General features: G+C 35.6%; 3 protein-coding genes and 1 pseudogene across 3 annotated transcripts in view; 2 read left to right on the top strand and 2 right to left on the bottom strand.

The window, feature by feature from the left end:
* Positions 1-7,548: 7,548 nt before the first annotated feature.
* On the bottom strand, positions 7,549-33,924 carry GNPAT (glyceronephosphate O-acyltransferase). Its single transcript, XM_051993639.1, has 11 exons — positions 33,832-33,924; positions 21,499-21,681; positions 15,993-16,169; positions 14,647-14,776; positions 13,521-13,648; positions 13,135-13,210; positions 12,712-12,863; positions 12,472-12,602; positions 11,468-11,691; positions 8,820-9,062; positions 7,549-7,882 (listed from the first exon to the last, which is right to left on the bottom strand). The coding sequence occupies exons 1-11, from the start codon at positions 33,916-33,918 to the stop codon at positions 7,788-7,790; spliced, it is 1,626 nt and encodes a 541-aa protein (XP_051849599.1). The 5' UTR covers positions 33,919-33,924; the 3' UTR covers positions 7,549-7,787.
* A 320-nt stretch (positions 33,925-34,244) lies between these two features.
* LOC127559695 (60S ribosomal protein L39-like) lies at positions 34,245-37,279 on the top strand (annotated as a pseudogene).
* C4H1orf131 (chromosome 4 C1orf131 homolog) lies at positions 34,247-70,225 on the top strand. Its single transcript, XM_051993649.1, has 7 exons — positions 34,247-34,339; positions 43,470-43,816; positions 64,440-64,496; positions 64,899-64,994; positions 65,115-65,201; positions 67,373-67,428; positions 69,527-70,225. The coding sequence occupies exons 1-7, from the start codon at positions 34,252-34,254 to the stop codon at positions 69,663-69,665; spliced, it is 870 nt and encodes a 289-aa protein (XP_051849609.1). The 5' UTR covers positions 34,247-34,251; the 3' UTR covers positions 69,666-70,225.
* A 28,630-nt stretch (positions 70,226-98,855) lies between these two features.
* The window catches only part of TRIM67 (tripartite motif containing 67), a 75,482-nt gene continuing 45,104 nt past the window's right edge, over positions 98,856-129,233 (bottom strand). The window contains exons 2-10 of the mRNA XM_051993638.1: positions 127,755-127,850; positions 126,179-126,301; positions 123,957-124,067; positions 121,369-121,528; positions 119,753-119,898; positions 113,523-113,661; positions 109,334-109,637; positions 103,804-103,966; positions 98,856-102,187 (exon numbers count right to left, since the gene is read on the bottom strand). Coding sequence (XP_051849598.1) covers positions 102,122-102,187; positions 103,804-103,966; positions 109,334-109,637; positions 113,523-113,661; positions 119,753-119,898; positions 121,369-121,528; positions 123,957-124,067; positions 126,179-126,301; positions 127,755-127,850 — 1,308 coding nt within the window. The 3' untranslated portion in view covers positions 98,856-102,121. The remainder of the gene's footprint in view (positions 102,188-103,803; positions 103,967-109,333; positions 109,638-113,522; positions 113,662-119,752; positions 119,899-121,368; positions 121,529-123,956; positions 124,068-126,178; positions 126,302-127,754; positions 127,851-129,233) is intronic.

Raw genomic sequence — 129,233 nt, 5'->3', positions numbered from 1 at the left:
TGCACAACCTTTGGAATGATGGTTGGAAACAAAGTTGGCATTCTGGATATTCTGATAGATAACCCCCTAATGCATGTTTGGATTTTGAAACTAAACAAACCAAAAAAGTTATGTTAATTTGAAAATTGCTATAGCTTCCTATGGGTCAAATTATCTGTCACCAAAGTATCAGGAATCTACCATATTACCTGCAAACCTCTATCTGCCCTTAGTTTAGTATAACTACATCATCTTCATTCATTATGACTCTACAGTCACCACTATATAAGAAATTAAGAAAGGTTTCTAGCACACAGGGTGGACCTCTTATGATGAACATATAGGAGGAAATGAACAAGAAATAATTTGGGAAGGTATGGATGGATGAGATTTGATTTTCATCATTGGAGGAAACTTCAGAACTGAGATGAAAGGCCCTCTGAATACCTAAATACTACTTATAATTCACTTCTTCCTCCATCTAGAATTTTTCAATGAATTTATATTCAATTTAGGCCAACACATTTTTCTACTTTCCCAAAGAGATAAAAGGTTTAGTGAAATAGTTTCTAGGCTTTTTTAGTTTTTTGACTGTGACAATTTATTACATTTAAATTTCCACAATAAACTATAATGACCCACAAATGTTTCTTTATTCATTATGTCTTCTCAAAATAATCTAATTACTTAGAAAAATTTAGGAAGTCTAATGAATAACCAACTACAAATCCAGAGGATTCATAATAATAAAAGATGCTATCCATCACCAGAGAGATGATTCAGAGTGCAGACTTAAACATATTTTCTTTTCTTTCTTTTTTCTCTTTCAAACATAGCTAATTCAGAAATTTGTTTTGATTAGCTATACACATTTGTTTTAATTTTCTTGCCTACTCAATGTATAGGAGAGGAGGAAAAAAAGGGAATAAATTAGGAAATGAAAATAAAATTGAATTAAAAAGCAAAAGTATATTTAAATATGGGTAAATGAAATTTATTGTAATCACATGCCATGTCATTTTAAAGAATTCAGGATTGCTTCTGATCAATATTTAGCAAATCCAAATGGTCTATCTATAGATAGCTGATGAAGAAAGAGTTCCCACAAGACAGGCACATAATTATTTTTGATAGTGCTGTGTACTGAGTCAGTCATTCTGGAAAGCAATTTGGAACTGTGCTTTAAAAAAGGGACTAAAATATCTATGGCCTCTGATCTAGAGTTCCAAAGCTAGGTGTATATATATGCCCCAAGGAGGTAAGACAGAAAGAAATGCCCCTTGTACAACAAAATATTTATCATATTTTATTTTAGATATTTAGATATTTATCATAGCACTTCTTATGATAAAAAAGAACTGGAAACAAAGACGCCTACTAATTAAGGAAAGGCCTTGTAATATGTTAATGTAAAGGAATATTAATGTATTTTACTCCTATAAAATACATTCATCCTAAAAAATACATTCATTGGAGCAATGAATATGAAGAAGTCAGAGAAACATCAGAAGACTTTTTTTTATAAATTGATGGTGAATGAGGGAGGCAGTGCCAGGAAAACAATATATATAACTACAATAATACAAATTGAAAGTACATAAAACTGAAATGGAACATTGAGTCCATTAAATGAGCAGCCATTTATATGCTTTACAAAACATGAGAAAGAGAATAATTGAGAAAATAAATCTCTTTTTACAAAGAAAGAGGATTATGCATGTCAAATATGGCATATGCTTTTAAATTTGGTTATGTGTTGGTGAGGCATACTGAACTGCTTCCCCACCCCAACTCCTTTTTTCCTTTATTATAATGTAGGATTTGAGAGAAATTAAGTAGAGGTAAAAACAAAACATAATCTATTTTTAAAAATTTATTTCAACATCAGTAATCAGCTATTTCCTGTTAAAATTTCATTTTAGGATTTCAACTTAATTTCTTGTGATCTAATTCAATGCTTACTATATCTAGTCACTCTATTAAAGAAAAATACTCATTATATAAAGTTACGAGATTTCAATGTACTTTTCAAATTTTTGGTTCCTTTCATTTCTTGATCTTCAGCTGTATTTCCAACACATTTTTCCCTACCCTATACCTTCAACTCTTCATACTCATCTTCATAACAAAGGATATATAAGTATTACAATAAAGGTTAGATTGAGTTTGGAGGGTCTTATAGTCTTCCCCTCCTCATTCTTTGCAATAGATTTTGGCACATAAGTTTTTCTATAGAAACTGCAATTTAAGATGACTAATTGTTCCCCTAAAAGGATGTCTTTTTTTTTGGAGAAAGGATAAAAGTAACTATCAATTCTTTTACTGGCAAACCTATGAGCTATCTTTCCATTTAGCTGAAATTTCTTTTATCTTCTGGCTTCATTTTTAGTTAAAATTTTAAGATTGATACTATTCAATTATTGCAACAATATTTTCAGCAATGTCCTTATATTTAGAATACCAACAGCAAATGTCTAAAAACTAACTGATTCCTAGTATCTTTCCCCTATTTTCTGCCACTTCCAGTATTATTGCATAAGTACATGGGATTTGCATATGGCCAAACATGGCTCTTATATGTGATAGATAGATAAATGTGGCCACTTCTTTAACCACAACTAAAATTGGCACTTTTGGTATCAGTTACCTATTCAAAACCATTGCTCTGAGCTTATTTCAATGTACCTCTATACCAAATCAGACCAAATGACATATCACTCTAAAGGAAATGACATTTAATTGAGCAGAATGTGAAGCAAACAGTGATTGTCTGAATAAGATAAGTATGTTTGGCCCCCAAGCCTGGACGGTGGCTCCCTCATGCTGAGTGAGACAAAATCAAATACCCCTTTATTCTCTTTCAGCTTCAATACAGTTCCACAGGGACATAGTTCATTTAGGACAAGGATACAGTCCATTTAAATGCATAATGGCATATTAGAAAACATCATCAACAAACATTCTGTTTAATCTTTCTACTTTCCATGTCTGCATACCAATTAGCTTCACTTTTCTTAGGGACTGAAGTTTCAAGACTAAGTCTCTTCAGATGTCTCTGAATCATCTTAACTGGACCTTTAAGTACATATCTGTATTCTGAGAATGAACTAGAAAGACTATTTCCTCTCAGTTTCTTTTGCCTCTCTTTACTTGTGTCACACTAGTTCACACAATTTCATCCCTATGTAATTCCTTCTCTTTTAAAATTTTCACTCGATGAAACAATATTTACCAACCCGTCTGTGCATCAGTACAAAGTGGGAGGTAGGGTCCATTGATCACTTTCTCAGGGATCAATATTCTTTCAGATGCCTAATTATCAAAGGAACAAGAAGTCCTAAAGAAAGGCCCTTTAAAAATTTTTGATTCACAGGTTTCTATGATTAAAAAAATTATTAATCAGTAGTCATCCTGCTGGTAATAAACTTCTTGTAATTACCTTTCTGGTAATGAACTGCTATGTGCCAGGCAAAGGGCAGCTAGGTATCAAAGTGAACAGAGCTTTGGGATCTGGATTCAAATCTGGCCTCAGATACTAATTACTTGTGTGACCCTAGGCAAGATACTTAAAACTCTGTTTGAATCAGTTCCTCATCTGTAAAAATTAGCTGGAGAAGGAAAAGGCAAACCACTGTGTCTCTGTCAAGAAAAACTTCAAAATGGGGTCATGAAGAGTCAGACACAAACTGCAATTATTGAACAATAAATATGCCAGGCACTGAACTTAATGCTAGAAATATTAGAGAAGTTGAACAGCCCAAGCACCCCCTTGCCAAGATGATCCATCAACATCAAACTCTTAAGATTTTTAATGCTCTAATGCCCAGATTCTTAAACTGTGGTTCACAACCCCACACGGGGTCTCGTACAAAATGTGGGGATCATGAAATTTTGATTATCAGTAAATGTTTGACATATATCTATTTTATATACCTACATAACCTATAAAATTTTCTCAGCAAAAAAAAAGGTTGCAACTGAAAAATTTAAGAATACCTGCTCTGACATATGGTTAATATATATTCCCATTTAGGGATACCAAATAGGTATATTCCAATTTAATATTCTACAAAGGTCTACCATATCTAACTTCTCTAAAATTCTATTCAGGGCCTTCATTTGTTTTTTGTTTGTTTGTTTGTTTTTGTTTTTGTTTTTTTGTTTAGACTTATCAAGGACTGAGATGAGTAAATCAATATTCCTCACTATTACAGTTTTACTGTTTATTTTTTCCCTGTATTTAGCATCCCTTCAACAGAAAATCTCTATTAACCAATACATCCACATTTCCCCTCTGCAACAATATAATTATGTGGATAATGATTATGAAATTTCGAGATTCTCAAGTATTATTCAAAAATTAAATTATGCCATGTGTAGCTTTAGTGGTTATTTTTGAGCATTTTAATTATATGAAAACTTTAAAATTATGTGAAAATCATGTCAAGTCATATATGGTTTAAAAAGCAAATGATATAGAAAAAAAGCAGGTGTTTAGGAGCCATGAGATTTGAAAACTTTCATGTTTTGCATGCCTTACAGTGTTGTAATAAAGATAAAATGAAATATGAATTTGAACACATTTGATAAATTATAATTAAACAAATATATTTAGAATGTCCAGTTCCATAGAAGGAAGAAAAAGAGTTACAATCTAGGTATATGATTTTCTTGCATTTGGCAATGTTTTTATTCATTTTAAATAAATATAATGGAAACCAGTTTTAAAAGAAGAAAAGAGATTCTTTATCCAAAAAATCATAATTTTTTAATACCAATTGGTTTTACAGTTGTAAAACACGTTACTAGGAGGAAAACTACATTGTTACATAATTTGGGATGTAGAAAGGATAGGCAGAGTTAAAAAGCAAAAATACTTAAACTTTATTGATTTTATTTGAAAGAAGAATTGTGTCTTACCTAACAACTTTTTGGAAGCAAGCAGTTTTGAAAAAACTTGCATTGATATATTATTCTTACAAAAAGTATACGAGACTCAAATATTTTAATAGTCTGCTCATTATAATTTAACTGAAAATATTAAGAAATAAATATTTAGCTAAAGACCTAGTTTAGTTTAGCAAAGTGTATAAATGGTAAAAAATAAAAACCAAGGAAAGAAAAAAAATGGATTAATTGTGGTAAACAACCTTAAATTAAAAACAACAATAACAATCATCTTGTCAAATTAAGATTAATGCTTTTACCTCACTGAAGAGTTATGACCCACCTAAGAGCAGTACTCTTTGTTTGAATGGACCTGGATATGTAGATAACAGGAAGGAATCTTGTTCAAACCTTGAAGGGAGGGATCAAGGAAGGAACTTGAATAGTTTAAGAAGATAAAATCAAAATTGGTCTATTTATACCAGGGACTCATAAAATGAGGAACACCATCCTTTTGGGAAAAAATTACGCACTTATTTCAGTAAAACCAGCTTCCTTTGTAATCTTATGTATTTAAAAACATTATTCTGCCTTAATTTCATCAGAATTGGCTCAGAGGAAATAACATACATATTTAATATAGGTATAGAAATCTATCTTATCCTGCAGGAAAATAGGAAGGGAACGGGATATAGGAAGGATGAAGAGGATAATAAAAGAGAGGTCATATTGGGGGAGGGAGTGGTCAGTATCAAAATACTTTTGAGGAGGGACAGGGTGAAAGGAGAGAAAGAATAGATGGAAGGGAAATACAGTTAGCAACAGTAATTGTAAAAAGAATTTCAAAGCAAATTTTTCTGATAAGGCCTCATTTCTCAAACATAGAGGAAACTGAGGCAAATTTACAAAAACTAAGAGCCATCTCCCAATTGATAAATGATCAAAAGATATGATCTGTGCCCAAAGGGTTATAAATTCATGCATATCCCTTGACCTAACAAGACCACCGATAGGCATGAATACCAAAAGATTAAAAAAAAAAAAAAAAAGGAAAATGACCTTTATGTACTAAAATTATTCATAACAGCTTTCTTCTCAGGCAAAAAAAAAAAAAAAAAATAGGAAATTGGGATGTACATCAACCGGGAATGGCTCAATAAACTGTGGTATATGTTTGTGATGGACTACTATTGTTCTGTGGTAAATGATGAGCAAAATGATCTCAGAGAAAAAAAAAATCTGGAAAGTCCTCCATGAACCCAAGCAAAGTGAAATGTCCTATATATAAAGTAATAGCAATGTTTTAGAATGACCAGTTGTAAATGACTTTGCTATTCTCAGTAGTACAATCATCCATGACTTCTCTGAAGGATTTAGGATGAAAAATTCTATCCTTACCCAGAGAAAGAATTAATTGCATTTGAATATAGATTAAAGCATTTTCTTTCTCTTTTTTTTAAACTTAATTTTTCTTGAAAGTTTTTATTTCATTAGGGCAGGAGATCTATGTTTTCTTTCACAACTTGACTTTTATAGAAATGTTTTGTATCACTTCACATGTAGCTTCTTAATTGTGAGTGGGGATAAGGAAGAGAACTTAGAACTCAAAAATTTTAAAAACAAATATTTTTCAGACCACGATGCAATGAAAATTACATTCAACAAAAAAGCAGGGGGAAGTAGACCAAAAAATAATTGGAAACTAAATAATCTCATACTAAAGAATGATTGAGTGAAACAGCAAATCATAGACATAATTAATAACTTCACCCAAGAAAACGATAATAATGAGACATCATACCAAAATGTATGGGATGCAGCCAAAGCAGTAATAAGGGGAAATTTCATATCTCTAGAGGCCCATTTGTATAAAATAGAGAAAGAGAAGGTCAATGAATTGGGTTTGCAATTAAAAATGCTAGAAAAGGAACAAATTAAAAACCCCCAGTCAAACACTAAACTTGAAATTCTAAAAATAAAAGGTGAGATCAATAAAATTGAAAGTAAAAAAACTATTGAATTGATCAATAAAACTAAGAGTTGGTTCTATGAAAAAACCAACAAAATAGACAAACCCTTAGTAAATCTGATTAAAAAAAGGAAAGAGGAAAATCAAATTGTTAGTCTTAAAAATGAAAAGGGAGAACTCACCACTAACGAAGAGGAAATTAGAGCAATAATTAGGAGTTACTTTGCCCAACTTTATGCCAATAAATTCGACAACTTAAATGAAATAGAAAAATACCTCCAAAAATACAGCTTGCCCAAACTAATAGAGGAAGAAGTAAATATCCTAAACAGTCCCATCTCAGAAAAAGAAATAGAACAAACTATCAATCAACTCCCTAAGAAAAAATCCCCAGGACCAGATGGATTTACATGTGAATTCTACCAAACATTTAAAGAACAATTAACTCCAATGTTATATAAAACAAATATTAAAAAAATTTTGTTCTAAATGTAACTGGTGAAAAAATTAAATAAATAAAAAGAAAAAAAAGCAAAAACAAAATCAAAATTATCTGAAAAGAGGCTTATAGGCTTTATGGACTACAAAAGGGATCCATGACAAGAAAATAGTTAAGAATCCTAGTATTACAGTATTTGGAATACAGGAAAGGATACTACTACTTATGGCATAGAACCTTAATTAAAAATTATAGTTTAATCAATTGTGCTAATTTAATCAATTGAACTTTTCCATGTTCAAGATACTTATAAATGTTATTTCAATGTATCTTGGGATAGAGATATCTGAGAGTGTAGAGGAGAGAGGAACACAATGTCAATCTGAATATGTCTGAGTTAGAAATGCTTAGACTTAGAATAATGACAAACCACAAATGTTAGTTTCTTTCAGAGCCCTGCCATACTAAGTAACTAATATGATCAGAATTCAAGCTACACATGTTCTGTTTTGTTTATAAAAGCTTTACCTTCAGTGCATTTCCTGGAAAGAAGATGAATTCATCTGAAAACACATCACGTAGGAAGTCAAAGCAGCTGTAGATGTTTTCTGGAAATAAGTTCATTACCAAAGTTTACAATACTCTTTTTTTCAAGGCAGCCAACAAAATCTTTAGAAAATACTAATTAATCTATGAAATAAACTGCAACATTGCAAAGAGGACAATGATCCAACTCTTACTCATATATGCCAGAAATTAGAATTTAGTTCTACTCAAAGGAGTTCAAATCATCTATGTGGTAAAATTTACATGAACCTCCATATCTATTACCAAATTTCCTCAGTACAGCCCAGTTTTTAAATGATTACAGCTAATGACAGCCAGATTTCGATTTAAATTGAACTTGTAATCAACAAAGGTTCAGATTGCCCACCAAAGCTCCTTAGAAAGCTCTCATGTTTCCCTTCTAGTTATCCCACAGCAATGTTTTCTTGATGGAGAAAGAAGGGAACTTCTTTGCATCTCCAGCCCTTTGCTGCTCTCATCTTCCTTGTATTTAATCTTTTTTTTTTGTCATTTTCAGTACATCATATACTGATATACCATTTTTTCACTGGATATGACTATTAAGCATACTTTCTTATCTAATGTCTAAGTCCTGGAAAGGACTTTTGTAGCCCCAAAGACTCACAATGGTATTTAGACAGTGACTAAATATATTGGTTGAATGATTAATTTTCCATCTCATGTATTTTTCAGATGGAAGTGATATCACCTCAGTTAATTTGTTTCCTTACTTGTAAAATGAAGGAATTAAACCAGATGATTCCAAAGACCTCTTGCAACTCTAAATTTGGAAGCTGAAGGAATTATGTGGTTATATACCTGAGCAAGAAGTTTTAAAGTGCTATGGGTACTACAGGTTCCCTAGTTCATATATTTAAATATGAGGCATTACCAAAAAGAGGATATCAAGAAGGCTGCAAACACTACAAATTATGGACAAACCTTCTTCAAACACATAATTATATTCTGGAAAGTTACCTTTCCTGAAACCAGGCGTCATCTGCAGTGATATAGCCACAAAAGAAGGACGGACAAAAATATTAAGCAGCTGATTTCTGTAAGCCACACACATGAGTATAGTGATATGCTGGAAAACGAGTCCTTCAGCAGTTCCTGGTTCTTCACTTTCCTCTTTCAGAATCACCTGATCCTTATTAAAACTGACGATGTTAGAATGTAGAAGAAGAGAAGAATGTATAACTTCATCAGCAGCTATATTATCTGTATACATAAGGACAGGAAGATGCAAGTAAATATCAAAAGGAAACAGAAGGGACTTCATTCTATGTTTAATCTTTAAAATATTTTTTAAGCTCTGAAGGGATTTCTAAACATTCTGTCTTCTAAGGCTTCTGACAATATTTATCACATGTTCTTAAAACATTCCTTTTTGCCAAGAATAAAAATAAATATGCACCAGGTACCCAAAAATGCTACATGATTTGGTTCTAACATTCTACAAATATTTCTTTTCATCATCTGATCTGTTCGACCAAAGCTTTTAAAAATAAATAGTGCCACTTTCAATCATCATTTTGACCCATCCAACGCAGAAAAAATAACAACATACAAACCAAAAAATCTACATAAAAACTAAAATTTTCTATTTAAAAAGGAATTGATATGTCTTACTACATAACTTTGGTAAATGATTACATATTAAACATGCTATCTTAGAATCAGAGTGCCCAAAATTGGGTGCACCATTGGATTTATATATGTGGGGGAAATAGTGATGGAAAATGCCTTGATCAAAGAGGCAAAAAGTTTGTATGATCTCTTCCTACTGAGATATCATTTTAGTTCAAAACATGCTTCCTAGATTCATGAAAGAAAATCATGCAACAATCCTAAGATGTAAATGTTCTAATTTGCATTGAGATGTTTTATATCATCTCCTATCATTTGATTGGTATATTTCCATGGAAGTTGGATTTGTGATTGCTAAGATCCCTTGATACCATTATTCTATAATTTAATGATAGAGTCCTTAAGAAGGAAATGAAAGTCTGTCATTCTGGCAACTTCAATCTGAGGCTCTCTAAGCCTCTATACATTATAAGAAGAACACAGGTGAAAATGAATGACCAAGAGAATACAAATCTCCAGGATAAAAAATTAACAATCTGATGAAATACTATTTTTGAACTCAAGATATGTATTCACACTGAGATAGACTGTTATGTTCTCTCTCACCTTTACTCCATTCTATTACAGATAGATCAAGAAGCAATCCCATAAAATCACACTGAATCTAAGTTTATGTGGTATTATATAGAAAACAAAGAGACTGTGGTCTTGGAAGTTAGGAATTATATATATGTTTCACTCCTTTTTGTACCTGAGAGTGTATGACAAGAAGGACATTCCTTGTGAAGGAAGCCACTTAAAAACCCATGCTGAGTAAGCAGTTGTAGGGGGTTTGTTTATAGATTTGTTAGAGATAATCATAATAACAATAGGTAGAATTTATAAAGGCCACTATGTATAAGGACTGTGCCAAGTGCTTTACAAGTATTATCTCATTTGATCATCACAAAAATACCAAGAGATATGTGCTATCTTTTTTCTCTATTTCACAGTTAAGGAAACCAAGGCAAACAGAGGTTAAATGACTGTCCAAGACACAGCTTACCACTAATAAGTGTGTGAAGCAGACTGTATACCCCTTGACTGTATAGTGCTTCATTAGGCAAGGATATGGGGTGAGGTTAAAGAGGTAAGAAGCTTGTAAGTAGGATTCTTCTCCATCTGTCTAGATTCCCTCAGTTGGGAATTCTGATTTGTCCTGATTATTTCAGCTCAACATTTCTCTAATTTTTATTCCCCTCATTTCTCCAGTCAGAATGTGACCTTTTTGAGAGTAGGGACTTTGTCATTTTTCTATTGGTATTCCCATCCAGTGTTTGACACAGTTGATATATAGTAAGCCCTTAAATGCTTTTCCATTCTATTCCATGAAGTTATCGTAGAAAGCTTTAGGTTAGGCAAACTTCAGACAAAACAAAAACAAATACCTTCCTATAAAAGCAGTTATTCCTAGTTAGAAGGGAAGCTTTAAAAGGTCGAGACAGTGAACCCACATTTTGCAGTAAATGATGGTCCTTTTGCAACCAAAAAGATAATCCCTGCTAGGTTTTGGACATGTAGCTAAGCCAACTTTAAACACACAGCATTTTATATGGTAGACATGCTTCTTCTACAAATTGTTATGACCAGTCGGAAAAAGGATAATTCCAATTAAATTCCTTAAAAGTGCAAATCTAGGAAATTTAAGAATTAAAAAGTCCCTTTCAAGTGCTCCAACTCTTGCCTCACTATATTTGATATTCACAGGATTATGTTCAAAACCGCATAAGAATATTTATAAAACAAGCATTAGTCAATGACTGCACAAAGTTTAACAAGTTCTAAGAAGTTTTTTTAACAGCCTATTGTTCAAATATATTGTAGATATTAACCCTAATTTTTTTTTTTAAGAGAAGAAACAAATATTTGTTTTGTTTTGTTTTTTTGGCCTTTCAGTTCAGTGCTTTAACTCAAGTGACTCTGTACCTCTAACAAGGATCACCATCTTCTTGAATTAAGACATAAAAAGAAAAAAGATGTTCAAACTTTCAACATACCAGGCCAAATTAGAAATCCTCCAAAAGTCTGTGTTAAATCTTTTAGCCAGACAGTCTTTTTAACCAAAATATCAAAGTCCATTCTTGGTAAATTCTGAAGAAATACAGTAGCTACCAGATTCCATGGGTTCAGAACCATATTTTGAATTTGTAGAAGTTCCAGTTTGTATGCAACATGACTAACAAATGCATGCATATCCTCAGAGGGTTTCTGGGGGATGTGTCTAAAAGAAAGAGCCAGAAAAGAGATTACTATCTAAGACAATGTGAATAAAGAAATGATTGGGAAAGGAAAGAGATCCTGCTCTGTGGGCTACCTTTAAGAAGCTACTTCACAAAGTACTTTCACAACTTTCAAAACAGAACCATTTTCAACACAAGATCTTCTACAATATCATTCTAGACTTTTCCATTTCTGTAAGGTCTATATGCACCAGAGAGCATGTATTGGCCTATCTTGTACAATCTTGGATTAAAGACTTTTTGTGTTTTGATAAGGACAAAAATATTTTTTCTTTACAGGCCACCAATATAAACATACATATGTGATTTGTTGGCCAATTAGCTGGCTCTGTACATAGTCATTAAGTATTTCCTGATATTGGATTTTTTAGGGGAAGCTAGTAATATACTGACTCCATCCTATAAAAGAAAAAGCATATCACCTCATCTTCTCTCTTTAACATATTTATTAAGTGTCTCAGAATTCTATACCCAGATCTATATCTATTTATATATGTGCATATCTATATCTATGTACACATAAACATACACATATACACATATACATACATACACACACATATACATGTTTGTGTGTATGTATGTGTATATTTTTTACTGAAATTATTCTAAGAGATACAGAAACCTGACCTGCCCACTAACTTGCTATATAAGCAAACCTACCTTTAATCCAAAATGGTGATCATTAGAATCATAATAATCCATATTTTACATTCAGGATAATTTTTTTCAAAAATGTATTAAAACATAGCACTTGGTACCTGGGAACTAAGTTATATGGACCTCGACTCATTTTCCCATTTGCTATGGATCGGAGTGATAAAGGTTCTCCAAAGTACACATGAATGCTTCCATAATTTTCATTGAGTACTTTCCTTGCTTTCAATAGGCCCTAAAAATTAGAACAAAAGTCAACAACAAAAAAGATAAATATCAATTCAAGAAGCATGAATGTTTTAATAAGAATTATATTATGGCTAACAATTAAGACATTTACTTACAGTTGTTGATTCCTTTGGCTTAGGAACTCCTAGAAGTTCATGTGCATATAGAGTTTCTTCTAATGGCCTATCATAACTGATGCTAATTGGAACCAAGTAGGTGTCAAAAACTTCTCTCTTAAAAAATGGTTCCATCACAATATTGAGAAGACCTATAAACAGAAGAAAATGTCTCATGCTACCTGATGATAAATAATCAAATTAAATAATACAAACAAAAATATATATTTAAATATATTCTAAGCCAACTTAAAACACACACACACACACAACATTGAACTCTACTACTTTGTTCATGGAAGAAGAAAAATGCTTTATGAAATACCAGAATTAAACAGTTATGTCTAATATATGTAATATTTTTCATTCTCTTCAAGATCAACCTAATTCTCTTATAATGATCCAGTCTATAACTTGAGTTACCTAATTTGGGAGTCAAGGTTTTAGCAGAACGGCTTCTTGTTCCTTCAAGGAAAAATTCAACTGGAGCATAACCATTCTTAAAGAGAGAAAGAGAGAGAAAGAAAAAAAAACAATAACTCAGTATCAGTAATCAAAGAAACAAATAGTTATTTTTATTCCTTTTCTCAAGTTCCCTTCTTCAGTCCTCCAACTAACATTTAACAAAGGATTTACATTTATTGTTAATCAAGGGAGTTGCACTTATCAAACACAAACTATATGTCCCAAACAGAAAAGATGGCCAATTCATTTAGCAGATCCTAAGCATTTTAATGATATCTAATAGAACACTTCAATGAAAATAATTGAATTTTCACGTGAAATGTTTGATAATTAATTGTATTTACCCGTAACATGGTTTTTACATATTCAGAGAACACAGTCCAATAGAGTTTATTTCCACCAAACGTACGTCGCATGAAAAAAGCACCTGACATTCGCAGCAGCTCACCCACCAATTTCATTCCCAGGAAGTCTAAAAACACATAACATTAGTATCAATGTTCATTCACAAGTGCAAGTTGATTTTTCTAAAGATATGAACTCACAGCCCAAAGTGAAAGATGATAGTATGTAGGTAAGATATTCCTAATGTCCAGTTTTACTATGATAATTAACATCGGTAAGAAGCTGGATCTAATAGGAGAATAGGAAATAAAATTCTATGGGCCAGATATGATCCAGAAATGGTTTTTCTGATCAATCCTTTACAACATTAATCACCACTATGTCCAGCCTGAAGTCAGTACTGATAGATGGCTTAACTTACACTTATAAACAATTTACAAAGTTATTTGTTCACAATAATCTTAATGGGATCTTCTTGATCCCAAAGTGAGACTTTCAAGATGAATATTTTTTACTTACTTTAATAAGGCTGCCATGCCTTGTGCGACCTACTATTACTCCAACGAATTCTTTCTTTCCCTTTTATCATCATCCTCATTACAGCTAACAATTATATAGCATTTTGAAGTTTGCAAAACACTTTATATAATTTAGTTCATTTGAGCTTCACAACAACCCTGTGAGATAAGTGCAATTATTATCTTTATAGATAAGGAGATTAAGACTGAGACAGATGCAGTGATTTGCTTGCCCAAAATCAGTAACTGATTTTCCCAATTCCAAATCTAGTGCTTTATCTGCTATACCACCTAGCTGTCAATTGGGCTAAAATATTTGTCCACTAACAAACAGGATTTTTGATTCAATAAAAAGAGGCAGATCTGATCTCAACTCTCAAAAACTTAGGCAAGATCCTTAATAGCTGAATGCCTCAGTGTCTCCAATTGTCAGATAAAGATCTTCACAGGGAACTAGGAATATTCGAAAAGTAACACTGGCAGTAATATTTTAACTTTATTAAGTACATCTACGATTTATGTATTTCCATAGTTGTCTCCCTCATTAGCACTCTGCTTTTTTAATCTGTCTACTTTGAACATGATTTATTAGTAGCAGAATACTTGCCCATTCCTGCTGCAATGACAGGTACAGGTAAATCATAGGTGTATAAAACATAAGACAGCATCAAAAAATCAATATAACTTCTATGACTAGGCAGCAGAACGACTGGATGCTCCTGAATAGCTCGTTGTAGCTTTAAAATAAGACAAAAATAGTACAATTTTAATTATATTGGCTTTACAAATTGTCTCAAATAAGAAAAGGAAGGAACAGGATAGAATGTCTGTGAATGGACTAGAAATACACTGCCAGTCTATGATCCATTTGGATTCATGTCCTCTATTCTATCTCCAAATTTCCACTTAACTTGAATTGACATTAAAAATACTATTTCAAGGATCCAATTCAGTAATTTCCCACAGCATAATAAAATTGAAGATTTATAGTCTCATAGTTCAAGTGCTAGAAAGCTTTTTCTAGGACAAAAAAACTCATATAAATCTAAGGTCAGTTTAATTGTGGAGTTCTACATCTATACTTTGCACTAGATACAACAAAACTTAAAACTAACCCAGCTATAGACAATAGCATAGAGAAACACAAAAAAATTACAAAAGCAGCCTACATATTAAAAAATATTTAATCTACAACTTAGGTTACATCAAAGATAGAATTAACTAAAGGAACTGCATGATAGCTTGCATTCTAAAACCTCTATAGAGGGTAAGCTGTTACCATTGTCTAGAATACTCAGACTCCTCACCCCTGCTTCTTGGAATATCTGGTTTTCTTTTTTTGTATCTGATCAGGGAACTCATTTAAGATTGGACCTGATTTGAGAAGGTGACCTGGTCTTTGGTATTTGGGTAAGTAGAGCCACAGAGAAATTTGTGAATCATCTTGCCAACAATTTTTTTTTTTTTTTTTTTTTTGGCAAAAGTGAATTTCTAACAATTAAATATCCTCTACAACTCCTAATGCTACCTTACACTTTTTACTCCCTATTATATCTCCCCCACTTTCCAATTCTTTAATTCCATTCTCAAACAATATAACCTTTATTCAAACTACAGTTCTGACAATCTTGATATCAAGCTTGTGGAAGAAGCTCCATCTACCTAACACTGTTAAATAAACCCATCAGCCAGACATGTGACCATTGGAGACTCAGATAAAAACTGTAGTTATAATAAGGAAGTTTCTGTTAAGAGTAGGAATAGAAGGCTGGTATGTTCTACAGGACCATGTGAATGATAGAGACTTAGGATTTGAAGAGGTCCTAAATCTATTTCAGAGCCTTGATTAGATTAGGAAGTGAATTCATAAATGTAAAAAGAATAAAAGATGAATTATGAGTGGCTGAGGAGCAGACCCACTTTTTGAAATTAAATGTTTATCCCAATACTCACTCTCTGAATACCTTCTTCATTCACACACACCTTCTTGTAAATACGTTTAAACACTTTACTCAAACTGAAAGCAAAAAACCTGATGGCTCCCAAACGCAATTTGTGAGCCATCTCATCCAGGATTACAGAAGCTTCCTCTTGAATTATATCAGTGGACTCATGTGTTTCCTTGGATATCTGGACAGAAAGAGAAACGGAGTCACTTCTGAAGAAATAAACATAGATAGCCTTTTCTTTCAAATAAAGATTGAAGTATGAGATGAAAGGGCAACTAAATAGTGCAGTAGAGTGCTGGGCCTGGAGTCAAGAAGACTCATATTCTTGAGTTTAAGTCCTGCCTCAGACACTTACTAGATATGTGATCCTGGGCAAGTCATTTAACCCTGTTTGCCCTCAGTTCTATAAAGCGAGCTGGAGAAGGAAATTGCACATCACTCCAGTATCTTTGTCAAGAAAACTTCAAATGAGGTCAGTAAGAATGCGACATGACTGAAACAACTGAATTACAAAATGAGATGAAAAGGACCTGAACCAAAGGAGAAAGCAGATATTAAATCTTTGTCATTTTACTTTTCTCAGTTCTACCAAATCTTTCAAATTCATCTTCTTGGGGCAGCTAGGTGGTGCAGTGGATAGAGCACCAGCCCTGAAGTTAGGAGGACCTGAGTTCAAATATGGTCTTAGACACTTAACACTTCCTAGCTGTGTGACTCTGGACAAGTCACTTAACCCCAATTGCCTCAGCAAAAAATAAATAAATTCATCTTCTTTTCTCTAGCATCCTCATCACCATAATTATCTTTCCTCTAAACTCTTGTAATATCTTCCTAATCAATTTCTGACCTATATTCTTACCTTCTTCTCCCTGCAATCCACCTTACTCTGTTCCATATTAGTTTTCCTAAAGCACAATTCTGGTTATGCTATCCCACTGTTCAAAAACCTTCATTAGCTTTCTATTGCCCATCAAATAAAGTGCTCTGACAATTTATCTGCTTTCTCTTTTTTTTAGCCTTATTTCCCAGCATTCTTCTTCATGTAATCTATGTTCCAAATAAATGTAGGACTAATCAGCTGTTCCCCATATACACCCACCCCAATGTTTTTATACATGCTCTTTCCCTCTTCCAAATTCTAATCTAACTCTTTACCAATCTTCAAAGTCAAATTCTCCTGTCTATACCTTTCTATAATTTGTTCATGGGGACAGTGGAAGGCACTGTCTGTCCTATGAGCTAGAGCCCTTAATTATTTTCTCTTCATACCATCTCTTCTTATCACACCAGTGGCTGGCCAAAGGTTGCCCCTCATTTTTACCATGTAAATAACCCACAATCTTTGTTTTTAATGTGATGTTTTTTAATATGATTTGCTCATGGCAATGATGTACTTTCATTGTTCTTTGAATACTTTTCAATCTCAATTTTTCAAAGACTGCAGGGTTCTATGATTTAAAGACAAATATAACACAAAAAAACTGAAATTAAAAATATGGGTCTTTGTTTCAGAGAGAAACTTGGAGTCATTAATCAATCAACAAGCATTTAATTAGTTGTTTACTATGTGTAAGTCACTCTGCTGTGCATTGAGAATAAAAAAAAAAGTCCCCGTCTTCAAGGAACTTACATGCCAACAGGGGAGATAATCTATATAAATCAGAATATATAAGATAAATAAAGAGTCGATAGAAAATAACATTAGAGGAAACAGCATTAATAATTGTGGGTACTGGGAAAGTCTTTCTAGAACCCAGCTTCTTAAACTACGGTTTAAGATCTCATATGGGGTCTTGTAACTGAATATGAGGGTCACAAAATTATGATTTATTATCAGTAAATGTTTGATTTGAACACCTATTTTATATGCCTATATATCCGGGGTCATGTAAAAATTTCTCAGGCAAAAAGCAGTTATAAGTGGAAAAAGTTTAAGAAGCTCTGTTCTAAAAAAGTCTTGAATAGAGTTTTAAAGGAAACCAGGAATTCTAAAAATCCAAGGCAGATAGGGAAAGCAATCTAGACATAAGAAACTGCCAGTGCAAAAGCAAAGAAAGGGATAGGAGATGGAATGTCATATAGCAAGTAAGTCTCTATGGCTGAACAGGAGAGGATACTGAGTGCAGTAAAGTGTAAGATTGGGAAGGCAGAAAAAAGGGCAAACTGTAAAAGCTTTCAAAGCCAACAAAGAATTGTGTTTATGAAAATCACTTTGGAAACTGAACTTATAATAGATTAGAGTGATGGGGAAACTGAACAGTCTAGGACATAGATTAGCAAGGGCTAAAATAAAGTGGCAGTTGTGTAAATAGAGAAAAATTCAAAGATAGAAGATATAGGGAAAGAAATTAGACAGCTAAAAAGGAGTTAAGCATAATCAAGTTTTAAACCTGGATTACCGAGAGGACAGTGTGCCCTCAGTAGGGGAGAAGGTTGGGGAGAAAGGTAATGAGTTGTTTTGGACCTAGTGAATATGATATGTCTATGTTTGAAATGTCTAACAGGCAGTTGATAATAGAAGATTGAAACTCAGGAGAGAGAAGAGGAGTGGATAAACAGATAAAGGAATTATCAGAACATAGAGCAAAACTAAACCCATAAGGACTAAGACCATGAAATAATAGAGTTTATATCAAGAAAAGAGAAGATAACTCAGGATAGAGCCCTGAGGGATATTAGTGGGTGTTACATGGATTTAGATCCTACCTCAGACACTTAAATGGCTGGACAAAACATTTAACCTTTCAGAATTTCAGTTCCCTCACCTATAAAATTAACAGAATTGTTGTGAGTTCAATTAAGATCATTTAAATAAAGTACTTTGCAAGTTTTAAAGCACTATATATAGAAGCTATTATTATTATTTTTCAATTGTTTGTTGTCCTACTCTTGGTTTTATGGTCAAGGACTAAACCTTAATGATGGAGGAGAAACTATCTGTACTGAAACATTCCTAGCAGCATCATTAAAATAAAGCTACACCAACAAAAACCCATTACATCTGTCTTCTGATTGCTAAAGCACTGAACAAATTATGGTATATGAATATAATGAAATGTTACTCCACTATAAGAAGGGAGGGGGGACTCACAAAAGATACAAGGAAACAGGGATTCATTCAAAGGGATGTAGAATAGTAACAGTGATATTATAATGATGATTAACTGTTAAAGACTTACTCTGATCAAGCCAATGATCAAAGACAGTCCTAATGGACACATGATGAGAAATGCCATCTACATCCAAAGAGAGACATGTGTGAACTCTGAGTGCTGATTGATTCACAGTTTTTCATTTTATTTTTCTTACCTTTTTGGGGGAGGGAGGGAGTAATGGCTTATAAAGAAGTATTTCATGTTTTGCATGACTTCACATATTTAATAGGTATTATATTGTTTACCTTCTCAGTGGGTTGGGGAGGGACTGGAAGAAAAGAGCAAATTTAAAACTCAAAAGTTTTTTTTTTTAATGTTAAAAATTAAGTAATAAAATTAAAAATTTAAGTGGACACAGGATAAAAAGAACAAAACAAAAACTGCACAGAGTACAATATAGCAATAAAATCCACAAAATCTCAGACTACATAAGAAAAAAAAGCAAGTTTAGGAAGAGATATGGCAGCTAAGATAGCTTTGTTATTTTATTGCTAAAATAAACACTTTTCCCTTTTCTATAGGAACTACAAATAAGAGAAGTTTACAAGTTTCAAGTATAATTGTTTTCTTCCTCTTGTTTGTGCACTTGAATGTCTATATTATTGGTTACAAAGTTTATGTCAAATTACTTTTAATAAATTTTACTGATGCTACTTGCAAGAGTTTTACTACTCTATAGCTTCACTCACAATTCATGTTAACTACTTTTAGACACAGATGCTTAACCCCAGCTTCATGGACTTCTTTAACAAAATATTTTGGTAACTGTATTTCTATGATTGGTTTCCTTCGTGATCCTGTGTATTTTATTTTATGCATTTACAAACATTCTGAAAAGGAGCACATAAGTTTTTCCAGACTGCCACACAGATACATGACACAAAAAGGTAAAAGATCTTTAGCCTAAATCAAAACTCTCTTCCCAGCCAGCATTCCTTAAAATATGTTATGTCCTCCTCACAGAAAGTAAATTTTTTGAGGATAAGGACTATCTCCATCTTATTCTTTTATTCTCAGATAGTAGCACAGTAACCTGGCACATAAATGTTTGTTTATTTACTTACATGACTCACAATTTTAACACTGTCCTCACCCTCATTTCCACAATGAACCTACCCCCACCAAAAAAAAAAAAAAGTTAAGCAAAAACATCCCAAATGGTAGTCTCGTCTGACAGTATATACAATATTGTATTAGCAGTCTCCCACTTCTGTACCAAGACAAGTATTTTCTCATCTATGATGCAGGACTGTTCTTTGTTTCCCCATTATTCAGTACTCAGTATTTTCATTTACATGATTGAAGATACTGAACATACTGTTCTCTTGTTTCTATTTCTGTTGCTCTGAATCAATTTATACAAGTTCCCCCATTTCTATGAATTCCATTTATTCAAAATTTCTTACTACACAAAACATTACAATACATTCATATCTCACAATTTTTCCTGCTATTCATCATTTATCATCACTTAGTTTCAATTTCTTAACTGTCATAAAAAGGAATATTATAACTATTTGATATCTATTGGATCTTTGTTTCAGTCTTTGTCTTCCTTGGAAGCATATGCCTAGTTAAAAAAATATGAACAAGTCAAAGGGTATGAACAATTTGGTCTGACATAATTCTGTTTTAGATTAAGAGAAAGTTGGTATTTAAATCAGGAAACAAGATCAGGGAAAAGAACAGACTCTCATCATCCACTATTCAAAAACTAATAGTCTTTTATAGAAATAACAACAACAATAACAATAATCTGTCATTTATATAGTATCTACTCTGTGCCAGGCATTGTGATAAGCATTTTACTCACCTGATCCCCGAAACAAACCTTTGAGGTAATTTCCATTTTACAGTTGAGGAAAATGGGGCAAACAGTAATTAAGTGACTTGCCCAGGGTCACACAGCTAACAAGTGTCTGAGGTCAAATTTGAACTTAGTTCGTTTTGACTCTAACCACGGCTCAGCTATCAAAGAAAGTGGCAACAAGAACGACATGATACTCTGAACAGAGAAGTATTTAATGAACATCTGCTGAATTAAATTGGGATGTGGAGATAATTCAGGATAGCAAAAGTTAAGAATCAAAAAGTTCCCAGCAATGGAAGAATGGAGCAAAGAGCAGATCCTTATTTCTCTTCTCTGGGTACCAAAACAAAGAAAGCAACTGAACTACAGAGTCTGAAATCAAGATTAATCTAAAACAGGGAACTCAAATCAACTGATTTAAATAATTCTAGACATTTAGAAGACAAAGAGCAAAATAAAAACATCCAAGGGGAAAGTACTCATTGAACACCTAAGAAATAAAATGTTGAGGATATCTGATTCTAGTAATGATAGGAACCACTCACCTGCTTGATAATATACTGAACCTCCTCAGATTTGAGAACACAACGTTTAATTTTATCTGGTTTGCAAGGGCAAAGCCCCTTGTAAACAGTAGGTGTATAGCATTTCATTGCATATTTCAGGTCACTGAAATGCCTCCTCTCTTCCAACATATCTTCAAATTCATCCCACTTTTTAAGTTCTTTCTGTTGTAAGGGACAAAAGAAAGAAAACACTGAGAATATGATCTTAAACTCAAGCTGACAGTTGTAGGGGTGAGTTTTTATTTCTAAGTCATCTATAATGATTATTACATGATGAGATATTTTCTCCCAGTAGATAAATTCTTGTCCTGATGTAAAATTTACTTGTAAATATGATTAGGTCTAGCAAATATATGCTGAACTACCATTAATATTCTCTACAATAGGACTGAGGAATCTTTTTTTCTGCCAAGGACCATCTGAATATAACATCACATCGTTCAAGGGCTATATAAAATTATCAACTTATAGAACTCAAGCAATGGGAGGTTGATAATACCTAGCTTTCAGCTCATCATCCCCTGCTGTTGTTTTAACAAATGATTTCTCCTGTCTCATACCACCTGAGGGCTAGACCTTCCCCATTCCTGCTTTATAGTATCATCATTCTGCCAATACATCAAATAAAAATTTTAGAGGAAAACTGGATCAAGAGAATCAGCACTCCTTTTGGTAAAACTGAACAAGCATTGTATTAATGAAATTCCAGCTGTTTGATTGAACCATATTTCTTCTGTCTTTACAATGTTCTAGGTTTTATTTTCCAGGGAAAAAAAGTTATCATAACCTGCCATTTCTTCATAAATATGTCATTTGATCTTATAGAATATTTGGCTAGCAATATAGAATTATCCTTTCCATAATGTGGCATTCTCCATCGTGGTTTCAAGATATTATGGATCGGCATAAGAAATTAAGTGGGAATTTTGAGGGAGTTCTGCAGAAGCAAAAGATGATATACAAAAGGCTGACCCAGAATCTAAAATCAAATACTTAACCCAAACTTTACAATAAGGTACTAGAAACACTCCAAAAAAGAAAAAAAAATACTACTTCTCTGGTCAAGGGAGTGGGGGTGGGGGGCAAAATATCTTGAGTGGATTTTCCAGATTGAGGGAGAGCACCTAACTGCAGAGATATGAAAGGGATAACTGTATCATAGGACGGAATGGAAAAAACACTGCATGTGTGACGAGGGACAAAGTGATTTTTACTTCTCTGAGGCTTAGTTGCCTCATTTGTAAAATGAGCATAAAAATACACAACCTATCCTATGGGCTTGTTATGAAGAAAATGCTTTGTAAATGCAACTAAATAAACAAATGCATTGTAAATATAGGTGATATACATAGGAATATATATAGTGCATTTAGATAAACAAAAGTGTTATATAAACTATAAATCATTATATAAATACAAACTATTATCAGACAATATTGTATATAGAGGCATAATTTACAAACTTAATAAAATTGAAACACCAATACAGTAGTCTTGAAATTGTTGTCAGTTATCTTCTTGTTCTTTTTAATTCAATTTGATTTTATTTTCAGTTCTAAATTCTCTCCCTCCCTCACCAAGAAGAAACAGAAAGCACTTTACAAATGTGAAGTCATACATAATAAACTTCCACATTAGCCATGTTCCAAAAAGAAAAAGCAAGAGGAAAAAAAAATATGCTTCAATATATACTTTGAGTCCATCAGTTTTTTTTTTTTTAATCTGGAGGTGAACAGCATTTTTCATCATGTGTTCTTTGAAATTGTGGTATGTCATTGTTTCCATTTTATAACTAAACTTGTTTTAAATGGACTACTCAAAATTTTACTACTAGCTTACCTCTATTTCAAAAGAGTTTAAAAAGTAAGTCAAAGTATGGGGATAAAATGTATACAATTAAAATAGGTATGCACAAAAGGTAAGATTTGCACATTAATAAAAAAAAAAGTCAGGTAAAAATAAAAAGGAGGCTAAAATTGTCTTTAGACAACAAACTTCTTATGTGGGATCTGGCAAACTGGGATAATCAATAACTTTTTTTGTTCCTTTCTCTCTTTGTTGGCAATCCTATCCCAACTTTTTCTCCCTCCCTTTCATCACCCTCTCCCACTGGGGAAAAAAAAATCTCTAACAAATATACTCAGCCAAGTAAAGCAACAATGTCGAAAAAGGAAGAAGAACAATAACAAGAACAAAAAAATCAGAGCTGGGCAGTATGCTTCATCATTAGTCTTGTAGAACAATAATTAGGTCATCAATCAGTGTTTTTAAGTTATTAAAAGATTTTGTTTGTCTTTACAATATTCCTCATTATCTCATATTCCTTTATAAAAGTCTCCTAATACAAGGACTATGCAAATGGTGGGTAGTCTTTGGGTGGAATTTTGGAATAAGAGAGTTAAGGGAGAAGGGAATAAGGAATTGTGGTTAGGGGGTGGAGAATGGAGCCTGGATAATTCACCTATGAGGAGTTTTGAATCTTTGAATAAATAGGGGGTTGCTGTGTGTGAAAATGGTTTTCACTGATTGGAAGGTGCTATAAGGAATAGCACCTTCTCAGGAAAGGTGAGAGATCAGGCAGGAGACAAAAGCACCATAAAATGGAAGTCCGTAGTTTAATTGGTCAGATCAGAGGCCCTGTTTCACAACTTTTCCCTCCAAAAGGTTAGTGATTAAGTAAGAGACAGTGGAGCAGGAGATGAAAGATCCACTTTCCACCCACTTTTCTTCTTCCCTCAAGGGACAGGTGTAGCAGAAGGCCTTTAAAGAGCAGGTTGCGCTTCTTTGCATGGGAGACTCTTCATATCTTAGGTAAGAGATCAGGAAGCAGAATTCTCATGAGCAGGGACAAGCTATATATGAGGCAGATAGAAGTCACTCGACCTCACGCCACCTTTCTTCAGGGGAAATGCACAATAGGAGATGGAAGGCTTAGTCAGAGGAAGGTCTTGCTCCTCTTCAATAATCAACAGATATATTTATCAAGTGCCTATTTTATGACAAGCATCGTGCTAAGCTCTGGGGCCACAAAGATGAAAAAAGGATAGTCCCTGCCTAGAGTCAGTCACTAATCTATTGGGGAGAAGACAAAAAGACAAAACACAAAAAGGTAGCTAACATCAGGGTGAGGGAGGGAAAAAAGTAGAGGTCAGACAAATCCCCAAATATTACAGTCAGGTGAGAAATTAGAAGATATTCTGAGCTAGTAGGGGAAGGGGGGAGATATATCTTTCCATACATGTAGATTTAAAGTTCTCAGCCACTCTCCCCAAAGCAAAGAGGCTGGAAGTAGTGATGAGGTAGAGTATTAACACTGCTAAGATCTTACAGGATGAAGAAGTTTATCTAAATAAAGGGCTTCCTGGGGCAAAGGGGAAGAGTCAGTCAGAGGCATCCTTATCAGATGCAGCAGCATAGCTGGGAGGTCCAGTGGATACAGAGCTGAAGGCAACAAGACTCAACAACCTGAGTTCAAAGCAGGCCTCAGACAGCGTGGGTAAGCCACATAACCTTGTTTGCCTTGATTTCCTCATCTGTAAAATGAGCTGGAAAAGAAACTGGAAAACTAATGCACTATTCTTGCCAAGAAAACCCCAAATGGGGTCACAAAAAGTCAAGTCAGACCCTACTGAACAAGAAGCAGGTTAGCCTTACTGGAGGCCAGAGATCAAACATCAAAGATCCTGGTGAGCAGGAGGTAGAGGTCCCCCCCAAGATTTCTGCAGGTGGAAGCTGGTCTGAAGCAGATAGCACCCAGAGCCCTTGAAACCTTTCCTAGGGTGGACAAGTACAGAAGGAGATGGAACTCCACCCACTAGCTCCCTTTAGCTTGTAGCCAAAGTTCTATTCTAAAAGAGCCAATCTAAAATCCTCTCTTTGCAGAGGTTCTAAACATGCCATGCTATGCTATATCTTGCCAAGGAAGCCTCTGCCCACTGGAATAATATTCTTTTCCAGTGTTATCCTCTCTTTATCCTCAACCTAGTTCCCTAAAAGACTTTATGCCTCTCTGTCAGGATTTCTAACCTGACTTCCCAAACCCTATAATAAACTTCTTTTATCAATCTAGGTTTTCGGGTTTGTAAATTCCTTTATAGAGAATCTGAGCCACCAGAAAGGGGTTCCCCAAACTCTCTACCCTTGTGCCGACTCCCAAGGAGTACAGGGGAGCCAAACCTCTCCATTTGGTTCCCTGAACCTCAAACCTGCCACTGTTGTGAGCTTTTTCTTCTCAAAACACAGCCAGGTGATAAAAGTTCAGATCTTTTATTATCTCCAATATAGCCCGGTTAGCTTAGAGGCCTATCTCTCTGCTTGATTCCAAGAGCTCTCTCCGAATGTCGCCAAATCCAAAGGTCTGGTCCTTCAGCCTCTGCCTCTGCTTTCTTCAGCTTCCAGCCAGCTCCACTCTTCATGTCATTCCGGTGAAATCTCGACTTGTAGCTTCTTCACTCTGAAGAACTTCCTTGACTGGCCCATTGAAGCTCTATTTATGCTCCTTCAAGAGAGGGATTGTGGGTTTTCTCCCATAGTGCTTTCTGGCCCAAAGAGCTTCAAGGGAGGTGTGAACTCATTGAACTCCAATGAGTAAAGGTGTGAACACAAGCCTTGTATTAATTAGTTCTACTTAGTACCTTGTTTCAGGTTCTGCCCAAAATATCTTCTTGTAAGATTAGATCAACTCTAATTAGTTAGCAGTTAGTAAGGATTCCATCACCAGAAACCCTAATCTCATTTTGGTTCCCTAAATCTAGACCTTATCATTTGGTTCCCTACTAAAGGGAACCCCAAAACATAAACCTCATCATATTTTTAGTTCCCATAATGGGAGCCTCTAAAAACTAGACTTCACCTCATCATATTGGGGAAGTCACTAAGAGCAAAATTACTATATTGGAACTCAGAACATCCTAGTTTCTTATGTGCTGATTGATAGGGTGCTTGAGGATATGGAAGTAATATTAGAGAAAACAAAAATGGGAAGAGCATCTAGGCCAGGAGTTTGACATATCTGGGCTAAGGGATCAAGTTATCTGATAGGAACACAATTGACTTAAAGTACAAAGGAAATGAAATCCCACATTTAACATTTTGTTATTTTAAAGGTTCTCTTCTAATTCTCTGCCATGTTAAGCTCATGAAAACTCATTGACAGACACAACAGAGATAGATGACCAATATTTATCTAATTATCAAGTAAAGCATAAAATAGGGAAATGCATGCTTATCAAGTATACCAAATCAGTCATTAAACATTTATTAAGCACCTACTATGTGCCAGATACTGTGCTGAGCTTTGAGGTTACAGTCCCTGCCCTCAAGGAACTCAATCCAATGTGGAGGACAAAAACAAATAAAAATACACACAAACAAGCTAGATACAGGAATAAACAGGAAAGAATGAAAATATGGAAGGCAGAGTAGAAAAAGAAAAGTTGGCAGTCTTCATGTAGAAGATGGGATTTTATTTGAAGGTGGAAGGAAGAAGGGAAGCTTGTAAGTAGAAATGAAGAGAATGTTCCAGGGATGAGGGATAGCCAGAAAAAATGCTCAGAGCCGAGACATACAAAATCTTTTTTTTTTTTTTTTTTCCCTTGAGGCAATTGGGGTTAAGTGACTTGCCCAGTGTCACACAGCTAGGAAGTGTTTGTCAAGTGTCGACATACAAAATATTATTCGTGGAATAAATAATAAGAAAACCCATTGTCAATGGATCAGAGTAAGTGGTAGAGAGTAAAGTGTAAGAAGCCAGGAAAGGTAAGAGGAAGCTAGGTTAAACAGGCTTTGAAGGCCAGAGGCTTTCTAGAAGCAATAAGGAGCTTAGGGAGTTTACCCGGTATATAATTCAATTAAGATTTACATTTAGAAAATTCAATTTAGAAAAATCATTTTTACAACTAAATGGAGGATGGAGTGGAGCAAGAAGAGACTTGAGGGAGGTAGACCCAATAGCAATAGTATTACAATAGTACAAACAATAAATTGATGAGGGTCTGTATCAGGATGATAATGGTGTCCATTTGAGAGGTGTTGCAAAGGTAAAATAACACACCTTAGCAATATGAGGAGTATATGAGGGGTAAGAGTGAGAAGTCAAGTCATGTCATCTAGGTTTTGAGTCTGAGACGATGGGAGGATAGTGTTGCCCTTGAAAGAGAGGCTGGGATAGGACAGAGTGGGGAGAAGAGAAAAATAATGAATTTTGGATATTTAAGATATTTGAGTTTAAGATATCTGAAAGGTACTGGAGATATGAGACTAGAGGTCAGCAGAGAGAGAGTGGAGAGACAGCTTATATCCTATCGAGGAATACTACAAATCCAAATTTTAAAATGGAACAAATATATTCAAAATAAATGCAAGATCATTAGTAAGGGAAGCAATAGCATTTGGGTATAGAAAGTAGTGCTATTTTTGTTTTTTGAAGTTAAGAAATTTTTTGATGCAGAAGTGAAGAAAGTGTACATTTCGGGTATAGGAGATGGTTATTGAAAAGGTACAGAGATGGGAAAGTGAAATGTGTGAGAAACCAGGAGAAACAGTTTGGCTGAACCATAATTTGTGGGAAGAGAGTAATATATAAGGAAACTGAAAAGGTAAATTAGTATCAAGTTGTAAAAGATAAAGTAGAATTTATATTTTATCCTTGAGGCAATATAGAGCCACTAGAATTTGAGTAGAAGAGTGACATTTTCAGGTCTGTACTTAAGGAAGATCACGTAGGCAGTTGTCAAGTGATGTGATTTATGGCAGGAAGCTGAATTAGGAGGCAGTAATTTATGACAGCCTAGGATAGAGGTGATAACATCACCTGAATTAAGGTGGTAGTTACCAGAGAAGAGAGAAGGGGTGAGATCTAAGAGATGTTGTAGATTTAGAAATATCAAGATTTGGCAACAGACTTGGATATTTTGGGTAAAGAACAATAAGGAGTCAAAGATAATAGTAAGGATAGGAACCTTGGGGAGTAAGAAAAGATAGTGCCTATAACAAAAATAAGGAGGTTAGGTAGAGGGGAGAATTTGGCGGAGGGGTAAAAGATAAGTTATTCTGTTTATGATGTGCTGAATATGAGTTATCTCTGGCATATCTAGTATAAAATGCTCATTATGAATATAAGACTAGAGTTCAAGAAGGAGCTACAGATGGATGTATATGCATTTGTGAATCATTTGAATAGCAATAATTAAATCCAGGTAAACTGATGAAATTATTAAGTGTGTAAAGAGAAATCCGCCCAGACCAAGCTTGGAGCTATACCTACAATTTGACTAAATTTCATAGATGATGAAAAAAAAAAAAAGACTAAGAAGAAACAATCAGATAAATAGAGCATGATCATGAAAATCTAGTGTGTCTAAAAGAGAAAAGAGAATTGACAACAGTGTCAAAAAAAAGAACTTTTGTTAAAAGATCATGAGAAGAGATTTTCAGCACACTGAGAAATGCCTCTCCTTCCCCATCCCACTTTGCCAACGGTTCCCCACCTCTGGCCTCAGCTTTTCTTCCTCTCCCCTCTCCCATACATGTGATCACATTTATGGGAGGACCCAGACTAAAAATTTATATAGAATAAATCATAATAATGGATTGTGACATGCATTCTTGGATTCTTTCCTCTTCACAAAATCCCTAATTTTTCTTCAAGAAGCAGCTCAAGTACCACATTGATTAGATCACTTAAGTATAGAAGTAATCTTACTCTCCAATTTAGCTGATTTGACATCGTCTCACAAACTATACCTTAATTCTAGTGCTTTTGCCTGTATTTACTGTAATGACTTTCCTGACACTTTTTGCCTGTTTAGATTGTACATTAGCTTAAGTTCTGTCTCCTCTATAATGTCTTTTCTATCTATTATATCTATTATAACATTTAGTTTTTACTTATCCTTTACTGTCAGTGGGAATAACCCAATTTTAATCAAATTTGCTAAAGAATTAAAATATTCCCCATGTCAACATCATAAATACATATATTTACACAAAGTTAAGTCTATCAAATAGGAGGATAAATACCTAATTATCTGGAATTGCAATTACTGTCTAGTCTTCCTCCCCTGTAACAAATTTTGATTGCTGCTAGGCTGCCTTAAAACCCCACTTTCTTTATGTCCTTATATCCTGACCCACAAAGGACTTCAATAGATACTACTCATAGAAACAAGTCCAAACCACTCAGTTACCATTCAAACATTCAAAGTCTTTGGTCAATCAATCATTAAACATTTATTAAACATGTACTGTGTATCAGGTAATGGGGTGGCAAAGACAAAAAAAATGAAACATTCAAGAAGCTTAAATTCTAATTAATAAGGCAATATGCATGCATATACATATATAGAGAATACAAAATAAACACAAGGTAGTCTGCTACCATTCTATTCATCTCACCTTCTTTCAGATCTAGGGATAGATAAAATGTTATCACTAAACAATAGGAAGATCAAAGTAAAATTTAAAATTTTTTGCCTTATAAAATCATTAAAATTAAGGTTAAAATGTAAACTAGGGGAAAAGTCTTTGCAGCAAGTTTTTCTTGAAATTCAGATTCAAATTTAAAGAATCATTCTCAATTCATAAATGATCTCAAGGATATGAACAGGAATTCTCAAGAGAAGAAACTCAAGGCATCTATAATTATATGAAAAACATTTCAAATTGGTAATAATTAAAGGAAATGCAAATTAAAGTAATTCTGAGGTTCATCTTCACAATAAACACATTGTCAAAGATGATAAAAAGGGGAAAATAATGAGTGTTGGGGCAAGTTATGAAGAGTTTTTAATGCCCCAAAGAAGATTTTATATTTGATCCTGTAGGCCATCATTGGAGTTTGCCCAGCAGTCTTCAAACATGTGCTTTAAGAAAACCACTAATTGCTAAGTAGAGAATAGACTAGAATGGGAAGACACTTGTGGCTGGTAGGGTCTGGTGTGAGAGAATAAGAGCCTGGCACCAAAGTGCTAGACCCTCAGAGTAGTGAATGGGGAATAGGCATGAAATGTCACAATGGTAAAATCAACAAGTGCCCCCCACAGATTGGATGAGAAGTGGAGGCAGGGAAGGGAAGGTGAGAGAACCTCCGTGAATCTAGGGGACTAGGAGGGGGAGAAGACAAGTACTAGGAAAGTCTGGGAGTAGGAAGGGTTTGGGGGGAAAAGATAATAAATTCAGTTTTGGACATGTTGGGTTGAAGGCAATCTAGTAGGCAGTTGAAGATGCCAGACTAGAAGACAACAGAAGATAAGGTTGTAAAGCAGACTTGCAAATCATCAGCACAGAACTGAATGTGATCATTTGGAATAATTTAGAAGAGAGAAAAGGTCCTAGGACAAAACCCTGTGGTTAAAGGGTACAATTTGAATGAAGATATGGCAATGAAACCAAAGGAGTTAAGTTTATGTAACATAAATTTGTAGTGATTTTCTCCAATTTTGTTTAGTAGTTTTATTCACTTCCATCTCCTATATATGTATAGACAGGAAACATCAGGAATGATTCAAGCTTGGTAGGAGATTGGCAATAGGATAAGACATAAGGGACTCAAGAGAAGAATATAGAACTGAATTGGTTCAGTTTCAAAAAAGAGGGTAGCCAGTACAGGAGCATCCCTGGGAAAGAACTAAAGGGTCAAGAAATTGGAAGTCATAAGAGGCAGAATGACAATGGACTGTAATCAGATAAGGAAATTTCAGAATTCATGAACATGGATGAATGTGGTGCATTTGTGGGTGATGGCAAGATCCAGGGTATGGCCATTTTTATATGCGGCTTAGGTAGAGGGGAAGAATAAGTTATGGGAAACAAGTATGTTAAAGAAATGTGAGTCTAGCTAGAGTATTAGAAGGAGGTAAAGAGACCATAAACATTTAACTACCTATTATATAAGATCCCAGGCATAGTACTAAGCACTGGGAATAAGAAAAAAGGGGATAAGATCATGCCTTCAAAGAATTCATAATCTAATAGGGAAAGACCCAAAAATAAAACAAAACCTCCAAAAAGGAGAGGAAAATACTCATGTCAGGAGCATAACAAGGTCCTGGAGCTGGGGATGAAAAATGATCTGAGAACATTTGAATTAGAGTTGATTTCATCATACTTGGTAGAGTGGTCTTCTTCTCTACCCCAAAAGAGGAGTCTAATGCTTGAAATAAGACTATTTCTTTTCTTTCTGAGGGAGACTAAAGACTAGGCATTTGATACAGTGCAACAGAACAGCACCTTTTCCCTTCAACAAAAAGGCCAGAGACTAGTATCTTTTCCCATTACTTCAAAAACAGTAAAAAGGCCTTATATTTGAAAAAATATTTATTGCATCTCTTTTTGTGCTTGTAAAAAATTAGAGAAGAAGGGGCTGCTTATCAATTGGGAAGGAGCTGAACAAAATATGGTCTATGAGTATAATGGAATTATTAGGGTACTGCAAGAAATGAGAAAAAAATTTCAAAGGGATGCTAAAAGGAGAAAGTGAAGAACTAAAAGCACAATTTATACTATAATATCAATAATTTAAAAATAAACAACTTTTATAAACTAATGAAAGAAACAAACAGAACTGGGAGGAAAATAATACAATAACAACAATGCTGCAAAGGAAAAGAAAACTCTGAAAGCAGTAAGAACTATGAGCAATATAATGACCATGATTCCTGAGGACTGATGAAACAATTTTTTGAACATGGCCAATAAGGGAATTTGTTCTGCTTGGATACACATGCTCATCAGAGGGAATTTGTTTTTCTATTTCCTTTTTTTCCAATGGGATGGGAGAAAATAAAAGATTCTGTTAAAAAAAAAACAAAAAAAAACTTTATTAGGAGATCCAGGGCTGAAAGGTACCAGAGAGATCATTTTCCAAATGAAAAAAAAAAAAAAAAAAAAAAAGAGAGAACCAGCGTTTCACTGACAGAAAAAGCAGACCTGAAAGAGTCTAACCTACCAGAAATCCTGTCCCTTCATCTATATGACTATTTTTGAACTAAAGAAACTGAGATGGGGGCAAAAAGATACCAGGAGAAAAAGAATCAGCAGAGAAGGAATCAAAGGAGTTAAGCATACTGGAAGAGTGGAATTATAATATTTGAATATTAAATCAAGTGTAAGAGAGTAGACCAATAAAAAAAAAAGAACCTGGAAGTGTTATATCTTAGAAGTTGGTTAAATGCCAATTATTAATTTTCCTAATAATAAACTTTCCCTTATTTTTATATATTAAAAGCTACAGGCTAAGAATATAATGGAAATTATATAGAAGCTCTAATATTAGATTAATCTCCGAAAAAATTAATACTGACTATACTTATCTTTTTTTTTTTTTTGTACTTTTAGCTAAATTTCTAAGTCAGAGGTTAGCATTCACATGCTTCTTAAAAGCAACTTTTTTGTTTTTTCCAGAAGTGGTTAAAAATTAAAATACTGGTTAAAAAATAACAGGGCAGTTTAATTTCCATGACTTTGCAATTTGGAAAACAGACTGCTTCTGCTCTTCTTTAAGTTTTTAAGAGATCAGTATTGGTGAAAAGAAAGAACTAAAGCAGACAATTCTGATAAATGAGAAGGAAAGACATTTGGAGGGAGCGGAGGAGAGAAGAAATGAGTTGCTGGTAAGCGAGGGGAAGATGGAAAAAAAAAAAAAAAAAAGCCTAGTGGTGTCAGTTGTTCCTGTCCATTACTCTTCAAACAAACACTGCAAATTGTCAGAAGACAAAAACAGGCAATGAAAATTTCTAGAAAGACTTCTAAATTCTTCTAGAATACAGTCAACTCCAAAGTCAGACAAATTCTCCCAATTAAGTCCCACCCAAAATCCAAATTCGGGGAGAATTTCTTCGAGGAAAAGTAAAACGAGTGTCGGACTAGGTAGCACAGCCCAGGAACAGATCGGACCGGTAAAGAACGCGCTTCCTTTTCCTCAGGTAGGACACAAACCATTAAGACCCCAAGGCTGCCGCTCCACAACCCGCTCTAGTCCCCCACGCGGTTCCCGGATCCATTTAGCCCAGTTCCGAGGAATGTAAATCCGCGCCTTGTCTAGGGAGGGGTGGGAGAAAGTGCTTTCACGCCCTCCACGCGAGGAGAGTGGTCTGCAAGGGGTGGGGGAGGAGCAGAAGGGGAAACCCCGGGGTGGGTCCGTGGGGAGTGGAGGGTCCCTTCCCTCCCCTAGCTCTGTCGCCTAGGAAACAGGTACCCCAACTTTGACACCGATCCGATGGCTACCCCAGCCGGTCTAGGGCCAGACTGCAGAGCCCAGCAGCTGGACAAGAACTCGACCTCTCAGGCGGCCCCACTCCCCGCCCCGGCGCCTACCGAGTAGAGGGGTGTGGGGGCGGCGACCGTGGAGGCAGAGGTGGAAGCAACGGCGACCAAGCATTCGGGTGACCGAGGCGCTGCCATGATTCTGCAGCAGCTCTCCGGGAGACGCCGGAGCTTCCCAGCTAAGCAGGAAGGGTGGCGCTGACAGCTGTTGACCCGCGCTCAGCGGCCCAACCTCGCCTGGGGCGGCGGCACCCGCGGCGGACGCTGCTAGAGGCCCCGGGCGCCGCCATCTTGGCCCGGACGGAAGCCGCGCAGAGCCAAAGCGCGAGCTCAGGCCCAACCCCGGAAAAGCGGAAGTCGCTGGGGTCTCATTGTTAATTGCTGAGGACTAAGAGGTTTGCGTGGTGCTCAGAAAGGAACTTCTTCAGCCCTCCCCTCCCGCTTTTTTCTCCCTTCGCGTTACACCCCATAATGGCTAAGGAGGAGAATCCGGGACCGGATGACTCTTCCAATCCTGAGAGTCTCCTGGATACCTTACTGAACAACCTCTACGACTTTGGTGAGTGTGAGGAGCCGCGCTGGCGCCCACGTGGGGAAGAGGCGGCTGCTTGGGGGCGCGGCGCGGTGCCTTATGCGTGTTTTTTCGGGGGGGAAAGGGGAAAAGTGAGGGACCGGCTTATTTCCGCCAGGGGCACTTCCTCCAGCCCGATATGTAGAGCCGAGCCCGGGCAGGAGTAATTTAAAGGGTGCCCAGTGATCCTTCCCTACCTCCCAGAGACTCTGTTTATCTCCGGGCGAAGCCAAGAGCGTGGGCTATTCAGCGGCTGCCAAGTGTTTCGCGTACTTTCCCAGGAACAAGCCTAAGGACTGGAGCTCGGGGCCCCGCTACCACCCCGCACTATCCCTTCCAGTCGGGTAGCACTGGGTTTTATTTCTCCCAAGGAAATCCTCACCTCTGACATCTCCTGCCCCCAGCCATCAGTTTATCCAACTCCCCTCCCCGCACTGAGTAGTAGTAGGTTTCACTTCTCCCAGGAAAGCGCTCCCCCAACTACTCCCAGCACCTCCAACCCTCTTCCTCCCAGGAAAAGCCCCCACCACCCGGCATTTCCTTCCATTTCTGTTGACCCAATTAGTTCTGTTGACTTGGTACCGACCTGTGTGCTGTGCCATTCCTTCTGTCTCTTGAGCACTCTGGGCACCGGGGTGCTTGGGGACACAGTTGCCAAGTTCACAGTCTTCTCCATACCTTTATCGTTCCAAAAAGGAAAATAAAATAAAATAAAAAATGAATCCCAGAAAACCAGCCCAGATGACCCGACTCTTTCCCTTGTTTTTACTTTCTGTAGTCTTGCCTAATTAGGCTACCTTGCCTCTGAAGAAGAGTAGTTCCTTGCTGTGGGAACCCAGGACTTAGAAAGATATCCGGACTCAGAGCTTTCTATTACTTCTGGGGAGCTTGGACAGAACAAACTGACACCTTCCTAAACAATCCTTCTTACTGCCTCTTGAGTTCCTAGCCAAAATAAACGAAGGGCTTCCTTAATCTCAGCGGACCAAAAGCATATTATTAGTAGTTGGAAGATCTTTTCCTACCTGGCGCTTCTCCTACGGAAGGTAGCACCACACCCCTTTAGCCAATGATGGTAGTAGTAGGAGGGGGTAGGGAGAAGATCGAGGGAGGGAGGGAAAAAAATTGTGGACAATAAGTGTTTATAGGAATCCTTGTATGAATGTAAATGCAAATTAGTTATAGTATTAGAAATCTTAGTTGTCTGTTTTGAGACTGGGTAGACTGGATTTCTAGCCTACCTTAATATAAAAATAGTCAACAGTATTTATTGAATATTTGTTGAAAGGAAAGCACTTGCTCCTGGGGATTGGGGGGAAAGCAGAGACATTTACAAGTGAAGCAGAAGACTGAAGATTAAAGGATTTTAAAAAGATTAAAGTCTAATGGAGGAAATTACATATCTTTAAATATGTTTATAATATTCCACATTATAAAATATGCAAACCTATGGGATGGGAACTAAGTTGGTATTTGGAGTTAGCAGTAGATGATCATAGAACTGAGTGTTTTAAAGACATGAGTACTAGATAAATCTAGAGAAGCTTCTAACTTTGGGGTGGGGAAGAGGCCCTTGGATGATTGACATTTACTCAAATTGAACCAAGAATATGATTGTAATTTAGGGAAAATAGGGCTTTACTGATTTACTGGTGTTAGGTCTAGGTTAAGTGTAAATTTTTGCATGTAGAAGATATCTTAGTGAAAAGATTCTATATCCGTCTCATAATACAAGAAAAGTTTTTTTGAGCAAAAGGGACCATCTCGGATGCTACAGTCAGCTTTAGTTCACCATACAAGCAAAAAAATAAGGCAATGGAATTTCAGAATAGTATTTGGCTTAAAATAGAGGAATGAGGCTCAGAGTAAATGAAGAACATCTAAATTCCTTAACAGTCTTAGAAATCACACCAAAAAAAAAAAAACTTTAAAGTGAAAAGGTAGAGTTTAAAAAGTACCTATAAGATAAGATGTACAATGAAATCTCAGAAGTAGAAAAGGCCAGAAATTTACAGAAAACAAAGTTCAGGAAAATGCCAGAAATAAATCTCAAGTGTTCATAGATAGATGCACAAAAGTGTGGGCAATAAACAAGATTTTTAAAAAGACATGTACGGATGATGAAAGCAAAAACAGGTAACAGAATGAATACCCAGAGTGTGATATGGTTCTCTAAAAATAATGTCAGAACTTTTTTGGCTTATCCTAACACAGCGGTGAAGGCACAGGAGTGACCTCACCATGTCCTCCCAACAAAATTTCAGAATCAAGAAGTTTCTTGAAAACAAGCAGAAGCAGAATTATTCTATTTCTTAATGGAGTTGCAAGAAAAGAGGCAATAAGATCAGGTACAACTCCATAAAAAAACACTAGGGAAGGACCAAACTAGTTTCATCATGATGGCATACTTGTCTGGACCAACTCCAAATACCCTACCACAATACCACCCTGATAAGAAGTAAATGTCATCTTGGGAAGCTGTTTGCTAAGGTGAAGCCATCAAAACAGAACAACAGATTTATTTTGAAAAAGAAGGGATCAGTTGGGTTGATTGGTTTAGTAGATATTTATTACTAAACATGGGGCACCTGGATGGCACAATGGACTGGCCTCATTTTCCTCAGTTTTAATCTGGCACCAGATGCTTAGTAGTTGTGTGACCTAGTGCAAGTCTTTTTAACCCTTTGCCTCAATTCCCTTATATGTAAAATGAGCTAGAGAAGGAAACATTAAGTCATTTCAGTATCTTTGCCAAGAAAATGCCAAATGAGGTCACAGAATGTACATGATTGTATAATGACTGAACAATGAATGTGCATAAAATTTAAACTGTTTTCTGCATTGCTATTTTTGTGTGTCCTTTATGTTTGTTATATATTTATCTGTAAGAAACAGAATCCATAATAAATAAACTACTGAAGTAAAAAAGACCTGGGTTTAAATTCTGCCTCACTGTGTATGACCCTGAGCAAGTAACTCAACCTTTCTGAATCTGTTTCCTCCTTTGTAAAGTGGAGATCATGACAACACCTTCTTTATAGAGATGTTGTGGGAAATTAAATGAAATAATGATAGATGCAGGTTAGTTTATGTCTTCAGGGCTATAATCCATCTCAGCCACATTATATGTGGCTTCCTCTGTGCTAATCAAAGCTAATGATAATGAAGACTCATGAAAGGCAAAGCTATTTAACTCTTATGTTGCTTCTGTTTTCTCTGCTAAGGAGAATGATTTTGGGACTGGAAAAAGCAGAAAATGGCTAATAGGGAGTTGAATAGAAAAAGGGGAAAAGAAAATCTACCTGCTCCAGATGATAAGTTCATGCCACCAGACCCAAATGAATTAAATCTTCATTATAATAGTCCTGTAAGATAAAATTGTTGAGTCAATGTTCTTTGAAAGATCCTAGAGAATGGAAGAGGTGCCAAGAGTCTGGAGAAGAGCAAATATCCTGACCTTTAACTAGAGAAAGAAAATGAATTCTAAAAACTATAAGCCAGTGAGTGTGACTTACAAAATACATATATTACTTTATCTCTCTCTCTCTCTCTTTTTTAAGTCTTATGATTTCAAGGTATAGGGTGTTCCTATGAGGAAACTTCCCTCAAGGCAAATCATCAACTCTTTTCTAACTTATAGTCTTTGAGAATTGTCTGGGTTATGGAGGGGTTATGCAAATTTCCTGAGAGTCACACAGCCAGAATAGAACCATATTATTAAAGGGTTGATATCTAGAAGAAGAAGCAGTGATCACAGATGGGTGTTCTAAACCAGATCAAACTCAGACAAATCTAGTAATTCAGACTTAAGAATAGCATGGCATAAGTCACCCATTGATTGTAAAATGCAGTAAAAATATCTTTGCTAAGAATGTTTTTTTTAATATATAATTTTTTTTAAAATAAAGCTTTTTATTTTCAAAACATATGCACAGATCATTTGACAACATTGACCCTTGCATAGCCTTGTGTTTCAGATTTTCTCCTCCTTCCTCCCAATCCCCTCCCCTAGATGGCAAGCAATTCATTATATGTTAAATCTAATGTGCATAAACATTTATACAGTTCTCTTGCTTCACAAGAGAAATCAGATCAAAAATAGAAAGTAAATGAGTAAGAAAACAAAATGCAAGTGAACAACAACAAAAAGTGAGAATGTTAGATTGTGATCCACATTCAGTTCCTACAATCCTCTCTGAGTGTAGATGGCTCTCTTTATCACAAGATCTTTGGAACTGGCATCAGTCATCTCATTGTTGGAAAGTGTCATATCCATCAGAATTGATCATTTGTATAATATTGATGGCACCATGTACAATGATCCCTGGTTCTGTGCATTTCACTCAGTATCAGTTCATGTAAGTCTCTCCAGGCCTTTCTAAAATCATCCTTCTGATCGTTTCTTACATAACAATAATATTCCATAACATTCATATACCATAATTTATTCAGCCATTCTCCAGTTGATGGGCATCCACTCAGTTTCCAGTTTCTAACCACTACGAAAAGGGCTGCCACAAACACTTTTGCACATGTGGGTCCCTTTCCCTCCTTTAAGATCTCTTTGGGATATAATCCCAATAGAAATGCTACTGTGTTAAAGGGTATGCACAGTTTGATAACTTTTTGAGCAGAGTTCCAACTTGTTCTCTAGAATGGTTGAATCTATTCACAGTTCCACTAACAATGTATCAGTGTCCCAGTTTTTTCACATCCCCTCCAACATTCATCATTATCTTTTCCTGTCATCTTAGCCAGTCTGAGAAGTATGTAGTGGTATCTCAGAATTGTCTTAATGTGCATTTCTTTAATCAATAGTGATTTGGAGAACCTTTTCATATGACTAGAAAAGGTTTTAATTTCTTCATCTGAAAATTGTCTGTTCATATCCTTTGACCATTTAAAAGATATAATTTCTAAATAAAATAAAATGTTACTCTTAATATTCACCAAAGCAAGTAATAACACTATGAGGAAGCCATACTTTGCAGGACAGTACAAATTGTGTTAAAAGCTTTAAAACATTTTGGTTGGTAAAAGAAGGTTGAACATTTCTGCATTTATATCTTTGTAAAGTTTTTACACCTTAACATATATGACCTTTTTGTTTTTGTGAGAGAGAGTGATATATTCCTTTTCATTCCCATTCAGTACTTTCTAGAGATCTAGCAAATCTAACCTTCAAAAAGGAAAAGTATGAAAGAATAGGATGGAGGACACATAATCAGAAATCATAATTGTGAATGAGATGAACTCATCCATCAAAAAAGGAAAAGGATAGAGGAACCAATTGGATACCAGAATCCAAAAATAATGTTCCTATTAATGCACACATTTGAAACAGAAAGATGCAAAGTTAAAATAAGGAACTACCATCATGATTTCAGACAAAGTGATAGCAAAAATAAATCTAATTAAAGCTTTTTATTTACAAAACATATGCATGAGTAATTTTTCTACACTGACCCTTGCAAAACCTTTTGTTCCAAATTTTCCCTTCTTTACCCCCCATCCCCTCCCCTAGCTGGTAAGTAGTCCAGTACATGTTAAATATGTTAAAATATGTTAAATCCAATATACGTATACCTTTTTATACAGTTATCTTACTGCACAAGAAAAATCAGATCAAGAAGGAAGGAAAAAAAAAGAAAGAAAACAAAATGCAAGCACACAACAACAGAAAGAGAAAGAGTGTGCCACGTTGTGGTTTACACTCACTTGCCACAGTCCTCTCTCGGGGTGGAGATGGCTCTCTTCATCACTGAACCATTGGAACTGCTTTGAATCATGTCATTGGTGAAGAGAGCCACATCGGGTCAGAATGCACCGGCACCGTCCTATAGTCTTGCTGTTTCCTTGTGTACTGATCTCCTCCTTGTGCTGCTCATTTCATTTAACATCGGTTCATGTAAGTCTCTCCAGACCTCTCTGGAATCATCCTGCTGGTCGCTTGGTACACAACAATAATATTCCCTAACATTCATATCCCACCATTTATTCAGCCATTCTCCAATTGATGGGTAACCACTTGGTTTCCAGTGTCTTGCCACTACCAGAAGGGCTGCCAGAAACATTTTTGCACATGTGCGTCCCTTTTCCTCCTTTAAGATCTCTTAGGGATATAATTCCAGTAGAAACATTGCTGGATCAAAGGATGTGCCCAGTTTGATAAATGAGCATAGTTCCAAATTTCTTGCCTCCTCTTTAAATGTTTCATTTATTCTCCCTCTTATTCTTTCCCTTTTCCTTCTTATTTCTTTGTAGGGTAAGATGTTATTTCTGGACTTAATTATATCTTTTCTTCCTTTGACCAATTCAGGTAAGAGTGAGATTCATGTGTCACCCATTTTCTCCTACTGCCCCTATAGACTTATACTTGTACACTCCGTTTATGTAAGATAATTTTCCCCTTTCTTCCTTTCTCTTCCCCTTTAGTATATTCCTTTTATATCTTTTATTTCTTCTCTTAAGATCATAAAGACATTTCCAGGTCCTTTCTACTTAAGACTCCCTCCCTAACTCCAGATTATGAAAGAGTTCTTAGGAGTTACATGTATCATTTCTCCATATAAAAATATCAATAGTTTAACTTTATTTGGTTCTTTGTGATTTCTTTCTTATGTTTACCTTTTTCTTTTAAATTATAGCTTTTTATTTACAAGATATATGCATGGGTAATTTTTCAGCATTAACCCTTGCAAAACTATCTGTTTCAACTTTTCTCCTTCCTCCCACCCTCTCCCCCAGAAACAGGTAGACCAATACATGTTAAATATATTAAAGTAATGTTAAATATATTAAAGTATGTGTTAAATACAATATATGTGTACATATCCATAGTCATTTTGCTGTACAAGAAGAATCAGTCTTTGAAGTAATGTAAAATTAACCTAAGAAAGAAATAAAAAATGCAAGCAGACAGAAACAGAGGGATTGGAAATGCTATGTAGTGGTTCACACTCATTTCCCAGAGTTCTTTCGCTGCGTATAGCTGGTTCTATTCATTATTGAACAAATGGAACTGATTTGGTTCATCTCATTGTTGAAGAGAACCATGTCCATCAGAATTGATCATCATATAGTATTGTTGTTGAAGTAGACAAATGATCTCCTGGTCCTGCTCATTTCACTCAGCATCAGTTCATGTAAATCTCCAGGCCTTTCTGAAATCTTCCTGCTGGTCATTTCTTTGTTTACCTCTTTATGCTTCTTTTGTCTCTGGTGTTTTAATGTCAGATTTTTTCAGCTCAGTTGTTTCATTAAGAATTCATAACAATTTTCTTTTTCATTAAAAGTTCATTTTTCCCCTATATGATTATAATCAGTTTTGTTGAGTAAACTTTTTGCCTTCTGGAATATCATGTTGCAAGTTCTCCTTTCCTTTTAGAATAATGGCTGGTAAATTTTGTGATTCTGACTATAGCTTCTGGATATCTCAATGATTTCTGGCTGCTTACAGTATTTTTTCCTTAACCTGGAAGTTCTGGGTTTTGGTAGTTTACATTTTGATATTTTTTGGGGGAGGTAGCCAGTGATTTTATTCAGTTTCTACTTGGTGTTGGACAGTTTTTTATTTGTTTGTTTGTTTGTGATTTGAAATAATGTCTTAGTTCTTCTTTCTGATAGTCCATTGACTTTTTTGTTGTTTGTTTGAAGTGACTTGCCCAAAGTGACATAGCTAGGAAGTGTTAAGTATTTGAGATCAAAGTTGAACTCAGGTCATATCTGAGGTCATATTTGAACTCTGGTCCTCCTGACTTCAGGACTGGTTCTCTATCCACTGTTGCACCTATCTGCCCCAGTCCATTGACTTCTTAAATTATCTCTTTTCAGTCTGTTTTCCATGTCAATTCTCTTCCCTATGAGATAAAATTTTTAATCTTTTGACTTTATTTTAGTTTACTGATGCCTCTTGAAATCATTAGCTTTTATTTGGTCAAATCTAATTTTCAAGGAGTTATTTTCTTCAGTATGGTTTTGTTTCTCATTTTCCAAGATGTTAATTCTTTTCATTTCTTTATTTTATAGATTTCATTTTTTTCTCTACCACTTTCATTAATTTTTAGGATTTTTTTAGGACCTTTTAAAATTTCTCATCTAGGAATTCTTATTGAACTTTTGTTCAAACTATGTTTTTTCTTGAAGTTTTGTTTATAGATATTTTTAAGTCATTTTTTTCTTTTAGGTTTGTATTTTGAGCTTTCTTATTATCATATGGATTGTTTGTTTGTTTGCTTGCTCATTTTTCTATCTTGCTTCTTAACCCTAGGACTTTTTATTACTTCTAAACTCTGTGCACTATGGGAAGAATGTCTTACCTGAAGTTTTGTCTTCTTATGTCCTTGATTTCACCAAATCAGAACCAAAACACCAAGCCAAAGTCTTACCTCAAGCCCAGTTCCATAAATTTAGAAGTTCACCAGCAAAGGAGCTGCACTGCATGAGCAAAAACTCCCTCAATGAACAAAAGGACAAAGCTTATCTAAGTTTCAGTTTAGGCAGGAGATGAATTGGGTATTAGATACCTTGAGATTGGACGAGGTTGTTGCTGAGTGTTAGTGGGCTAGAAATAAATATGGTATCCCATGATTGGACAGAGTTAGTAACAGGAAGAATCTTCAGGTTAGTTATCTTTTATAACCCTCCTCTGATAGAAAAGGATTGTTCTTGCTGTTTTAGCAATAAGGAAGGTCCCAGACAGGGAAATGAGGAAGCGAGAATGGGGAGGTTGCAGTACAAATAGGTTGAGGGAAAATAGAGGAATTTCTGGCAAAGTTTTCTTTGCTATCTACAATAACATTTAAATATCACTTAGTATGTGCCAGGCACTGTGCTCATTTGATTCTTATAACAAGTCAAGGAAGTAGATGTTGTCATTCTCTCTATTTTACAGATGAGGATACTGAGGCAGATTAAGTGATTTGCCAAGGATCACACAGCTAGTAAGTGTGTGAGGCTGCTGTTGAACTCAGGTCTTCCTGATTCTAATCACAGTGCCCCATCCACTTAACTGGCTGGGTATGTTTATGTGTGTCATCTCACATTTGTGTTTTAAGGATGGTGACATCCCATTAAAACTCAATGTGTTTATATTTTCCTTTTGTCCTTGAAAGCACAGGAGAGATCTTAGATAAAAAGACATTAAAAAGAAGCAAAAATAAAAAGAACAAGAGAGATTCAGAAACTTCAGAAGCCTCAACAGTGGACACAGCCTTGCAGCCAGATGATCTTTCCAGAGGTCAAAAGAAAAGTGCTTCTAGCTTCTTCAAAAAGCTTAAGGAAGAGCTTCTTTGTGACCCTTCTAAGGGTTCCACCGTTCCTGCTCATCCAGAAGTCTCTGCAACAATTTCCCCTGTACCACTGCTAACAAGGGGGAAAAGAGAACCAGTGGAAGTTGTTGAGTTTCGCAGCTGGAATAAAAAGAAGAAAATTGAAGTAGAACCACCCAAGATTGAAGACACAAAGGTAATAAATATCTGTTTATATTTAATTAATACAGTGCCCTGAACCCTGTTATATTTGGTAACATATAGTGTTTCTACCTTAATAATATTAATCAAGCACTGTCCTCCCCCCCCAAAAAAAAAAAAAAAAAGCTTGTTTTTTGTAGGAGGTAATGCCACACATAGGAACAGGCAGCAATTATGTAAAATGTAAGTTTTTTGAGGACAAAGATGGTTTCATTTTTGTCTTTTATTCCCACAGTCTAGCATAGGAATAGTAGGTGTTTAATAAATAACTTGCTGATTCGTTAACTCCAAATTCTGAAGTTGTGCCATTTATAAATCTGGCTCATTTATCATTCTTTGTGCAAGTTAATTAATGTTTGCTGACTACCCAGTTGTCTCATTTGCAGAAAGACCTCTATAAGACATTGACCAGAAATCCCCATCCCACATAGGTAAATATATATACACAAAAACATATAATCGTACACATATACATTCATATCTATGTAAGACTATACTATACATGTTTGTCCTCTTTCTCTGAAGGTAGATAACATCTATATTTTTCTAACATGGTAACATAATGTAGTTTTCTTATTTTTTATCTTTTGATTAAATCTATTTTAGTTTTAATTTTCAGATCATGATTAATACCTCTGCTTTTTTTACATAATAAGTTCTACTCTGATCTTTATGTGTATCTCTTATTTCCTATCCATCCTAACTCCTTTACTTCTACCCCCTACCTTGTCCTCCTATTACTTAGCCTACTTTTCTCTCCAAGTAACTACCCCTTTATACTTCCCCCTACCCTTTCCTCTTATCTTCTTGTTTCCTTCTGAATTTAGATTATTTTAACTTTCCAAATATAGTTTGGAAGGGGAGTTGTCCCCTCTTTATCCCATTCTTGTTAATCTATATACCCTTCTATAGCCCCCCATCCTATTCGTTCAACCTCTTATTTCTTTATAAATTTAGAAGGCTTTTACTCCCTTTTTCTTCTTCTTCTGTTTATTTATTTTTAATACACATTGTTCTATGAATTATGTTGGCAGAGAAAAATCAGAGCAAAAGAGAAGAACCATGGGAGATATTTTAAAAAAGAGAGAGAAAAAAGAAGTGAACATAGCATGTGTTGATTTATATTCAGTCTCCTTGGTTCTTTTTCTGGATGCAGATGGCATTTGCTGTCCAAAGTCTATTGGGGTTTTTTTGGATCACTGAATCACTGAGAAGAACTAAGCCTTTCATAGTTTATCATTATACAATCTTACTGTTATTGTGTATAATGTATTCCTGGTTCTATTCCTGGTTCTGCTTGTTTTGCTCAGCATCAATTCATGTAAATCTTTCCAGGCCTCTTTAAAGGCAACTTGTTCATCATTTCTTATAGAACAGTAATATTCCATTACCTTCATAGACTATAACTTGTTCAGCCATTCCCCAGTTGATGGGCATCCACTCCCTTTCCAATTCTTTGCCACATAAAAAGAGCTGCTACGAACATTTTTGCACATGTGGGTCCTTTTCAAAACCCCCATTATGATTTCCTTGGCACTGCTAGGTCAAACGGCATGCACAGTTTTATATTCCTTTGGGCATTGTTCCAGATTGTTCTTTAGAATGGTTGGCTCATTTCAGAACTCCAACAACAATGTATTAGTGTCCCAGTTTTCCCACATTCCCTCCAATATCTGTCATCATCTTTTCCTGTCATCTTAGCCAATCTCAGGAGTGTGAGGTAGTACTTCTGAGTTGTTTTAATTTGCATTTCTCTAATCAATAGTGATTTAGGACATTTTTTTCATATAATTATAAATTGCTTTAATTTCATCATCTGAAAATTGTTCATATTCTTTGATTGTTTATCAGTTAGAGAAAGGACCATTTTCCAAGCATATGCCCATAGAGTATTGTCCAATCAGTAGTTAGCCTCAAGCACTCAGCAGTCCCGACCTCAGTGCATCCCAAGTCTTTGCTGTTTGGCTTGGAGATTTGTATCTCTCTGAGTCTTGCTTTTGTCATCTGAAAAATGAAGGTGTTAGACTAAGCAACTTCCAAGGTCCCCCATCTGCAAGTCTAGAACTACAGTTTAAAATAATATACAGTTTAAATATATATAATATGTATATATTTTATATATATATACATACATATATATATATATATATATATATATATAGAGAGAGAGAGAGAGAGAGAGAGAGAGAGAAAGAGAGTGTTCCCTCTTTAATCCATTTTCAATAAGAATAAGGTTCCAGAACTACCAGTCCTCTTTCCCTATTTAATTCCTCTAGATCAGTTCTTTCTCTTGTATCTCATTTGCATAAGATAATTATTCTTTTTACCATTTTTGACATGGTTTTGCTTTTTAGAATGACATCATATTCAACTGTCATAATCTTTCTTTTGAAGTCCCCAATTTTTAATAAGTCTTAAACATGCAGTTTATATTTCTACATATTAAAAAAATAGTTTGTCCTTTTTGAGTCCCTTATAATTTTAATCTTTGACGTTTACTTTATATTTCTCTTGAATGGTATACATCAAAATTTCTATTAAGTCCAGGTTTTTTTACAACAGAATCCTAAAAGTCTGGCCATTCACTGAATGTCCATTTATTTTTTCTATTCAGTATTATGCTTAATTTTGCTGAATGATATTTTTTTGCCACAAGTCCAAATCATTTACTCTTTTTACATATTGTTGTCTAAGACCTGCGGTTTTTTAATATAGCCACCCTTCCCATACTAATGTCCCCCTGCGTACTCATCATTTTAACACTAAGCCTCCTTATTGGCACATGCCTCACCTTGTTTAGCAATCACTGATTTACAGCTTGAATAGGCTTAGAAATCAACACACTAGCTATCATCCCCATAATAACTGCCCCAAACAACCCACGTGCCACAGAAGCTGCCACAAAATACTTCTTCATTCAAGCCACCGCCTCAATGATAATAATATTTGCCATCATTTGCAATGCATGATCAGTGAACCAATGAACACTATTTCAACTCTCTGACTAATGAGCCTCTATCTCAATAACACTGGCCCTCTCAATTAAATTAGGCCTCACCCTCTTCCACTTCTGAGTGCCTGAAGTAACACAAGGAATCCCACTCCTAACCGGAATAATTCTTCTAACATGACAAAAAAATTGCCCCAACATCCATCCTCTACCAAATTGCCCCATGCCTAAATATAAGCATCCTCATCATCCTTGCAATTTTATCTACTATCCTAGGTGGATGAGGAGGACTTAACCAAACCCACCTATAAAAAATCCTAGCCTACTCATTCATTGCCTACATGGGCTGAATAGCAATTATTGTTCACATCAATCCTACCATAACTATCCTAAACCTTACTATCTATATCATAGCTACCCTAACCACATTCCTAACCCTCAACTTCTCAAACATCACCAAAATCAAATCCCTGGGCGACCTATGAAACAAATCAACACCAACAACCATCATCATCCTTCTTACACTCCTGTCCCTAGGAGGTCTGCCACCTCTTACCGGTTTGATGCCCAAATGACTCATCCTACAAGAACTTATCACCAGTGATAACATTGCAATAGCTACCATAATAGCCCTTTCAGCCTTACTAAACCTCTTGTTGTTCATAATATTTTATTCTTGGCCTGGAGGTTTTGTAATTTGGCTATGATATTCCTGGAGGTTTTCCTTTTAGTATCTCTTTCAGGTGGTACTTAATGGATTGTTTTTCTGTTTCTAAATTTCCCCTCTTATTCTAACACTTTACCTGTTCACTTAAAAAAATTATTTATATGTTATTGTAATCAGCTCTAATCCTGGAGTTTGGGGGATGGTGCCTCTGACTTCTTTCAGTTCTCCCTTCTTGCTTGGAATCTAAACCAAAAAGTCTGCCCTCCTGTAAGTGTCCATAGCCAATGGTGTCCCTGCCCTGCTGCTTCTGAGCTCACCTGGAGTGGGTTGATTTTTTTTTGCCCAAGGTCACGTCTCTGCACCTGACATCCCTTATCAAGCAGAAGTTCCCTCACTCTTTCACACACCCCTTTCTTCCCTCCTTCTTCCCCTATCCTCCCTCTTCCCCCCCTTTGTACTTCACAGGAACCAAATCTCTATCCTGTAATCCTTCTCTCTATCTGCTCCAGTTTTCCTAGGAGGACCACTGTTCTGCCCCAACTCTAGTTTGTTTTTATGACTCTGTTCGCCCTGAAGCACTATTTTGTCTTGCTTATGGAGGAAATCTAGAGAGCTTGGGATTTTGTGACCTATTCTGCCATCTTCCCAGAATCCTCTTGAAGCTTACATTTTAATAAGGTGAGACATCACGTAAGAGAAAACTGAAAGACTGGGAGAAAGTGAAGGGACAGTTCCCAAGCTGGTGCTACCTTTCAGAGAAAGTCCAAGCAATCACAAAATTATGTCTGGAGAAGAATGAAGACGTGGCTGGTCTGGCCAGTTTCCATAAAGTAGAAGTTCCAGGAGAACCAGCCAAACAGGAAGAGGCTGCAGGAGAAAAGAATCTCTACTTCCAGTGTGAGAAATGGGGGAGGGGAGGGATAATGAGGCTTCTGGTAGGAAAAAATTAGTCAGGAGTGGATCCTAGCTACAGTGGTTTTTATTTTAGAGTAAGATTGTGACAGAGACACAAAGTGTGTGTGTGTGTGTGTGTGTGTGTGTGTGTGTGTGTGTGTGTGTGTGAAAGACAGACAGAAATAGAGACAGGGTATGAGTGTGTGACAGAAAGTGTGAATGTGTGTGAGAAAACACTGTGTATGAGAGAAAGAGACAGAGCATGAGTGTATGTGAGATTGTATGTGTGGGTGTGTGACAAAGTGTGTGATACACAGTGTATGTGTGTGAGAGAGACAAAGCATGAGTGTGTGAGAGACAGAAAAATGTGTGTGAAAGGACATTGTGTGTGAGACTGTGAGACAGAAAAATGTGTGTGAGAGGACACTGTGTGTGAGACACAGTGTATGTGTGTGAGAGACAAAGCATTAGAGAGTGTGTGTAACAAAGTGTGAATGTGTGAGAGAGAAATACAATATATGTGTGAGAGAGACAGAGACAAAATGTGAATGTGTGGAAGACAAAGTGTGTGGGACAGAGAAAGTGTGAGTGTGTGTGAGAAGACAGTGTATGAGAGTGTGTGTGAGAGACAAAGCATGAATGTGTGACAAAAAGTGAGTGTGTATGAGACAGAAAAATATGTGAGAGACAAAGCATGTGTGTGACAGAAAGTGAGTGTATAAAAGAAAAATGTGTGTGAGAGGACATTGTGTGAAACAAAATGAGTGTGATGAAGTGAATGTGTGTGACTGTGAAAGACAGAAAAAATATATGTGAGAGACTGTGTGACTGAGTATGTCAGAAAATGTGAGTGTGTGTAAGAAGACAGTGTATGAGAGTGTGTGTGAGACATTGTGAATGTGCGTGACAGAAAGTGAGTGTGTATGAGAGAGAAAAATATGTGAGAGACACAGTGTGTGACATTGTGTGTGTGACAAAGTGTGAATGTATGTGACAAAGTGAGAGTGTTTGAAAGACAAAAATGTGTGAAACAGTGTGTGACAGAAAAAGTGTGTGTGTGAGGACACTAAGAGACAAAGCATGAGTGTGTGACAGTGTGAATGTGTGACAGAAAATGAGTGTGTGTGTGAAAGAAAAACGTGTGAGAGGATACTGTGTGTGTGAGACAAAGTGAGTATGTGACAAAATGAATATGTGTGACAAAGTGAGTGTGTGTGAAAGACAGAAAAATGTGTGTATGTGAGGACACTGTATGTTTGAGAGACAAAGTGTGATTGTGTGTAACAAAGTGAGAGTGTTTGAAAGACAAAAATGTGTGAGGGTCAGTGTGTGTGACAGAAAAGGTGTGTGTGTGAGGACACTGAGAGACAAAACGTGAGTGTGTGACAAAGTGTGAATGTGTGACAGAGGAAATGAGTGTGTGTGTGAAAGAAAAACATGTAAGAGGGACAAAGCATGAGTGTGAGAGAGTGTGTGTGTGAGAGGACACAGTGTGTGTGTGTGTGTGTGTGTGTGTGTGTGTGTGTATGTGTGTATGAGAGAGAGAGAGAAACTTTTTTGTTTTTGTTTTTTAATGGACTGGGACTCTGATAAGGGACAGAAGAGATTATTTTCTCCCTTAGGATATTGAATTGGATTGAGAAGGTTGTGATACCAAGCAAATCATAGCATTGAAAATAAGGAAATTTTAATTGGAGTCATGTAATAAAGAATGCAGGAGTGTTTTCAGGTTTTGCCCGTTTTTTCTCTGCAGATTTCATTTTTGTGTTTTGGAGAATCCTCTTTTCTCTCTAATGAAGGTTTACTTCAGGTTGTGGGGGTAGAAGCAGCAGTAGCATCCAAAAGATAAGTTTTAAAATGTTGGCTTTAGCTCAAGAAGAACTCACAATTGTATATCGTCTTTAAGACTTGACTAAAGCAACTTTGTGCAGTAGATAGTACAAATGTTATCGTGCCATTTTTACAGATGAAGAAACAGATCATTTAACCAATTTATTCAGGTGTGTTGGCCATTGTTAGAACAGGACCTTAAAGTTCAGTTCTCTATTTACAGTAATAGGCTGTTTTTCCACAGCCCTTAATGAATAGCTCAAATTTGAACTCAATTAAAATAGCTAAGGTGTTTTCTTATTCTTTGCTCAAATATCTTATATTTTATTTGTTGTTCAGGAGTGTCTGACTCTTCATAATCTCATGGACCATCCCATACTGTCCATGGGGTTTTCTTGGAAGGGTACTGAAATGGTTTGCCCAAGATCACACAGCTAATTTAAGGTGTTTTGGCGCCAGGTTTGAATTTAGGTCTTTCTGATACCAGGCCCTATCCTCTGTCCCCAGAGCTTTATAGTTACCACTTACATTTCACTTACCTATTAACTCTATTTTCTCTATCTTTTGTAGCTTGCAGATTATGCTTTTCAATGGCATTTTGGAAAGAGCATTATTAGATTTGGTAGCAAAAATTCTGACACTGATTCTAAGTGTAAAATAGCCCATGTAAATGTGACCTTCAGTTATTTGCATTACACTTGCCCTAACTAAAGCAGTTAATCATTGTTTGTTCCTTTTGTCCCAAAGATAGCTTGAAAACCTTTCTTTTTTTTTAAATTTGCAGTTGAGTTTTCACAGACTTCAAGTTCACCTCCATTCTTAACCTTGTACTTATTTTTTACTTGAATTTACATATTGATGTACTCTCCAATAAAGTGCCTCTCTGGTAATCAGCCTCCTCAAATCCTATGATTGATACTTTCACTCTGTTCTAGCCACCCTTGGGAATAATCTTATCATTGATGTTATCATTTCATGACTTTTGGATTTCTTCTATGTTTATACCATTTCCCCCATCCATAATTCCAAAATTCCTTATTTGACTACAACCTCTTAGCCTTCTATCTCTCCTTCAGTCTCACTTCTCTTAAACCTATTCTTTGAGTTCACTGTAACCTTCAGTCTAGTCCAACTTTGCCTGATTTTCTAAGCCATCACCTCTAACATTATTTTCATCCCCTTCAAAATCTTGACTATAGTTTTAGCAATTCAGCTTTACACTTATTCTCTTCCCAAGTCCCTTGCCTCCTTATCCTACTGCTCCCTTTTCTAATTTCAACTGTAGACCATTTCCCATCATTTGCATATTCTATTCATTTATAAATGCTATTAAAAGCCCTTTGGAGGAAAGCATACAATTCTGCTATCTGGATTCACTACAGATTTATGTTATGTTATCTCAGTGGAGGCTCTCACAGATTTAATTAGTACTTTTTTTTCCCCCCAAATATCAGCTGTGGAATCAACACTTCAGATCTCTTATTTTACTGGGCTTCTGGAGAGTTTAGCATCAGAGAATTGTGGATAAAATAAGAGTTGCTAACTTGAAGAAACTGTGGGAAAACGTGTTTCTGTGGGAAAAGAATGTTGCCCCTACGTAGGGCCATAGAAAGCTGGGGCTTCGTTTCCAGTACTTCTTTCTGTATTGTTCCAATTTCAGGATTGAATAGATCAGTCATTGTCCTTTTAACCAAACCTTTTTCAGTCTCCTAACTTTATATTTCCTTCTCACAGTATTGTACAAGCTTTTTGTCTATAAACTCCACCTCCCCCAATTTATTCATTGTTTTCTCAATTGATCAAATGTACTTCACTTGGTTGGAAAGAACATGGTTCTAAGATATGCTTGTAAGTTTATGTTGCAGTTCTCCCCTTCTAAACACAATTAATAAATGTGTTGGCAAAGCCAGAAGAATTTGTAGTTCTGAATTAATTTTCAACATCTTTTTCTTCTTTGCTCAGCTTTGCAGGAAGAGGTGGCTCTTGCCAATGTCACCAATCACCCATCTTTTTTCTTGCTTCTACGATCCCTAATTTTGTTCCTCATCTTTCTTTATCTAATTTTTCATCTCTTTATTTTCTAATTTCTTTCCTGATGTTTACAAGTATATTAATCTTCCTCACAGCCAAATTTTTTTTTCATCTCTTTGTATCTTTATTGCTTTTTTTTTTTTTTTAACTAAACCTTTTTATTTTTGGATTGGATTGGATTGAATAATTTTTGACATTCACCACTACAAAACCCTGTTCTAATTTTTTTCTCTCCCTTCCTCCCATCCTCTCCTCCAGTCAACAAGTGATCTAGTACATGTTAAACATTTTTGATTCCTCTACACGTATTTCCACAAATATCATGGTGCACAAGAAAAATCAGATCAAAAAAGGAAAAAAATGAGAAAGAAAACAAAATGCAAATAAACAATGACAAAAAAGAGTGAAAATATTATGTTTTGGTCTACATTCAGTTCCTCTTTCTGGGTGTAGATGGCTTTCTTCATCACAAGACCATTGAAACTGTTCAATGAGGTGATTCACCTCATTGTTGACAAGAGCCATGTCCATAAGACTTGATCATCGTATAACAGTGATGTTACTGTGTAACAATGCTCTCCTGGCTCTGTTCACTTCACTTAATGTCAGTTCATGTAAGTCTCTCTCTAGGCCTCTCTAGAATCATCCTTCTGGTTGTTTCTTACACAACAATAATATTCCATAACATTCATATCCCACAATTTATTCAGCCATTCTCCAATTGATAGGCAGCCACTCGGTTTCCAGTGTCTTTGCACATGTGAGTCCCTTTCCCTCCCTTAAGATCGATCTCTTTGGGATATAATCCTAGTAGAAACATTGCTGGGTCAAAAAGTATGCTCAGTTGAATAACTTTTTGAACATAGTTCCAAATTGCTCTCCATAATGGTTGGATCTGTTCACAATTCTACTATAATGTCTCAGTGTCCCAGTTGTCCCACATCCCTTCCCACATTCATCATTATCTTTTCCTGTCATCTTAAGTCAATCTGAAAGGTGTGCAGTGATATCTCAGAATTATCTTAATTTGCATTTCTCTAATCAATAGTGATTTGGAGAACTTTTTCATATGACTAGAAATGGTTTTAATTTCTACATCTGAAAATTGCCTGTTCACCTCCTTTGATCATTGGAGAATGGCTTGAATTCTTATAAATTTGAGTCAGTTCTCTATATATTTTAGAAATGAGAGCTTTACAGCCCTATTTGTAGTGGCTAGAAACTGGAAAATGAATGGATGCCCATCAATTGGAGAATGGCTGGGTAAATTGTGGTATATGAATGTTATGGAATATTATTGTTCTGTAAGAAATGACCAGCAGGATGAATATAGAGAGGACTGGCAACACTTACATGAACTGATGCTAAGTGAAATGAGCAGAACCAGGAGATCATTATACACTTCGACAACGATATTGTATGAGGACATATTTTGATGGAAGTGGATTTCTTTGACAAAGAGAGCTAACTAAGTTTCAATTGATAAATGACGGACAAAAGCAGCTACACCCAAAGAAAGAACACTGGGAAACGAATGTGAACTATCTGCATTTTTGTTTTTCTTCCCGGGTTATTTATACCTTCTGAATCCAATTCTCCCTATGCAACAAGAGAACTGTTCGGTTCTGCAAACATATATTGTATCTAGGATATACTGCAACATATCCAACATATAAAGGACTGCTTGCCATCTAGGGGAGGGAGTGGAGGGAGGGAGGGGAAAAAAATTGGAACAGAAACGAGTGCAAAGGATAATGTTGTTAAAAAAAAAAAAATTACCCTGGCATGGATTCTGTCAATATAAAGTAATTATTAAATAAAAATTAAAAAAAAAAAAAAAGAAATGAGAGCTTTATCAGAACCCTTGAGTGTAAAAAATTTTTCTCAGTTTATTGCTTCCCTTATAATTTTGTTTGAATTGGTTTTGTTTGTAGAAAAACTTTTTAATATAATCACAATTATCCATTTTACATTTAATAATGTACTTATGTTCTTCTTTGGCCACAAATTCCTTCCTTCTCCACAAATCTAAGAGGTAAACTATCCTTTGTTCTTCTAATTTGCTTATAATATTCTTAATGTCTAAATCAGGGTTCCTCAAACTATGACCTGCAGGCCAGATGTGGCAGCTGAGGACATTTATCCCCCTCACCCAGGGCTATGAAGTTTCTTTATTTAAAGGTCCACAAAACAAAGGTTTTGTCCAAACCTCCAACAGTCTGAGGGACATGAACTGGCCCCCTATTTAAAAAGTTTGAGGACCCCTGGTCTAAATCGTGAACCCATTTCGATCTTATCTTGCTATGGGATGTTATGTGTGAGTCATTGCCTAGTTTCTGCCATACTAATTTGCAATTTTCCCATCAGTTCCCATCAGTTCATATCCCAAAAGCTGGAGTCTTTGGGTTTGTCAAACACTAGATTACTATAATCAATGACTATTTTGTCCTGTAAACTTAACCTACTCCACTGATCAACTATTCTATTTCTTAGTCAGTACCAAATGGTTTTGATGATTGCTGCTTTATGATATAGTTTTAAGTCTGGTACAGCTAGGCCTTCATTTATATTTTGTTTCATTAATTCCCTTGAAATTTTTGACCTTTTGTTCTTCCAAATGAATTTTATTATTATTTTTTCTAGCTCTTTGAAGTAATTTCTTGGGAGCTTGATTGGTGGCATTGAATAAGTAGATTAATTTAGGTAGTATTGTCATTTTTGTTACATTAGCTCAGCCTATCCATGAGCACCTGATATTTTTCCAAGAGATTATTTGTGTGGAAAGTGTTTTGTAATTGTGTTCATATAGTTCCTTACTTTGCCTTGGCAGGTAGACTTCCAAATATTTTATATTTTCTATAGTTATTTTAAATGAAATTTCTCTTTGTATCTCTTGTTGCTGGACTTTGTTGGCAATATATAAAAATGCTGATAATTTATGTGGATTTATTTTGTATCCTGCAACTTTGCAAAAGTTGTGAATTATTTCTAGCAGTTTTTTTAGTTGATTCCCTAAGTATACCACCACATCATCTGCAAAGAGTGATAATTTGGTTTCCTCCCTACCTAGTCTAATTCCTTTAATCTCTTTTTTCTGATCTTATTGCCAGAGCTAACATTTCTAATACAATATTGAATAGTAATGGTGATAGTAGGCAACCTTGTTTCACCCCAGATCTTTATTGGGAATAGTTGTAGTTTATCCCCATTACATCTGGTGCTTTCTGATGGCTTTAAATAGATGTTATTGATCATTTTAAGGAAAACTCCATTTATTTCTATATTCTCTAGTGTTTTAATAGGAATAGTTGTTGAATTTTGTCAAATGCTTTTTCTGCATCTATTGAAATAATCAGATGATTTTTTTTAGTTGGTTATTGATATAGTCAAGTATGCTAATAGTTTTTCTAATATTGAACCAGTCCTGCATTTCTGATATAAATACTTTATTGTCTTGGGGATAACTTTGCTGCAATCTCTTTGCTAATTATTAAAGATTTTTACATCATAGCCAAATTCTTAAAAAAAATAAAATTGTCTGTGTTCTTTGCTTTCGTTTTCTCAACTTCTGACAATCTGACTTTTGTTCTTATCATTGTCCTCACTAGCTCTTTCCAAGATTATCACTGATTTCTTTATAGTTATAATCCAATGACTTTTTCTTAGTAAAAGTCTTTGTTGATTCCTCTTACAGCAGTTGACAATGTCACCTATTTTGTCCTTCCTGAATTCTCACAACACTGATCTCTCTTAATTTTTCTGCTACTTGTCGATGCATTCTTCAATTTTCTCTACAAGATTATTATCCTGCCCCTTATCATGGAGGAATTCCAGGTCTCTGTCCTGGGTCATCTTCTTTATATAATTGTCTTGATCATCACATTAACTCCAATGGATTCAAGTAATATCTCTCATCAGTTCCAGGCAGGCAAGTCTCCCTTCTCTAACTGGGTATGTTTGGTAGCTTGTATCATCTATGAGTATCTTGAACTCAGCATACCCCAAACCAAACTTATCTTTCTTCCAAGGTTACTCCTTCCCTTGACCTTTCTTTTTGTATCATGGATCATTTAGATTTGCAACCTGTGAATCATCCTTGACACTATAGTCTGACCTCAATAGTCAGTTTCAAGTCTACTAATAATACTTACAGGTATCTCTCATATCTGTCTTTCTCTCCTCAACTCCTGTCTTAATCTCCCAGGTCTCTCCTCATTTCTCATCTAGACTATTTAGAATAATCTAGTTGGTCTCCCAGCCTTTCTCATCTTCAGTCCATACTCCACATAGGTGTTTCATAAATACTTGCTGGTTTATTTCTGAGCTTTGTCCTATTCACATATTAGGTTCTTTTTAAGTATTATTGAAGTCAGTTAGCCTGCCTGACACTCTAACAGGAACTTTCCATTCATTCATCTATGTCTTTGGTTATGTACATCTGTGTGTGTGTGTGTCCTTAAAAATCTGAGCTCATTCAGTTGAGGAAATGGAATACTTAGTTTAAAAAGACAATTTATAAGGCAACATGAACAAACAAATTAATGTGCTAATTCCTAGATTAGAGATTATTTTAAAACCAGAAGAATGATCAGTGATTTGGGGGTAATGAGAATGTATAATAACATCTTAGTTGCTTATGTTACATATTAAAAAATAGATCTTGTTTGCTGCCTTCCAGGAATCCCATAATCAAATTGAGATAGGATAGACTAACATGTCATCAACAAAAATATATAAATATAGTCAAACTTTGACTAACACTTACTTTTCTATCTTCTAGATACTAAGCTAAGGATTTTTGACTGTAATGCCTGCCACAAATGTTTATAGACCTTATTTTCTGCTAAGAGTGCACGTGTGTGTGTGTGTGTGCCTGTGCACCTGTCTGTGTGTGCCTATACACCCCCCATCCCATCCCCCAATATATTCTAAACTCTCTTCAAACTGCATACTAATGATCCAGAGGTCCCTCTGTAGTTAACCTAAGTAACCACTGACCTTGGTGTCTGTCCTCATCTCAGGTACAATATTCAGAGGATATTCTCCAGTAAAAATGCCAGTTTCAGGCTCAGGCTCCTGGGCTTCAACCCAGTCCTATCACCAAGTTCCTAGAACAAATTACTTCATCTCTCTCTTTGGGTATCAGTTTGTTCATCTTTAAAATGAGTAGACCAGAGGTGAGATTTTAAAACCAGGTCCTCCCAGCTTCAAAGCTGGCTCTCTATCCATAACACTGTGCTGCTAGATAAAAACAGCCTTTTTAAGGATTATCCCAACCCACAGTATACTCATTCTTTAAGTTACTGAAGTATAAGAGTTTTCTGTATAAGTCATCTCTTGTACGCCACTGAAATCCTACCGATTTTTCATACTTCAGGTTTGATTTTTGACCTACTCCCCATCAGTTCACTAATTGTAATGAAGACTGCCCCGGCTAAAAATGGATTGATTCCAAAAGTTTGTTATGTAACTTATTTGTTTAGGCTCACTCATGGAATTCTCCCTTGTTACAAAAAGTCTGAATAGACAGAGCAAACTTAATTATTAACTATGTCTTTCAACTAATACTGCCATAGATTTAGAACTGGAAGGGGAATTAGAGGTCATCTTATCCGGTTCCCTCATTTCACAGAGGAGAAAACTGAATTTCAGGAAGTTTAAGCTACTTACTTGGGGAGAGAAGATTGTTTCCCTGATACTTCTGTGAAATCAGGTTTGGTTTTTACATTGATTGGAATTCAGTGCCCTTTGAGGATTGCATTTGGAATGTACTTTTACCTGGCAATAATATTCTGTTCTATTGATTGGGTTGGGTTTTTTAAAACCAGCTTTTTTCAATAGATTTTTTGGGCTCAATTTTGTTTTTTGGTATTTGTCATTTTCCAGTGTTTTTTAGTTGTATGCCTATACCATTGACCTTTGCTCTCTCTGTGCTTCTGTGTATCCATCTGTGTCTCTTTTAATCTCACCTCCACCCCCATCTGTTGAGTTCTCTTGTCTCTAGGTGAAGTGTAAGAAACTGCTTTGGTTGCTTCCTAAAAATTTGGTGTGTAGTCTCATTGATATCGTTATCTTAATAAAATGATTGATTGTTTTTATGATTATGATTAGTCCACCTATTCTTTATTTATTTTATTCTTCTCAATAGTATTTTATTTTTCCAAATACATGTAAAGATAATTTTCAACATTCATTTTTGTAAGAGTTTGTGTTCTTATTTTTCTCCCTCCTCCCTTAAATATATATAATCCTTTTAAACATATTTATATATTTGTCATGTTGTGCAAGAAAAATCAGACCAAAAGGGGAAAAAACCCTGACAAATAAACCAAAAAAGAAGGTAAAATAACATGCTTTGATTCACATTCAGTCTCCATAATTGCTCTCTGGATGCAAATGACCTTTTCTATCTCAAGTCTATTGGAATTTGATTATCACATAATTTTGTTATTGTATACAATGTTCTCTTGATTCTGTTCACTTCATTCATTGTCAGTACATGTAAATCTAGACTTTTCTGAAATCAGCCTGCTCATCATTTCTTATAGAACAATAATATTCTACAACATTCCTATCTATACCGTAACTTATTTAGCTATTCCCCAACTGATAGGCATCCACTTAATTTCTAGTTTCTTGCCACTACAAAAAGAACTGCTACAAACATTTTTGCACACGTGGAGCCTTTTCTCTCTTTTATGATTTCTTTCTACCTGTTCTTTAGAATTAATTGATTGTGAAAATTTCCAATCAATTTTCAGTCTTTGCCTCAAAGACTCTTTTATGGAATCTAATTTTATTGCATTATGGTCTGTGAAAGATAAATTTAAAATTTTTACTTTTCTGCATTCGTTTGTGATGTGTTTATGCTTTAACTCATGGTCAGTTTTTGTGAAGGTGCCATATACAGTTATACAGTAGAATTAATTACTATTCTTGTTCATTTATCTTGAGAGGCCTAGATCAAGTATTTTAAATGGTAGCTACATTTCCAGGGCAGCACGCAAAAGCCTGCTTAACCGATAATATATGTAGATAAATAGTACTTAGAATATTAGCCTAAATTATAGGTCATATGAACAGGAAGCCTTGCAAGGCAGAAGGGTTTTGTATTGTTAACAAGCATCCAGTTAAAACAAACTTGAAAAACAAGAAATCCTATATAAGAGTTTAAATAGGGAGTAGACAGGAGAGTTGGGTGTTATCAGTCAACCAACAGATGTTTATCGAGCGCCTACTATGTGAAGTGTAAAACATGGTCCCTGACTTTAATGAGTTTATAATCTTGTTGTAGTGATTAGGGAGGGGGCTCCTTTATGCTCCTTTGGATCTCATCCAGAACCTCATTATCCAGCAAGACCCCTGGTACCCATCCCTGACCAGAAACTTCTGCCTTTCCGAGTGGGACCTGAAGGGCAGACCTAAGAAGCTTCTCCTAAAACCTTCATTAAGGAGAGCACCTGTGCTGCCATCCTGTCTCTATTGTAGATACTTTCTCCCTACCTCCTTTTCAGCTTTCCTTTGTATATTGTCTTCTTCCATTAGATTGCAAACTCCAAGGCAGAGACTGCCTTTTGGCGGGGCAGGGCTATTACTAACTTCAGCACTTAGCACAGTGCTATTACATAGTAGACTTTTAATAGTTTATTGACAAGATTCACAGACACACATTCACTGGTGAGTGCATCAGGGCTTCCTGTATTTGTAGCTAACTAAAGTGTTTGCAAAAAGTTTAAAATCAGCTTCAAGGGGAACTTAAAGGTCTTCTAAGCCACGTCCCTTATCAGATGGTGGAATGTTTTCCTAGGTCAAATAGGAGTTACTCAATGATGTTACAGTGTGATATTAGGAAACCTTGAATTGATGGGCAGGGCCTTTCCATAAAGTATTTAGCCCTTAGATTTCTCTGTTAGCATGGTCCTCCTTACTATGGAGGCAGTGGAAAACTTTTACCACCACCAATCAAATTGAAAATAAATTGGGCCGTGAAGCAACTTTAATTTGGTTAAACTGTTGATCAGTGATTACAGATCTGTAATTATTTGAATTAATAAATATTATCATGGCTATTTTACATATGTAGACGAAGGGATTTGTTCCATAGGATTTTAGAGATCTCTAAGTCTTCCACTATTATTAACATAAGTGATTAAGCATGTGATGAATTCATTAAGGAATGATTTTCAACTATATTAAACATATTAGTCATATAAATCAGTAACTCAGGTGTCCTAGCTCCTTAATCATTGTTGCTTGGTGTACTAGTCACAACCATAGATTACGATAAGAAGGGCTGGGGAGTAGATGTCATCATTTTCCCTAGGGATAGCTATGAGGGAAGCTATGAAGGATAGTTTACGAATTATGTTTATGCTCTTCACTGATTAATCAAGTTTCTATAAAGGAAGTCTTGTGAAAGATTACCTAGTCCAAGAAAAGTATTTTTAAAATATTTGCTTATTCTATCAGGGAAAGATGACAAAAGTTCCAGGTGCAGAATTGTGAAATTCATTTAATGTGGCTTAACAGCACTAAATCTAAATTTAGCACACACACACACATCCCCCCCCCCCCCAAGTTACATGTGAAATTTATATGCTTAAAAGGAAAAATATGCCATAAAGAGTTTCACAATTTCTAGTACAATCCTTTCTATTTTACTTTGTTTTTAAAAATGCTTATATTATTTGGTGTCTTGTAAGTTGAGAATAAATTTTAAAAAGATAGGCAATAAACTTGGGGAAATGGACTGGTTAATAAAAGTATGCTTAAGCTCTTTTTGTGTTAGCAGAGAATTGGAAAATAAGTAGATGTCCTTCAGTTGGGGAATTGCTGAATAAGTTGTGGTATATGAAGTTAATAGATTATTAATGTACTATAAAAAATGATGAACAAGCTGACTTTAGAAAGGCCTGGGGAAGATTTACACGAACTGATGCTGAGTCACACACAGTTAGGAAATGGTAAGTGTCTAAGACCAAATTTGAACTCCTGTCTTCCTAACTTCAGGGTTAGTGCTCTATCCATTATACCATTTAGCTGCCCCTGAACCATTGCTATTTATAATTTGCATTTCACAAGTGTCTTCAAAAGTAGAAACTTAGGTGCCTACTTATTATGTGCTAATCAGGCTAAAGTCATGAACATTTACATTCAGTCTGCTATTTTTGACAAAAATAAAGTTTTCTCCCTCAAAACAAATGATTAAGGAAGCATTGGAAAGGGGAACATTTTTTTTAAAAATTATTTTTTTAACACACATTGCTTTATGAATCATGTTGGGAGAGAAAAATCAGAGCAAAAAGGAAAAACCATGGGAGACAAAAAAACAGGAAAAAAAAGTGAACATAGCATGTGTTAATTTACATTCTGTCTCCTTTTTCTGGATGCAGAAGTCATTTTCTGTCCAAAGTCTGTTGAGATTGTTTTAGATCATTGAACCACTGAGAAAAACCAAGTCTTTCATAGTTGGTTATTGTACATTCTTGCTGTTATAATGTACAATGTATTCCTGGTTCTGCTTGTTCACTCAGATCAGTTCATGTAAATCTTTCCAAGCCTTTCTAAAATTAGCTTGTTCAGCATTTTTTATAGAACAATAATATTCCATTACCTTCATATACAACAACTTATTCAACCATTCCCTAATGGGTATCCCCTCATTTTCCAATTCTTTGCAACCACAAAAAGAGTTGCTACATTTTTGCATATGTGGGTCTTTTTCTCTCCTGCATGATTTTCTTGGAATACAAACTACTGTAATGGCACTACTGGGCCAAAGGGTATGCACAGTTTTATAGCCATTTGGGCATAGTTATTTTTTTTAATATTTTATTTTATTTTATTTAATAATAACTTTATATTGACAGAACCCATGCCAGGGTAATTTTTTTTTTTACAACATTATCCCTTGTACTCACTTCTGTTCCGATTTTTCCCCTCCCTCCCCCCCTCCACCCCCTCTCCTAGATGGCAAGCAGTCCTATATATGTTAGATATGTTGCAGTATATCCTAGATACAATATATGTTTGCAGAACCGAACAGTTCTCTTGTTGCACAGGGAGAATTGGATTCAGAAGGTAAAAATAACCCGGGAAGAAAAACAAAAATACAGATAGTTCATATTCGTTTCCCAGTGTTCTTTCTTTGGGTGTAGCTGCTTCTGTCCATCATTTATCAATTGAAACTCAGGTAGGTCTCTTTGTCAAAGAAATCCACTTCCATCAGAATACATCCTCAAACAGTATCGTTGTTGAGGTATATAATGATCTCTTGATTCTGCTCATTTCACTTAGCATCAGTTCATGTAAGTCTCACCAGTCCTTTCTGTATTCATCCTGCTGGTCATTCCTTACAGAACAATAATATTCCATAACATTCATATATCACAATTTACCCAGCCATTCTCCAATTGATGGGCATCCATTCAATTTCCAGTTTCTAGCCACTACAAACAGGGCTGCTACAAACATTTTGGCACATACAGGTCCCTTTCCCTTCTTTAGTATCTCTTTGGGGTATAAGCCCAGTAGAAACACTGCTGGATCAAAGGGTATGCACAGTTTGATAACTTTTTGGGCATAATTCCAGATTGCTCTCCAGAATAGTTGGATTCATTTACAACTTCACCAACAGTGCATCAATGTCCATTTGGGCATAGTTAATGGGAACTTTCTTTAAGAAGAGGTTGGAAACTGACACTGATTCTTTCCAAAAATTATATATATTAAGAGTTTATTGTATCAAGATTGTTAGGTAGGGTGTCAGAGAAAATGCAAAGTCATTGTTCAAAGACTACACACTAGTCACATGATGACATGGAATACCACAATACACAGTATTACATAATTCATAAGCACTTATTACTATGTATCAGGTACTGTGCTAAACTCTACAGATCCAGAGATAAATTGCCCTCAGAGTGCTTACACTATCAAGGAAACACTGTACATGTAAGTAGAAACATATAGACAAAAAGTGGTATGTTGTAAGGGGGAAAGAAAGAAGGCCAGTGAGTGGATTGTAGAGGGTGTGGTGGACTCATATAATTTGAAATAAGGCAGAAAAGTAGGTAGAAACAAGATTATAAAGATTTCTAAAGGCCAAACAGAAAAAATTTCTGTTTAATCATAGAGGCAGTAATTGGGAGTCATTGGGGCTTCTAGGACAGAGGAGTAACATAGTTAGATTTCTATTTTAGATATATCATTTTGGCAACTATGTAGAGCATTGGATGAAAAGAAGAAAATCCAGAAGCAGTGACAGGTAGGTAGACAGGGTAGACAGGTAACAAGCATTTAGTAGTGTTTACTAGTGATGAGCAAACTAAGCAAAAAAAAGACATTCTGTTCTCAAACAACTTTCATTCTAGTTGGAGAAGACAACATTAGTGAGTAGGAGGTAAAGGACAGGTATCAGTACCTGGGCAAGGGGCATGGTGACAAAGTCCAAGTCCGGCACAGCTGAAAGGAGAATGAAGTTTGTTTGGTCTGTGCTAATTTCCAAAATGAAGTTCAGGAAAAGTGCTCATGAATGGGAAATGGGAGCTTGACAAAATGGAATGATACTAGAGTATATTTAGATGGCAGGTGATGAGGCAAATATCAGAATGAATTATATTGACAAAGTCATTAGAGTCAAAAGTACAGTAAGAAGTAAGGGAGACCTTTGGAGTGAACAAAAATAGTACCGGTAGTAGATGGTGAGTGGCCTGAATTACATAGTAATATAATTACATAGAGAAAAAGGGATGAGCCAATATGGTATAGGAGATGAAGAGCCAATTTCAAATTCAAGAAAGCCAGAATCCATGTCTGTCCATCTCAACATATACTGACTAGTCACTTAATATCAGTGCTCTGGTATACCAAAAGTATACCTTGCTTAGCATTTGCCAATCTATTAGTAGTAGGGGTTTATTCATGAGGAAGACCCTGCATCAATAAAATCCCAGGTATAGAGGCCCTGTAGCTCTCCCTTCCCTTCCCTCCCCCCAAAAAAATTATATTATAAATACACAAGGTGCAGAACAAAGTTCTCTGTGAAGTCCAGGTAGAAGGATATTTCCTGACTGGAAAAGGGCAGGTTGATTAATATGAGTAGACAAGTTGACTATGAATACACATTCTGACCTTCTTAGAAATTGTTTTTGTATTTGGCCAAACTTCTGGAGTCAACAGTCATGGACATTACACCAGTATGGTAATGAATTGATTAAATGAAAACCTTTCTTTTTTTTCTTCCAGACAAAAATCAGTGCCCTTGAGAAGGATGTGGGTATACAAGAGTTTAATTTGGAAAAGGTATGTACTTGAAGATCCTCTGAAGAGATTTCAGAGGAGGAATGAACATAAATCTTGGGCAAATTCTGAATTTTATTCCTCCTCTTTCATTGATTTATACAGAAGTTGCCCTTTACGTTAACCTTCCCTTATTAATGAATAAATATTCCTTACAGGAATAGAGAAGTGGGAAGATTCAAGGTGGTGGTGTCTTATGTATATTCTTAATGTTTTTTGATCACTAAAACTCCTTGACTTAAAACATAAAAGATTAAAGAAATTATTCTTAATAGGTTAGTAACATTAATAGTTGGTAATTTTAGTTGTAAGAGTACAGGCATAGTTAGTATTGAGTATCCTGGGATGTCTTCTTTAGTGCAATTACAATGGTAATTAATGTCTATTGTTGCTCTGTGTTCACAGGCCCGTTTGGAAGTGCATCGGTTTGGGATCACTGGTTATGGGAAGGGGAAAGAACGGATCCTGGAACAAGAGAGAGCCATCATGCTTGGTGCTAAGGTCAGCTGCTACTTTCTGCCTTCCTGTGCCATTTAAGAGGTGATAGGGAAAGATAGGCTTTGAGGGGGATTTTTGCCATTGAGTTAAGATCAGTAATATGTGTTTCTTAATTCATTGCAGCCTCCAAAAAATAATTATGTGAATTACAAGATTTTACAGGAGCAAATCAAAGAAAAAAAGGCAGCAAGGGAAGAAGAGAAAAGAATGGTGAGTATGATCTTTTTCCCTTATACTTTTTTATATTTTTATACCTTGAAAAGATTTTGTGTATTTAAGTCAGTTTAGCGCTGAATGGGAAGGCAAATTGAATCAAGAAACATTAAGCATTTACTATGTGCCAGGCATTCTTTAAAATGTTGGAGACATAAAGAAAGGCAAAAAGTAGTACTTGTTTCCAGAGAGCCCTCAGTCTAATGAAGATGAAAATGCATAACTATATAGAAATAATATGTACAGGATAAATTAGAGTGATTTTAGAGGGAAGACATTAAGATGGTGTTGGCGATGGTATTGATAATGATAACTCACATTCATATAGTGCTTACTGTGTGCCATACACTGCGTTAAGTATTTTTACAATTATTGTCTTATTTGAGCTTCACTACAACTGTGGGAAATGGGTTCTCTTATTAGCTCTTATTTTACAAATGAGGAAACCAAGGCAAATAGGATGAATAACTTACACTGGATCATACAGTCATTTTCTAGTAGACGGGGATCTGTTTTGTTTCCAGTTCTTTGTTACCTATTCACAGCTTCATCAACAGTGCATTTATGTGCTTACCTTTCCATTACCTCCCCAACATTTACTATTTACCATCCTTGCCAATATGCTAGTTATGAGGTAGAATTTAAGGATTTCTTAATTTATATTCCGCATTATCAGTAAGTTGAACTATATGGTTGTTAATCATTTGACCACTTTTCTATGGAGAATGATTTTTGTTCTTACACAATTTCATTTGAGGCCTATATAGATTGGATATCATACCCTTATCAGACATAGTTGATAGAAAGATTTTTCCCCCCCTAGTCAACTGTTTCATTTCTTAGTCTGGATGAAACAGTTTTATTAATGTAAAAGTTCTATAATTTCATGTCATTGAAATTACTCTATGTCATCTTTTCTAATCCATTTCTCACTTGTTTGGTTAAATTCATCTACCTATGCCTGAAAAAAAGCATATGATCTACTTCAATTTTTATTTTTTGTAGTATAATCTTTCATATGTTTATGTCATTTATGCATTTTGAATTTATTGTGGAATATGATGTAATATGTTGGTCAAAACCTAATTTCTGCCAGACTGATTTCCACTTTTGCCAGCAGTTCTTATTAAATAAATTACTTCTTTGTTATGTAATTCACTTTTTCGTTTACTATTGAGTTCAGTTATTTCTTCTTATTCTTTATGTAGTCTGTTCCACTGATTTAATTTTTTTTTCTGCCAATATATAGAGCATTTATTATTTTACTAAATGTCAGGCACTATGTTAAAATGGCAGATACAGGCAAGCAAGACTGCCCTCAAAAAGTTTACATTTTAAAAGCTTATATTCTAAAAAATTTACATTAAGAAGATCTTATATAAAGGAGATATAGGAAGAAGAATGGGGGGGTGGGGTTTGACTCCATAGAAAACAGTAGCTGGAAAGCATAGTGGAGGCTTAATTTCTGGGGAACATAAGATAAAAGCCCAGGATGGTTCATGGTGGAAAACATGTAATCTATCTAGGAATAGATTAGGATGAAGGCATAAGTGGAACTAGCATAGTTTGAAACTGAAGTCTTATGTCCCAGCCAAATAGGGGAAGAGTTCAAAGTTCAGGATATGGAATTCAAATTTAGAGGGAGGAGGAGGTGGGAAAGAAGGTCAGAGGGAAGTTGGCATGATTTGGTACTGGTTGTTTGGTTCCCCCCACCCCCCATTCTAATTTATTTGTTTTTAAAGTTTTTTTTTTTATTTTCAAAACATATGCATGGATAATTTTTCAACATTGACTCTTCCAAAAACCTTGTGTTCCAAATTGTCCCCTCCTTCTCCCCACACCCTTCCCTAGATGAGAAGTAATCTAATATATGTTAAACATGTGGAACTGGTTGTTAGGAAATATCAAGAGATTTTGACTATGACTGCTTTATAATAAGAATTTAAGATCGAGAAGTGCTATTTACCCTTTCATTCTTACTTTTTCATTTTTTTCCTGTGATACTCTGGTTCTTCTTTTGAATTTTATACTGTTGGTTCTTAATTTTTTTTTTAATTGAATGACCTATTAGAAATAAACTGAATGTCTTTGTAAGAATTAGTATTTTGTAGTGACATTGGAACACAATATTACTTTGACATAAAAATTTTTTGAAATTCTGAAATTAGGCCCAGGTCACAGATGCTTTCAGAACAAAGAAGAGAAAAGGTTCAGAGGATATTAGGTGAGTACTAAGTTTCAAAAAGTTAATGATTAAATTCCCATTAAGGAGTCATAACAAAATATTGCCACTAATAAGACTTTTTTTACTTATCCAATTATGATCATACTTTTATACAGTTTTTTCTTCACAATAACCTTGTTGGAAATATAGGTAGGATAATTTTGTTATCTCCACTTTATATGTAAAACTGCAAAGGTAGAGAAGTAGCTTTTCCCAAACAACATATTTGTCCCATTTCCACCAAGCTGAACCTTCTTTAGCTTCCCTAAATCAAAGATTTTTTTTTGTTAGACAACTCACTAACTGTAGCCAAGCTCACAGATCTTTGAAATTAGCTCTTACTCATACATAGCAGTCTATAGTACTCATGGATCCAAGATTGACATTTCTAAACTTAACATCAATTTCAAAGGAAAAAATTAGGTAAATTTTCAGTTTTTTTTTTCCTATTTGCAACAACACAAGACTAGAACGTCTAGAATCCTTTCCTCTCCATCCTTTGCCTGAACCCCAAGCAATTCATTCTTGTTAATAAGGTCTTGTCTAAGACTATGTTAACCTGCCATATTTTCATATTTGTCATCTTCAGTTTTATATTTCTGAAACCATCTCAGCCCAGCTCAAAAGGATACTCTGACCATTTCTTTTTTTGGTTTTGGAATAGAATAAGCATTTATTAAGCATCTACTGTAAGCACCTCCTGTGTGCCAGCCACTGTTATAAATAAGCTCTTGAGACTGTTACCTCATTTGAATCTCACAACAACTGGAGGTGGATGCTATTATCCTCTCCATTTTCAGATGGAAACTGAGGCAAAGATGAAATGACAGAGGCCTGAAGTACCTGAAGATTCCGGACTCCATCTTCAATAATATCACTTAACTGACTCTACTTTGTCTATATGATCGTGGACAAATCACCTAATTCATGGGCCTCAGTTTCCTCATTTGTAAAGTAAAATGTGACGATGTCTTTAAAGAAAAATACATTTTGTTAGTTCCCTTTTTCTTTGTATCACAGTTATCCCAATTCCATGCCCACCCCTCCCATTACTTTCCATCTCTCCCTCCTAGTTTTTGCTAGGATTTAAAATCAACAATGTGTATCTGGCTTAGGACTGTGAAATTCCAAACTTGACCAGAAAGCTAGAAGAGATTAAAAATATATATAGATAGATGATAAGAAGAACCTTCTTAGTTCTTAATGCCAATGTATAATAATGCTGTCTGGATGCTTCCTTATTTAAAACATATCTCCTATTCTATTCTCTAGGACTAGGTGACTCTCTTCACCCTGAGATGTAATGAGGGGACTTTGAATTAAAATACATGTGTAACACCAAAACTACATTTTATTACTCCCCCTGAACTCTACTAACCCTTATACCTGCAAGGAACATTCTGACACTTGAATCATGGTATTTGATAAGAAAATGCTAGCTTTGATTAAAGGTCTCTCCCCTTGCTTTTTAAATTATGGATTTCTAGTCATTTTTTAAAAGTTGCTTTTTCATATTGGCTGAGCAGATGGTAGTAATACCAATTCTTTAATTATGTCTACCACAAATGGATGCTTTATAATTATTTAATGCCAAACAGTATCAAACAGTATTTTATAAGTACTTAGTGTTAAATTAGTTTGTTTCAGATCAGTTAAAACAATTACATAGCAGAGAAAAAAAAAGAAAACCACTTAGGAAAAAACCTCTGATACAGTGCCACATCTGACAGTGTATACAGTACATTGTCTTTGTGGTCTTCTATCTCTCTATCGTTAAGGAAGAAATAGGTTTCATTATCTTTTCTTTGGGACTATCATTGGATTTTATGATTTTGAGCATGCAAACCTTTCCATTTTCTTTGATACAATACCATGTAATATAGAACATTAGTAATTTTCAGTATTACTGTGCTTTATTCTTTTGTTATGATTTTCATCATCTCAGTAATCTTTTGCTCAAAATAGCCTTTTTTCTCATAATGTCCATGTTAAGATGTCATCTTTGATTCCCCTTAAGTTAGGACTTTTGATAGGTACTTTGTGTACCTTGTTCACTCAACTTAATTATATCCTTTTTTTCTCTTATTTTAAAATCTAGGAAATCCAAAAAGAAGAAATTGGCTCCCAACATTTTGTCAACAGGATCAGCAGGACAAATTGGAAAATTCAAAAATGGGACCTTGATTCTGAGTAGTGTGGATATCAAGAAAATAAATTCTTCTAAAATGACTAAATGAAATATTTCACTGAATCAACTGAAAAAAGAGAAGAGAAACAGAAATAAGCTCCTTGATCCTAAAGGAATATTATAAATTCATTCAAAGATTTCCTTATTTTCACATTTTTGCTGGGGGCTTTTTATGTCATTTCCATTATATCGTTCCCTCTTCCAAAGAGCCATGGCTTCTGACAAAAGGAAACAAAAAAGGAAAAGAATTCATTTAAACCAAGCAACAGATAATTAAAGTGAAGTGTTATGGCCCCCCCTAACCATTGTCTTCTATCTCCATCTGCAAAGAAAGAAGGGAAGAACCTTCTACTCTTGCTCTAAGGCCAAACTTGATCACTTCCAAAGATTCCATTTCTGTTGTTTTATTGTTGCTCTTTTCATTTTCATTCAGTATGTTATTTTCCTGTTTCTCTTTCACTCAACATCAATTAATATACATCTTCCCACATATCTCTGCCTTCACCATTTCTTTCAGATATGTACCATAGGTTTTTGGTGTTTTTTTTAAAGCTATTAACCCATCACTAAAAAAAGTGCTACTGAAAAAATATAAGACATCAAATGAAAGTGTCTGTGTGACCTTTTTATCATTGAGTTGGGGAATGGAGGAAGTTGGATGGGGATATATGCTTAACTATATAATTTCTGCATTTTCTAAAAATTTTTTTCCCTTTAAGGAAAGAAAAATCATCTAATCAATTCATATCATATTTCAGAGTGGTGAGACTGATTGTTAAAGTATAGAAATGGCCATTTGTTGGAAAGATTAATAATACATGTTAGTTTTTTCCTTTCTTTTTTTCCCCCCTGAGGCAAATGGGGGTCACACACTTTGTGTTGAACATCTGAGTTCAGATTTGACTCCAACGCTGGTGCTGGATCTTCTGTGCTACCTAACTGTTCTGCATGTTAGTGTTTTTTAGAAAGGGAAAGGGTAAGTTGAGTGTTAGTGCCTAGAAGGATCTTAAGTGATTATCTAATTCAGTCTGTTTATTTTGTAGATGAGAATTCTGAGGGCCGAGAGGGAAATTGACTTGATTGAGGTTACATAAACAATAAATGACAATATTAGGATTCAAATCCATGTCATCTTGCTTCAAATCTAATTCTCTTTCCCCATTATACCATCATTTTCTCTCTTATAGTTTATAAAGTATAAATTGGCTTTAAGAAAGTTTACAAAAATTTTTCATGCCCAAAAACTTTCACTAGAATATGATTATCATAACATTTTTAAAAATTCTGAATTCTTATATCCAAAAACAAAAGCAAATGAGCATTCTCATATATTTGTAATGATAGCATTCATAATAACTAAGTCTGTACTATTCACTTTACAAATATTTCCTTATTTAATCCTCATAGCCACACTGAGAGATAGGTGCTATCTTATTTTATGAAGTTAAGTGACTTGCTCAGTGTTACACAGCTAGTATGGATCTGAGACCAGAATCGGACTCAGCTTGTCTCTAAAACACTGTACCACTAGATGTGTTTATATGGAGCAGAGGATTCTATATGAAACTATGAAACTCCATTTCAAACCTTTTGCTCTTTAAAAAAGCATTATTTTAAAAAATTCCCTGCTTATCTATATTCCTTTTGAATGTTCTTTCTTATTTACATATTTTTAAAAAAATGTTGAGTTAATAGAGCTTTTTGCCCTGATTATCTTACTGTGCACATAAAGCTAGTGACCTGGTTGCTAGACTCTGCCTGCTTTTACCTACATAGTATAATCAGTACAGTCATCTATGACTAAAGGCTATAAGAATAGATTTCTGTCTGGAACAGCTTATCTCTGAATCATGAGTGTCTTGAGTTGTTTCCAGTTTCTGTAGGGCATTGGATAACCTGACAAATTATAGTAGGCTCTACTATGGGTCAGGTAGATTGGTCATCTCTCAGTTCCTCAACTGCTTCATAAGATAAGATCATATTTATTATATAAACTATTCATATCATATTTCAGAGTGGTGAGACTGATTGTTAAAGTATAGAAATGGCCATTTGTTGGAAAGATTAATAATACATGTTAGTTTTTTCCTTTCTTTTTTTCCCCCCTGAGGCAAATGGGGGTCACACACTTTGTGTTGAACATCTGAGTTCAGATTTGACTCCAACGCTGGTGCTGGATCTTCTGTGCTACCTAACTGTTCTGCATGTTAGTGTTTTTTAGAAAGGGAAAGGGTAAGTTGAGTGTTAGTGCCTAGAAGGATCTTAAGTGATTATCTAATTCAGTCTGTTTATTTTGTAGATGAGAATTCTGAGGGCCGAGAGGGAAATTGACTTGATTGAGGTTACATAAACAATAAATGACAATATTAGGATTCAAATCCATGTCATCTTGCTTCAAATCTAATTCTCTTTCCCCATTATACCATCATTTTCTCTCTTATAGTTTATAAAGTATAAATTGGCTTTAAGAAAGTTTACAAAAATTTTTCATGCCCAAAAACTTTCACTAGAATATGATTATCATAACATTTTTAAAAAATTCTGAATTCTTATATCCAAAAACAAAAGCAAATGAGCATTCTCATATATTTGTAATGATAGCATTCATAATAACTAAGTCTGTACTATTCACTTTACAAATATTTCCTTATTTAATCCTCATAGCCACACTGAGAGATAGGTGCTATCTTATTTTATGAAGTTAAGTGACTTGCTCAGTGTTACACAGCTAGTATGGATCTGAGACCAGAATCGGACTCAGCTTGTCTCTAAAACACTGTACCACTAGATGTGTTTATATGGAGCAGAGGATTCTATATGAAACTATGAAACTCCATTTCAAACCTTTTGCTCTTTAAAAAAGCATTATTTTAAAAAATTCCCTGCTTATCTATATTCCTTTTGAATGTTCTTTCTTATTTACATATTTTTAAAAAAATGTTGAGTTAATAGAGCTTTTTGCCCTGATTATCTTACTGTGCACATAAAGCTAGTGACCTGGTTGCTAGACTCTGCCTGCTTTTACCTACATAGTATAATCAGTACAGTCATCTATGACTAAAGGCTATAAGAATAGATTTCTGTCTGGAACAGCTTATCTCTGAATCATGAGTGTCTTGAGTTGTTTCCAGTTTCTGTAGGGCATTGGATAACCTGACAAATTATAGTAGGCTCTACTATGGGTCAGGTAGATTGGTCATCTCTCAGTTCCTCAACTGCTTCATAAGATAAGATCATATTTATTATATAAACTATCTCATGTATATATTTTTTATATAATGTGTGTGTATGTGTGTGAGAGAGAGAAAGAGAGAGAAACTACCATTTTCTATCCGTGCAGTAGTTCCTTAGCTCTCAGAACCCCTCATTATTGTGCTTAAGTGCTGTCAGAGATGATAGGAAACCACTGCCTGCTCTCAAGGAGCCTACTTTCTATTTATATACCAAACACGTGTAGGGTAACCTAGTATCTACATGGGAACATTCCTGTCGCTAGAATTTTTTTCCAGCTGAAAAGCTGATAGAACTTTTAGAGCTAATAATTTAGGCTAGACTAAGCTGGAGAATGATTGCTGGTGGCAGCTGTTCACAGAGTTGGCATGATGAGTCAACTGATCAAAACACCAAAAAAACAGCCCAATAGTAATTAGTCTAAATAGACCATAAAAGGCATACAATTACATAAGATAAAGTAGTCAAGGCTTATAATTTCACATCCTCAAAACAGTAGCTCTGCATAATTTGCATAGATTTCCTAAGATGTAGCCTAGTAAAATTCCACCCCCTGTACTGGTACACCATATCCTTCCTGGACATTAGTGGAGTGGTACAACACTTCTGAAAGTAACTCCAGGAACTAAGTCTTTTTGAATGAATAACTTTATTAATAATAACTTTATTCATACACAGCACCCTCGAAAGCTCTGGGGATACAAATAGTAAAGATTTACTGTTCCTAAGAAGCTCACGTTGAAATGGGAGAAAAACACAAAAGTTTCAGAAGCAAGTCAGAAACATCCCATAGTCCATAAGAGTGCAACCAAAAATAAGATATGAATGCTGCTTTATTGTCATATACTTTGATAAAATCAGTTTCTGATGTTGTACTATTTAACAATGCCAAGGTGGCAACAATTTCCCATTCTGAATCTTTAGTAGTGATGGCTGAAGCACCTGTAGGAGTAGCAGCTAGCTGCATCTCCACAGTGGATGTTTTCTATGATCATCATGGCTGAGAGTATTGGGTGGAAGCATTGTTGTTTCCAGGGATCTTGGATTTAGATCCAGGATTCTGATCTGTCTCCAATCTAAAGGAATAGTGGTCCAAATGGGGTGGTGATTTGACTTCTTTGGCATGTGCTGCTTGCTCTCTTAGGGTGTTTAATGGCTTAAGTTAGTTAGATTTGGAAGCAGCCAGATAGTGCAATGGACAGAGTACTCAGTCTGAAGTCAGAAAGATTGGACGCTATGAACTTGAGCAAGTCACATTTAGTTTGCCTCCATTTCCTCACCTATAATATGAGCTGGAAAAAAATGGCAAACTACTCCAGGATCTCTGCTAAGAGAACTCCAAATGAAGTCATGAAGAATATAAAAGAACTGAGCAACTACAAAGCTGAGCTCCTCTGCCTCTGTGAGTGGTAAGGTGGTTGGCATTTACTGGGAATACTGGCTACTTCTGTCCAGGGGGCTGCTTCCCCAGATGATGTCTGTGTTGTCACCCCCAGGCTGGTGATGAGCTTTTGTAGCTGGTGATGAGAAAAGTAGGGCCCCTTCTTCACAATTAGTTCTCAGTGGTAGCTGCAATAAGCAGATAAGAAAATTTGGACCTTGCAACATGTAGTTAATATTGACTCTTCACAGGATTCGATAATTCAGACCTTAACCTGTTTTTTTTCCCCTTAATTGCTAAATTCTCTCTTTTTTAAAAAAAATTGACAGAACATGTGTATGGGTAATTTTTTCTTTCTTTTTTTTTTTTTTAAATTAAAGCTTTTTATTTTCAAAATATATATGTGGATAATTTTCAACATTCACCTTGACAAAAGCTTGTAGTCTAATTTTTTCTCTCTCTTCCCTCTACCTCCTCCCCTATATATATATATAATATACCACAATTTACCCAACTATTCTCCAATTGATGGGCATCCATTCATTTTCCAGCTTCTAGCCACTACAAACAGGGCTGCCACAAACTTTTTGGCACATACAGGTCCCTTTCCCTTCTTTAGTATTTCTTTGGGGTATAAGCTCAGTAGTAGCACTGCTGGATCAAAGGGTATGCACAATTTGATAACTTTTTGGGCATAATTCCAGATTGCTCTCCAGAATGGTTGGATTCGTTCACAACTCCACCAACAATGCATCAGTGTCCCAATTTTCCCGCATCCCCTCCAACATTCATCATTATTTTTTCCTGTCATCTTAGCCAATCTGACAGGTGTGTGGTGCTATCTTAGAGTGTCTTAATTTGCATTTCTCTGATCCATAGTGATTTGGAACACTTTCAAATGAGTGGAAATAGTTTCAATTTCATCTGAAAATTGTCTGTTTATATCCTTTGACCATTTATCAATTGGAGAATGACTTGATTTCTTATAAATTAGGGTCAGTTCTCTATGTATTTTGGAAATGAGGCCTTTATCAGAACCTTTAACTGAAAATGTTTTCCCAGTTTGTTACTTCACATGAGTAATTTTTCAACATTGTCCCTTGCAATCACTTTTCTTCCAACTTTTCCCTTCCCCCCAAGAAAAACAAAAATGCAAGAAGTCCACATTGATTTCCCAGTGTTCTTTCTCTGGATGTAGCTGGTTCTGTTCATCACTGAACAATTGGAACTGAATTGGATCTTCTCATTGCCGAAGATATCCACTTCCATCAGAATTGATCCTCGTATAGTCTTGTTATTGCCTTATACAATGATCTGGTTCTGCTCATTTCATTTATTATCAGTTCATGTTAAGTCTCTCCAAGCATCTCTGTATTCATCCTGCTAGACCTTACCTGTTTTTCAGATGAAGCAAGTCTATATAGATGCTAGCTATTTCTCAGGCAAGTGCCATCTGATTTTTAGGAAATGCCACAAATTTACAACTGAGCAGGTTTGGATGATCTTTCAGTTAAGAAGCTGAGGGGATATACTGGATGGATCAGTGTTCTTAATTGGAAGATAACCCATTGCTGGAGAAAACTTGAGGTTTGGGTTATAATTATCTTCATAGGACAAAGAAGGCTACACCATCAATGCTGGTAGGGGCAAGGTGCTTGAGATAAATCAGAATGGGAAGTTTGGTAAAACCTGAGTGAGGATGGGAGAAATGGACATATGACTAAAAAAATTATTTAATGTTGTCATTGGAGAATAAATTTGAGCCAAGGAAAAAATGGGCAAAAATTTTATGTGAGGATGTCAGTGGTTAATTCTAAGATAGCCTAGAGGATCGTTTTATCCTAGGCAATCTGACAGGAATGATGAACATGTTTATCAGTTAGGCAATAATATAAGACATCAAACTTTGCACACAGTACAAGGTTTTTCTGAGCATTCTGCTTATTATTTTTTGCAATATAATAGTTTTACATCATCACATAGAATTTATTCAGCTATTCTCCAATTGATTGGGCATCTCCTTGTTTCCAATTTCTTGCCATCAGAAGACATGATATAAATATTTTTACACATATAGGTTCTTTTTATCTAAGCTATTTTTTAGCTTGGAGTGAGACATGTCCAAACAGGCATAGTTGCTTACCATATGTTTTGTTTATTGGTTACTATATCTAGAAGTTGTCTTTTTCTTTTCTATTGTGCCTCACCTCTGCCTTTCAGACTAGGTTACCTTGAACCAATTATATACTTATATATAAAGTAGGCTCTTTGAGGGCAGAGATTATTTTGCTATTGTCTTGGTGACCACACTGAGCCCAGGACTTGGTCTTATAAAATGTTGAATAAATCTTGTTGCCATATGCTATCCAACCAAGAAACAGTGAAAAACAACCACAATGGCATTAATCAGGAAATTTCAGATTCAAATCAAGAACTTCAGGTGGGGACACAAACAAAGATAAGGTTTGGGAAGGATGCAAGGTATATGGAAATGAGATCAAGGGAACAAGCAGATCCCAAGGGGAAAGAGACAAGCAGTGAGATCCCATGGTGTGGATTCTATACACATTATTGGGGTCATCCTTTGGATCTGAATAATGATTGGTATTGGGGAAAGTGGAGGTAGACCTGTAAGAGTCATCCCATGGAACACATCCTATCTAGGGCAGCTAGATAGCAAAGTTAATAGAGTACCAACTGTAGAGTCAAGAGGATCTGAATTCAAATATGGTTTCAGATACATGCATGACTCTGGGCAAGTCACTTAACCCTGTTTGCATCTGTTTCCTCATTTGCAAAATGAACTAGAGAAGCAAATGACAAATCACTCCATTATCTTTGCCAAGAAAACCCCAAATGAAATCAAGAAGAATCAGATCAACTAAATAACAACAGCTGCTTCTAGCCAACTATGAGTGAGAAAAGTGTCATTGTTTTGGAATAACAAAAAAAAAATCACTTTATTAGTCCCTTAGTCCTGTGACTACAGAGTATCAGCATCTAGGACATAGTCTGCTGAGCCAGGAAAAGATTGTAAAAATAGATTTCTAGACACATTACCACACATATTTGGTGAAGTAGAGGTATACAGTGATACTCTTGTTGGAGAAAATAGAGATAACAAAAACAAGAAAGATCTAAGTGCATCCCTTCTTGTCTAAGATGCAATTTGCAGCATTTCCAAATCTCCTGATGTGGTTAGGAGAAAGAGTGGAAAAATATAAGGGTTGGTGGAGAAGCAGTTTAACAATTACAGAATTTTAACAAAGATGTGAAATGGCAATTAAAATAAAAACAAGAATGTTTCCCTTCTATCCTAGGAGAGAAGATTTTCCCTGTCTCTTTTCCTCCATCTATTGTTTTTTTGCTTCTACTCTGCCCAGTGCCCATCTTGATAACAAACCTCTCTCATTGGGCAGGAACACCATAGGGGAGAAGATCAGAAGGAAAGAAATGTAACAAGATGAAGAGAGGAAGACAAGAAGGACTGGTGAGTATTCTGGAAAGTTTTCTTCTCAAAAGAGGTTAAATTATGAAACCAACCAAAAGAATTGGAATGTCCTTATACTTCAAAGTTTTTAAAAGTTTTTAAGTGTCTAAATGGGTTGCATCATTTATACAAAAGCTTGCTGTTTTAGGCACATATTTCTTCTGGAGACATCATAATTGGTTCATTATCTCTAAAGTGACCCTAGTCCTCTGCTATCACTGAGGCAAACCAGGTTTTTGTAAGAGTGCAAGAAGAAGGAAGAAATATGAGATATTTAAAGTTACAGAGGTGCTGAGTTTCAGCTCCAATGGCTGGGGAGAGCTAATACTCAAATTTTAAATTTCAAAATTAAAATATTCAAAACACATCACCTCAGAAATTAGCACATGGTATAAATCAAGGCTTCATTTTATTGTTTTGTTGATTATTTAAACTTAAGAAAATGTTGGAGAAAATATTAATAATACAGATTAAAATTAAAAGCATGCTGAATGTACATTTCTTTTTTCCTCCCAGCAAGCCAATTGTCAAACATTTGCCAGCACATCCCTGTCTAAAAGGGGAAAGGAAGTTTTGTTTTTAAATATTAGAATGATGTTCAGGAGGTCCATGACAGATATACTAAGCGTCCTGTGGAACACTAAAGAACAAGGGGCATTGAAAAACACTACCAACAAACAGAATAACATAAAAAGGGCCTGTCAGCAGAGAAATTAGCTGAAGAACTGACATCTATCTCTCCTTCCAAAGTGAGCTCCTCTGTCTTAATAACCTGTCATGAAAACATGAAAGCAACTGGGAAAATCAAGACAGGTAGAGTATCCAGGGAATAAATAAAGGTAGTAATGGCTTACCTTAATGCCAGGCAACATCTCTTCTCTCTTTGATGATAGTTTTATTTTATTTTTTTAAATAACTTTTTATTGATAGAACCCATGCCAGGGTAATTTTTTACAGCATTATCCCTTGCATTCACTTCTGTTCCGATTTTTCCCCTCCCTCCCTCCACCCCCTCCCCTAGATGGTAAGCAGTCCTTTACATGTTGAATAGGTTACAGTATATCCTAGATACAATATATGTGTGCAGAACCGAACAGTTCTCTTGTTGCACAGGGAGAATTGGATTCAGAAGGTATAAATAACCCGGGAAGAAAAACAAAAATGCAAGCAGTTTATATTCATTTCCCAGTGTTCTTTCTTTGGGTGTAGCTGCTTCTGTCCATCTTTGATCAATTAAAGCTCTCTTTATGGAAGAAATCCACTTCCATCAGAATACATCCTCAAACAGTATTGTTGTTGAGGTATATAATGATCTCCTGGTTCTGCTCGTTTCACTTAGCATCAGTTCATGTAAGTCTCGCCAGTCCTCTTTGTATTCATCCTGCTGGTCATTCCTTACAGAACAATAATATTCCATAACATTCATATACCACAATTTACTCAACCATTCTCCAATTGATGGGCATCCTTTCATTTTCCAGCTTCTAGCCATACAAACAAGGCTGCCACAAACATTTTGGCACATACAGGTCCCTTTCCCTTCTTTAGTATCTCTTTGGGGTATAAGCCCAGTAGAAACACTGCTTGATCAAAGGGTTGATGATAGTTTTAGAAAAAGTAAGAAAAAAAAAAAAAAAACACAGTGTACTTCCTGGTCATGTTTTGGCATTCCATTTGCTCTTAATTTTTTTTTTTTTTTTGAGAGCTGGCTCTGTTTCTCTTTTGGTGGCTTATCACTCAGCTTTATCTTAGTTCAAGGATCCCAAGTAAATATAATTAAAATAATAACTTGTATTAACATAATGCTTTTCCCAGGAATAAAATCCTTAAGAATAAAATCCAATTAGAAAAAGTACTGCTATGCTTTTATTGACTCTGGATGATATTTTTGTAATTCCTGCCATTTATTTTTTTGGATGAGTGTAAATTTAATCTAGCTGGTTAGTGGGTCTAGACTGCAGACCTTATATTATCTTCAAATCTGATCCAGCTATCTCCCAGGCCATCTCAGAATTTGTTGGCTATTATTGCTGCCCCAGTTCTTCCCCTTAAGATAACATCTTCTGTAGACTGTATACTCTTGAGTTGCTGTGGGAATTAATCCAACTTACAGTCTAATGGGGAAGACAACATGAACACATATAAAGAATATGAACGTAATAGCTATTTTGAAGTAATCTTCCAAATGGAATAAAATACTCACCCTAAGAATTCTGATGCTTATAACATTTGCTTCTTTTTCTAGCCCTAGAAAATATGGAGAGAATACCACATTACTTGATAGTATTTTATTTTTCCAATTACGTGTAAATATAGTTTTCAACATTCATTTCTGTAAGATTTTGAGTTTCAATTTTTCTTCCTCTCTCCTTCCCTCCTTCCCTCTCTCCTTTATCTCCCCTTTCTCTAAGACAGCAAGCAGTCTGACATGAATTATACATGTACAATCAAAATATCACATTATTTTGTATGAACTGTGGGAAATTATGAAAGCCTTGTAGAAAACTTGCATAAAGATCTTTGTTGAGAATCGATACCATAGATGTAGTGGAAAGGCTGTGGCAGAGACAGCAGCAATGACCTCAACACCAGAATGACCAATATTTTTGGCCACTACAGGCAAGACAATATGATCCCACCCTGACAATTCAAGTGGCTGAAAGTGTCTCTTCCCCTCTTTTCACTTTCCTTTCCTCTTTCCCCACCCTTTTGAGGACGCAGAGATCAAAACAAAAAGCTTCCTGTTTTCCTTTTAAGCTCATCTTTACTGTTTCAATATCTTTTTTGGTCTGGTTTCTCTAGAAAAATGATGATAGGAATTTTGATTATTATCAATGTTGCATGTCTGTAGTTAGAGACTAAAATATGAGTTGTGTCCTACCAATAGAAAGCTAAGTGGCTTCAAATAACTTTGCCACTTTGTATCTAGGTGCTATCTAGAGACAGATATTATACTTATTAACAGCACTATGAAGCATTTATATAAAGCCTAAATGCTGTGCTTTACAATTTTATCCAATTTGATTAAAAAGTTTATGCACACACAAAATCAACACAAGATTAAAAGGGAAGTACAATTCTGGGAAAAAGTTTTTATAGCCAGTATTTCTGATAAAGACCTCATTTTAATATATATATATATATGTATAATATATATATATATAAAGAATTGTGTCAAATTTGTAAGAATACAAGTCATTCCCCAATTGATAAATGGTCAAAGGATATGAACAATTTCAGATAATGAAAATTATGTCATATGTCATATGAATAATCATATATAGTCATATGAAAAAATTCTCTAAGTCACTATTGATTAGAGAATTGCAAATTAAAACAACTCTGAGGCACTACCTCACACCTCTCAGATTGGCTAAGATGACAGGAAAAGATAATGATAAATGATGGAGAGGATGTAGGAAAATTGGGACACAAATTAATTGTTGGTAGAGTTGTGAAATGATCCATTGTAGTGTTCTTCTTTTCTAATATATGATGATTCTCTGGGAACAGGTTTCTTGGGGAGGTTTTAGGAGGCACCCTTAGTTTCAGTTCTTAGTAATAATCACCTCAAATACAGCCAGGAGTTAAAATCCAATCTTTTATTGTCTCTTCCAAAATAGGCTGGTTAGTTTTCTTAGAGGCCTATCTCCCTCCTTGTTTCCAAGAGCTCTTGCAGCTTGTCTGCCAGCTTCAGCCTCCAGCTCTCTCTGAATCTTGGTTCTACTCTCCCAACTGAATTTTGGCTCTCAATCTTTTCAATTAACTTCTCACTTCTCAATCTCTTCAAGTCTCTTGACTGAAGCTCTAAGAGTTTCTTATATATGATCTCTTAAAGGTGTGAACCCAAAAGTTGACTGCTCCTCTGAGAGAGTGGGATTGTGGGAGGTGTAAACTTGTGAATCTCATACTGAATCCTGAAATCTCCCAAACTTGTGAACTAATGTGTGAGCTAATGTGTGAACTTACAAAGGTGTAAACATAAGCATTGTTTCTATCAGTTCCAGTGACTTAACACATTGTAAGGATTCTAACAATCCCCCTATTATGGAGATCATCAAGAAGGAAGAATGCCCAAAGGACTATCAAACTGTGCATACCCTTTGATCCAGCAGTGCTACTACTATGTTTGTATCCCAAGGAAATCATAAAGGAGGGAAATGGACCCATATGTGTAAAAATGTTTGTAGTAGTTCTTTTTGTAGCGGCAAAGAATTGGAAAATGAGTATATGCTCATCAATTAGGGAATGACTGAATAAGTTATGGTATGTGAAAATAATGGAATATTATTATTCTATAAAAATGATGAACAAACTGATTTTAGTAAGATCTGGAAAGATTTACATGAACTGATGCTAATCAAAACAAGTAGAACCAGGAATACTGTATACACAGTAACAGCAAGATTGTGAGATGATTAACTGTGAAAGACTTGGTTCTTCTCATCGATTCAGTGATTCAAGATCCACTAAACTTTGGATAGAAAATGGCATATCTGCATTCAGAGAGAGAACTATGGAGACTGAATGTAAATCAACATATTCTATGGTCACTTTAAATTTTCTTTTTCTTTTTTTTTTTTTATCTTGTGGTTTTTCTCTTTTGTTCTGATTTTCTCTCTCAACATGATTTATAAAGAAATAGGTGTTAAAACATTAATGTACATATATAATCAGAAAAAGAAAACAATAAAAAAGTTTAAAATTTTTAAAATCCCAATATTATTTGTGAGAAAGGCATTATTATTATTATCATCTCCATTTTTGAGTTGAGAAAACTGAGACAGAAAGAGATTAAGTAGTTAATAAGTGTCTCAGTTCAGATCCAAACTCAGGTGTTCTTGATTTCAGATAGCTCTATGCACTAGACCTACCAGTTGTCTCTATAGACAGTAGAGAAAGGGATCTGCATGAACCTGGGGACATTATTTTTTCTGGATATAAGTGTTTTTATAGTTATAGGTGCCCTAGAGCTGAGGAATTCTCCTTTTTCATGACTTCAAAGAAAGTTAAAGTAAAGGGAGATTGAGGCAGGGGCCAAGAGGGAAGGCCCCTTCCTGAGCCTGCAGCAAAGAGTAGAGGTAGCTATGGGAATTAAACTAGGAGGATTCTGTTCCTACCCCTATCCAAGAGATAGATAGTGAAGAATGAATTGCCAACAAATAAGTTTTGTACTTCACATGGACACCTAAGAGTTTTATGTACAAAATGAAAACAAGATAATTTTTTCAAAAATTTGTTACATGTAAACTAATATGAATTTTTTTTTGGTGAGGCAATTGGGGTTAAGTGACTTTTCCAGGGTCACATAGCTAGGAAGTGTTAAGTGTCTGAGACCAGAATTGAACTCAGGTCCTTCTGACTTCAGGGCTGGCTGGTGCTCTATCTACTACACCACCTAACTGTCCCTAATGTGAATTTTTTACAGCTTTGGGTTTTAAATTAATTCCTCTTCCACCCCTGCATAATGCAATATGCCTTGTGAGGATATATTCAATACAATATTGAATATACATGTGAAGTCACATAAAATATTTTCATATTAGTCACGTTGCAAAAGAAAAAACACAAAAAAGCAAGAAAAAGTTTAAAAAGGATGCTTTCATCTGTATTTAGAGTTAATCAGTTCTCTTTCTCTGGAGGCAGATAATATTTTTTCATCATGCGTCTTTTGGAATTGCCAAGGATAGTTGTCTTGTTCAAAGTAACTAAGTCTTTCACAAATTATCGTCTTTACACTATTGCTATTATTGTGTATAACGTTCTAGGACTTTACATTCCAATGGGGAAGGACAACACAAATAGGGGAGTTCTGACAAGGATAGAGCATTGTATTTGGGAAAACTATAGGGATGATGAATAAAATCATCACACAGTCGATTTATTTACTCTCTAGAATAGTAATGGGTTAAAACTGGCAGATATAAGAGGATGGATAAGGAGGAAGATCTCATGGTATCTACAAAGCAACAGAATGGTATATCACTACTCGAGAAGTTGGTCAGAGAGAAAAGGGAGGCATGGCTGGATCCTGTTTGAATCACTCACCAATCAGGACAGAGGGACCCTGGGGCTGAAGTTCTTCAATCACCTTTTTTGGAAACTTGACAGATAAAATAGGAAAGTTTTAATTTTTTTGTTTTTAATAGAACTTCTCAGTTCTGGGAAATTTATGTAGATTATACCCAAAGATTTGAGAATAAGCCTTTTCTTATCCTTTTGATACATCTTCAAAATCCTTTTCTGAGAAGCTGCTACTTTTTGTTTCCTTGAAGACTTCAGATCACTGAAAAGAGAAAGAAGACCAGAGAGGCTTTTGGCAAGGTTATGCTGGAGCTAGCTCAAATCAGCTCAGGGAAGTTGGTTGTTAAATTTTCAGTGTGAGTCTTTGTATTTCATAAATTGGCAAATTGTATAAATCAGGGCTTGTTCTATTGTTTGTTGATTGCATAGACTTAAGAAAGTGTCTTAGAAAATGCTAACTTCACAAATGTAAAATTATGTCATACATACTTTTTTTTTTATTTGTGGGGAAATCCAGTTGTTAAATATATACCAGTGTGGGAAAACTTTATTGTATTATTTGAATATAGCCCTCTGTGGATTAGAGACCAGCTTTTTTTGCTTAACTGAGAAGTTAACAGGGAAGTCAGACATTATTGCCAGAAATGTAAGGAGATTTCCTCCATTATACATCTCATGTAACCTGCATGTCTTAACTGGAAACTTCCTACATGTTATCCAAATAGCTGGACTAGTTTTCCTGGTGCCATTGTTTAAACTCTATATAAAGTAGAGCTTCTAGAGAATGAGGGCGAATGTTACCTCTTTTAGTTCTGTCTTTTGCCAGATGACATAATAAACTGCTTTCTAAATTTTTTTTCAGGTTTGAGTTTGTTCTCCACCAACATCAACACACTCCTGCTTATGAAGCTTTTTTTGGTTTGTTTTCGATAACATCAGACTTGAGAACTCAACATGGCTGCACAGCATAGATCCCTTTGAGTGGGACATTGTGGCTACCAGAGCTTGGAGGGTTCACCTCAGTCACAAGATATACTACAAATCCAGGAATCAAATCATAGCATCTTTAGCCGTCATTTGTGACAAGTTGTGTTTTTTTTTAAACCACAATTTACCTTGTTCTTATAATCTGAAAGTGGTTCTAGTATAAACCATGTAAGAGGAAGTCCAGGATTGCAGCCTAGTCACCGAGTCTGGGAGTTACAAGCAAGGGAGAGGGTAGTTTGGGAAGGATGACTAGATTTGAGATATGCTTTGATTTCTTTTGCCCTGGAAGTCAAAATGCTTTTTGTTTTATTTTTATTTCTATTTATTTATTTTTGCTGAGGCAATTGGGGTTAAGTGACTTTCCCAGGGTCACACAGCTAGGAAGTGTCTGAGATTTGAACTCAGGTCCTCCTAACTTCAGGACCTGTGCTCTATCTACTGCACTATTTAGCTGCCCCTGCTTTTCGTTTTAAATCAATTTTCCACTATCATATGGAATCATGTAATAATTCTGACTGGGCCAAAAGTAGGAGATTTAGTTAAGTTGGGGCTGAGAATTACCGAGAATAATTTTAAACTCAAACCAATCTGAATAAATTTCTGGCAACCTCTCATGTCTAGAATAACAAAGATAACTTTGTTCAATGATCTTGAGAGTATCAGTATGAAGTGAGATATAATCATAGGTAGATATATGCTCATCAAAAGTGTCCTGACCATGACATAAAGACCATTAAAGAAGTACATTAGTACAATGATTTTGGACGAGTACCAAATAGGCAATGAACTGGATCTAGACCTGAACAAGAGGAGAAAAAATGGGATGATTTGAAAAATTGACCAACACTTTCAATAATTTCAAGCTGCACATACACAAACTCACAATTTTTTTCCTATTCATTTTTAAAATTTTTAAACATTTTTATTCAGTTTTGAGTTCCAAATTCTCTCTCTCCTCTCCTCCCACCCATCCCGAAATCATAAGCAATGAGATATAGGTTATATATGTACAATTATATAAAAATATTTTCTTATTAATCATTTGTAAAAGAAGACTTTAATAAAAGAAAAGAAAATAAAAGAAAGTGAAAATAGTATTCAAATAATAACATTTCTTTTTCTGGGGATGGATAGTATGTTTTATCATTTGCCCTTTGGTATTGTTTTAGTGCTTTGTATTGCTGAGAATAATTAAGTCATTCACAATTCTTCACGAGCAATATTGTTACTGTATACAACATTTTCCTGGTTCTGTTCGCTTCACTATGCATCAGTTTATGTAAGTCTTTCCAGGTTTTTCTGAAATCATCCTGTTTTTCATTTTTTATAGCACAAAAATATTCCATTGCAATCATATATCACAGCTTTTTTTTTTTTTTTTTTTTTTTTTTTTTTTTGCCATTTCCCAATTCATGGACATTCTTTTGATTTCCAATTCTTTGACATTACAAAAAAAGAAACTATCAATATTTTTGTATAAAATATATTTTTGGATGTCTCTGGGATATAGCCCTAGCAGTAGTATTATTGGATCAAATGGTATGCAAAATTGTATAGCCCTTTGGGCATAGTTCCAAATTGCTACTCAGAATGATTGGATAAGTTCACAACTCCATCAACAATACTTTAGTGTCCCTGTTTTTTCACATTCCCTCTAACATCCAACAATTTTTCCTTCTTTTGGTCATAGTAATCAATCTGATAATTATGAGATCATACTTTAGAGATGTTTTAATTTGCATTTCTTTAATCAGTAGTGACTTAGAGCATTTTTTCATATGACTATAGATAATTTTTGCTTCTTTATCTGAAAATTGCCTGTTCATATTCTTTGACCATTTATCAATTGAAGAATGACATATTTTTATAAATTAGACTCAGTTCTCTATCTATTTGAGAAATGAGTCCTTTATCAGAGACACTTGAGGAAATTTTCCCCTTCTACTTTCTTTATAATTTTGATTGCATTGGTTTTGTTTGTGCAAAAATGGTTAAATTTTATGTAATCAAAATTATCTATTTTACATTTTGTAATGCTCTCTAAATTTTCTTTGGTCTTAAATTCTTCTTAATCCATATAGCTGACAGATAAACTATTCCATGCTTTCTTAATTTGTACTTTTTATCTGTAAATCACGTATCATTTTGACTTTATATTGGTGTATGGTGTAAGATGTTTCTAACATACGGTTTTCCAGTTTTCCCAGCAGTTTTTGTTCTCAAAACTTTGATCTTTGGGTTTCTCATATACTAGATAACTATGGTCATTAATGATAATGTAATTTGTACTTTATCTATTCCACTGATGCACTCTATTTCTTACCTAGTACCAGATGGTTTTGATAGTTATCATTTTATAATACAATTTAAAATCTGGTATGGATAGACTACCTTCTTATACCTAACTTTTCTAACATTCTGTTTACTTCCTTAACTTCTTTCTTATTTATTTTGTGGTTTGATTTATCTAGTTCTGAGAGAGCAAGATTGAGATCTCCCACTAGTGTAATTTTGCTGTCTATTTCTTCTTGCATCTCTCTTAACTTCTCCTCTAGGAATTTGGATGCTATACCACTTGGTGCATATATGTTTAGTATTGATATTGCTTCATTATCTGTGCTACCCTTTAGTAAAATATAGTTTCCTTCCTCATCTCTTTTAATTAGATCTATCTTTGCTTTTACTTGATCTGCTTTTTTTTTTTTTTTTTTTTTTACTTCACCTGAAGCATAATAGATTCTGCTCTAGCCCTTTACCTTTACTCTATAGGTATCACTATGCTTTAAATGTGTTTCTTGTAAACAACATATTGTAGGGTTCTGGCTTTTGATCCAGTTTGCTATCTGTTTCCATTTTATGGGAGAGTTTATCCCATTCACATCCACAGTTAAAATTATTAATTTTGTATTTCCTGCCATCTTATCTACCCTAAATTATGCTTTTCTCTTTCCTTTCCCCCTTCTCTCCTTCCCAGTATTTTGCTTTTGATGACCACCTTCCTCAAACTGTCCTCTTCCTTTAGAGCTCTTCCCCACTTTTTATGCTTTTCCCCTAATGTTTCTGTTTCCTCTTCTATTAGTCTTTCCCTTTCTTTTCCCCCTTTTCCTTCCACTTCCCTATAAGGTGAGACAATCTGTGAAACCAAATATGTTTGATATTCTCTCTTAGAGCCAAATCTGATGAGAGTAAGATTCACACAAAGCTCATTCCCCTCTCTTCTTTCCCTCAATTATAATAGGTTTTCTTTGCCTCATTGTGAGATGTAATTTCCCTCATTTTGCCTCCTTTTTTTTTCTTTTTCCAGTACTTTCCACCTCTAGTTTCTTTCCTCAAATGAAGGAAGAATCAGTATATTCCTCAGTCATTCAATCAAATATACCACTGATCCTTACAAATAAAAATAGCAATAAAAAAAAAAAAAAAGACTACAGTTCTAAACCTGCATCTCTATGCCAAATCAGTAAATCCTTCCTAGATGCACTTTGAATAAAACAATATGGCTATTATGGCCACAAAGAGAAATCTGATCCAAGTAAGATGAAATTGAATTATCCTAATATACATCCAGACTTATTAACGTCCCCCCCATCCCAAAAATCTCAAAACATTTCCAGTCCCTTTCCCTCTAGTTTCTTTTTCATTTTATCATGCTAAAATCAAATTATACCTGCATTCTTTAAGTATACCCATAACAGAAATATAGTTCTCAAGAGTTTTTTCCTTTTTATCTTTTTATGCTTTTCTTGAGTTTAGTTTTTGGAGATCAAATTTTTTGTTCAATTCTGGTCCTTTTATTAGAAATAGGTAAAATTCATCTATATCACTGAATGTCTATCTTCTTCCCTGAAAGATAATGGTCATTTTAAGTAGATAGCTTATTCTATTTCCTTTGCCCTTGAGAATATCTGATTCCAGGCTCTTCAATCCTTTATTAAAGAAGCTGCTAGGTCTTGGGCAATCCTAATTATGGCTCCTCAGTATTTAAATTGTTTCTTTCTGGCTGCTTGCAATATCTTTTCCTTGGTTGGATAATTCTGAAATTTAGTCACTATATTCCTTGGGGATTTAATTTTGGGGTCTCTTTCAGGAGGTGATTGATGAATTCTTTTGATAACTATTTTACCTTCTGATTCTAACATATCAGGGCAGTTTTCTTTTATGATTTCCTCTAAGATAATGTCTAGGTTCTCTTTTTCATCATGGTTTTCAGGAAGTCCAATAATCCTTAGTTTGTCTCTTCTAGATCCATTTTCCAGGTCAGTTGTTTTTCCTAGGAGATACTTCATATTTTCTTCTATTTTTTTCTTTCTTTTTTTTTTTTGGTTTTTGTTTGACTGATTCTTCAAGTCTTAATGAGTCATTCACTTCCATTTGTTCAGTTCTAATTTTTAGTGTATTATTTTCTTCAATTACCTGAAATGGACAAAGGACTGGTCTCCCCACCCCTCCCTCAGTTTTAGGTTAAAGGGTCTAGGGCTTGCAGAGAGAGGTCTGCTCAGTAGATTAGGGGACTTCTTTTGCACTTCAAAGTGCCAGATCAACAACGGTGCCTAAAGTATCTGTTCTGTGAGGGTGGTCGCCTAACCCTAATCCCTATCCATGTTAAAACATCTGCCCTGGTGGATTCTCCTTTCATTCTGTAAAACCCCCATTTTCCTGTTGTAAAATTGAGTCACTGTTTAATGTCAGAATGTAACAAGCTGAACAGAAATGCTTTTAAAGCTGTCCCTACTTCAGTTGGGCACAGAACCAGGCCAGAATCCTACCGGAGGTCCATCCTGGCCATGCAGACCATCTAGGCCAGTTACAAATAAATTATTTCTAAATTATGAATTACTATGGCCGTCTTGAATTTTATTGCCTGGGCTATTTCAACCTTTTTTAGCTTCTTTTGTAAGTGGCCAATTGAATTTTTTTGTTCATTGCCTTCTTTTTCCATTTCACAAATTTTGTTTTTCAGTGAATTGATATCTTTTTAAATATTTCTTTTGTAGGGTATTATATGTTTCTTCTATTTCTTCTAGCATTGATCTCATTTCATTTTCCCATTTTTCTTCTAATTCTCTTTTAAGATTCTTTATGCAATCTTCCAAGTAAGCATTGTGAAATGGGGACCAGCTCATGTCTCCCTTTGGAGCTTCATCTGAAATTGCTTTGCCTTTAGAAACCTCAGGATTTGAGGTCTGTTCTTCTCTCTCTCTATAAAAGCTGTCTATGATGAGAATTCTTTTTGGTTTTTTATTCATTTTTTAAAGGCTTAAAGTCTGTTCAATGCAAAGGGGTAACAGCTACTTTTATTTGCCCTGGGGCAGTTCTGCTGATTGATTTGTATTGCAGAGTAATGGCATCTAGGTCTAGGGTTCTTCTGGGGCTCAATGGTTTTCAATTTGTCTTTAGTAGCAAATCTACCAAACCACTTGCTTGCAACCAGTACAGAGTAGGCTAAAAGGCTCATAGAAGATCCCCAGGTGCATGGAATTGCAACACTCTGACTCCCCACCCCAGCTCCTTGCCCCGGGTCTCCCTGTGCTGTGGTCTGGGCTCAATAGACTGTCCCCCTGCCTGATTGAAATAGACCTTTTCTGAAGTTCTTCCCAGATAACTTCTGGGAATGTGTTGTACTCGAGATATTTGTGGGTTCTTGGCTCCAAGACCAGTTTATTTAGAGGCTTAATCTGCTGTTGTTTTGAGAGAAGGTCAAAGGAGGTCACAAAAAGTCGTGTCTGCTCTCTGCCATCTTGGCTCCACCTCTAGACTACCTTCTTTGACTTTTTTTTTTTTCATGGATTACTTTGATATCCTTGAGTTTTTGTTCTTCCCGAAAAACTGTTATATAGAAGAACTATATAACAGAAATATAGTTCAAGCTTGATTTGTATGATACTGAATAAATAAATTTAGGCAGAATTTTCATTTTTATTGCATTGGCTTGGCCTACCTATGAGTAATTAATATTTTTCCAATTGTTTAGCTCTGACTTTATTTGTGTGAAAAGTGCTTTATAGTTGTGTTCAAATAGTTCTTGAGTTTGTCTTTGCAAGTAGATTTCTAACTAATTTATATTGTCTATGGTTATTTTAAAATAAAATTTGTTTTTTCATATCCGACTACTGACCTTTGTGGGTAATATATAGCAATGCTAATGATTTAGGAGGGTTTATTTTGTATCCTGCAACTTTTTTTAAGTTAATAATTTCAAGTAATTTTTTACATGATTCTTTAGAATTTTCTAAATATAAAATCATTTTTATTTCCTCACTATTGATTCTAATTTCTTTAATTTCTTTTTCTCCTCTTATTACTATAGATATATAATATAAATGATAATGGGCATCCTTGCTTTATCCTTGGTTATATTGGGAAGGCTTTTGGATTATCCCTATTATAGATAATCCTGGCTGATGGTTTTAGATAAATATTATTTATCATTTGAAGTAAACACCATTTATTCCTATACTATCTAGTGTTTTTTAATAGGAATGAGTGCCATGAATTTGTTGAAGGATTTTTTTGTATCTGTTGAGATAATCAAATGATTTCTTTTGGTTTTGCTATTAATATGGTCAATTATGCTGACAGATTTCATTAGATTGAATCAGTCCTGAACTCCTGGTATAAATCCCATCTGGTCATAGTGTATGAACCTTGTAATATATTGCTCTAATCACTTTGCTAATATTTTATTTAAAAATTTTTCATCAATATTCATGAGGAAGGTTGATCTATGATTTTTCTTCTCTACTTTGGTTCTTCCTGGTATTAGTCCTATATTTGTATTGTAGAAGGAATTTTGCAGGATTCTTTCTTTGCCTTTTTTTTTTTTTTTAACAAATATTTTACATAGTATTTGAATTAATTGTTCTTTAAATGTTTGACAGATTTTGCTTGTGAATCTATCTGGTTCTGGAGACTTTTTCTTAGGAAAAATTAATGACTCATTCAATTTCTATTTTCTAAGACTGGGTTAGATATTTTATTTCTTTTCCTGTTAATTCTGTATCATTTTTACTTTTGTAGATATTCATCCATTTCATTTAGAGTGTCATTTTTTTGGGCATATAATTGAGCAAAATAGCTCCTAACAATTGTCTTAATTTCATTGGTGGGGAATTTATTCCTTTAATTTTTGATACTTGTAATTTGGCTTTCTTCGTTTCTTTTAAAAATCAAATTAACCAATGGTTTATCTATTTTGTTATTCCCCCCATAAAATCAGTTTCTAGTTTTATTAGTTCAATGGTTTTCTTATTTTCAATATTAGTTTCTTCTGTGATTTTCAGGATTACTAATTTTTTTTTAATTGGGGATTTTTAAATTGTTCTTTTTCTAGGTTTCTTTTTGGTTGCATGCCCAATTCAATGATTTGCTTTTTCTCTATTTTATTGATATAAACAATTAGAGATTTAAAATTCCTCCTAAGTACTGCTTTGGTGTCATTCCATAAATTTTGGTATGTTACCTCATTGTTGTCATTTTCTTTAATGAAATTATCAATTGGTCCTATGATTTGTTCTTTCAATTACTTTTTCAGATTATATTATTTAATATACAATTAATTTTTAATCTCTCTTTCTGTTGTGCATTATTTAATGCAATTTTTATTGCATTATGATTTGAAAAGGATGTATTTACTATTTCTGCTTTTCTACATTTGGTTTTGACAGTATCTTTTAAAGATGGTATTCTTTCTGTAATTATAAATGATTGTAAATCACAGAATACTGGAATCTTCAAAGAATCAAAAATTTCAGAGGTCCCAACGATCCAGTGACATGCATGGTGGGTCTTAAAAGGCACATCATCCAAAGACATTTTGCATGTAAAAGATGGTGTAAAAGATATTACTCATGAAATATATAATTGGAAAAGGAGGTGAACTAGCTATGTTGCAAGAGTAAAGGACAATAGATAAACAGTCTGATTGTTGCACTGATAATCCCAAAATGTTAAAACCAATATCACTTATCACTGAAGAACAGATAAGCCAACCTAAAGTGAAGCAACAAGGTATCTGAAGGAAAGGCAGAAGATGCGTATACCACGCAGGACAAACCACCTTGAACATCATCTCTCAGACTCTGGTGGAAACAGAACAGGATCTTGAGTGCAAAGGTCACAGGAATAGCAATCACCTTCAGTCTTTCCATTCTTCTTCAACTTCAGTACTTGATCCCACTATCAAAGTGAGTAACTTTTGTGGAGATGCAATCTGATCTTTCCCTTTGAGAGCTGCAGGTCCTGCTTCTTCAGTAACCACAAATATTTAAGATCCAGAGAAAGACATTCTCTAAATTTTCTGTGTTAGAGAAAAGAAACATTGACCCGAACAAGTTAACAATTAAAACACCACCACCACCAAACACTAGCAGAAATACTTAACTCAATTGTGTTTGGGAACAGGGTACTCTTCTTTCATCAATTTGGTGAGCTATTAAGAGCTGGTAAAAAGAGTTCAAACCAAGTGGAAACTTAGAGATCTGAAGCTACGCAGCAATCACAGACCACACCTTTCTCCAAATTGTTGGCAGTGTCAAAAGAATTTATTTCAAATCTGGTTAAGACAGTGGCAAAACTTAGGTTTCCCAAAAAGTAATACATAAAGTTCAGCCAAACCCCAAAAGACCAAAAAACACTTGTGTTTCCAATTCAAAAAATACAAATGCTTGCAGCTACCAATACAAAAATTAGAAAAAAGTTTTCTTTCCTTTCCTCCTGTCTCCAGTAACACATGAGCACAAATGTGACCAACAACTGTCATTAACTCCCAACAATGAACAACAACAGAAAGTGACCACACTACAGGAGGAACAAGGATGGATAAAGAGAGGTGGATTTTTTTTTTTTTTTTAACAACCAAACAAGACACATTTTTTCTTACTTTTTAAGTTCCTTTGCCAACATTTAAACTAACATCTTTCATGCTTCATACAATAGTTTGGTGCAAAGGCAGCAATTCTATTTCATGCATTTTAATTCTCCTGCTTTGCCCCATGGTGCCTCTTGGCTGTGCTTCCATTCATTTCTGATTGAGAATGCCTAGTGTGTAGTTATTTCTAGTCACAGTGTTGAGGGGAAGAGTTGGAGTCCATAATCACTATCTTTCTCTCTTCTCTCCACCCCAAATCTTACTAACTCTTTCTCCCCCCAACACTGAGGTGGTCCCAGTCTTGTTCATGCTTAAAAACCTACCAGAAATATCTTTCCTGAGCCAGATGCCTATCCTGGGACTCAGCCTCGTGGTTTTATCCTCATGTATAGCATGCAACATCCACAGGTGATGAACTTTGACTGTTTGGGGAAATATAAATAGATGCTCACAGAAGAATCACACTGTGACTAATCTCCCAATTCCTTTATCTACTTAAAAACAGCTTAATTCATTTGAAGGGCCAGTAAACTCCAACTGGGGATGGTTCACTGGAAGTCCAGACATTTTACCAATTATCTAGAAACATCTCATTTGAAGTTACTGCTAGATTTAAGTTTGTTTTGTATCTTGTCATATGTCCAGACACTTATATGCAAGGATGCTCATGGATGCTCATGGTGTGTGAGGCCCTCAGTCATAAAAAAGACATGCTATCTGATGAGTGATTCTGAGAGTGTGTATGTGTGTGTGCTTATGTGAGTGTGAGCATCAATCTTGAGTAAAGAGGCAGAAGCCCTGACCCATCTCTTTCCATGGCTCATAAGGGTTTCTGCTCATTCAATGCCTTGATAACTAACAAGAATACTGATACTTCTAACACTTGTACAAAGTGACTCATTAAAACTGGCCCCATTTAAAGCTTGGGCACTTGGGATTTTTTTAGTAGTCAAAGTAGGCCTGTTTTCAATGCCTGTATATGCCCCTAACCAGGCCAGCCATCCTACAAATATACACTGCTGATCACCAAAGATATGGGAGACTGGATTAGCAAAAAAAAGTTCTTGGACAATCAGCAGTTCTATAGATTGGGTATTTTAGCAAATGTTTCAAAGATGACTAGAACTTTTTTTTTTTTAAGGCTTCTTGTTGTTCCTTGAAGAAGACACTCCATCTCCAGATTCTTGGCATTTTCACTGTTTCTTATGCCTGGAATGCTTTCCTTTCTCTTCTTGGATCCCTGGCTTCCCTAACTTTCTTCAGATACTAGTTAAAATCCCATCTCCTTCAGGAAACCTTTCCCCATTCCTCTTAATTCTAATGCTTTCTTTCTGTTGATTATTTTCAGTTTATCTTATATAAAGTTTGCTTGTACATAGTTGTTTACATATCATTCTCCCCATTTCTGTCTTTTTTCTTTTTTATTTCCAGTGCTTTATGAAACACCTGGCACAAAATAGGTGCTTAATACTCATTAATTGATTGACCATTCATTTTCACAACAGTTAGTAGAGGTAGGTTACACTGTGAAAATAGTAATTATCCCAATTTTACTAAAGCTGAGGCACAGAATGATTAAATGATTTGCCTGGGACCATACAGTGAATCAATAACAGAGACAGAATAAGTTTCAACTTTGAAAGCCTGTAATCATGACCTCATACCTTGGAAAATAAATATTATTACTTTATGTCTTCTTTCAATTTCTTTCCAGTTTAACCTGTTTTGCATTTTTTTTATGCCTAAAAAAGGAATCCTTAAGAAATACTACCACTGCCAAAAAAAACCCAAACACCACCCAAATTGGCTATTTTTAGAAAAGAGAAATCCTGAGAACACCCTGAGATGATATAGTCCTTTTATTTGCTGTTTGTCTTTTGACCATGGTAGAAAATGTTTGTTCCTAACCAGTTGAAGCCTCTAGGTCACTGACCTTCCTTTTCAAGGAAAACTAAGAATTCTGTTTTCATTCTAAAACCAAAGGCTCAATTTTCTATGGATGGTGGGATGAGCAGGGAACATCTTCTGAGGGTATAAGCATGGGAGCCTAACACTATTCCTTTTCTTTAGTGTTGATACTCCTAGATTTGCCTCACTAAGTTATTTCCCCTAGAGTTAGAATATTAAAATACAGTTGAAAACTTCATTTTGATGCTGGTGCTGGAGGGGGAAAAACACATTACAGTTGTTGCAAGTTATGATTCCTGGATTATTATGAAAGAAATGACCAATTTATCACTTTGCATGTGAGGCAACATGGCTATAGTGTGTATATAAAAAACTCCATAGATTGCATGGCAAGACTCCCAATAATTATGTTTTACAGGATTCACAAATTCTATGTCCAAAGAACATTTTGTCCACCACCTCTGTTCACAATGATTTGGAAAGAGGAAGCAGATAGTTTGATACCAGAGCCAGCCTTGTGATATTTGGCTGAATAAGTATTAGATGAGTGGCAAATTTTGATCTTTTTCTTAAGGGCAGGGTTTAGTAAAGCAGAAGGGGAGAGAATTATGTTTAGTTGTTTTTTTCAGCTCCTTCAGGTCATCATGACCTCCTTTGAGGTTTTCTTGGCAAAGATACCAAAGTGGTTTGCCATTTCTTTCTCCAGCTTATTTTGTAGATGAAGAAACTCAGTGACTTGAAACTTAAGCAACTTGCCCAGGAGCACTCTTCTAGTAAGAGTTTGAGTTTTGAACTCATGAAGATTAGTCTATGCCCAGCATTCTATTAATTGTGCCACTTAGCTGCCCTGAGAGTGATAGAGAACATTACAGAGTGGCACAAAGGGCTTTGCCTCCCAGCAGTGGTCTAAGGTCTCTAAGGCATGTTGCCCAGGGGAATTTGGGAGCTGACAAGTTCAGGCAGTATCTTAGTACACATTTCTAAAATGTTAGAACAGCTACATTGTGGTCCAGTTACCTTTGCCAGCATCCTCTGGTTTTCCAAAAATCAGTACAGAAAAGGGAGGTAAAGCAAGATTATATGAGATATTTCACCTTGTCCTAGGTCAAGCTCTAGTAAGCTCTGTTCTGAAGTGCTCTTAGGTATTTTAAAGAGACGTTTAAAAAAAAAAAAAAACAAAGCTTAAAACCACACACCAAACTGCATCACCACTGAATCATGTGCTAGAGCTACTTTAGGATAATATTATTTACAATGGAATGGGATCCTTAATATTTCAAACTACTTCAAATTTCATCCTTTCTCACTAAATTCTGCTTGATAAAATTAATCAAGTGGATTTCACAGCTGGCCTATTATGAACTTTTGATAAGTTGGGGTTTTTTATGTACAAAGGATGACATTACCATATAGTAACACAATAGAAACTCAGATGAGAAACAATTAACTCCATATTATTTCATGTAAGTCCTAGAAGCCCATAAACTTTCTTTCTTTCTTTCGCTTTCTCTCTCTCTCTCTCTCTCTCTCTCTCTCTCTCTCTCTCTCTCTCTCTCTCTCTCTGTATGTCTCTGTCTCTCTCTCCATCTTTCTGTTTCTCTCTTTATCTCTCTCTCTCTGCTTTTTCTCTTTCTCTCTCCAAGAATCCAAAAATGCTTATCTTTTCTTTTTAAATGGCCCAGAGACAAAGTTGAGTTTGTGAAGGCTTGCCTCTCCCTCTGGCAATTGCCTCAGTAAACTGAACATTGCTTTGAATTAACACAGAGGAAAGAACGAGGAAGTGCGGTTCCATCCAGTTTATAAGTTTTCGTTTTGAAGTGTTGATTATGTAAGATTGAATTATTCAGTCCTTTCCACACCATCTACACTTTAGTGGAGGAGGGGAAGGTAAAAATTAGGAGAAAGCATATGGCAAAGGACCTAGAAAGAGTGCTGAGAGGAAAAAGCAGAGGGAAGTCTTTCCCAAAGGTCATGTTTTAGACACTAGTTTCTCTCCAGCTTCCATATAAGCAAGATCACCTGACATCTTATGCATTTTCAGCTTCCTATTGGAAATAGAGACAAGTTGTTTTAGGGGGAGAGGTGGATTTAGTATTTCTGGGTACTGTTTTTCCAGCTCTCTTTTTCTCTTCTTGATCCACAAATCAATACAAACTTTACTGAATCCTCCATACCTTTCTTCTCTTCCATTTCTGAGAAGTCAGCTACTATATGGCTCTATTTATTTGAACTTGGTTTAAAGAAAGCTGGGAGAAAAGGATTTTAGCTTACAAGCATCCTCCTAAGCAGGAACTGTTTCCGTATCCTAAAGTACTATTCTGATGCTATATCCTGGGTGGAAAAGACTTTGATTTTAAAAGGCTGTACAATCATAACTATTATTTTGGCAAGTCTTACCATACTGGAAAGATTGCCGATATAGGATCTTCTTATAGACTGTACAGTATCTATTGTCTGATCAAGGGCAGACAAGCTCTTAACCACAAGTTGGCTACCAGATAATTTTTTTTGGTCTTTTTAATGACTATAGAAATTCATGAGGACTGTTTCCTAAGGCATGATGGGGTTGCAATCTGCACCCAAACTATTATCAAGAATTTTCTTTTTAGTATTGAAGAAACTCTAAAGAGCTGATTTCTACCTTATTCTCCTTCCCCTCAAGTCACAGATTTAAGATTCTAAGTAGGAATCTCCAATAAACTATTGGTATTACAGTTCTTAGCCAGCTCTCACCAGTAATACCAATAGTTTACAAAGCACTTCACATACACTATTATTTTACTTGATTAAATGCCATTACTAAAAGGGAAGAAATATCTCAAGCTCCTTGAAGCAATTTAGCTTAATTGCTATCATTGGCTGACCTCAGAAACTTAAAATCTTTCAGCCTTGGACATCACTGAAAACATTTTATTTGGCTTCTATCTAGCCACAGTTTAGGGAAAGAAGGAACCCTTTGCACCTTTATATGCTTCTTTTTGTTTTTTTTTTTAATTTGTTTCTGATGCATCTGGAGATGAATTAGCCCCTAGTGATTTGGCTTCATCTTTTTCAGAAGAAGCTGTGTGTTTCTCACATCAATGGAAACTACTGCTCAAAGAACATGAAGTTGGGATGTAGAATCTGTCATTCCCTCCATCTTCTGATAACTCAAAAATAATTCTTTATTCATTTCCACTAGCTTTTCTGGAAAGTCAATTAAAAGTTATGATCCTCAGAAACAATTTACAGGAAGAGAGTGCAATCCCTACTTGAATAATGGGAGAGAGAGAGAGAGAGAGAGAGAGAGAGAGAGAGAGAGAGAGAGAGAGAGAAAGACCCCACATAGGCAGGGCAATGTTCCCTCTGACATTTTCTTGAATGATCTTGCAGGAAACATATCTACTCAGAAAATGTTAAAGAACTACATTCCTCCTTCTTGGAACCTGCTGTGCTCAGAAGTCGTGTCTAGAAAAGGATATTTTCTAAGACAAAGTTCAGTGATAGTTTAGTCACAACAATCCCATGCAATACCTATCCTACTTTTCCTTTTTATGGAGAAAAAAGGATGAGAAGGTTCCTCAGGGGAATTTGAGATCTGGAAGCATGAGATCTGAGGTAGGCTTGTTGGTTTCACTGAATAAAATATCAAAACCTACACAGCATCGACCGGTGGTTAGTAAGAAACCTAATATATAGATAAGAATCTAGAACCTAAGAAAAAACACAGTTGATTTCGGCTCACAGATCAAAATAAGAAGAGATTCAGCAGGTAAATTAGCCCTCAGCCTCAAAGAGGTCTGATAAAATGTACTCTTCAAGAAAAAGAAAAATCACTCGTTGCTTTCAGATGGAATTGCTTATTAATGTTGCTTCCTTCATTTCATCCTTGATACAAAAGTGTATGTCTCTGTTGGATGGTAGGGTGGAAGCTGGGAAAAAGTCTGGATGATCACAGGTAAACCAGGAGAACTGAAGGCAAAATTCTTATCATGCTTCACTTCTCAGACATACTCCTTGTCTTATTTCTTCCTTCCCAAAGATCCTGGTGTCATGACAAATTTCCTCTGTCTTGACTGCTACTTTTGATCCCTCAGTGTCTCTTTATCTGCACAGATGAAACATGCTTTCCAAGTTGGTCCCCAATTGTTGCTAATCCATACAAAGAAATGACAATGTGACTCCAATCTGCAGACTTAATTCTGGGCACATGTATCTTGAAAAAAAATAGCCAATTCATTAGCTGTGCTTCTAGATGAGTGAGTATGCAGGCAAAGCAAAAAAACCAAAAAACTGAGAGCTTTGCAGCAATGTGTACAGTTTATACCCAGAAAATCTAGGAAAAGGCAAAAGAGACAGATGTAGTATTGTCCTCCAGAGCAACCCGTATCATCTTCTGTTGTTGTGAGTCTAATTAAATCATGATTATCTTGATCAAATTAGCTGGGAATTGTGTAGATGATACCAAAGTATAAAATTTGCCTTTTGTATGTTGCCTCTGAGGACATTCCTTCTGGTGATGGTGTCTGAGGTGGGCAGAGCAGAGGCAAATGCTCTGAGGGAAATAAGTATCCAACAGGAGAGGATGTTTGACTTAGAGCAGGCTCATTATCTGGGAATCCTGGAGGGACCTACCTCCTGCAGCCACTGAATCTCCAAAGCTAGGCAGGCATTGGGCCTCCCTGGTAAAAGTTAGGAAACAGCACTTACCATGACATCTGACTAACTGGGATGTCTTGATCACATTCAACTTTGTGGTACTGGAAGAGAGGGTTTAATCCCAGAGTTTCATTTTCTTCTTTTGCAATGACTGGGTGCACCAAGGACTTCAAACACCATTGAAGGTCCAGTGCAGGGATAAGGGGGAGGTATTTCTGACTCATTTCCTACCCCAATAACAGAATAATCATTGTAAAATCCATATTACCCCAGTCCCCAGGGCAAAACTTTAATTGACTTCAATGATATTTTTGTTCACAGGCTTAGTTTTGAGGCAAATGGGGATGGGCAAGGGATAAAAAGTACTATTATGAAGCCCAAATTTTACATGCTAGTGGCTCTGAGATTGACAGTGTTAGGAAGGGCAACCCCAGCGCCAGTAGCTCTCAAGTTGCCTCTTTCCCAGCTTTTTTGTAAGTCAACCTTACAAGTAAGGCCTCAACAATATTTTCCCAGCTTGCTCTCCTCCAAGGAGAAACGTGAATAGTCAGAACAGTGATATTGTTTTTTTTTTTTTTTTTTTCTTAGCTAAGGTAGAGCACTACTGGTGATCAATCAATTATTAAGAATTTATTAAACACCTACTATGTGCTAGCTCCTGGGAGTTCCAAATGAGGAATAGAAGGATTCCTTGGGAAAGAATATGGAGATCATTTCTGACTATTGGAACTGGGGATGAATTGATTGTTAAGTTTTTAGTGAACATTTACATCTTAGAAATCAGCAAATACTACAAATCAAAGCTTGATTTATCATTTTGTTGATTGTCTAGACTTAAAGTAATGGAGAAAATGTTAACAATTAAAGCTAAACTTAAAGTTGTTTTGTGTATATACTTTTTCTCTTCAGACAACTGTCGTTAGACATTTACCAGCACATCATTAATTGGAACTCAGTTGCCAAGAAGGGATATGCCACTTGGGGATAGATTTTCAGGAAAACGCTAGTATTTACATTACAGCATTTAAATATATTTCTTTGTGGATGTGTATTTGTCTATTTTAAGGTAAATCTTAGTCAAGAAGGGAGAAGAGTATTGTAGGGACAGTTACAGATACAATGAATTAGGTATTACAAGTTCTAGGAAAGCTATTCTGTGAACTCCAGAATAAATCAATGGAAAAACTAGAATATAGGATCAACTTTTTTTTCTATATATTCAGGTTTACTTCATGTGCAGGGCATTGTGCTATGCAAAGAGTAGGTGCTTAATAATTTTTTTTTAAATGGCATGATTACATTACTGATACTGATAGATACCAGGTAGTAGACTCCTGAAGGAAGAAAATGGAGATATTATAAAGAATGATTTTCCTATCCCAAAAGAAAAATCTAGCGACCTAAGTACTATAAAGAGGTAGGGGAAAAGACAAAACACACAGCACACTCCCTTTAGTACTGAGAATTAAACAGTGGTCATTGCCTTTTCTGGAAGTGCTGTTTTCAGAACCAGGAAATGAAAACCCAAAAAACTAATTCCCACTTTAAAATGAATTATAAGAACCCTACATATACCACCGAGATTTGCTATCTCACTCCCCTGTTAAAATTCCCTTTCTTGTGACTTAGGAAAGGAACTCTGACCTCTGAGGTTCTCAAAGTAACAGCGTAATATCAAGCTACCCCAGTCTCCCATCCCATCCTAAAGAGCTCTGCTATGGAAAAGTGAGGCTATGAGGATAAAATACACAGATCACACACCCACATCTGTAAATGAAAAGGGACTTGTGATGAGGAGACCCATTCCTGATTCTCTCTAGGAAAAGTTTTGTATATGGTCTTCAGTGGCTACTGGTCTGCCCTCCTCATTTGACCATTTTGTGTTACTCAGGACAGATTCTGTGCTAAATTTGAAGGTAAGGATGGCTGGGCTTCTCTCAGGGAAGATCTTCTCATTGAAGATCATCGATTTCTGGAATTTCAGTTTCCAGACAGTTTTTGCTGTCTGGTATTCAACGGCACATCTAGTCCTGTGTGCAGAGTAACCTGGAGAAAGAAAAGGGGATAACTATGAGTGGAGCTCTTGCTCCAAAGAAGATATTTAAAACAGTTTAGAAACTGCATGGACAGCAATTATTGTGATTTGTGATGTGAACCCAGAAAGCATAGTAGTTCCCTCTGAAATTACTTTCCATTTATGCCATATGTACATCTTGCTAGATAGTAATTTCCATGATGTCTTCTACACTGGAATTAGATAATGTGAATTCCTTGAGACCAAAAAAACCCCTTTTTATTTTTCTTTGTTATTCCCAGATTCAATAGAGAGTAAGCATTTAATAAATGCTTGTTGATCAAATGACTGCTGTGCGTGCCTATGTGTCTGTCCCCTTTTCAAAGACAATTCTGAAGACTTGAGTATGAGAGGTAATACTACTTTAACTACGGGCAGTACAAAAAATTGAGAGGTGGAAAGAATCCCATTGGTCATTCATGTAGTCCAACATATACATTCATGAGAAGAATCCTCATCTATCCACCTCTGCCTAAAGACCTTTAAGATCAGGAAACTCATTACCTCTTGAAGCAACCCATACCTATTTTGTACAACTCCAATTATTAGGAAGTTTTTTTCCCTCATATTTAGCTTAAATTGGCCTCTTCACAATGTCCAATCACTATTCCTGGTTCTGTCTTCTTCTTCTTCTTCTTTTTTTTCCTGAGGCAATTGGGGCTAAGTGACTTGCCCAGGATCACACAGCTAGAAGTGTTAAATGTCTGAGATCAAATTTGAACTCAGCTCCTTCTGAATTCAGGGCTGCTATTATATCCTACTACTTACCTGCCTCTTAAAAAACTATTCTTTAAATTTGGTCATCCAACCAGCTCTAACTCCAGCTGATTACAATATCATCTAATCCATATCTCTCTACCTTCCTCACAAAATTATCATGAAATGTAGTAGGAGCTATGTTAAAATCTAGGTAAAGGTTGGGCTCACACCCATACCTACGTTGCCTTATTGATTCCTGGGGAAATGCTTCTAACCTTGGCCTCCAAATGTCATCAACATTCACCCGAGGCTTGCATTCAACAGTGGAGGTCCCTAAAGAAAGTTTTCCTCCTATCCATGTGAAAGCCATAGGAAAAGTGGTATGGAAGGAGGCCACTAGGGAGAATTTCCATATATTCAAATAGTCTCCTATAATTATTTTTTTCTGTACAGCACCCTCAAAGGGCAAGCACATGAAATAAAATATTAACACATCTGGAACATGCAATTAAAAATCAGGTCCCAGGAAAGTCTGGCTAACCAAGGAAGTAGTATGTATGGTACAGTCACAGAAGGGAAAATATTTTATCACCCCCTCCAACTTTTCCATCTCAACTTTTCAGGTCAAGAGCTGCAGTGAGCTAAAACACCACTGGGTTTTTTTGCTCCCACCCATCTTATAGGCTAGCATCTTTAAAAATAACTATTTTCTTCCTCTGCTAGGGTAAAAAAGCAGAATATGTTTTGGGCATTATTCCTTCCATTGTCAAGAACTTCCAAGAGGCAGGCTTGTTTTAGAGATCATGGGCTGCAACAATGGAGGACTTTATTTGCAGGTGGCTCCCTGAGCTGTGTCCAGATCAGTTTGGGACCCAAGAATCCACTATACCTGAACATTCCGATTGAGGCTCACAGCTGGCATGAAGACCCCATCCACGTGGTCAAAGGCAGTAGGACCTTGTTGTTGCCCATTGATATAGAAGGTTAAGGTATGCTTATTCAGATCCAGAAGTACACCAACTGTAGCCCCTTTAAACACACCGCCTTCAGTCCTAGGGGAAACCCCAAAAGCCCAATTACCAAAGCTGACCTTATACTGTTGATGAAATAGGTGATCACAGGATTTATCATAGATTTAAAGTTTAGGGACCTCAGAGTCTATTTATAACTTACTCATTTTACAGATAAGAAACTGAGGGCCAAAGTTAAGTAACTCTGCATTGTTTATGAAGCAATACAGGGGTGTTGTCAATAAGTGTTTAATATTTGGGCTGCAGAAGGTGGCGGGAATGTACACACACACCTTCAAGTTTATATCCACATTATTAATACTTTCTTAAAATTAGACAACAAAACAATAAATCAAACCCTGATTTGTAGCATTTACCAATTCCAAGGTGTAAATGCTTACACTAAAAATTTCACAATAAACTTTAGCAAGTCATTTAGTGATGAAATCCCAGGATTAAAGATTCAATCCTTTGGATTTATTCAAAGTGAAATCAGTTTAACTGATTTGTAAGTACCTACTGTGCATAAAGCATCGTACTAGGCAATGGGATTAAATTTTTTTTTTAAGTCATTGAATCTTGTTAAGGACCATGCCTAAGTGAAGGGGCAGGTCAATTCTCAGATAGCCTGTATCTAGAAAACAGCACAGTTCAAGTAACAAGATCCAGAACTAGGGTATTGACAATGTGAGTAGAAAGAAAGGCATAAGGTATAAAAGATGTTTTAAAGCAGAGATGTCAAACTATGAGAAGCAGATTAAAACTACTCTTTAATGAGGGTTGAAAGAGGAGAGTGTAAAAGCTGGCTTTAAACTTAATTAAAACTGATTCTATCACTTCCTGGCAAACAGAGGGAGAAGAAATAGAAACAGTGTCAGATTTTATATTCTTGGGCTAAAAAATCACTGCAGATGGTGACTGCAGCTTTGAAATAAAAAATGATTACTCTTTGGAAAAAAGCTATGGCAAATATGGACAGTATGCTAAAAAGAAGAGACATCATCTTGGTGACAAAGGTCCATATATTCAAAGCTATGGCTTTTCCAGAAACAATATAAGAACTATAAAGAAAATTGCATGGACAGAATTTACACTTTCAAATTGTAGTGCTGGAGAGGACTTTTGAGAGTCCCTTGAACAGTAAAGAAATCAAATCAGTCAATATTTAAAGAAATTAATTCATACCATTCACTGGGAGATCAAATACTGAAAGTAAAACTTAAATACCTTGACCATATACTAAGTCTCATTGGAAAAAACCCTGATGTTGCAAAAGATCAAAGGCACAAGGAAAAAGGGAAGGAAGAGAATGAGATGGATACATAGTGTTATGGAAGCAGTAAAGATGTACTTAGACTTCAGAAGATAGTAGAAAATAGAACTCCTTGGTGTACTAAAATCCACAAAGGGCTGGACATGACTAAATAACTGAACAACATAAATATTAATATGTGGTTTTCTAAGTTAACTCATTTTCTCAAGGGATCCTTATCTATGGTTTAGTGGCCCTCTTTTTATTTGCCTTTGACACCACTGCTATAGAGTTAATAGGACTTAGCAAATGATTGGACTTAGAGGAAAAGGGAGAAAAGAGTCCAAGATAATTCCCAGGTTTTGAGACTGGATTTTTAGGAGAGTGGGGAAGACATTTAGAAGTGATAAATGTTAAGTTCATCTGGGGACATAAAGAGGCTGAGGTCAGGGCACATAGACACAGATGTTTCATGGATAGCTATAAATTCAGTGTTTATCTAGTGGTTTGGTTTAAGAAATATAAAACACTTTTGTGTTATCTCATTTGACCTTCATAAATACCCTGTAATTTGGTGTGCAGTGGTTAAGTAAGAGTGCTGGAATTGGAGGCAGAGAATCTTTGAATCCCATTTGAATCCCTGCTCTGCTTAAGAAAATCACAATTTCTCTTTGACTTAGTTTCCTCATCTTTAAAATGAGATCTGATGATCTCTAAAGTACCTTTTAGACCTCCTATGATGTCTATTGGCTAGTAGTCTGGCATGCTCAGGGGTTCTGTTATCTTCCTTTTTTAAAGAAGGGAAGTTTAGCGAGATCTTGACTTAAACTCTCTAGAGAGTTTAAACGCAAGATTCTCTTGGAATAGCCAAAGATCATGTTTTATGCAATAACTAAATTTTTTTCCATCAATAGTTCATTAGTATGTCTTTGTTAACTGACTGGGTAGTTCAAAGTAAATCTTCCCACCAGCCTAATTCCCACCAATGATATCATCTAAGACTCCCACTTAGAAAAAAAAATTCTGGTGCTTGAAAACATATTAGAACTATTTCAGTATTGACATCTATTAGAAATTCAAATCCAGGGGCAACTAGGTGGCGCAGTGGATAGAATACCAGCCCTGAAATCAGGAGGACCTGAGTTCAAATCAGATCTCATCCATTTAATACTTCCTAGCTGTGAGACCCTGGGCAAGTCACTTAACTCCAATTGCCTCAGCAACAAAAAAAAAATTTCAAATCCTTTCTTGAGAGGTGATAGTTTAAGAATTTATGTCTTTGTACGAATGACTTTATCTTTTATCTGAAAGATTTTTTAATTTGGTTGGGGTAGGAAAAGGAAAGAGGAATGAATGAAAGCTTTGAAAGGGGAACTGGATGCACCGAAGATAGACTTTGTTTCATGATTATTTTTCCCCCAATATCGACTATAAAAAGACTCTATCAGGACGTCTGATGCTGGGAATTTGGGGGCCTGCACCAAACACTGAGAACAGAATAGCAAAGCCTGACCATACCACAATTAGAGCTACTGCTATTCTGGCATAGACCACAGTGTGGCAGCATAGGATAGGGAAAGATGTCAAGTGGCTGTAGTAGATGAAGCAGCCTTTGTCTTGAACAGATTCAATCTGGCCACTTGCCCCTCCTGGTCTCCTTGATGTTCTCAGAAAGCCTTCTACAGCATCTTCTGTAAGCCTGTTAGCCCGGCTATGGACAAATCCCGACTGCCTCCCTCTCTCCATCTTGTACAGCCTTTCAGTAGACCTGCTGCCAATTACTCTATCTGGCCCCATCCTCACGGTTTAACGATCTTGAGAAGGAGGAAATGGAAATCAGTGATGCTCATGAGGTTGTGGGTTCTCTGCAAATTACGGTTCTGTAAGTTTTCCAATTTCTATTTCCTTTCTGAAGGCTATCTAAGGGCCTGGCTAGACAAGTCTCTCCTATCTACAGAAAACAGGGAAGAAAGTGACTTGTGCTTAAGAATCTGGGCCAGATGATGGTTGCCCACTTTGTGGGGCATGAGCCAGAGGGTATAGAAATAGACTGAACTGAGATTGCCCTTCCCTAAAAACGGCCACCTGCGTGCCACTAGGAAAAATGCAATTTTACCTAAAAGAGATTGGGATGGGGGGTTCCACAGTTTTCAGTTCTTTGTTTTTCCCCACTTAATATTTTGTTTTTTCCAGTTACATGTAAAGGTAGTTTTTAACATTCATCTTTGTAAAATTTTGAGTCCCAATTTTTCCTCTTCCCTTCCTCCCATCCCAAAACAACAAGCAATCTTTTAGAAGGAAAGAGGAATGAATTTAGATTAAAATGAGAGGAGAGGGAAAATTTTGAAAGGGCAATTGGACTCACTGAAGACAGACCTTGTCTATTTCACAATTTTTTTTCTCCCAATATTGATTATGAAATGACTATCAGAGTGAAGAACAAAGATATGTCTGAAACTGGGAATTTGGCTTCCTGCACCAAATTATTTCTCTTTTCCAAGCCTAGGTTTCTCAATAAGAAAAGATGACTTCTTTCAGATCTGAGAGGTTTGTCAGAATGAGCCAAGCAAGTCAGAAGAAATCAAAGAATTTCCTTTTGAAGATTCAGTTTCCAGCTTTGCCTTTGAGATTTCTGTAACCCACTCTGTCCTTTCTAGTGAATCACATATGGAAAATCTAGAAGCATAGTGTGACTTGGAGCATTCTTTTCCCTTTCTTTTTCTAGGTTTCTCGGCCAGACGAGAGCACAGACTGATTTCAGTGATTTTCCATCCCTTGCACACCCTGGCAGAGAGTAAAGATGAAATCTCTCCAGAGAAACAGAAAGAGGGCACTGAGTAGAGAAAGGAGGAGTTAGATTGATGCTGTCGCATTCACTGTGGTTAAGGAGAACGATCAAGGTGATCACAAAATACTGGAGGGACTCCAAGCATTGCAGGTATCTCTCTCTAACCAGGCTAAACAGACAACACTCTCCCTTGCTGCAACCTACTTTAGAATGATCAGGTGTTTTCCTTCCCTTTACTCAGGAGGTTGCAATCAGCCTGTTAATTCACATAATCTTTTTTATTTTTATTCCTCTTTAATTAGAAAACTATTTATTGAGAGCTTTCTATTTATTTTGTATATATTGTATGTAAAGGAGCATTATTCTCAATGCTAAGGGATACACAACGATGAATAAAACATTCATTTTAGGCATTTTTATCTTTTTGCTACTGTTGCCTTATTCTCAAACAAAAGTAGCCAGAAGACCCCAAGATGGTACAGAAGAAAAAAAAATTCTCTCCAAAATTACAAAACCTGGGTTCAAATCCTGCCTATGACACTCTCTGTGATCTTTGATACGTCACCTAAGCAGCTTCAGTTTCCTCATATGCAAAAGGAGGTTATAAATGGTTTTTGAAGTCCATTCCAGCACTACATCAATGATCTTATATGCAAAGTAGAGAGATGGGGAACTCTCCTCTGCTAGATAACTCATACAGCAGGAAACACAAGAATAAAGCTCAGAGGGCAATGAATATTGAGCAAAAACATGCACATTCCAAAGCCAGTGAGGAAAATCATCAGAAGATAAATAGAATAATATAGAGGCATAAGATCCCAAAGAAAAGAAATCAATTAGTATCTAATGGCACTTGTCTGTGGTAGTCATTAATTAAATTAACATATTATAATAATTAAAACAAATTAAATTAAATAATTAAAGAACTGTGAATTTGGGGGAAATGGATTTTAGGTTAAAGTGGAAAAGTTTCAGGAAATGAGGAAGTTCAATTCACAAAAGACTTTTTTAGAGCCAGGGCATAAATCCTTATCATGGCTGACTTTGGGGAAGATTGACTGAGTAGGAAAAAAAAATAAAGGAAGATGTATGTGGTCATTTTAGCTTTTTCTCAACTCATTTCTTGCTCCTAGTATCATTTGGTACTGAGGCAAATGATCACTTCCTCTTACTTGAGTTCTGAACCTCCACTTTTTCCTTCTGAAAATAGAAAACAAGAGTAACCAAATGTCTTCCAACATCCCAGATGATGATGATGATGATAAAACAAAAGAAGAAAATGATACAATTCAAATGGGAATGTTTATTTAGAGGACCTCAGTGATCCCAGGTCATAAGGGAGAACTGAGTCAAAGCCAGGACCACTCACCGATTGGTGTGGGAGTTGCAGTGCATGAACCAGCTTCGGTTATTGTCCACATACATGGCCCAGGCCTTGTCATCCTTGCCCAACATCATATCTTTGACCACATTAACTCTGGCTACACCAAAAGCTGGATCCGGATGGTTATCATATCGGTCCACGTGGAATTCCCAGTAATGGACTCCCTTGGAAAAAGCTGCTGTTCCCAGTACTACCCGGTCGTCATAACTGCTACATGTAGCTGTCTGGTTGTCATTTGACAGGACGATGTCCCGGTGGCCAGAGTTGGGGTCGAATGTGAACCAGGCCACTGTACCAGGAGATGAGAGAGAGAGAATCAAAGGGAAGGAAATTAAATAGCAGAGAGGGTGGTATAGTGGATGGAATCATGTGTCTAGAATCAGAAAGATTAGTTCAAATTCAGGGCCAGATATTTACTAGCTGTGTGATTCCGAGCAATGCACATAATCTCTGTTTGCCTCAATTTCCTCAATTAGGAAATGGAGTTAATAATAGCACCTACTTGAACAGGTTATTGTGATGATCAAATGAGGTAATTTTTACAAAGGGGACTTAACATAGTGCTTGGCACACAGTAAGCACTATAAACCCTTATCTCTTCTCAGTTTGATAGGAAAAGGGCTCCACATAGCTGACAAAGTGATTTTTTTCTAAAATATTAATCTGATCATGTCACTTTCCTACTCAATAAACTTCAATTGCTTCCTATTAGTCCTAGAATCAGTTTTAGGCTCCTCCATTCATCATTCGCTAACTGGTCCCAACTCCTTGCACATTACTCTCTATCATCCAGCTGTACTGGACTGTAATTTGCTGCATTGACTCACATCCACCTTATCTCTAAATCCTTGTTCTGGCTTATTCCTCTACCCAGAAGACATTCTTTCCTCATCTTTGCCTCTTGTAATTCCTAGTTTCCATCAAGAGTCAACTCAAATCTCTACCTTCTTCATGGTTTTTTTCAACTCTTTCCAGCTACTAGTACTTCTGCTTTGGCTCCACTTCTAATGACCTTTTATTTACTTATTTATAAATACCTATTTATGTATGTGTTGTTTTCCTTAGCTCAATTGTCAGCTCTTTGAGGGCAAGAGTCTTTGTATTCCCAATACTTAGCATAGTCCTGGCACTTACTAGTAATACATGAGTATGGGGGATTGAAAAATTTATTATAAGAGGGAAGTTGGTCTTAGTTTTTAAGGGAATTGGGCTAGATAATTTCTAAGGTCCTTCTCAGGTCTAAAATGCTATGATTCTCTAAGTTTCATTTAATTTTCTTTGGCAAGTCAGAGACCAAAACTGACTATTCTTCAGTTCAATTCAATCCTGCAAAGCATATAATATATTAGGTACCTATTATGGAACAGGTAGGCAGCCCTGTTCTAGGGCTTGGAGACAAGAAGATTCATCTTCTTGAGTTCAAATCCAGCCTCTGACACTTACTAGCTTTGTGACTAGGAGCAAATCACTTAACCCTGTTTGCCTCAGTTTCCTCATCTGTAAAATGAGCTGAGAAGGAAATGACAAATTACTCCAGTATCTTTGTCAAGAAACCCCCACATGGGGTCACAAGGAGTTAGATACAACTGCAAATGACTGAACAACAACGTAGAACAGCTATTAAACTAAGGACTAGGGATATGAGACAAAACCAAAAGATTTCCTTTGGGAAATAACACAAAAAGAGATAAATAAATAGCAAAATATGTATGAAATAAACACAAAATAATTGGAAGTGATAGTGGTGGTGGTGGTGAGATGGAAGAAACACTGGGGGAACAAGAAAAGACCTCTTATAGAATATGATCTTTTGAGCTGGGCCTTGAAAGTAGATTTTTTGAGAGAGACAAACAGATAAACAGAGACAAAGACAGAGAGAGAAGGGAGACACAAAAAGAGACAGAACAGAGAGAGATGGAGACAGAAGAGAGAGAGATTGAGAACATTACAAGCTATGATGTATACCTTGTGCATGGATGCAGGAAATGGAACCTGAGGTTTAGAGACATGAAAGAATTTGAACAAGGTTGTACAACTAATTATTTGTCAGAGTCAGGCCTGCCTACTCAATCTATTGGACTATGAAACTTCCCAGTTATCAGAGAAAGTGAATTGTGTGTAATTAACAATAGCTAACATTTATATAGTATTTTAGTATTTGCAATATTATCTCCTTTTATCCTCCCAACAATCTTGGGAGATAAATGCTATGGTAATAGCATTTTTTTATTAAAGGTTTTTTATTTTCAAAACATATGCATAGATAATTTTCAATATTCACCTTTGTAAAATCATGTTTTCCAATTTTTTCCTTCCCTTCTCTCCCTCCCTCCTCCAGACAGTAAGTAATCCAATATATGTTAAACATGTGAAATTCTTCTATACAAATTTCCTCAATTATCATGCTGCACAATTAAAAAAACAGATCAAAAAAAAATTAGAAAGAAAACAAAATGCAAGCAAACAACAACAAAAAAAGTGAAAATATTATGTTGTGATCCACATTCAATCCCCACAGTCCTCTCTCTGGGAAGATGGGTCTCTTCATCACAAAACTATTGGAACTGGCCTGAATTAGGACTCATTTTTGAAAAGAGCCATGTCCATCAGAATTGATCATCAAATGATCTTCCTGTTGCCATTTACAATGATCCCTGGTTCTACTCACTTCACTTAGCATCAGTTCATGTAAGTCTCTACATATCCTCATTTTAGAGATTGAGGAAATTGAGACAGTCAGAGGTTAAACACTTGCCCAAAATCATTGTTACTGAGGCCAGATTTGAATTCAGTTGTTCTTGACTCCAGGCTCAGTTGACCCAGGTTCAAATCTTCCTTTAAAAAAATGACTATACATTCACCATATGAATATTGTGTAGCTTAGGTTATTGAGGCCCATTGTTGTGAGGTGTGCCATGTGGCTAGCATCATAAGGTTTAAAGATGCAAGGGAATCGACTCCAATCCTGCTCATTTTATAGATGAAGAAACTGAGACACAGAGAGGTTACTCAATTTGTCCAGCTCCACACAGTACAATATAAAACCCATAGGTAAGGGTAAGGGAGGCTGGCGAACATTTTTAGAGTTTTATAAGCTGGCATCTTTTAAATATACATCCAGCAGGCCGATCTCCTACCTCTGACACATTCTGGCTGTGTGATCCCCAAAAGACATTTAACTCGAACACCGGCAGACAGCTCTCTAGAGTCTAATGCTATCTATTGCAGAGAAGGTACCAAACTTATGCATTGGTTGAGATAGTTTGTTAAAAAATACTCACCAGTTTCCCCCTTTATTGCTGCTGCTTCCTAGGCTCTTATGTTCTCCTGGGAACTTATGCACCTGAGTTACAATCTGGAGCTCTTAATTCTTATTAATAATAAGCAGTGAACGGGCAATAGGGAATAGGACATTGGGGCAAGGAAGGGACAGCAGCTGGGGAAGTGGGGAAACTGTGACCTTGATCTAGCAGAAGAAAAATATCCATGGATTTTGATTCTCTATCCCTGGTATTGTTTCCATCTACTGGCATGGAAAATCAAGATCTGATTATCTATAAATGTACTCACACACAACCTAAAAACCAGATGGGTGTTTAGGCTAAATAAAGCCAGCTGTCACATCTAAGCCCTTCTCACTTGGTTTTTGATGAATGTGTTAGTGTGGGGAGAAAAGATTAAAGCCCTAGAGACTGAAATCCATTCAACTTTAGAATATCAAATGCCATTCAGAGGTCATCACATGCAGCAAGCAGCAGCAGCAATAACCACTGGCCTATTTCCCAGGCTGCTTCACCCCTAGCCCACCAACATGGCTTGGACCTCAAGGGAAGAAAGAGTTTTTTAATCAACTTTCTAGGACTGCTGGACTTTTACTTTGTCTCATGCAGGTGACTAAAGAATGACTATTCTAATTGCTACATGGGGTCAGTTACAGATGTGGAAGGGGATATTTCTATAGGGGATGAGGTATATATTATATTGTGTCAGAGCAACATATTAGTTCTGCGTTTTTAGCTGCTGATATTGCCTTTATAGTATGTGTTTTCTACTATCTGGCCATCCCACTTCAAGATGAAAGATAGTTCAGGTCTACATCCTTTAGGAAATAAATATTCCATAGAAAACCAGGAACATGTGTGGTCATAACTATAATCTTTGGAACAAGACTCACCATCAGAAGTCTGGAGAACAACGGTTTTGCTGTAAGGCCCAACTCCAGAGGAATTGAAAGCTTTGACTCTTGCATTGTAAGTACTGTTGAAATGAAGGCCATCAATGGTGCAGAGGGTCTCCTTGCCAACATAGACTTCCTAAATGAGAGGAAAGACCATTAAGTTGTTGATTTTTCCTCCATTTGTTGAATCTAACTTAGGAAATGACACAAAAGCAGTAAGTAGATAATAATTCAACAACTTAAGATTTTCCTTGGGGGCAGGGAATAGGAGTAGATTTAATGATATCTAAATTCCCTTTCAATTATAAACCTTATGATCCCATAACTTTCATAGTTCTCCATAGTAGCTGTCATTAAAGTAAGACTCTTAATAATAAATGATCTCTTATGGCTCTGTGACATCTCAAACCAGAGGATCAGTCCAACATTAAAGTTGATAAATTTAGAATACTTAGTAACATCAGACTGGTTCACCTACAATGACTTTATAATCTCCTCTGGCTAATAGTATCCATTATCAAATTCAATTAAATTCAACCCAACAATAATGTACTACCCTGTACCAGAAACTATGGTGAGCACTAAGAATAGGAAAAAATTTTACTAAAAGGTTTTGCCCTTTTCATATATGAATATGTTGGTAACTGAAAGGAGCAGAAAAAGAAAACTGATAAAATCAGTTTGAAGAAGAAAACAGTCTCTCAGATAAAATATCAAAGGGAGACTCATGCTCCTGAGTATCTGAAAAGGAACTGCCTCTCAGAAAAAATCTTGGTAAGAACTATTTGAAGGCAGATTCAGAGGTAACTGGATTCAGGTCATTATGGTATATTAGTTCATTTGTGCATTACTATTTTCAGGATTTTGAAAGATATAGTTGATAAATTATGAATCAAGTAACTGGGGAATATGAGATAATCATATGAGAGCTTTTGGAACCATAATTGAGAGAAAAGTACAATTGTTGATATTCCTGTCATAAATTGCAAATTGATCATTTTTTGAGTATTAAATTTGCAGATTAAAAGCTAGGAAGAAGAAGGAACTGAAAAAAAGGAGAAAACAATCAGGTAAAACGAAGTAGGAGAGAGAGTCAGAGACAGAAGATATAGAAAGTAATAAGAGCTGCTTATCAAAGATAGAGTACAGGAGCTGGCAGAAGCTTATCAAGAATCATAGCAAGAATCTGCAGCTATTTTGCTAAGAACTGTGTGGATCAGAGACATTGTTTTGTTGAGAGTTGATTGGCTGAAGAAATGCAGTATTATCCTGTACTGTCATCTACAATCCAAGAAAAGTGACATTTCTCAAGTGTGCCTGCATTGCCCTTTACTTTCCTCTGCAATTTGGTTTAAGAAAGAGAAACAGAATGGAGAAGGCAGGCTGGCAGATGTTGCAGTTTTTTGTTTTTTGTTTTTTGTTTTTTTTTGCTTTGAAAAGAGGTGTACCTTTGTTGAGAGATGATTGGATAAAACAGAATTCCCTGCTATTTGAAGAGCTGGCTAGAGTAATGCTCTATAATCATCGAAAGCTTGAGAGGGAGAAACTCCACAGAGCCAAACTCAGAGAGCTTGGTCTTTCTCCAGTTTAAGGCAATTGCTTGCCACTAAAAGAACATAATATTTTTTTTTAGCACCCTGCTAAGGTTGACTGTTGGAAGGTGGAGCTTATTACTGCTTTCACATCCTAAGAGCAGCTGAGAAGCAATTTTGTCCAGCAAGAAAGCTGTGAGGACAGGAGCAAAAGCAAATAGAGAAGTAGTCTTTCCTAGAACGTGACTAGTGGCACAAGTTATTCTCCAAAGAGAACAAGAACATGACAGACATCCCAAGTTATGAAGTACCCTGGATACCTGGGATTTCTCTATTATTCCATGGCTTGAATTTATACAGTATCATGAAAAGAATATTGAGATTTAAGGGAGAAAGCTGAGGTCATTAGGAACATTATGCCAATTCTAGGACTAATTCATTGTCTATATGCAGTACCTATCAATATCCATATTTATATATAAATATTTTGAGCTTTGCATTAACAAAGTATTGGTCTATCTCTATATAGATGAGAACAAATATATATATATGGATATGGATATGGATAGGTACTGCATATAGTACCTATATATATATGTATATACACCTATACACACACACACACACACACACACACATACACACATACACAGTCACCCACATATTAGTAGACCAGATCTATTATTTATACATCTAAATGTATATTATAGTCTGGACAATTAACTATCCACTTGTTCCCTGAATTGATGAGTCAACCCTTTTGATTGAATAAATAGGAGATTATGCAATGTTTCAGGGCTTCCTATAATCAGCACAGTGTCATCTGAAAGCACAAGAATCTGAAAACCTCACTATCTAAGGAATCCCTCTTTAATTTAGTCTCTTATCTGACCTCCTCCATGGTAATGGCAATAATATTTGGTGAACATACATTTCCTGATTTTATGTTTCTTTTGTATTAATTATCAGGAAGTTACTGAACAAAGTTACCATTATTTTTTCTTTCTTGGAATCAAATATAATTTTGATCTATGCATAGTAGTTACCTTGTTGAAGAAGAGCTTTTAAGGTAACATTTTACTTTATAGTGTAACATTTTTTTAATAGTCAGTCAACAATAAGTGAATAGGTCTGTCTCTACAAATGTTATTTGAAAAATTGGTGAGCCCAAAATAATGTATATCTTGGCCATCTGCAATAAGCATAATGGGATAGGGTATTCTTTGCACATTTCAAGCTAGTCATTATGTAACTGATAAGATGTAGCCTAAAATAGATTACAATTTGTGAAAATTTACTTGTTCCCTTCTCAAGCTTTCATCAAGGATGCTCTTAACACATATTTATTATTCTTATAAAAGCTAATTTAAAGAGTTCTGGGGGGATGGAAAAATAATTTTATATAATGGTAGTTATTGATGCTTTCTTAGTCACTTTTTGGAAAGTAACAATAAAATAATGATTATCCACATTGTTCAATACTGCTATTAGTAATAGACAGGGAAGCTTTGATCTTTTCAATTTTTTTTTTTTCTGAAGCAATTGGGGTTGTGACTTGCCCAGGGTCACACAGCTAGGATCTTTTCCATTTCTAACACTGGCTGATTTGTCTCTCCTTGGGCCATATGGTGTTCCTCTCCCCCTATAACTTTTCTTGGGGCTCACTAATTTTTTTCTATAAGTGATTTGTGTCTGTTCTTTTTTCAGATAGTTTAAGAATTAATTTTTCAATGTTCTCTAAACTCTGTTATTTTCAGCATAGATCTCCTCAGTATATACTTGATCTCATTTAACTGTGTTTTCTTTGTTTTCTAGTGACTTCTTGTACAGTACATCATTGGCTGTGATATTTTGCTTCAAGTATGAAGACATCTATCATTTGTGTAAAAAACAGTTTGTTATAGAAATCCCTATTTTTGACCAGAATTCAAACTACCATCTATGTGACTCTGAGTTCTGATTGGTGAGCCTCTTGCTTGTTCTCAAGCTTACCACATAATTTCTTAGAATTTCTATGCCATGTTTCCATATTCTCTACCCCCAATTCTCAGTCCCACCTTCAACTCTTTTCTGTGAAAACAGTAATCAAATGAACAATATCATTCCTAGGAAACATATGTCAATCATTTGACTTTAGTTGCTATCATGATTCTTCTGACTTCCTGGTCCAAAATATTCTTTCCTCTGTGTTATCTTCTCCTATTAGAATATAAACTCCAGAGAACTAAAGTCCTTGCTTGTATTTTCAGTGCTTAACACAATGTGTAGCATATAGTAAACATTTAATTTTTTTTTCATTCATTCAGTTATCTTTTATTGATAGATCTTTTCCATTTTTCTTCTCTGTCTCTATCTCTCTCTATTTCTCTCTCTTTGCCTGTCTCTCACTCTTTCTCTCTGTCTCTCTCGGATCTCTAACTTATTCAAAGTTGGAAGTGCAATGATTATTTCCATTGCTCAATACCTCTATTAATAATAGACAAGGAAGCTTTAATCTTTTCTAACATTGGTTGATTTGTCTCTTTTTGGGTATGGTGTTCTCCTCCCCCAACAGTCTTTCTTGGGGCTCATTATATTGATGCTAGACTTAGTGCAGATATCTAATTGTTCAGCCCTACTGCAACTCAGAGCTCCAGAACTCAAGCAATCTCCTGATTTCATCCTCTCAGCAATGTCCTAATGTACAGTGTACCCAATCTTTTGTCCATTTTCCATCTGTTCATTGTCTTACATCCAATTTCATCTCTAAATGTCTTCTGGATGCTGTAGCATAATTGATCCTCTGGACAAGTGATCTTTATATAAACTTTTCTTTTAATATTCAATTTCTTGATAATTTACAAGGTAATTTGGCCATAATCTTCTATTACCCTTTTCTCTAAGATTTTACAAATGAGTTCATATACCAAGCCAGGTTTTTTTTTTTTTTTTTTTTGGCTGCCATCTCTTGATTTAACAAGAAAATCAAATGTTTTCTGGCTTACATAGAATCTATGCTTTTAAAATTTCCTTGTTATGGTCATTGATTTATATCATTTAAACTCTCTTAGGAAAGGACAATGATCTATATAAAGATCTATTTTTAAAAATCAATTTCTTACTCAACAGCTTATTTCAATAGTTCAGGTTGGTTAGCTTCAATTGTACTACATGCTCTCTTCTTGTTATCCTTTCTTCTATTTTGGAATTGATTTTGAGCTTTGTATTAACAAGCTATTGGTCTGACTCTACATAGATGAGAACAACAGCAGAAAAAATAGTTTTTATTTTGTCTCTCTTTCCCTAGTAGCCCACAGCCTTTTGCATATATCATGCCCTTAACAAATGTTTTTTGGAGTAGAATGAATAATGACTCTTTCATTGGCAGCCAGACACATTTCATGTGTCAAAATATAAACAATTTCTTTTTTATGATTAGCATTTATTATGTTCTAAATATTTTGACTCTCTTATTAAGAAAGTATTCATGATATGTAGGCATGATGTTTCTTTCTTTGCCACTCATGGAGTGGCAAATTCTATGTTGACTCAAATTGAAAGGTTGTAATGAATTACTTGTAGAATTCTGGATTTCCTTATTTTCTGCAAAAAAAATCTTGTCACATAAACTGCAATTATCTTCATAGTAGCCTTTTTGCAAAAGCTTACCATGAGCATTGTAAAAAGAATGCCCTAATATTCTGTGAAACGTTATTTCCTTTTGCCTTTAGATATACTTAAAAGTCCATAGTGCCTGCTTCTTCATTTGCCTTTCCAAAGATAATTGTGAGCTATTTTGCCACTTAGCTCAAACTTATTTTGGACATCTGGCTTGATTTGAATCAGAAATATCAACATTCCTATAATTCAGTTTCTCCATTATTATATCCACTTGTTGGTCATTGGACAAGGATCTTGTACTTTGCTAAGTTAATGTCTTTAAAGAGTCTAAAAACTTTGTTCTTGACAAATTTTATACTCTTTTAAGGGGCTTGCTCAGATGTGAGATTTGAACATTGTCTTCCTGATTCTGAATCAAGCAAGCACTCTATCCATTATACCATGCTTTCTCCCCTGGGCAATATGAATATACATATAATAAATGCTGCAGATTCAGAAAAAGATACTATTTAAGTAGACTGGCAAAGGTGACACTATAGAGTTAGTATTTGGAGAAATAGAGGGGAACAGAATTATATATGTGCAAATCCTCATATCCCCGGTACTGTGTCTGGGTTTGTGCTATCTTTAAAAATGATATTGAACAACACATCTTATTTAGTCCTTTCCCCTGTTTTAAGCCAAATTTCAATCAGAAACTGTTTTTTCTTAGTCAGATACTGCCTTGTATTAGGAATCATCCTGTTGCTAAAATCTCAGATTAGTTCCCTTTGACTTTAGAGTAAGGATAGGATTATAGGCCATTGATTTAATCTCAATTGTATAGATAAGGAAACTGAGGTTAACCAAGAGGTTAAGTAAATTGTTCAGTGTTCCAGCTAGATAGTATCAGAACTGAAATGAGAACTTGAGCCTTCTGACTTCCAAAAACTGAGGTTCCTGAGGTTCCAGGGAGAAGTTTTTGGGAAAAAAAACTCATTTTGCTAGCACAAAGAGGGAAGTTATCTAGATTGTCGTCATGGTCATGGTCATTATCATCATCATCATCATCATCAATCTCCATGCCATTCAGAATCTAAGAAGTGATGAACTCACCCGAAACTGCCCACCATCTCCATCATCCAGTTCCAGGATATAACCCTCCACAGGGCTATGGATAAAAGGTGGCATCCTCCAGGCCAGAGTAACACTGTTATTTCGAGTGCAGCACTTCTCTAGCTGCAGTAAGGGGACAGGTGGCACTGCGACAGGAACTGAGCACAGGTTAGTGTAACCCTATCCTTCCCCATCTGACATTCAAAGGAGGCATCCTAGAATCTGTCCCGTCTCCCCACCCAAGTTATAATTCCAATCATTTAGTCATGGCCACAGAAAGATCTGATTGGATTTTGAATTTCTCCTTGACAGTCTCTAAGTTAGCATCCTCAAGGAGCCTGTCAGGAACCTCAAACATATATTTGCATCTTTGGCCAGGCACTTCATATTTTAAGGTTTATCTCTTTTGACATCCAAATTTTAAAGATGAGGAAATTGAGGACCAGAACAACTAAATGATTTCCCCAAAGTCAAAAAGAATTAAGTGGCACATTGAGACTAAAACCCAAGTCTTCCAGATCTTTCCAGTATGTTATTTTGAAAGATATTAATTTGAGAATATTTAAAATAGTCTTTTTAGCAGAAGCTTGGTCATACAGTTGGTGAACTATATAGAAATAGTAGTCAGAACTAGGAATTCTGGTGGCTAAGGCAAATTCAATCAGGATCAACAGTGATACATTGTGATTAGGGGACTAATCCTTATCCTGAGGCTGCTCTGGAGCTGTGTAGGGAGCCCTGTCCCAAGTCTAAAACTCATTTTCTACATCCCAGCATAGGATCTGCTAGACCCTTGTCCTGAAGCTCTCCTCCAAAAGATGATTATGGTCAGAATGACTTCTTATCAACCAAACACTTTCCCCTGAGGCTATCTGGGAGCTGCATTTTTTTTTTTTTTGAGTTTTATCAGATTCCTAGAGTACCTTTCCTCTATGGAGATGGGAGGTACCTGATGAGGCCCTTTTCTCAAATAGAAAGTGGTCCAAAGAGTCATCCTCTAGTCTGACATCCTAGTCTGCCTAACCTTGTGCTGACCTTTTGATTCTAGATCAGCTGATTCTAGGGATTAGCATCATTTTCCCAGGAGATGCTATCTCTGCTCAGTCCTTTTCTCAGAACTAAGCTGCTTCAGGCTTGATTTAAAGCATCAGAATATATTAGAGTCGGGGATAGGAATGTGATCCTCTCAAGTATGATTGAGAATATATTTTAATTCCCTTCCCCATTCTGTTAAATTGTTTTTGTTTTTAAGAAAATACATGGATTTGAATAAATTAAAGCTACTTCATTGGGAAGTTGATTGATTGAAACAATAACTTCAGCTCAGATTCAGGTTTTTCAGTTGAGGGTTCATGATTTGTTTGCTTATGGCATTATTATTTGCTTATTAATCCAAAGTCAATCTCTCTTGGAAATGGTCTTTTGCTGATTGAATCCAGTAGTATTTTCCTAATCTTCAGCACCTCCACCCCATATTTTTTTTTTTTTAACAGAAGACCTTGGACCCAAGAGAACTGGGCTTGGTCACTATTATTGACTTGAATTCATTTACAATGCTGCTATAGAACAAATGTTCATTAAAAGAAGCATTGAACATATGTTCAACCAAAGCTCACCCCTACATTTCATCTGGATGAAGTCCAGCTGATGGATAGCTTGCAGCAGAGGCTCACTGTCCAAAGTCAAATCGAACTCTGCAGACACCTTGGGCTCCAAAGCTCCCTTAACCCACTGCTCTTGAGACACCTGGACACGCTTGATCAGGGCATCTGAAATCTTAAAGAAATCATTAGGTTTGGGCTATGAATCTTCAAAGAAAAGGATAAATGGAAAATTGTGACAACAGGATTATTTATAGAGTTTAGGATTGCAGGACAGGAAGGCATTAAATAATTTGTTTAGGCTTACACACCCAAAATACTTCAGAAATGAAAGACAGACAGAGAGAGATGAAGACAGAAATAGACAGATGCAGAGAATGAGAGAGACAGACAGAGACAACAGAGACAGAGAAAGATAGAGACAGAGACAGAGACACACAGAAACAGAGAAGGAAGAGGAGAGAAACAGAGACACAGAGTCCTGTAAAAAAATGTGGCAGCCAGGTGGTACAATGGAAAGAATGCTGCATTTGAGTTCAAATCCTATTTCAAATATTTACTAACTGTGTGACTTTGGGTAAATCAATTAATCCAATATGCCTTGGTTTTCTCATCTATAAAATAGGGATAATAATAGAATCCACCTCACATAGTTGTTGTGAGGATCAAATGAGATAAATCTCATCACAACCCTAAAGTATTATATCAATGTTAACTATTTTGCAAAAATTGTTCTTATTTTGCAAAAAACTATTTTTAAAATGAAATTAAATGTGAGATATAAAATTTGGTATTTAAAGGAACTTTGCGGTGAATCTTATTGTGAAATTTAAAAAAAAATTATAAAAAAGGTAATCCTTATTTCAAATTTTTGAACAACAATGTTTTGTCAAGTAGATTTTTAAGAGCAAAAGAAAACAAACATTGAGTTACTACTGATCTTGGTGACATTTTGTTTTATTTGTACAAAATCTTTTTATTTAGTATAACTGAAATTATCCATTTTATATTTTCCTCTGCTCTCTACCAAAAGAGTGAATTTTAAAATTAGGAACATAATTACCAATGAATAGAAACATTTCAACATACAAAAAACAAAAAACAGAATTTTATGTGAAATTATGAATTTCTATATAGTTCTTTTTTAAAGTATGTATTAAATTTTATTTGTAGTAAGACATTTGTCCTGTTTGTAAAAAAAAATAAACATGAATTTATTAACTTCCTAGTGAGTACTAGGTATTGGGTTCTTTTAGAAATTCTTGATCTATTCTGTTCTTCTGTACATTTTAAAATGTTTTATTTATGCCATTTTCTTTTTGCATCCTTATTTTCATCCATTAACTTACCTTCCCGCTTCTCTATAGAAGCCTTTCCTTGAAAATAAAAATATCCAAGAAAAACAATTAAAGACATGGCCACCTCTTAAAATGTCTTGTTCCACAGCCCTAATTGATCTCTTTGCTAAGAAGAGGGAGAGTCTTACCTAAGGTCAGGATAAGATTCCAGGAATCTTTGGTTCCTGGGAACATGGATAAGGTATTAATAGCTCTTATAAACTTTCAGTTGTGTCTGCACAGTCCTTAGGGAATAATCAAGGTAATTAATTATTCTTTCTACAGAAAGAGGGTTAAACTTACATCTGCATCACTATTTTATTCCAGAAATTATACAATTCTGAGCTAGTCTACTGTGCTAGGAATCAAATTCTAAGACTGGATTACCCAAAGGACAACTGGAAATTTGTTCTATTTTGTATACTATTGAATGTGAGAAGAAATAACACCATTGACTTGCCATGAGTGGACACCTTATTAAGCAACTCGACATCACTGGACTATGTCCAACTTGCTTTACAGAGATCACTTTACCATGATCCTTGACTTCTCTATAGGGGATTAGGTAAAAGAATAGAAGTATGGTTACTAAAACACAAAAAAGTAGAATCATACCATGTCAGAGCTGGGAGGAAACTTAAGACTCTATCAATTCAATAACCCCTTTTGTCAAAAAAAACTGAGGCTCATAGAGGTTGAATAACTTTCTTAGACTCACTACTTATCAGAACAGTCAAAACAAGTACCCAGATCATTTAATTTCTAGGCTAGTTTTCTTTCCACCATAAATTTATGGAGGGAGAGAAGGGAATAAACATTTATATAGTACCTACTATGTGCCAGGCCTTATGCTAAGTACTTTACAAATATCTCATTTGATTCTTCCAACAATTCACAAAGTAGATGCCATTATTATTCATATTTTACAGTTAAGGAAATTGAGACAAATAGAGTCTAAGTTGACTGAGGCAAATAGAGGCTAAATTGTGTGCCCAGGGTGAAATAATTATTAAGTGTCTGAGACTGAATTTGAATTCAGATATTCCTGACTTTAGGCCAAATCCTCTGTCTATTTGTACCTCCTAGCTACCTTTAGAATTTTATAATTTAGTGTTCTCCTAATAACAAGGAAAACAAAATCAACACAATTCCAAATCTGTGGGAAAGGGTTTTATTTTTAAACAAAATATGCAGTGCTAGCAGTGCTAGCAGAAAAGAGAAAAAACATCCTCTTTCTCCCAGCAAAGATATGATGAAAATACTCACCTGTAAAAACCCAGAAGGGTCATTTTCTTTGATCACCTCTAGGCAGTACTCCATTAGGCCTGTTGACTGGCGTAACTTTAATGTACAATGATTGATCTGGTCCCAAACCACCTGTAAAAAAAAGAAGAGTTTCCAGTGGGGCATCAACATTACTTTCTGCCTTTTGAAGAAAATTAAATAAAAGGCCAGGAGCAACCAGGTGGCAAAGTGGATAGAATGCTGGATCTGAAGTCAGGAAGGCTCATCTTCCTGGGTTCAAATCTGGCCTTAGACATTTATTAGCAGTATGACTCTGGGCAAGTCACTTAACTCTGCCTCAGTTTCCTCATCTGGAGAAGTAAATAGCAAACTACTCTAGCATATTTGCCCAGAAAATCTCAAATGGAGTCAGAGAGGAGGACATGATTGAAATGACCTAACAACCACAAAACAAAGGTTGAAGTAGTGACAGTAATAATTAGCAAATTAAAAAAAAAAAATAAGTGATGAGATCTGCTTGGAGGTCTTCTCTCTTTGTACCTGAATTCTGCATGCCATCTATGGTAGGAAACAATATTGAACCATTCTCCAGTGATCTTAGATTAGGTACTCAACTATAACTTCCTGACCCCAAATATGGAAAATGCAGAATTGAAATGGTCCAGAGTAGTAGTGATTGGTTCCCTGTGTGATCCATGGATAGCTCAATGAACTTCATTTTTTTTTTCATCCATGCATGAAATGATAATAGATTTATAAAGCTCTAAAAAGACCTTGGAAATTATTTACTCCACTTTTTTTCAATTAATTTAGTAATAAGATCCTTTTGGTCTTGAAATATGTTGACAAAAGGGGTAGCTAGGTGGTACCCTAGATAGAGAACTAGCCCTGAAATCAGGAGGACCTAAGTTCAAATCTGGCCTCAGACACTTAACACTTCCTAGCTGTGGGACCTGTGGGACCCCAATTGCCTCAGCAATCTATCTATCTATCTATATATGTAAATATAATTAGCTCTGGATCAGCAGAACCCACAAATATTGGGAGTGCAACAAATTACCAGAAAAAGATAGTTTTGAAGATTGTCAGAAAAGGTCTGTTTCAATTGGAAATGGGAGGGAAGCAGCCAAGCACAAGCAACTGAGCATAAACTCCAGCACAGGCAGTGCAGAGTCCTGGGGTGGTGTAGACTCCAAGGGTGGTGCGGACTCTGTGGGGCAGTGAACACTCCACAGGGAGAATCTACAGGGAGGAATCTACAGCAGCAGTGTTGGCTACTCTGCTCGGATATATTGATAGATAGATGATAGATAGATATACATATATATATGTATATCTATATATATCTGGTTATAGAATCTCCCCAAAATAGAGACTTGAAATAACTAGACCATGGTCACATGGGAAAACCAGATATAGAATTCAGATCTGCAATGACCAAGCAGGCCAAAGTCGAACTTGTAAGAAAAAGACTTTGTCAGAACAGCCTCATACTTGTATCCTTGCATATATCTTTCAAATTTTCTCTTATATCTTTTTCTTCTTTTGATAAAACTTTATTCTGCAATATTATGTGGATTCTGTAATAGTGTGTGGATGACTGGGAAATCAGTTACAATCTCACGTACATATATTATCCCATGTTTCCTGGTTGGAAGCTAGGAGCCAATAAAGTAAAAATATTCCCAATGTGTCCCTGGCTCCTTTGTATCCTAAGTGAGTGTCCACCATAAATCCTAGACACATTAAAAGCAGTCCCAGATCACACTTTTAAAGAGCTTGAATTAAATAGTCAAGATGATAGACTTCTAAGTAATTAATAGAATCACATGTAAATACAGTAACTGAAAAAAAATAGTTGGAATTTTGTGTATATTTATAAGACTATAGTGGGGCAGATAAGTTTGACAATAGATGAAAGCTTCCTAGATGACATAAGCCTAAAGCATGTTGGCTCTAAAAGGGGAAAGATATGCCTGTAGTATACGAATGTTCTGTAGAAAGAGCAAATGGTTAATGTGATATTTTCTATTAGCTAAGAACATTAAATTGGAGAAAGTAATGGCAAACCACTCTAGCATCTTTGCCAAGAAAAACCCAAATGGGGTCACAAAGAGTTGGACATGACTGAAACAATAACAAAGAACATTAAAACTCTATTCCCTTGAGACTGTGAATGGGTACTGAAAAACAGATTATTTCTAGATGACAGCTTCCAAGGAAACAGGCCTCCAGTCACTCACCTTCAATTTGTGTTCCCGTTCTTTAGTGACCTTGGTGAGTAATTTGGCTTTTTGTCGAGTTAAAGCATCAACCAGGGCATCACACTGAGCAACCAGGCAGGCCTCATAGTCCAGCCCATTTTCCTGGAGGAAATCAAGATTTATCAAGCAGAAAGGTTAAAATGTAATGCTATTACTATAAGGTTTTATCTCTCTCAATTCCATTATGACCCTTATACCACATCTAAGTAGATTCTATCTTATTTCTTTGTATTTCTTCCCCATCCTCCGTTTTAACTTATAGTCTGAAATACTTCATGACTACCTACTTCAGCTTATTAGTCTTTAATGAATCTCCAACAACTCAGTGGTTCTACAGTTTATTCCTTTTTGAAAGCTTGATGGATTAATGCTTAGCAAGATTCAAGATCTAATTATATAAACATGACTATAAATATGTTGGAAGAAGCTGTGATAGAGTGAAAAGATCAATGAACTCACTGGCCTCTTGACCTTAAAAAAATCCTTTACTAGCTATGTGATCTGGTTAAGCTGCTTAACCACTCTTAAGGAAAGTGCTTTTTATAACTATATAAATACAAAATATATTATATTATGCATGTGATATATAACAAAACACATTAAAATATCCTTTAAATGTGAATAATTATTGTGCTTTTTGTTTATTTGAACTTCTGATTTCATGGCTGTAGGGAACTATATTATGGAAACTACTTCCACTGTTGTAGATTGGTGACTGATTGTAAATTATAGTCTAAGAGACTTTCTTTGGGTGCTATCAAGTTAAATGACTTGCACATGTTCATACAGCCAATATGTATCAGAGGCAGGACTTGGAGCCACATGTTCCTGAACCCTATGCTGGACCTCCATCCATCATGTCATATAGCTTCTCATTGTGCATATACTATATTCAAAATATAAACTACACATATATAAACATGAAGCATAGTGTAGGGGAAAGAACACTACCTCTGAAGTTAGAGGACTTATGTTCAAATCTTGTCTCTGATGCTTTGTTCAAGTTTGGGCAAGTGACTTTAGGCAAGTTTCTCTCAGGTTCTAAGTTTTTTCATCTATAATACAAGAGATTTGGACTAAATAGTTTCTAAAGTCCCTTTTCTCTCTCTCTCTCTCTCTCTCTCTCTCTCTTTCTCTCTCTCTGTATGTATGTATTTGTGTATGTGTATGTGTGTATAATCTTATTCTAAAGGAGTGGTAGTTATTGAGTTAGCTCACCTCATTTATCCTTGATTATCAAGTAAGAACACATCTTGAGATAAGCAATCAGAAAATCCATTGAAAATTCATTCAATAAAAAACATTTCAACTAGGTATGACTTTGGGAAGAGGGAGGCAGTTTTTATTTAAATAAATTTCCTTTCTTTTCTTAGCTGTTGGTTCAATATCTTGCTTTTATCATATTTACAAGAGTCAGCACTGGAGCTTAATTTTATAACTAATACAGTCCTCAAAAATGAACTTGTTTTGCTATTCTGACTGATCGCTTTATAATTTTCCTCCCAGGAGATGGTTTGAATGGAGTCATTCTCAAATGACCCCAAGATATCCTTACCTGGATCTGCTGAAGTATGTTCTTGAGCTGAACTAGGAACTCTTTAGCCTCCTTTGCTTTATCAGAAACACCATTCAATGCTTGAGATAGCTGTGCCTAAACCATAATATACAGATAGGAAAGAAAAAAATTAGAAAAAAAGCAGAGGGCAAAATTTACATTTAACAACTTCTTCCATTTAAAGAGGATATCTTTGCAGACAGAGCTCAGACAATATTATAGATAGAATCACACTAACAATAATTGATCTCTATATAGCACTTTAAGATTTGCAAAGAACTTGGCATACAGTATCTCATTTAGAGTAGAGGTACTACTATTATTTTTTAAATATTTATAGATGAGGAAACTGAAGGTAGATACTATGGGACTTCCCCATGATCACACAGTTAGTGTACAAGAAAAGGCATTTGAACCAAGTACTTAAGTTACCTACCTTAAAAGGTAATTAGGTAGGTGGGGGAAGAAATGTACTATAAACCTTAAAGCTTCATAAAAACACTATTCATCATTTCTCTTATGGTCACATCAATTGTTCACTGTTCACTATGGAGGAGACATAGAGATGAATAGGCTATGGGCCCTGCCTTCAAGGAGCTTGCAAACTAATAGGAGGCATATGACATATGCAAAAATAATAAATAGAAATAATAAAATTAAGTGGTTGGATATTATAAATTTAATAAAAATTTGTAGTCAGAAGAGGAAGTGGTAAGTAATATCCTATTTGGATATGCTACAACTGTCCCATCCTGTTCTTTTTCACTTGTCCTTCCCCCAGGACTTTAAGAGGCACAGCTTAAACACAGTGGAAACATGCAGCACCAAATGCTTGTTAGTTTGCTGCCAATCTTTCTGATTCTCATTAGTATTGAGGATGAATAAAATTTAAAATAATAGAATTTTGGTATTAGAAGAGACTAGAGGTCAGAAAGTGTAGGACTATGAGTGTTCTTTATGGTTATTTATACTGAATCCATACTTCTCTAAAACAAATATTAGTAAAGAGAAAAATATTAATAATAATAGTTTTTGTGGTACAGATAATGGGAGGAAAAGTAAGTTATTGTAGATTGTGGAATGATTAAACAAATTGGGGCATGTGAACATAATAGAATATCATTGCATAATAAAAAAAACATGGCAAATGTGAAAATTTAGAAGAACATGGGAAGATACATAAATTAATGTAGTAGAGGAAAAAAAGCAAAAGCAGGAAACCAATATATGGAATTACTGATTAAATCAAATATTTTATGTGATTGTAAACTCCTTGAGGAAAGAAATTGTCTTTTGTCTTTTTTATAGTATATATTAGGCACTTAATAAATGCTAATTGAATTGAAAATTTGAATATGAATGTGTTAGAATACTACTGTGCACTACTGTGTGCTATTGTGAAATGAGGAAATGGATGCTTTCAAAGAAGTATGGAAAAACTTGTGAACTGCTATGGAATTAAGAAGGCAGAATCAGAAG

Source organism: Antechinus flavipes, chromosome 4 (genome assembly GCF_016432865.1).
Source record: "Antechinus flavipes isolate AdamAnt ecotype Samford, QLD, Australia chromosome 4, AdamAnt_v2, whole genome shotgun sequence".
NCBI classification, from domain to species: Eukaryota; Metazoa; Chordata; class Mammalia; order Dasyuromorphia; family Dasyuridae; genus Antechinus; species Antechinus flavipes.
Note: the sequence above shows the minus strand (reverse complement) of the source record. Positions and strands in the feature narration are given on the sequence as shown.

Coding starts and splice junctions, on each gene's coding strand:
- C4H1orf131 (XM_051993649.1), top strand. CDS start 34,252: ATGGCTAAGGAGGAGAATCCGGGACCGGATGACTCTTCCAATCCTGAG. Junction 34,340..43,469: donor GAACAACCTCTACGACTTTG/GTGAGTGTGAGG, acceptor TTGAAAGCACAG/GAGAGATCTTAGATAAAAAG. Junction 67,429..69,526: donor AAAGGTTCAGAGGATATTAG/GTGAGTACTAAG, acceptor TTTAAAATCTAG/GAAATCCAAAAAGAAGAAAT.
- GNPAT (XM_051993639.1), bottom strand. CDS start 33,918: ATGGCAGCGCCTCGGTCACCCGAATGCTTGGTCGCCGTTGCTTCCACC. Junction 13,649..14,646: donor TGTCATTGCAGCAGGAATGG/GCAAGTATTCTG, acceptor ATGTGTTTTTAG/ACTTCCTGGGAATGAAATTG. Junction 12,603..12,711: donor AGCCAAAGGAATCAACAACT/GTAAGTAAATGT, acceptor TCTAATTTTTAG/GGCCTATTGAAAGCAAGGAA.